This window comes from Procambarus clarkii, chromosome 32 (genome assembly GCF_040958095.1).
Source record: "Procambarus clarkii isolate CNS0578487 chromosome 32, FALCON_Pclarkii_2.0, whole genome shotgun sequence".
Lineage (NCBI taxonomy): Eukaryota > Metazoa > Arthropoda > Malacostraca > Decapoda > Cambaridae > Procambarus > Procambarus clarkii.
Genome location: NC_091181.1, coordinates 8,694,488 through 8,838,666, shown reverse-complemented (window position 1 = coordinate 8,838,666; position 144,179 = coordinate 8,694,488). Strand labels below are relative to the sequence as shown.

The following is a 144,179-nucleotide window of genomic DNA, read 5'->3' as shown; positions in this document are numbered from 1 at the left end:
AACCATTCCTCTCTCCTGTCCCTTCGCCTTCCCAATCGTACCCCATTCCCCCGTCCCCTCGTCCTCCCCACAATTTCCTCCCTCCCCTATCCCTGTGTCCTCCCCACCATCCCCCACTCCATCGTCCCATTATCCTTCTAACCAATCCCCACCCCACCGTCCCCTCGTACTCTCCTCCATCTCCCACTCCCCCGTCCCCCAGAGGAGGACGGGGGAGAGGATTATCAGAGGAGAATGATAGGGAGGCCGGGAGGGGGTCCCGGCCTCCCTATCATTCTCCTCTCCCCTGTTCCCTCGTCCTCTGCACCATCCCCCACTCTCCTGTCTCCTTGTCCTTCCCATCATTCTCCATTCCCCCTGTCCCCTCGTCCCCACCATCCCCAACTCCCCCGTCCCCTCGTCCTCCCCACCATTCCCCACTCCTTCGTCTGATGCATTCCCAAATGATCTGATGTTCCCATCAGAAAATAGGGATCATCAAATGATCTGAAGTTCCCATCACTGAAATATAAGAAAAACAATTAAAAAACGAAATGAAAAACAATAAAGAAATAAAAAAATAAACTATACTCACAAAATGAATGGTATGGTAAACAACACAGCTAAACTCCAACGCAATATCCCACAAAATAATTAAATCAAAATGAAAATAAATCGAAATATGAAAATTTACTTTGTCAATGCAATTAGAAAGATTGAAATGGAATCGAAATATATTCATTAAAGTGTGTATGGCTCTTACTGTAACACGGGGAGGGGTTCTCGAATGATCTTTTCCCCCTTTACTCTCCCTCTGCTCGTATTTTTACTTTTGTTCTCTACCAAGGGACCCCAAAACTTTCACTTGAGCCGACCCCACGCCACGTGGTCTCAAGACGATTGAACGATTTGAGATTCTACAATCCGTATGACGTGACATAGACTTCTAGCAAAACCCTAGGGTCGCCTTTACGCTGCCACCACCAGACCTTGCAACACTGACCAATGATCGAGGCCTGGATCGATCATGCCAATCAATAACTTTGGGGCTTGATCCCCACTAGTAACATATACCCTTGGATCTTAAGTGTGGAATTAATTACAAATCAACGGGAATGGTAATTCGGATTCGGTGTTAGAATCGGCGCCCAATTCAACTCGGCCTCGTGGGGACCATGTAACAAGGACAAATTCACATAAATATAACACACACATGGAAATTAATAAAAAATACAAATTACTAGCTAATTAATTTATTCAAAATTAAGCAAAATCTAAATAGTTGGCACTCCCTGTCGTTAACACTCCCTGACTTTACATTTGAGGCAATGAATTGACTATCCCTATAAATAACAATAGCAACTATACCTCTATGTTGACCAGCTTGGGTGGAGTGCTGGTTTTGGGGGGAGAGGTGAGATGGTTGACCTCCCCCAGTTGATCCGGATCCCACACTGATCTTCCCATATGCTTCTCTACCCAAAAGCCCAGAGCATTGTATTGTTCTGCTTAGTATCCAAGTTACTTGTAGGGTTTGAGTTTTAACAATTAACCTCTGTTGTACTGAATGATCCCGATTGGTTGATTTATTGTAATGAAGTTAAATTACACAAGCATCTTAAGGAAGGGCTATTCCCAAATACCAAATGGCTATTTGACCTTTGAGAAATAGTGGACATGTCAACTCTGGTGACCTATGACCGCGAGATCACTCCGCCTTACAACTCGGTTCTGGCTCATAACGTCACTGATGGTGACTTAACTCAAACTCCTAATAATTAGAATACTCTTGATATTATAAACAGTAATACTATACAATACAATTTGAATACAAAATGAATGAAGGCTAATTTCTCTAAATAAGTGAATACTATAGAATGATTCATTATACGAAACTTGTAAACAAAGGCGACAGTTATCCTCACCGCCAATTCCCTGGGGGATGCTCCCATGTGCTTGGGTCACCACATGGGAGAATGGGAAGCTGGACCACATGTGTAGATAACCATTCTGGATAATTCTTACAACAAGCCTAGTTTGTTACATTACGTGCAACAGATGGCGCTGTTTCTTAAAAAAAAAAGAATGTTTTTACATTTTACAAATGTGGCATCAATACTTATACCTACGAAATGAACGGGGTGGTAAACAACACAGTTCAATTCCAACGCAATGTTACACAAAATAATAAAATCAAAATTAAAATAAATCAAAATCTATGAAAACTCAATTTATTAATGCAATCAGACACATTGAAGTGGAAATCATAACATATTTAGTATAACGAGTGTGTGTTGCTAGTTCGTTCAACAGATGGCACTGATTTTTCTTTAAATGAAAATTCATGAAATATGAAAATTCAATTCATGAATGCAATCGGAAAAATTTAAATAGGATCATAATATGTTTTGTATAGTTTGTGTTGGTCTTACGTGCAACAGATGGCGCTGTTTAGAAAAAAAACATGGATTTACCTGTCACAGGTGTGGCATCTACATTGTAGGCATATAAAAACATGCACATATTCAAATGGAACGTTGGGTCAAAATTTCAAAGCAATCGGTGAAGAACTTTCGGAGATTAAAGTATGTGTTGCTCCTGCGTCCTACAGATGGCGCTGTTTAAAAAAAAAACATGTTTTTTCCCGTCACAGGTGACGCATGTATATAGTAGGTGTATAAAAACACTCGCCTATTCCAATGCAACGTTGTGCCAAAATTTCAAAGCAATCGGTAAAGAGGTTACGAAGTTTTCTCTCACATGAAAACACACAGTTTTCAAAAAAGGGATGTTTTTTTCCGTCACAGACGTGATATCAATATAATATGTATATAAAAATCCGCACTGAGGCGAATGGAACATTGTGTGAAAATTTCAAAGGAATCAGTGAAGAACTTTCGGAGATTAGTGAATTTCAACAAACGAACATTTCCATTTTTATTTATATAGATTTTGTTCCTCTGACCTCATAATCTCAGGTCCAGAATGCTGAATAACTCTCACTGGTTAGGCTCGTTTGTGGCTTGAAATGGGAACAAATTCCATTATTTGTATGAGTGCAGGTGGAAATGATGATGGTTGAGTTAGGAGTGAGGAACTGATTCAGAGGTATAAAACAGCCATAGAGTAAGTTAGGAGCAAGGGAGGAATCCCGATCATATGTGGCATTCTTCCAAGGAAGGGAGATGGAAATGAATGGTTGTCGAGAGCACTTTGTGTAAATTGCCGGCTGGACAAATATTGCAAATCAAATACAATATTTTTCATAGATAACTTGAACACTTTTATGGAAGTAAGGATTTGTATGCTCGGGATGGGGTACGTCTATCCAGGGCTGGGGCCAACTCGTTGGAACCTGTGGTGGGAAGGATTTTTGGGAGGGTTTAAACTGTTAGTAGATAGTGGTATGGGAATTGATATGGAGAAAGGAGGTAATAAAAGTATTTGTTTGCGGGAGAAACAACTTGGCAAAATTATCAGGGAAAGAGTGAAGCCTTATAATAACAATACACTTAAGGTATAATATACGAACAGTAGGAGTCTAAGAAACAAAATAAACGATTTAAATGCTCTAGTATACCCAGAAAAAAATGTATAATATTGTACTTACCGAAACGTAGATGAATGTAGAAAATAGAGAACTATTAGCTGAATATCAAATAAATGGATTTAATTAAACTATTTCACACAGATAGATATATTAGACGAGGAGGGGGAGTAGCCATATATGTTAGGGAAAATGTAAAATATAAACTCAAAAAGGGAATCAAAACTGAGCCACACACAGAAACTATTTGGATAGAATTAAACGAAAAAGCAAATAATCTTATAATACGAGTTATATATAGGCCACCAAATTTAGACAGAATGGAAGCAAAGCATCTATGGGATGAAGTATCTAGAGCATCTAGGTCTAACAGTATTTGTGTCATGGGTGACTTTAATTTTAGTGGAATAAACTGGATTGACAGAACAGGGAATAACGAAGCAGAAGATTTTATAGGATTAATTTACGATAGCTTTCTTACTGAATACATTAAGGAACCAACACGAGAAAATAATATTTTAGATTTAGTGTTATCTAACAGGGAAACACAGATTAATGACATCGAAATTGGGAGTGAACTAGGGAACAGTGATCACAAAGAAATCAGATTTAGCATAGAGTGGAATAGACCTGCAAGAGAAAATTCTGTTAAAGTGCCAGATTTTCGAAAAGCTAGTTTTAATATCCTAAGAAATTTTTTGAGTCAAATAGATTGGAAAGTCTTGGGCATTGGGGGTAGGCCGGTCTTGGAGCAAGACTTGAACCCAGCGAAGTGTGATGTAAAAGAGGTTTTCGATTTGGATTCAAAATATCACTTATTTACAAATATCTAAAAGCACAGGAAAGTAGTATACCTTACAAATTGAATAGATCAAATACAAATGACACGAAATGGATAACAAAGGATCTGAAAAACCTTATAGGTAGAAAGGGAGCTTGGTACAAATAGATTAAGAATGGAAAGTCAATTTAAAACAAGAATTTGCACAACTGGTTAGAAATGTTAAAAAAAAAGAGATAAAGAGGGTAAAAAGAAACTATGAAGTTCGTATAACAGGCCAAGCAAAGGCAAATCCTAAAGTTTTTTCAGTTATATCGAACAAAGGTTAGGGAAAGGATAGATCCATTAAAAACCGAGACAGGTCAGATAACGGATAATGACGAAGAAATGAGTAGTATTTTTAATAAATATTTTATCTCTGTATTTGCTAAAGAAGAACTTAACTCTATAGCTTCAACCAAACAAGTCTATGTGGGTGGGGACGAGGACAGGGTGACTAGTCTAACAGTTACCATGGATGATATTATTAAACAAATAGTAAACCCTTCACTTTCTTGTGTGTGGTTTGGTCAACATATTTCAGCCACGTTATTGTGACTCCTCGTCTGCACACATGGTCCTCTTCTATATGACCCACCTTCTCTTGCACCTTGGCTAGGCTGTCTGTGTTGGACACCTTCGCTCCATCAGTTCTCTCATAACTTAATGCTGTCCTAATGCTTAATGCTTCTTCTTCTTGCATTCCACTCGTCAAGAGTTAGACATTTATTGTGTATATCTTCTCTGTCGTCCTCATGCTTTAACCTGTCGCTCTCATACTTCAGTCTGTCGTCATCATACTTTACTCTCTCATCTTCTCTGACGATCCCTTCTGTAATCGGTAACTTCATCCTCTTCGACTTCCATCGACCCTTCGACTTTCTTCTACTCCTCCATACTTGCATTATCATTTTCTTCCCCCGTTTCGTTCTACTACACAACTCCAATTCTTCTCCTTCAACTCTTCCTCATTCCCTCAAAGCTTCTTCAAGTACTGTACTACAATCAACTGTCGCTCTACCTCTTCTAGAGTGCTAGTAAGCCTCTCTCCATACATACTATTTCTTCTCACTTCCTCTTAAGAACATGAAAATATATGAATGAAGATAATTGCAGAAGGCCTATTGGCCCAAACGAGGCAGCTCCTATTTATAACCACCCAATCCCACTCATATACATGTTCAAAACACGTTGGAAACAATCAAGGGACACCACCTCCACCACGTTACGCAGTAATTGGTTCCACAAATCAACCACCCTGTTACCGAACTAGTCTTTAGCCAGGTATTTCCTAAATCTAAACTTATCCAATCAATACCTATTATTTCGTGTTCTGTCTTGGGTTGATACTTTCAACACCATACCAATATCCCCCTTCTTCTGCCCCTTCATCCACTTTTACTTCTCTATCATGTCACCTCCAATTCTTCGCCTTTCTACATAATGTAATTGAAGCTTTGTCAATCTTTCTTCATATGATAGGTTTCTAATTTGGGGGATTAACTTTGTCATCCTACGCTGGACACGTTCTATTGAATTCATATCCATTCTATAGTATGGTGACTAAAACTGAACAGCATAATCTAAATAGGGCCTAACCAGAACAAGATTGCTGAAGAACAACACCAGGTTTCATATTACTACAACTACAATTAATAAATCCCAGTAACCTATTTGCCTTATTACCAACATTTAAGCATTGATTTTTATTTGTTTTTAAATTCTTACTAATCATAACTCCAAGACCCCTTTTGCAATCCAACTTTGCAATCTCAACACCATCTAGCTCATATCTCGTAACTCTGTCATCATTACTTAACCTCAAAACCTTTCATTTGTGAGCATTAAACTGCATCTGCCAATCTTTTGTCCATTTCAAAACCCTATTTAGATCGTCTTGAAGTGATAGTGAGTCTTTTTCCGTGTTTATTTCCCTACCGATTTTTGTATCATCGGCAAATTTGCAAATATTGCTGCTCAAATCTGAATCTAAATCATTTATATATATTATGAATCACAGAGGTCCCAGGTCCTTGAGGCCTTCCACTTACAACATTATCCCACTCTGACTGAACGCCATTTATTCTAACTCTCTGTTTCCTTTGGTATAGCCATGCCCTAATCCAACTTAATATAGCACCGCAATACCATGAGACTCTTTCTTTTTAATCAGTCTTTCATGTGGCACTGTATCAAAAGCTTTGCTAAAGTCAAGGTACACAATACCACAAACCTTACCACTATCAACTGCCTCAACTATGCGGAAGTAAAATGATAGCAAATTCGTTAAACATGAACGGCTATTTGTAAAACCATGTTGTAAATCAGTTATTAATTTATGGTTTTCAAGATGAAGACGAATGATATATGCAATTGTCGATTCAAATAACTTTACCACAATAAACATTAGGCTAATTGGCCTACAGTTTGACGCAAGTGATCTATCTCCTCTCTTAAAAATTGGTACTACATTAGCAACTTTTCACGACTCTGGCACTCTGCCTGACTCTAATGATTTTTTAAATATGGTAGATAATGGTTTGCAAAGCTCCTCTTTGCATTCTTTAAGCACCCTGGCAAACACTTCGTCCAGCCCTGGGGATTTGTTTGGTTTGAGTTTCACTATTTGTTTAATAACATCCTCCCTGGTAACTGCTAAACTAGTCAACCTGTCCTCGTCCCCCACCCACATAGACTTGAACGGCTGAAACCATAGTGTTAAGTTCTTCTTTAGTAAATACAGAGATAAAATATTTATTAAAAATACTATTCATTTCTTCATCATTATCCGATATCAGACCTGTCTCAGTTTTTAATGTACCTATCCTTTCCCTATTCTGTGTTCGATATAACTGAAAAAACTCTTTAGGATTTGCCTTTGCTTCCCCTGCTATAGGAACTCATTGTTTTTTTTGCTCTCCTTATATTTTTTTAATACGTCTAACCAATTGTACGAATTCTTGTTCTAAACTGACTTCCTCATTCTTAAATGAAGTCAAATCTGACTATATTTCAGATTTTTCCAAACATATATGTCAACTCCTCCTCCTCGTCTAATGTATCTGTGTGAAATAGTTTTAATCCATTTATTTGCTATTCAGCTAATAGTTCTCTGTTTTCTACATTAATCTACGTTTCGGTAAGTGCAATAATATATATTTTTTTCTATGCAGACAAGAATATTTAAATCGTTAATTTTGTTCCTTTGACTTCTACTGTTCGTATAATATACCCTAAGTTTATTGCTATTTTGAGGCCCTTCTCTTTCCCTGATCATTTTACAAATTTGTTTCTCCCACAAACACATGCTTTTATTACCTCCTTTCTCCATATCAATTCCCATACCACTATCTACTAATAGTTTAACTCCAACAAAACTCTCCCACCACAGGTTCCAACAAGTGTTCCCAGTTATTTATGAATGATATTGCATTTGATTTGCAATATTTGTCCAGTCGGCAATTGACACCAAGTTCTCTCGACAACCATTCAATTCGAACTTCCTTTCTTGGAAGAATGTCACATATGATCGGGATTCCTCCCTTGATCCTAACTAATTATATGGCTGTCTTAAATCTCTGTATAAGTTCCTCACTCATAACTCATCCAGCATCATTTCTACCTGCACTGATACAAAAAATGGGTTTGTTCCCATTTCCAGCCATAATATCATTCATGTTGTTAACAATATCACCAATTCCTGCTCCCAGATAGCAAACCCTTAACCTGTTTTCCCTATCTCTGGCACAAAAAACTCTATCCAGATACCTCACCTGAGAATCTCCAATAACCAAAATTCGCTTAGATAATCCCCTTTGATTTGTGCGCACCTTGAGGGACCTGCACTCCTTTAGTTGTCTTGCTTTTCGAGGTCACTGTAGTCTTCCCACAACATTCATCTTCCACCACGGAGAATGGGTTGGAAGTCTTTATGACATCTGTAGGCGGCTTTGTGAAAGTCTTCTTAAGACCCTTGTCCTTTACGACATTCCAAGATGACGACTTTCTACTGCTGCGTTCCTCATTCGCTACTTCTTGACGGTGTTTCATCTGTCTTAGCTCCTTCGTCTGTCGTAGATCCTCCCGCAGGGAATCCAATCCACCTCTGCCCCCACAGCCACACATAGGTCCCTCTCTAGCACCAGTTCACTCACTACAACCTCCATTTTCAGTGTCTGGACAATTGGAGCTCCAGCTACACACTCTCACTGTGACTACCTGCGCCTGACTATCACCTCTTTAGTAGGTGGTAGTCTGAAGTTAGTAGGAGAAACTATACCTCTCCTTGGCTATGACTCCTCTTCACTATCTTTTACAAGTTTTCTTTGCGCTTCCCGTGAAATGTGTCAACTTCTCACATTTCATACAACTTCATCATCCCTACACTTTTGTTCCTGTAGACAACTTGACACTCTATTCTCGTCCTCAGTCTGTCCACATTCTCCTTCACTTCTGTTCAGCACAGTTATCCCCACTTTCTGATTCTTGAATTCAGCAGGCTGGTCTGTAATTAGGCAGTGTCGTCTTCCCTCCTGACCTCTTCCCCGCCCTCATTTTCCTGAACTGGACCTTCACCAAACAGCTACGCTATCTCCACGTCGGTCTCTTTCTTGAGTGGAGTCGACACTGTCACATCTCCTCCAGTGTCCCCCTTGTCGGCCACCTGTGCCCCCCTTGTCGGCCACCTGTGTCCCCCTTGTCGGCCACCTGTGCCCCCCTTGTCGGCCACCTGTGCCCCCCTTGTCGGCCACCTGTGCCCCCCTTGTCGGCCACCTGTGCCCCCCTTGTCGGCCACCTGTGCCCCCCTTGTCGGCCACCTGTGCCCCCCTTGTCGGCCACCTGTGCCCCCCTTGTCGGCCACCTGTGCCCTCGTCACTACACAGGCAGGGTATGCAATAACTTGGCTGTCCTCTGACTCGTCCTCGAGGATGCTAGCCAGGTCCACTCTATCAGGTGTCCCATCAGTATAAAACCATGTTGTAAAACCATGTTCTGGCACATTTCCGGCACAGCTTCCACTAAGAACTCTGGTAACACCTTCGACCTGCACGAGTCATTACCCAGGATCAGAAGGAATGAAAGAATTAAATCTGGCGACTTAAGAAAGGAGGAGGGACATGATACGAGGTATAAAATACTTACAGGAATCGACTGAGTAAAAACTGAGGGAATGCTTACATTGAATATCAACAGAACAAGGGAGCATGGATGGAAGCTTGAGACTCATAGAGCGTCAAGATGTGTCATAGAAATGCTAGAAAGTTTTCTTTTAGCATAAGGGGTACTGCATAAATGGTATGACCTGAAGAAGCAGGTTGTAGAGGCAAACTCAAGGGAAATAATTTAAGAGTCATTGCAGTAGACAGACAGCGGCTAGAAAAAAGCGGGGAACAAGAGTTGAGTTCGATCCTGCAGGTACAAATAGGTGAGCACGCACACACAGCAATTGAAAGATTGGAGAGTTGAATAACTAGTTACGAATCAGTGGTAGCCGGGGGAGGAGACATAATCCTAGCCACTGGAGCAGAGGCAGGGTTAACCACCGGGATAGTGAGCAAGCTGGGGAGGGATAGGGAAGCGAGACTAACAGCTGGAGGACAAATTGGAAAGATTACAAAACATCTCACCAAAACATCTCAAATATGTAAATATGAAGCTGGTCTGTCGAGCGGACAGCACGCTGGACTTGTGATCCTGTGGTCCTGGGTTCGATCCCAGGTGCCGACGAGAAACAATGGGCAGAGTTTCTTTCACCCTATGCCCCTGTTACCTAGCAGTAAAATAGGTACCTGGGTGTTAGTCAGCTGTCACGGGCTGCTTCCTGGGGGTGGAGGCCTGGTCGAGGACCGGGCCGCGGGGACACTAAAAAAAAAAGCCCCGAAAAAATGGCAAGATAACCCGCAATATGAAGGTAACAATATGACAATTAGAAACCAAGAGTGACAAAGCAATGGGTGCATTAAGTCATGAGACATTAAATCAGGATGATGAGAGATGATGACAAGGAAATACAGAAGTAACAAATAATAGTAATATAGGAATTAGTCGAGGAACACATGTCTTCAAAACATGAGAGGATACAGTAACAAAGATTAGAGCTGGTAGAGATCACGAGATGTGTGACTGTCGACCGAGCGATCACCAAGGTTGTGATATCACACCACATTGGCCCACATTCCCAGGGTATGCATCGACCTGTATTGGTTGAGTTTACCGATGTAAAGGCAGTTGGGTATATAATGGAGCACAAACATGTAATAAGGAGGTCAGGGAATTGTTATGTTTACATAGAACTGTCAGGACAAAGCAGGAGCAGCAGGAACATAAATGTTCCTGCTGCATTTAGTAATAGGAAATCCCGGCAGTGACTGACAGACACCCAACCTCACTACCATGTACACCCTCCCTCCCTTAACCACACCTTCCCCAACCCCCCGCTGAACCCAATCTCCCCACCCATCCATGCTTTGCCATACACGACCCCCCCCATATATGATCCTGCTCTATCCCACCCCCTTTTTCACCCCCTCCCTTCGACTCATGCCCATGCCCTACCTCCAATCAACACCTACCCTCTTTTCCACACCCTGCTTACCACCTTAGCCACCACCAACTCCCTGAACCCCACCCCAACCCAGTCCCCGACCCCTGCCTACTTCCTGACCTCCCCCCCCCCCCCAACAACTCCTTGACCTTTATCCACACAATGGTGTATATATACATAAATATGTAGATACCACGGTATGAATGCCACTGAGTATATCAGGGATAGCACTATAGCACTACTGAATATATACGGTATTCACTTTAAAGTTTGCTGACGTCCCAGTTCCCTGCACTTACGGGACTTGGTGTATTTCCTGTGTGTGGAAGCACAACCTGGATGTGCAACACTGATGGTAATGAAGATGATAGAAAACGTTGCAGAGTTGTGAATCAAATTCTTTTTTTCTGTATTAACATTTTAAAGAAACACATTTTGTTTTAAAACCTTAAGTATGTGGAAGATATTTTGCAACGTTTTCAATATTTAGAAGTACTAAGATATTTTTAAAAGACTGATTTCCACTCAACTTGGAATATATATAACCAGTTTCCCAAGCCTTCATGAGTGCGGTATCTACAATAGGTTTAGGGTATTCTAGGTTAGAGCCTTTCGCAATTTTTACTGGTAATTCTTAATCAATACATTTGTAATTAAAGGACATGAACAACACTCATGAACTCGGCAGCATGTCACTGAACAGTTAATCATAATGCTCAGATTCGAGTATAAATGTACAATAAAAACTTTTTAGTTGGTTTCCTATAAACACTGAACTTATAAAATTACATCTTATTCGTAAACTATTTTATCTTTAAACGAAAAAGCTTCCTTTCTCTTTCAACAGTGAAATAAAGGAAGGAATAAAGTTATTGAGGTGGACAATAAAATCATAAAGGTCTAAGGAGTCTTGCCGAGGACACAATGCATCACCAACTTACCTTTACCACTTAGAATCCGTCGGGAAAACACTAGACAAAATTCTAATTTTAGTAAATTAAATATTACAAATTGCTCATCACGGGAGATGAGGGATATTCCTTTGCCATACCTCTCGTCCATATATAGAAAGTTACTAAACAACAAAGGTTCTTAATATTTTGTGAACGCCATTCAGCGAGGGCGAATGCAAGCAATTCCTAGATATATTTTGTTACTTCAGCCAACAGGTATTCCCATAAATCATCCCCAGGATCCAAGTATACAGTTACAGCATCGAAACTTACTAGTTACAAAATTTTATGTCTCAGATTTATTTGTTAATTTGCTTGCCAAATCGTCATTGTTATGGCTGCCACAAAATGCAATGTAGAGTAACATCCATATATAATGTCTATAATATTGTAAAACGGACTCTAAGCAAGGAACTCGAGACATGTATAAACATGTTAACATAACTCAATCATGCATACAACTCTAAAATGTTTGTATGAAAAACTCTCTCATTAGGTACACCTTGGTGCGGCCTCCTGACGGGGCTTGGGGCTCCAAGAAGAACGGAACCTGGATTGGCATGGTGGGAATGGCAGTCAGGAAGGCAAGTGCCCATTAGATGGAGATAATTGGTCCAGGTACAGCCAGCAGCAGTGTGTGTCAGCAGACGAATGGCTCCGGGCACTAAGAAGACACTTTAGATGTCCCTCAGGAACCATGGAGAACACGTGTGTGTATCCCAGCACCATGGAGGACACATGCGTGTATCCGAGCACCCTGGAGGACACGTGCGTGTATCCGAGCACCCTGGAGAACACGTGCGTGAATCCGAGCACCCTGGAGAACACGTGCGTGTATCCGAGCACCCTGGAGAACACGTGCGTGTATCCGAGCACCCTGGAGAACACGTGCGTGTATCCGAGCACCCTGGAGAACACGTGCGTGTATCCGAGCACCCTGGAGAACACGTGTATTTCCCAGCACATGTACAACAAATAAGTGTCCACGAGCATCACGGAGAACAGATAAGGCCTACGGCACGAAGAGTTATGTTTCCCCGAGCGCCATAGGTAAGTGTCCCCCCCCCCAGGGCGCCTGGCGGGACAGGCCAAGTGTCCCCCCCCCCCCAGGGCGCCTGGCGGGACAGGCCAAGTGTCCCCCCCCAGGGCGCCTGGCGGGACAGGCCAAGTGTCCCCCCAGGGCGCCTGGCGGGACAGGCCAAGTTTCCCTCAGGGCGCCTGGCGGGACAGGCCAAGTGTCCCCCCAGGGCGCCTGGCGGGACAGGCCAAGTGTCCCCCCAGGGCGCCTGGCGGGACAGGCCAAGTGTCCCCCCAGGGCGCCTGGCGGGACAGGCCAAGTGTCCCCCCCCCCCCAGGGCGCCTGGCGGGACAGGCCAAGTGTCCCCCCCAGGGCGCCTGGCGGGACAGGCCAAGTGTCCTCCCCTGGCGCCTGGGAGGACAGGCAAGTAATCACGGCCACCTGGGACCACAGGTAAGTAATCACGGCCACCTGGGACCACAGGTAAGTAATCACGGCCACCTGGGACCACAGGTAAGTAATCACGGCCACCTGGGACCACAGGTAAGTAATCACGGCCACCTGGGACCACAGGTAAGTAATCACGGCCACCTGGGACCACAGGTAAGTAATCACGGCCACCTGGGACCACAGGTAAGTAATCACGGCCACCTGGGACCACAGGTAAGTAATCACGGCCACCTAGGACCACAGGTAAGTAATCACGACCACCTGGGACCACAGGAAAGTAATCACGGCCACCTGGGACCACAGGTAAGTAGTCACGGGTACTGTCACGGCCAGCTTGAGCCAGTAAGCAGGTACTTTCTATTTAATGTGCCTTAGAGCCTTTTCGTCTATGATCCCACGCCAAGTCAGTGGTAAGTTATCAAGAATTGGCATTAGTAAGTAATTGTGCAAGGAATAAAGCGAATTAAACAAGAAGCAATTACACCTTCACTAATATATTATTTATCGAAATATAACTACACACTTATGTACACATGAGTGTCGCTTTCATTCAGGACAATTAATATATCTTCAGTGTTCTTCTAATCATGGCGAGACCACTATCTTAAAGTAAACGTCGTCTACGCTCAATGGTAATTACCGGCGAGTTCACCTTCCTAAACATGAGCCACTCCACACACCGTATCGTCACGATATCTCAGTACCCCACATCTGCTATCTAGAAACACATTTGCAGAGGGCTTCAGCAACACGCTGGCAGACGTCTCTAGCAACACGCTGGCAGACGTCTCTAGCAACACGCTGGCAGACGTCTCTAGCAACACGCTGGCAGACGTCTCTAGCAACACGCTGGCAGACGTCTCTAGCAACACGCTGGCAGACGTCTCTAGCAACACGCTGGCAGAAGTCTCTAGCAACACCCTGGCAGACGTCTCTACCAACACCCTGGCAGACGTCTCTACCAACACCCTGGCAGACGTCTCTACCAACACCCTGGCAGACGTCTCTACCAACACCCTGGCAGACGTCTCTACCAACACCCTGGCAGACGTCTCTACCAACACCCTGGCAGACGTCTCTACCAACACCCTGGCAGACGTCTCTACCAACACCCTGGCAGACGTCTCTACCAACACCCTGGCAGACGTCTCTACCAACACCCTGGCAGACGTCTCTACCAACACCCTGGCAGACGTCTCTACCAACACCCTGGCAGACGTCTCTACCAACACCCTGGCAGACGTCTCTACCAACACCCTGGCAGACGTCTCTACCAACACCCTGGCAGACGTCTCTACCAACACCCTGGCAGACGTCTCTACCAACACCCTGGCAGAAGTCTCTACCAACACCCTGGCAGAAGTCTCTACCAACACACTGGCAGAAGTCTCTAGCAACACACTGGCAGAAGTCTCTACCAACACACTGGCAGAAGTCTCTACCAACACCCTGGCAGACGTCTCTACCAACACCCTGGCAGAAGTCTCTACCAACACCCTGGCAGAAGTCTCTACCAACACACTGGCAGAAGTCTCTACCAACACACTGGCAGAAGTCTCTACCAACACACTGGCAGAAGTCTCTACCAACACACTGGCAGAAGTCTCTACCAACACACTGGCAGAAGTCTCTACCAACACACTGGCAGAAGTCTCTAGCAACACCCTGGCAGACGTCTCTACCAACACCCTGGCAGAAGTCTCTAGCAACACACTGGCAGCGCTTCTTACCAGACGGCCACTGCTGTCGCCTTGTAACTCCTTCCCACAACACTGCCTAAGTTCAACAGTCAACACACTGCTTACTTCCGACGGCAGCCATTAGTCCTCTCACAGGACTAAGTCAGGAGCTTCGAACGGCCTAAGGTGAACTGATTTCTACAATTTTGAAGACACTTCACGTCACCTCTGTAAACATAAAAGCCATTAACCAGACAGAAAGTATACAAGGAGAACATAGGATGTCAAACTTTCACCAGGGAACTGAAATTGTAATCGAATTACCTCACAAAACCTCTCACCAGAGGTCATCAACATCGACCTCACCTCCTAATTGAAATATTAAACAGGAGCCTTTCACAGACGCCATATTTCCTCCAACAGATGGTGTTGTCTGCGTCTCACCAAATGCCTTCAGTTGGGGTGCAGGTCAATAGATGGCACTGATATCATCATACCTCACTCCATAGAAAACGTTGATATTGTAACACCTTCCCACCAAAAAAAATTGGTTTGGTTTCTAAAAAGAAAATAAACCAAATTAGTATTTTTAAATATACTAATTAGACTTATTCAGATTGACTACCAATATCAGGAGAAAGTGCTCCTCCAGGAGCTGTATCAACAGGAATGCCTCTAACAGAGCGAACAGCGAGGCCACGGGCAATGATCTGACTGATGTGCCTGTCAGGAGCGGAGCCACCTTGCACACCTTGTAAGCACTCAAGCTCTGAAGAAGATCGAACAACTGAGTCGAACTGCCAATACCTCCCTGGGCAGCGGTACCGCAGGTGGCTGATTGCAGAATGTTAATCTGGGGTGATATTCATATTAAATCCGGCTTTAACAGTTCCCCGCGAGCACTGGCTCTTTTACGTTCTTGACACATTTCGTGAAGAACCTTTAATAATCCTAGCGAAAGTCGTTGAATAAAATACAATCTTCTAATAATTGCCTACAGCTTAATATATATTTTATATGAATTAAATGGTTCAGAAAAACCGATTAAGTCTTTTTTTAAAACTTCGGTAACAAGAAACACTTTAGTATATTAATGAACTTATTTTAAATCTAATCATTACATGTTTTACCTCCTATTCGAAAACGAGAACCTGTTTAAATTTAATTACAAAAATTCCAGTTATCTACCATGGTTTGTCGCAGGAGATCGACTTTGGACTCGGCCCGTTTGGGATTACGACTGTTCGCGCTGAAGTGGTGGATTACACACGGCCAATAGTGGTGGACTACGCCAGGATCATGGCCAGTGTAGGACGGCCGGTGGTGGACCCCTGGAGCTTCGTGCTGCCTCTTGCTCCGACGGTGTGGGCGGCCACCCTGACCACGCTCTCACTGCTGCTTGCTACAGCGCTGCTTCTCACCACTTATGCCTCCTACAAGAGTCCTGGTCGAGGAAACAAGCGCGCTTTCAACGAGTTAGACTACTTGCGCGTGCTGCTGCAACAAGGTAGGCTAGTCTTTGTTGGGTGATATGGTCGAAACTTTTTATTACGCAAGTTTTGTTTTATTTTGTTTCATATACAACAATTTATAGACACTTTATTCCGGAAGAATTGTGTTATGTTTGGTAATGTGAATTCAAGGTATTACTTGGGTTAGCTTAGCCCAGCTTAAGTTTGGTTAGGTTAGTCTTAATATACTAGTCCAGTTTTGGATCTTCCAGGTCAATCTGGTTATTATTTGTATGACGCGAATTTGAACAGGGCGAGTGTCATACTTACTCCTCCCGCTCCTCATCATACTTACTCCTCCCGCTCCTCAACACACTCTTCCTGCTCCTCATCATACTTACTCTTCCCGCTCCTCATCATACTTACTCTTCCCGCTCCTCATCATACTTACTCTTCCCACTCCTCATTATACTTACTCCTCCCGCTCCTCAACACACTCTTCCTGTTCCTTATCATACTTACTCTTCCCGCTCCTCATCATACTTACTCTTTCCGCTCCTCATCATACTTACTCTTCCCACTCCTCATTATACTTACTCCTCCCGCTCCTCAACACACTCTTCCTGCTCCTTATCATACTTACTCTTCCCGCTCCTCATCATACTTACTCTTTCCGCTCCTCATCATACTTACTCTTCCCACTCCTCATTATACTTACTCTTCCCGCTCCTCATCATACTTACTCTTCCCGCTCCTCATCATACTTACTCTTCCTCATGTGATGTGTGATTCCTCATCATACACTCAGATCACACAGCTTTGATGCTGTTAATTTATAGATCTCCATCTCCTCGGTGACTTAATTTAGAAACTCGTTTTCTCTGTCTCAAAACAAAAATATTTGAAAAGCTAATCTACAAGCAGCTTTACTCTTATACTCTTAGATAATACTCTTGGCTAGATACTCTTATCTAGCCAAGCACAATATGCTTAGCTCTTGCCAACATGGTTTCAGACCCAATAAAAGCACTAACGATGCACTGATTTGTATGATTAACTTGATACATATAGCTCTTGATAAAAATGAGTTCCCTGTTGGGTTATTTGTGGCCCTACGAAAGGCTTTTGACACTGTCAACCACTCAAACCTTCTTCTTAAATTACATCATTATGGAGTCAGAGGTCACTCCCTGCAATACCTTCAATCTTACCTTACTGACAGGCTCCAGTATACTTCTGTGAATAATTTTATTTCTCCCACCATACCCATCAACATTGGTGTTCCACAGGGCAGCATACTTGGCCCTCTCCTCTTTCTCATCTATATTAATGACCTTCCAAATGCCTCACAACACATCAAACCAATCTTATTTGCTGAATACACAACCTTCATTTTCTGCAGTCCAGACCCCTCTTGCTCTAAATGTTACAGTGAATACTGAACTAAAGAAAGTCCATCTGTGGCTAACTGCTAACAAACTCACCCTTAACATTGACAAAATTTTCTATATTTTGTTTGGTAATAAATCTTCAAATAAAATTAATCTAAGAATAAACAATATCCAAATTAGTAACGAAGTTGACGGTAAATTCCTTGGTATCCTCAACGATAACAAGCTGAATTTCCAGGGACATCTTCTAAATATAGCAAAAAAAGTGCCTCTCTGTCTCAAAACTTTTTAAATTTTCCTGACAATTTTTACTTTTTTTACTTTTACTTATCCCAAAAATGTGTTATCCACCTTGTGATGCTGCTGAAATCCTCATTAGGTTGACGTTAGTGAGACATCGAAATAATTAGGAAAGTTAAGAAATAATCTATACGGATTCTATAGCAGTATTCAGACGTCTTTCTGCTGATATCTCGTCCAGTCACTGTGTTGACTGAAGCAATCTTTAAACGTATTTCTTTCCCAGTGTCAGGTCCAGGACCACTGACCTTCCCAGTGTCAGGTCCAGGTCCACTGACCTTCCCAGTGTCAGGTCCAGGACCACTGACCTTCCCAGTGTCAGGTCCAGGACCACTGACCTTCCCAGTGTCAGGTCCAGGTCCACTGACCTTCCCAGTGTCAGGTCCAGGACCACTGACCTTCCCAGTGTCAGGTCCAGGACCACTGACCTTCCCAGTGTCAGGTCCAGGACCACTGCCAGGTCAACCACTGACCTTTCCCAGGAGCCAACTCAGGGCAGTTGCCTAACTACCGAGTACCAATGAACTGTTAGATGAACAGTGGCATGAGGTGCATAGAAACGTGCACAAATGCTTCAGTCCTGCAATATTTCATAATGTTACAGTTTTTGTTCCCGTGTGCATGATTTTTCTCAGCCCGTCCTCCAAACAAAGATCCAGAAGTGATTCGATGTGTGGGAAAACTTGACTCATGTAAATCATTTAAATTAATGCTAATTCGATAGCTACGAAGGACCACCACTTTTTGAGAAAAAGTGGGAAAAAAGGGGAGAGCAAGTTGTTAAATATTTTACTCCATGAACTAGTGTCCTATGGAGGTTTAAATTAATATTATTTTGAATATTAAAGGGACTGTATTATGAGTCAAATTCACTCACCCAAATTGGGGGGTTACATGCTAAAAGATTAGTGCATCCCTAGCATTATTCTGGCGCTGGTTCTTCGCCACAGTAAATAAATTATGAAAGTAAATAAAGTTGATTACATAATAATAATTAGAGGTAAATGCACCTCAATATACTACTGTAGTATTGAATAGTATATGGTGAATCAAAGGGTTAGTATAATTGATCTCCTTGGGAGATCATTAATATAACTACAGAGTTATTACTACAGATAAACATGATTAGCTTAGCTGTAAAACTAGAGAGGTGTAATCGGTTGCCACGCTTCACCGACGACGTGTTGCATCGGGCAACAAATTGTTGCACATGTAGTTGGGGAAGCCTTACACCTCGGTTGACGTCGACTCAGGAACTGTAAGGCTGTAGAAATCATTGTAGAAATCTACATAATGAACTACAAGTACATCCTAGATGAAGGAATTCTTTCTAAAGAATATTATTATCACTGCAGAAATCCTCTGCAAATATCTGTGCAGTTTATGTTCAAGCACTGTAAATTTCTTCTACTGAAATAATGAATATAATCGCCTAAGTTATAAAAACTGTTACAGGAGAAACGTACGAGATTTGGTTAATTTGCATTCGGCCTAACGACAACTAGCCTAAATGTTAACTGTGGTCACATGATAACAAAAAGGAAATAATAGTTGCCGAGCCTCGTGTCCGTTGATGTAGGAACGATTCCAGATCCCTCGTCCTCAGCTGCCGTGATAAGACGTGACTAGTGGGTTGGAGCACGCTGCTAATGGCGTCTGAGTCGCGTGGTGGCTGGCGACGTTCTCGCGTCTTCTTCTTCCTTCCGATTGCGCATGCGCGGCTCTCGATAGACATCTCGAGCGTAAATGGATTTATATATATATCGGAATTAACTAAGGAAAGAAGAGATGGTGACGAGTATTGATGTCACGTTTAATTCTTTCATGTTAAAATATAACTTCGCGTAACATAAATTGGTTTATTAAAGTTACGCAGCTAATTGAGGAAATTAAAGTGAAATCATTTACACTAAAATAATTTCTTCTAGAATGTTTAATATCAGCTAAATAAGGGAGTTCCAATAAGCAGTAGTATGCTACGAAAATAAACTTATTAGTAAGTAACTATCTTTAGTAAAGGAATTAATAAACTGGACCTAGATTCAGGAAGCTCCGTGTATTTTTTCTTAAGGGGGTTTGCTACGAAGATTCCTAAGTGTGCCCTAAGAAGATGCTTAGGTGCAATTCAAGTACGTCCACTTAGGAAGAAATTTGTTGGTTCACTTGAGTGCCGACAGAGGTCACTACTGTGTTTCGTTTGGGCAATCAGAGAGCAGCAACATTCTTCATATTGAAGATTTAGCGCTGGCTTATCGGAGCTCTACTGCCTCCTATTTACGTCGAATTTTCTTATAAAATTAGTATATTTCGAAGTAAAACAATGTTTTTTCAACTTCTACAGGCAGCACCGACATTGTAGTAAACAAATATGTTACATTTGTTGTTTACCTACGTAATTCTAAGAGATACTGTGTAGCTGTCCTTGTTGCTCGGAAGATGCGCTGACAATTATTGTATATATTTACTGAATTTACCCAAGGGCCACTAACTATCTAGTGGCCTCGAAGAGGACAGAAAGCCGGTGGCTTGTTAAAGGGCCCGCCAATTGTCTTAATGATATTTTTTAGCTAGAATTTGGCATTTACGGCTTCAGCGGGTAGGCGGTTCCATGGGTTTATAGCCCTCTTGGTGGAAAAAAACATCTGTTTTCAGTCCTACTTGAGAGAACATACTCTCCAACACTATATCTGTGATTGCCCTGTTATCAGTGACTTCATACCAAATGGTATGAGGTATTTTGAGCTCTGTAATTACTTTGTACACTCAGGAATATTGGGAGATATTCTTGTGCTGCACCCAGATTTTGCCAGTGGAGGCTAATAGTATTTTGCTAATAGTATTTATTTGGCTAATAGCATTAAGTATTTTGTTCTCTCCTAATTCCATGTATGTCTAACCATCCTGTGAGATGGGAGTATTAGATAAACTTATAGCTAGTTTTTATCTACACTGTGTAACATTCCATATAGAATATGGTAGCAGCGCATTGCTGTGTATACCTAATCTTCTTAATAACAAAAATCAGTAATAAAGATTTTAAATTATAGTTTGTATTATTACAAATACAGTACTGTATTATCCTTATTAAATCATGTTGACCATGGATCATTAAGATATGTAATAGTCATATTTCTTTTGAACTGCTAATCCATGCTAATCATTCATTAAATTGTGCATTGTGTCTAAATTTTTCACTTCCTTGGATATACTGTACAGTACAAAAAGATTGGATAAAAATAAACCAGTAATATTTCTTTCATTATATTTTTCATTTAATTAACGGCATCAATATTTTTACAGCTGACAGGATTTGTTTTACCATACAGGTGCATTATTTGTTAAAAAAAAAATTGGTTTATTGTTACACACAATGGTGCTACATCGCCTTCCCAGCTTGGTGTCTTCTTTTAATACTTACTGATTAAAAAATAAATAATAAATACATTTTATTCAGGAGAAGTGCATACAGTTGATTTACAAACATAATGTTGGATTTATAGACAGAGCTAGTACATACAATACCTAAAGCCACTAATACTCATAGCATTTCGGGCAAGGTGTGGGGGAAAAACACTTAGACTAAAACTTAATAGCAATCGGGATTAGGTATAAATTGTGTTGAAAGGAGGAATAAAAAATACAAAAAGGGGGGTTAATATAGCATAAATCAGCAATTGCACATGTTGGTGAACAGCGTTGTTTAAAAAATAGCAAGACATGGGTTGACATTTAGGAGGTAAGTTAGGTTACATGGAGCTAATTAGGCAGTACTTGGTTTAACTCTTAAACTGGTTGAGAGAGGTACAGCCTTTGACATGATTCGGGAGGTCATTCCACATTCTGGGTCCCTCGATTTGTATAGCACTTCTAGTTTGGTTACACACAGTCAAATTGTGTAACAGGAAGAGGTCTTGGACACAAATTTGTTCCATGCTAAATGTAGAGGAATCAGCTGAGTATTCCTCAAAAAAATTAAGTTGCCTCAGCTTATAAGGTAAATAAAATAAGCATTTCTCAAATAAGTAGCTGCCTGACCTCACTGCCTTACTGCTGCATAGCCTTCCCGGCACGGTGCCTTCTTTTGATAATTACTTGTTCCACACTCAAATTGTATAACAGGAAGAGGTCTTGGACCCCTACTTCCCTCTCTCTTTTTTAATAGTCTATATAGTCATAATTATAGCTTTAAGTATTCAATGAATAAAGTTTTTGACATTTTTACCCTTCTCCTTACCTAACATCATTTGTGCAGCATATTTTTATTTTATGTCTCACCCAGATTTAAGTTCAAAATAAAACCAAACTAAATAAATTAGAAATGGGTATGTATAGCTAAGGTACACCCTTACTACTAGGTGAACAGGGGCATTTGGTGATAGTAAATGATCCCATCAGGCAGGGCTCATCACCTTCTCTCATATTTCATGTTCACCTGTGTTTATTTAGTTAATAACTACGGGTATAATATCTTGCTATTATAAACTAATTCTTCTATCATAAAAGACATATTTACTTTAAGTTTCAAGCAGAGAATGCATATATAACTAACACGAAGGACTCCTCTTCACTAGATTCAATTTTTATAATCTTTTGTTTATGTTCCAAAATCTTAAAATCGATTCCAGTGTTATGTAGTAGAGAAAAATTGAGTTATATCCAGTTTATGTAAAGCTACAAGTGGTTGAAACCACACTTAGATCCCGGAATGAACTTACGAAGGTTTTTCCACTTAGTGTAGCTACCTGAATACCGCCGTAGCCGCCACGAAGGCGCTAAGAAGGAAAACATTCGTAGCTAAGAAGAAAAACCTTTATAAGTACCTTCCAGAATCTGGCCCCTGGACTCTGCTATAAATCCAACTTAATGTGGAAAGAATTCATGTTTCAACCTGTCGTTCCTCGTGTCGTCAGACTGACTTGGAAGAATCTGGCAATATGGTTATTAAAAATCATGATGATGATTAAATCTACAAGTTAGTGATTTTAGTAACTACTTGTTGTTAATACAAAGGTTGTATAAAAACACAAGAGATGTATGAAACTGTTGGTTATTTCCAACATAACTCCGGGGGGAGAAAACTCGGGTCGTAGTTCAGGTCTTAGTACTAACGTACGCCTGTCTCTCAATTCTGAAGTTATATTCATGGGTTAATAAGTTAGTACGCACCTAACGAATGTCCCAAATCTGTGGTAAATATGACTAAGTCAACACGGGAACGTAAATTAAATGTTGAATAATGTTGAATTCATCTATAATCAAGAACTCTCTAAAGCTTACAGCAGATTCAATGACTATTGTCGTTTTGACATGTAATGGTTGAATTACTTAGTCGCTGAACTGATCTGCAAACTCGGAAAATGTTCTTAAGAACAGATGATGTTATTATATAAGTTGTATTCTATGTCTCACCCAGATTTAAGTTCAAAATAAAACCAAACTAAATAAATTAGAAATGGGTATGTATAGCTAAGGTACACCCTTATACAGTAATTGTATACACTATACAGTATACACCCTTATACAGTAATAAGGTACACCTATATATACAGTAATTGAAGAATATTAATCATTGGGTCATTCAAGATCAAGGAGACTTCGATACTACAGTAAGGTCACTGTCTAGGGTTGTTTTGACTTGTAACTGTAGAGTTACTAGACAAAAACATCACAGAGCATCATGATCACCCCAAACTCAAATGAGGAAATTTGATTTAATATGCACTGCCGTGCTGTAGTCATTTAGACTAATGGTATAACTAAGTTTCTAACCTAGCTAAATAATTATGAGCACAGATTAGGCTGTTACTCAGTTGAAAAGTGATATCCCTAATACCTACCTAAATAGATGGTTGAATTTTCCCAAACCTACCTAAGTAGAATGGTGAGCATTAGATCTGCTCGAGTGTAAATATGTTAGGCTACAATGATATAGCCCTCTAGAGACTGAAGAAACACGTAGTCTAACTAAATCAGTTATGAGTAGTAGGTCCTACTCGGTTTGTATCATGGTAGGCAATAATAATTGCAGGTTATCATGGTGAGGGGTGGTGTGCTCAAATTAACACGGTGAGCAGTGGTATGCTCGGATTAACATGGTGAGCAGTGGTATGCTCGGATTAACATGGTGAGCAGTGGTATGCTTGGTTCAACATGGCGAGCAGTGGTATGCTCGGTTCAAGGGTGAACAGTGGTATGCTCGGTTCAAGGGTGAACAGTGGTATGCTCGGTTCAAGGGTGAACAGTGGTATGCTCGATTCAAGGGTGAGCAGTGGTATGCTCGGTTCAAGGGTGAGCAGTGGTATGCTCGGTTCAAGGGTGAGCAGTGGTATGCTCGGTTCAAGGGTGAGCAGCGATATGCTCGGTTCATGGGTGAGCAGTGATATGCTCGTTAAGCATGTTGGGATACAATGCTTAAGGTTTAATGTTAGAGCCTGATCCTTCTTGAGGAATAGTCAAGCAAAGAATCTATGAAAGATTCAAGGGTGAGCAAGTTGAATCTGCTCGTGTTAAGCATGTCGGGTTACAATGCTTAACGTTGAATGTTAAAACATTGAATGATGGAAAACCTAAGGTTGCTGGAAAGTTAATAGTTACTATCACTAAATTTATTTAGAAGATAATTTGTAACGTTTTCCCAACCTAAACGTTTCACGGTTCATTAGTTCTCTGTAGGTTCACTTACATATTGGAAAGTTTGCAATTTTGCTCATGCTGCGCTCCTACAATAATAAGCAGAAACGAAAGAAAAACAGCTCAAACAAAACTTAATGCAAATAACTCACTAGATCCTAGTGCAGAAAACGTTAAATAAATGTTATAGTCTGTTTAAGACTAGTATATGTTGTAGTCTGGTTAAAACTATTGTATTGTAGTCTGGTTAAGACTATAGTACGGTTTTCTTGGCAGACCTTATGCGCAAGTATAATGGATCTTGGTCCTGGTGAATTTACAGGTGTGGAAGTTTCTTGATGACTTTGTGTTACTGTTAAATTCATGAATTCTGGGTGCTTTGTGTGCTAGATTCTCTAGCCTAATATTATAAATTAGGTTGGTTGGTTGGATTATTGCATAATCCAACCAACTGCTTGTTTACAGTTGGTTGGATTATGCAAACCTGTAAATATATACTGCAGTGACAGGACATTACCGTTCTGGTGTAAATATAATTCGTTGAGCATCTCACCAGACAGTTTTCTCTGGATGATAATTTTAGACATCCACTTAGCAGTGGGTGATCCACCTCCTTGCTAAGGGATCTTAACATTGACTCAAACTGAAAACTAAAAGCTTGTAAGGAGTCAACTGTCTGATCTGGTTGAGATAAGTCTAGTAGTTGGTGCACGATGTTGATGATAGTCTTCTTATTGTCAGCACTTGCCTTAGGGAGCTGGATGGCTTGATTGATGCTGATGTGTTCAGTATCACCCCTAGGAGGCTCGTGTTAGTGATTATGACCATCACTAATTTTGCTTAAGGCTTCTTGCTTAGCCTCAGCTTTTATTCCAGCTTCTGTTGCTGTTGCAGCTTCAGCTGCATCTTCATCTTCTGTTTCAGATTCACTGGCTGTTGCAGCTTCACTTGCAGTTTCATCTGCAGCTTCACTTGGTTTTCTGGGTTCATGTGAGAGGCTTGTTAATTCAGTAGCCTCATGTATTGAATTTATAGAATCCAGGGAATTTAGAGATGAGCTCTCAGAAAGTGGTTCTGATTCTGTTAAGGTATTATTATGTGAAGTTGTGTTAGATGAAACTGTAGAAAATGAAGGTTGAACTTCAGTTGTTGATCCTGTGTAAGGGTCAGATATGACTAGAGGAATCTCCTCAGTTTGATGTAGCTCATGTACTTCATCTGAGCTGAGTGCTTGCTTGGGTATAGGCGTACCATAAATATGTCCTGCTCCAGCAGGAACATTTTGTGTTGCAAGCACTTTTTTTATAGTAAATTAACCTGGCCTGAATTTTGTCTTCAAAGTCGGTTAGGTCCGACATGATTAGATCTATTTCATCTAGATCAATATTACTGGAATAGATTGTACTTATTTACATATCAATAATTTCTTGTATGTGCTTAAATTGCTGGTTAGCTATATCTACTGAGATTTCCAGTGCTATGAGATCAACTGGGTCTGTTTCTACCCAGCTGTCACATGGTTGACTAACTCTGTCAAGTGACATTGTAGGCCTTTCAGCCGTATTTTAGTTTTTTCTAGTGTAGTCATGTTGACTGTGGGTTGAAGCTTTATGGAGCTTATATAACTACTTAGACAGCTATGATACTTGCTCTTAGGTGTAGAGCAGGTATTGTTATTAACGGCCTAATATTTTCTTGATTAGGCTGATTGTAATTTACCTCGTTTGGAGGTTAGCTACCTACCTAATAATAAGTAACTAATATTTGAGTAGTACGAGAATGTCACTGTTGGAATTTCGGCCGGTTAGCTCCTTAATTATCACCATTCGATCTAACAGTGAGCATCCAGTAGCACTCAAAAATACACAAAATAATATGATAAATACACATTAAATGTTTTGTTGATCCCACCCTAAATTAGGGTCAGCACAAAGTTGTATAATATGTATGTACACCAGCACTGTCTACTACAATACTCGCTAAATAATTCCTACTTAGGAATGATTAAATAGTTTAGGCTGCATTTGTACAAACATTAGTACAATTACAGTCTAAAATATTCTACCCCTGTTGGGTTGTCATAACTACAATAAATGTGGTGCAATAATGTGTAAAATAGTGCTATGTTTTGGGGGATTTTTTTTTTGGTTTTGTTATATAATGTATGCACATGTAGAAAATATGTGTATGAGAAATTTAATGAATAGAAGATTATTAATTGTGTTTGGCAAGTATTCTACTGCCGTAAATAATGTTTAACACCTGACGGTAGTTCCTAATTGTGGAATATAATGTTAACAGGGTTAATAATGTTTAATTCATTTATGGGTTCAGTAACTTGGGTTAGTTTACTGGACCCTGAAATGTTAATAAATTTACTGACTTAGGAGAATCAGTACTCATAGGTTTAATGTGGCTTAGGCTATGATATGGACATTCTGCTGACAGCCGTAAATGAAATATATGTGTATAGCCTAATAATATTAACACACTAGTTGGTGTTAGTAAATGATTAATTATATGCAGTGCTTACCAGTATCATAAGAAAAGCTATACTTTCATATTATGAGACTAGATTCAAAGAAGCAAAAGGCAACATGAAAAGCACATGGAAAACCATCTCTAATATCCTAGGAACTAAACAACACTCCCACAACCAGATAACACTCTCTAAGGATGGCCTTACATCGTCATCTGATTTAGAAATGGCGAATGAATTTAATAGCTTCTTTTCATCGGTTGGTGCTAACCTTGCCAGTAAAATCCCACAGACTCAGACACATATCAACACATATCTCTCAGGCAGCTATCCAAACTCTCTTCTCCTTTCACCAGTCAGCCCGACAGATGTTGTGTCCATCATACACTCACTAAAAACCAAAGCTGGGAACATCAGTGAAATACCATCCATTGTATACAAGAGCGCCTCCCTCGCCCTTGCGCCACCTATAGCTCTGCTGTTCAACAAATCCCTTGAGTGTCATAACTTCCCTGATATCCTTAAAAAAGCAAGAGTAACGCCAGTTCATAAAGGAGGTAATCCGGCAGACATAAACAATTATAGACCAATATCAAACCTACCCATACTATCAAAAATATTTGAAAAAATTATAATAATATAATAATAATTTTCATTTAGGTAAGGTACATACATAAAGAGATTTTACAAAGTTTGTTGGCTTTATAGATAGAGCTAGTACATACAATGCCTAAAGCCACTATTACGCAAAGTGCTTCGGGCAGCGTTTATCTACAAACAGCTCTACTCCTACCTCATAAAATTCGACATTCTTAGCCCCTGTCAGTTTGGCTTCCGCTCCCAAAAGAGTACCAACGATGCAACTATTAGTCTCCTTGATATAATTTTCTCAGCCCTTGACAAAAATGAGTTTCCGATTGGACTCTTCCTTGAGTCCAATCGGACTCAATCGTCACAACTAGAGACCCTAGAGCTGCCAGTTTTCTTTTTCAGCGCCTTAGTGTGGCAATCCAGAGAGGAAATGCTCACTGCATCCATGTTCCTGCCCGCCATCTGAGGAGCTGGAGGAGCTGTTCAACTTGTGACAAGCAGCCTTGTACCCTGCATGTAATCAATATTGTAACTTTTTTTGTGTAATAACATTTTCAAATAAAGTTAGATAAATATACACACATACCAAAAGAATAGGGGTGGTAGGAGAAGAAAATATCAAAGTGTTCAGTGAGGATCCACAAGGTCTCCTCTGAGTACTCTTTATTTTCTTCTCCGAGGCTATGGGTCCCTACACTTGCACCAAAGATGGTAACTTAGAAAACTTAGCTTATTAGGCAAATCGGGCCTTGCATAGTAGGCTGAGAAGTGCGTTCTGGCTACTAGGTACGACATATATATATATATATATATATATATATATATATATATATATATATATATATATATATATATATATATATATATATATATATATATATATATATATATATATATATATATATATATATATATATATATATAGACATATGTCGTACCTAGTAGCCAGAACGCACTTGTCAGCCTACTATGCAAGGCCAAATTTGTCTAATAAGCCAAGTTTTCCTGAATTAATATATTTTCTCAAATTTTTTTCTTATGAAAAGATAAAGCTACCTATTTCATTATGTATGAGGTCATTTTTTTTATTGTAGTTAAAATTAACGTAGATATATGACCGAACCTAACCAACCCTACCTAACCTAACCTAACCTATCTTTATAGGTTAGGTTAGGTTAGGTAGCCAAAAAAGTTAGGTTAGGTTAGGTTAGGTAGGTTAGGTCGTCGAAAAACAATTAATTCATGAAAACTTGGCTTATTAGGCAAATCGGGCCTTGCATAGTAGGCTGAGAAGTGCGTTCTGGCTACTAGGTACGACATATATATATATATATATATATATATATATATATATATATATATATATATATATATATATATATATATATATACATATATATATATATATATATATACATATATATATATATATATATATATATATATATATATATATATATATATATATATATATATATATATATATTAGTATATTTTGGTAGCAGTCTTTCCTGTAGACATACATTATTAAATATGACCGAAAAAGTAAGATTATTAATTCTAACACGAATTTTCTCGATCTTTCTTATGTTTCTTTCCACTGTTGATGGTAACTGAAAAATAACTCCAAAATTCTACTCCAAAGTTGAATTCAACTCCAAAAAAAACCTCCAAAGGAATTTGTTGACTTACTGCGGGGAACACGGGCCACAGGGATAAGAGCCTCGTTAGACGTAGAATCACTGTTTACCAACGTACCTTGGGATGAAACAATCGGGATGATAGCGGACAGAATGTATCGTGATCCGGCCTGTACTCCTCTTGACATACCAGAAAACATTCTAAGGAAACTACTCCAAGCTTGTACTAAAGAGGCACCCTTCTTGAGCCCGGATGGGCACATGTATAAGCAAGTAGATGGGGTCGCCATGGGTTCTCCCCTAGGTGTCCTCTTTGCGAGCTTCTACATGGGTACCATCGAGCAAAGAGTCTTAGTCGACATGAACTTGAAACCCGCCATATACTGCAGGTATGTTGACGACATTTTTACACAGGTACCTGATATCAGACCTCAGCAGGAGCTGAAGTAGGCATTTGGGCAGAATTCTGTGTTGCGTTTCACTTACACGATGGAGAAAGATGGGAAGCTGCCCTTTCTAGATGTAATAGTCATGGAAAGGAGTGGAGGTTTCCACACTGCAGTCTACACTAAGGAAACAAACATAGGAATGTGCCTAAATGCCAACAGTGACTGCCCAGACAGGCATAAGAGGAGTGTTGTTAACGCTTATGTTGACCGTGCTCTCAGCCACGGCTCAGGATGGAAGGAAGTCGACGAAGAACTCTGTAGGGTAAGGCAGGTCCTAGTCAACAACGGCTTCTCCAATGGTTTCGTTGAAGACATCATAAGAAGGAAAGTGAAACGCCATGCAACCTCTGAAGAGACAATTAACAAAACACCTATACCCCCTATTAGACTATTTTCTGGAACTTCTTTTCCACAGCTCATAAAACGGAGGAAAGGATCCTGAAAGATATTGTCAATAGAAACGTTATCCTTACAGACAAAAATAAAAAGATGCAACTGACGATTTACTATAAAACCAAAAAAACGGCCAGCCTACTCATGAGAAACTCTCCAGACACAGAGCAGAACGCTTTAAAAGAGACCAACGTCGTCTATGCCTTCAAATGCCCTCTTGGGGACTGTAAGCTCCAAAAAACTCAGTATATAGGCAAGACAACAACATCTCTTTCCAGGCGTTTAACGATGCATAAGCAACAGGGCTCCATTAAGGAACATATAATCTCTTCCCACAACCAAACCATCACCAGAGAAATCTTAGCAAACAACACATAAATCATCGATAGATACAGCAATAGCAGGCGGCTTGACATCTGCGAGGCACTACACATTGAGAAGTCAACACCAGCAATCAAGAGCCAATTAATGTACAACTATATTCTACCCACTTCAAGACTCCGCTCCAATATAGAAGCATCAAGAAATATGGGCCATAAGGCCCTCTGCAATTACTTCCATTCTTACCTTCAATACCCATTGTTTCGTGTTCTGTCTTGTGTTGAAAGTTTGTTTTCACCTCATCCAAAACTGTTGTAACATATCACTTCACCCAAATGCAGGTATAAAAAATCGAAGATGTTTAAGCTCTATTCAGTTATAGTTCAGTTGTGTGTGTGTAAACTAGTCTTTGATATTGTAATAAGTTTTACGAAACGCGCTCAAGTGTTGCATCAGACTAGAAATAAAAATGAATTTTGGAGAATTGATTTTTCAATTACCATCAACAGTGAAAAGAAACATAAGAAAGATCGAGAAAATTCGTGTTAGAATTATTAATCTTACTTTTTCGGTCATATTTAATAATATATATATATATATATATATATATATATATATATATATATATATATGTCGTACCTAGTAGCCAGAACGCACTTCTCAGCCTACTATGCAAGGCCCGATTTGCCTAATAAGCCAAGTTTTCATGAATTAATTGTTTTTCGACTATCTAACCTACCTAACCTAACCTAACCTATTTTTTTCAGCTACCTAACCTAACCTAACCTATAAAGATAGGCTAGGTTAGGTTAGGTAGGGTTGGTTAGGTTCGGTCATATATCTACGTTAATTTTAACTCCAATAAAAAAAAATTGACCTCATGCATAATGAAATGGGTAGCTCTATCATTTCATAAGAAAATAATTTGAGAAAATATATTATTTCGTGAAAACTTGGCTTATTAGGCAAATTGGGCCTTGCATAGTAGGCTGAAAAGTGCGTTCTGGCTACTAGGTACGACATATATATATATATATATATATATATATATATATATATATATATATATATATATATATATATATATATATTTATATATATATATATATATATATATATATATATATATATATATATATATATATATATATATATATACTGCCTTTTATGCATTATTGATTTTTACATTGCAGTAGTATTTCTTGCATTACATATTTTACTCATTATCTATGTGTGTGCATATTATACTTATTATTATTATAGCATAATATATGTTACACATAAATTAATCTCCTAGAATACCCCCCCCAAAATGTGTCATGGGAGGCTGGCTCTAGAATTATCTAATTTACAGTCATTGCTTAATAGAATTTATTCACATATAATCATAAATCTATAAGCCACTGATTTTCTCATTCATTATTCATTCTGGTCCTTCGAGCTATCTTAGAATTAATCATTATTTTGCATTCTTAAAATCATATATTTTATCAGAATTATACTGGAGCCAGATTCCCCCCCCCCCCCCTATTTAAGAGAAGGGAAGAAAGCCGGGATGGTAAGAAATTAGCGTATGGTCTTCATGTTCAAGGAAACAAGATCATGACCACTGATCTAAATAAGTGCAAATGATCCACACTGAAAGCAGTTGAACCGATTGTGCACTTTTTGTTGTTTAATTCAGAGTTTATGGTGTTGGATGGTCAATTTCCTTCAGGCAAAGAACAAATGTTTGTGATTAATTTCTTTAAGTGTAGGTATTACATCAGACCAGGAAGGAGATTGAAATTTGCGCGCTAATAAATGCCTAAAATACGTCTTAAAAATTTACTTCATTTGCAAATTATCTCACCGAGATCACTATTTAGAAGATACTACAGCTCACATGATATCGACTCAAGCCGAGACACTGACTAATAAATAACGTTACCTCCGAGCAGGTATCTAGATGATCAGCTTTACTCAAAATGTTATTTGTTTTTGTGACTTTCATCTCCTTGAAATTATCAATAAAGTATGAAGTGCCCAAGATGCTTCCGGAATACTTTATTGGATTATCTGTTAAGTAACGTTAGTTTAAGTTCTGGGTAAAACGAATACAATAACTTAAAAGCAACTGGAGCATATTTGCCAGGACTCTGTATATCTTTCACATATTTCTATAAATTTGTATGAGGGACGTTTGGCAGGTGTCAATATAACTAGATAATCAGCACAACTGAAAACCCTAGCCTTAGTACAACCTATGCTGCAGCCAACACTACTTGCTCGTTCAACAATGTATCAACATAGAAATAATAAATGATTAAATGAAAGGACCTTCAGGTACGTACACATAGGTAAGTACTAAAACCACATAGATGCTTACACATAGAAAAACCATCATGGGAAAGAAAGGCCGTAAGATGCACATGAACTTTCTACAGATAAACTACAGATTTATAACAAATGGGAGAGTTTCTCAAACGTTCACATCCCAACAGACATCTTGGTTGGGAAAGGCCAATGGTGGCAGCGAATGCTACTTGCCGGCTGGATGATGGTGACACTGGTGTTGTCACGGAGCTACGCTGGGAACCTCATGTCTCTCCTGGCGGTGAGACACATTCCTCAGCCCTACCAAAGCCTCCAAGCGGCAATCGACGACCCCTCTGTCTCGTTGATCTGGGAAGCAGAATCAGCTTATGTTCAGTCTCTTCGAGTAAGTTATGTGGGTAAGCTTTCAGTTTTCCATTAAGCTGTGTTGAGGATGAAGGTTGAGTGCCTGCTTAAATATTAAAGTGAACTCAAATTTTCATAAATTATTACAATAGAAGTAGATAATGGTAAGCGTTAATAGAGTAGCAGTGCTTTCAAATATTATCTGTAGTCACTCAATTTCCCTAGAATTTATTTATTTTATGACTAGCTGTACCCAGCCACAGCAACATTCTCCTGCCTCCCAGTCCTCCCCACCATTCCCCCCCTCCATTGTCCCCTCGTCCCATCCATTCCTCACTCCCCTGTCCCCTCGTTCTCCCAACCATTCCCCACTCCCCCGTCTCCTTGTCATCCCCACTATTCCTCACTCTACCATCCTCTCGTCCTCCTAATTATTCCACCCACCCCACCGTCCCCTCGTCCTCCCTACCATTTTCCCCTCCCCCATCCCCTCATCCTCCCCACCATACCTACTCTCTTGTCCCTTGTCCTCCCCCACTATTCTCCAATCCTCTGTCCCCTCGTCCATCCAACCATTACCCACTCCCTTGCAAAATGCATTCCCAAATTATCTGATATTTCTATTAGAAAATAGGGAACATCAAATGATCTGGTGTTCCCTTCACTGAAATATAAGAAAAACAGTTAAAAAAAAATAAATAAAAAATAAAAAAATAAATTATACTTAGGAAATGAACGGTATAGTAAACAACACAGCTCAATTTCAACACAATGTCACATAAAAAAATTTAATCAAAATGAAAATCAATCGAAATCTATGAAAATTCAATTTGTCAATGAAATCAGAAACATTCAAAATGGAATCATAACAAATTTAGTATAGTGTGTGTCGCTCTTGCGTGCAACAGATGGCGCTGTTTCTTAAAAAGGAATTATTTTACCTATTAGAGATGTGGCATCTATACTTATACTTATGAAATGAACAGTATGGTAAACAACACAGCTCAATTTCAACACAATGTCACATAAAATAATTAAATCAAAAGGCAAATAAATCGAAATCTATGAAAATTCAATTTATCAATGCAGTTGGACACATTGAAATGGAATCGTAACATATTTAGTCTAGCGTGAGTTGCTATTATGTGCAACAAATGGTGTTGTTTAAAAAAAAAAAAACATATTTTTACCTATCACAGGTGTGGCATCTATTCAGTTGGTATATAAAAACACGCGTGTATTCGAATGAAACGTTGTGTCAAAATTTCAAAGAAATCGGTAAAGTGGTTTCGAAGATTTCCCTCCCATGAAAAACACACGGAAAATACAGTTTTTCAAACGAAGCATTTTTTTCCTGTCACAGACTTGACATCTATATAATATGTATATATAATCTCGCTTGGATGCGAATGCATCATTGTGTGAAAATTTCAAAGCAATCGGTGAAGAACTTTCGGAGATTAGTGATTTTCAACAAACGAACATTTACATTTTTATTTATATAGATAGATAAATAACATTAGGTTAGGCTAAGTTGAAATGTAGGGGTCTAGTGGTATATCATTTTTGTTCTCAACAGATTAGAAATTTTAAATATTGAAATTTTAATTACAGGAAGTATGGGCCATGGGCCCTATTTGAACATTTATAGAGCTTGCATAATTAAAAGCCATACATGCAGTTAGAAAGACCAGCCTAATTATAGTCTTCTTTGTTTAGTTTGATGGACCAGTCTGATCTGGTCCACTTTATGGGGGGTTCCAAGGACCAGATATATGTTTTTTACTTCATAACACTCTTTCCTGATCTAATTCTTTATGCAGAATATGAATTAAAAAAAACTCCAGTAAACTTCTTGTGGGGAATTCTGACTCGTGAGATATTATTTAATTTGTTTTAATTATTAATTAATTTATTTATCTAGAGAATTTTTATTTATGAGGTATAATTGACTCTTTTTCTTACAATAGCTTAGTGGACTGCATGTTTAATTGAGCGGATTGTGTGGATTTAAATTCTCCCACAAGTCATATCCCATCACAACTTGGGAAGGGGGTAATTAATTATAGTAGCCTATCAATCGAAAATTTATTGATTGATGCGAAAATTATACTAAGTGTTAATTTATTAATCTACTGGAGTTAGTTTGTACACCAATGCCTTATCTGATTTGAAGGCTTCAGTACGGGTAAAACTGCGGGCTTGTGGAAAATCTGCCAGATAAGGACCTCGTGGCCTATGGATCTGTTCCCTCGGTAAACAACCCGTTGAAGATGATTGGTCCCCAGGTGACCACATTAGATCTGCCAGAAGAATACAGTGTATCTACTGCAACTATACAGATATGGCACGTTCCAAATTATGGTTATTAGGATTTTACTGGACTGTGAGGTGCTCACCCTGGTTTGGGGGTTCTCCCGCCTCCTAACTGTAATGTCGTTAATAATATTAAAAGGCCTAGTAATAAAATTTAGACTGTTTAGGACAAACGGATAAGAGGTACTTTCGTTATTTAGAGGTTGTGACAGCTGAAGAACGTAGAGGATGACTCTGGTTACGAGTGCAAACGTTGTGCTTCTTTGGGCCATCTCACGAGAGCAGATTGTTTCAACATTGGCCGCCTCCCTCCTCCTTCCCGGCTGGTGACGTCACCAGAACTGGTTCAGTTTCTGTTTATTTATGGCCAAAGGTAGGGAGGCGTTTATTTTATTGATTGTTTTATTTGATCCAGTCACAGGTACCAGTTTTTTTTTAGTCATTTTAACTCTGGACTGGGAGTTTTAAGTTATTGATTTATATTGAATGTAGATATTTTAATGATGTGGCAATAATATTTCCCATGTTTAATGGAAAATTCCACTATAATCTCATTTTTTGAACGAGTTATTAAATGAATTTGTATTAATATTGGTTAATAGGTTAGTACAAGAACAGCAGTGCAATATCTGCATATTGTAACTAGGATTATTAAAGTAGGTCGGTGTTTTTCCTGACACTTCTAACTGGGTACTAATTAATCTTACAACTCTGAAGCTTCATATAATTTAAATATATACATCTCACTACTATGAATATACTAGGATGTCTATTGATACTTAGAAAATAAAGAATGAAACCCCAATGCACATGTTGTTGATGATGCTTAAGATTCAGTTACTCTGAACAAAATGTTTGAAGTAGCACGGGCTATGGTGAGCCTGTCGTGGAATTACCTGGCACAGGAGCTGGGCTTGCACATAGATGGGAAGAGTGTGTAGGCTCTGTCACGTAGTCTACTGCTGTGTAGAGAGGTTACAGAATGCTGGTATGCTATCGCAGCTCTCGCACACCTACTGAGAAGCCTCATATTAACATTCATTCATTCATTTATATTTAGGTTTTGGGCAGTGAGGCACCAGTTATATGATGACCTTACATGCAATACCAAACAACCAAACTGGAATATGAGTAACCTAGCCTATGAATTTGAAATAAATCTCTTGGTATGTTGTTATTTTACATATATTCAATAGAAAATTTAATTTATATCATAATATTTATATTTTTTAAATTTATATCAGAACTTGCCATGTAAGTATATGGCAAGTAAATAATTCAGCTATTGATTCTTCACTTACTTAGTTTGGGGTTAAGGCCCCACAATATAACCGATGCTCTAAATGAAACTGTTAGTGACATATAATAGTAATCATAATAATAATAATAATAATTAGTTTTATTATTATTATAATAATGCTAATTTGACATCACATTAATAACATATGAAACAGTCACAACTATCCTTGTTATGTGGAGACAAGGTGCTCGAGTCGACCTTCTGGTGGTGCACTCAATCCTCCATCTGCAGAGCTGAGCACAGTATTTTGTTACTGAAGCTGGGTAAATGTAGTGTCCCGGCTTGTGCCTAATTCTTCTTGTAGCACTTAGTAATGATATGTCCCTTGAAAAACACTTATGGATTGTATGACCAAAAACAAATTATAGTTCGTAATTCTGGGGAAACACCCACTGAAGGGCTCTGACGTGGCGTGGAGCTAAAACAACAGGTACTAGGGTTGGCGAGAGAATGGTGTCTGTCCATCTACTCAGCCGAGAGTTTGTGGAATATTGGTTTATTTAATTTAATGATTAATTTATCACTCGAGAAAAATCCGTAGGAGCCATGATGAGGATTCGAATTTATGGAGTGGGTAGTACCATGCACACTTCCCACACAATCAGGACACGACATGGTCAAAAAGATTGCAACCTGGAGTTCTGCTGAACACACGAGGGTTTCCGAAGGATTCTACAAAGTCGTAGCCTGATTGTCTTGGGCGTGTGTGAGGGACTACCCACTGAATAGGTTCAAGTTTTCATCACAGCTTCTACAGATTTTCACATTGATACATCACATTAGTGTGATTACTCTCTGTGTATTGAAAAATGGAACATCACAGGTTGAACATTCTTAGATGACAGCCACAGTGCATGTGGAAGATTGTGTGAAAACGCTGGTCCGGCTTCAGTGGAAGCCTCAGTAAACCCTCGTGTGTTCAGTAGAACTTAAGGTTGCATTCATTTTAACCATGTCATGACCCAATTGTCTGGGGAGTGTGCATGGGAACACCCACCTCATATCAATAAATAAATACCTTTATTTGTTGGAGGTATTTCCCCAACATATCAATCCCCAACGACACTAGTCAGTGGCAAGAGATGAAGCATTCATTTTCATCAAATCAGACACATTTAATGGAGAAAATGCAAGCCTGAAACATACAACACACTTGCATAAACGCACAAGTTATGTTGGGGAAATACCTCCCGACTTTCAACCCTTTTAACGATCTGTCATGGTGTAGCAGTTAGAGTACTGGTTATGCCAGTGTGTATGATGCACCTGGCTTTCTAAGGTTCGAGTCCTTCACAATGGAAGAGTTCTTGGTATTACGTTGGTAAATAGGGGTTCGACGTCCAGTGAAGCAATAATTCCCCCGGGCTGTGTAATTTTTATTATTTCTAGGAAATCTGCTGATGATTGTAGACTATAGTTGCTTGGAGTGTATGGAGTTAGGAGTTCGTTAAGTCTTTTTGCCAGGTGATAGGTTGGAGATGGTATTTGGCTTATTATTGGGTGTAATATGTTACCTGGTTTATGTGTCTCTACATTGCCATAGGCATATCCTACACTACACTCCAAGCAACTAAAGTCTTCATCATCAGCAGATTTCCTTACGCAAAATTACAAAGCCCGAAGGAATTATTGGTTCACTGAACGTCAAATCCATATTTACCAACGTTCCGGTCGACACCACCATAGAAATAACAGTGGACAGAGTATACAGAGACGAGAGCACCCACAAATTAGACATACCTGAGCCACACTTGAAGAGCCTTCTCGAGGCATGAACAAAGGAAGCCCCTTTCATCAGTCCGCAAGGGGACATGTATCTACTAATAGACGGATTAGAAATGGGCTTCCCCCTAGGAGTGTTATTCGCTAGTTTTTACATGGGGAACCATCGAAGGTAGAGTCTTCTGTAGTAGGCAAACACCAATGGTATACTGCCGTTATGTAGATGACATATTCGTCATAGTAAAAAACCCAGCTAACTAATTGATCTAAAAAGCCATATAGAGAGTTAGTACTCCGATTTACCCATGAAAAAAGTGAAAATAACAGTCTGCCATTCCTGGTTGTACTAATTACAAAAACAGGAGCCTCTCTACGCATCAGCGTATATACAAAGTCTACAAACATAGGATTATGACTAAACGGTAGGAGTGAGTGCCCCCAAAGATAGTGTTCTCAACGCTTATATTCGTTGAGCCTTTACCCACTGCTCTGAATGGAGCAACGCGAGTAAAGAGTTTGAAAGAATACCTCAAGTATTAGTGAACAATGGATATAGCAACAAAGAAATAAACACTACTATAAGACGACACCTAGACCGATGGTACAATCCTGAACCAAGAACAGAAGCCACAACACCTCCAATCAAATTATATTACAAATCAACCATGCACAATGAACATAAAAAATTGAAAGAATAATGAAAGAAATAATCCATAAAGGAGAAAAAAGCATAACTCCTAACCAAAACATAGACCTGATCATATTCTTTAAAACAAAGAAGACTACCGACCTCCTTGTTAAAAACAGCCTGAAGCCAACGGAGAACCCTTTACAGCAGGCAAACGTGGTATAAATATATACACTTGCCCCCACGAAGGATGCAGCCTTCAATCTAAGTACATAGGTATGACGTCGACCAAGCCTAAAGTTAAAGCATAACTTTAACGTATGCCACAGGAAAGCTGTACCACTACAGGGTCATCCAGGATCTGACCAGACATTATACATTTTTGTGCTGGCAGTGTAAAAAGAACTATACCAAATTCAGAGAGATTATCAAATTCATAAGATGTCAAATTCACCATTCAAATTCATGTGATCTTAGATAACAGGAATATCATACATACCAAATGTTTTTTTGACATATTCATACATTCTGGGTTTGAAGCCATTACCGCTGAATGTAATTACTTTATTATCCTCAATAATGTAATTAATTTTCATAATGGTAGTCGTAGTTTTCTAATATTTGTCTTGTCTGAAGCACTCAACATGAGGCAAAACTGTCACAGAGAACAGCATCTCTCTCCACTTTATCATATAGGAGAGGAACATTTGAATTTTATCACTCTTATTTATAGAGACTTAAGTGGCACTATTTGACTCAATGTAGTTCTTAAGGTTGCTTGTGTCACATCACTATGACATCAGAGCTTTAACAGGTGACACTTTGTTTTAAATAATATATAAAAATTACAGATACCACCTGATTTAACCTAGTTACACAAATTTCTACATTCTAACATTTATATTTAATATTCCCTGACTGTCATGTATGCTGCTTGTGGATGAATATGATAATAGATATCGAGTAACATCTTTAGGAGCAGAGATTTTGGTTTAGTTATCAACTTGCATATATCGACAGAGTGCAACATCTGGTGTATATAAAAAGGCCTGGGACCTAGAGGAGAAGGGTCGCATGCTCTACCAGCGGAGCACAGAGTTCCCGGAGAGTGTGGACAAGCTGTTGAGACCAGGACGCTCTGTGCTCATTCTTGAGGAGCTCACTGAGAAGGTCTTCGTAGCTCAGGACTTCTCAAACATAGGTCTCTTTCGTATTTGATTTCAACATTACTAATATTTTTGTAGTAGACATCAGAACGTTTAATTTATCTATTAAAAAATTGCAAAATATAATTGATCAAGTAGAAGCAATTTTCTGTAAAACATTTAAGGCAACTATTGTCTCGAGGTCTCTTCATCAAACAGGTCGTTGTGATTTCTATTTATCAAAAGAGCTTTTTCTGCCTCTGATGTTTGCCATGATCGGCCGCAAGAACAGTCCTCTGGTTCCTGTGCTCAGCGCCAGGTATGTACACCATTACTTATAGTACAGAGTGTGGTGTGTCAGTGGTGTGGACGCTGTCTGATGTGTTGCTACTTCTTGGCGGTGTTGTATGTGTCACTACTTGATCATGGCTGTGTTGTATGTGTCACTACTTGATCATGGCTGTGTTGTATGTGTCACTACTTCTTGGCTGTGTTGTATGTGTCACTACTTGATCATGGCTGTGTTGTATGTGTCACTACTTGATCATGGCTGTGTTGTATGTGTCACTACTTGATCATGGCTGTGTTGTATGTGTCACTACTTCTTGGCTGTGCTGTATGTGTCACTACTTCATCATGGATGTGTTGTATGTGTCACTACTTGATCATGGCTGTGTTGTATGTGTCACTACTTCGTGGCGGTGTTGTATGTGTCACTACATGATCATGGCTGTGTTGTATGTGTCACTACATGATCATGGCTGTGTTGTATGTGTCACTACTTCTTGGCTGTGTTGTATGTGTCACTACTTCATCATGGATGTGTTGTATGTGTCACTACTTGATCATGGCTGTGTTGTATGTGTCACTACTTCTTAGCTGTGTTGTATGTGTCACTACTTGATCATGGCTGTGTTGTATGTGTCACTACTTCTTGGCTGTGTTGTATGTGTCACTACTTGATCATGGCTGTGTTGTATGTGTCACTACTTCATCATGGCTGTGTTGTATGTTTCACTACTTCTTGGCTGTGTTGTATGTGTCACTACTTCATCATGGATGTGTTGTATGTGTCACTACTTGATCATGGCTGTGTTGTATGTGTCACTACTTGATCATGGCTGTGTTGTATGTGTCACTACTTCGTGGCGGTGTTGTATGTGTCACTACATGATCATGGCTGTGTTGTATGTGTCACTACATGATCATGGCTGTGTTGTATGTGTCACTACTTCGTGGCGGTGTTGTATGTGTCACTACATGATCATGGCTGTGTTGTATGTGTCACTACATGATCATGGCTGTGTTGTATGTGTCACTACTTCGTGGCGGTGTTGTATGTGTCACTACATGATCATGGCTGTGTTGTATGTGTCACTACATGATCATGGCTGTGTTGTGTGTGTCACTTCTCGATCGTGGCTGTGTTGTGTGTGTTACTTCTTGATCATGGCTGTGTTGTGTGTGTCACTTCTCGATCGTGGCTGTGTTGTGTGTGTTACTTCTTGATCATGGCTGTGTTGTGTGTGTCACTTCTTGATCATGACTGTGTTATGTGTTACTTCTTGATCATGGCTGTGTTGTGTGTGTTACTTCTTGATCATGGCTGTGTTGTGTGGACAGGGAATGCTCGTGGGGCACACTTCCCCCTTTCAACAGTTGGCACTCTTGGCCTCAAGTAAATAACATCTTTATTCGGTCAGGGATATAGTAAAAGCCTACAGTAGCATCCACCACTTTTCTAGGGTGAATTCATCACTCACAATAACAGCAATTTACACATTATTTACAATATATTAAAGTTAATTAAATTGTCACTTGTCACTTAAGCTAGATATTACTTAAAGGTCAAGCTTGTGGAACACGGACTCAACAACATTGGCGCACTAGATTTACAAGATGTTGTAAAGTTAGCTAGTCACGAACTTAGTTTGATAAAGTTTAGGAACATTGGTACACTAGACGGCAGCTGAAGTGAATCTAAGTGATGTGGTTAAGTTGTACTAAATGTGACGTTATCCAACTTTAAAGTCTCCATTGACTATCAAAATCGAAATCTCGATAGACTCAAGAACGTTAAAGTATCCAGTGCTGAGCAACTTCAAGGAACTCGACACAGACAAACTTACAAGTTACCGGGACTCCCTAAAAAAAAACCTACGTTCCTCAGGACTGGAAGAGTCAGCACTCATTGAAAAAGTTTGAGTTCCAATTAGCTTGACAAAACGAGTCCCCACATGGACAAATTTATAACGTCCCTTAAACCACGAAATTGTACATCAATTTAAAGGATATACGCTGATTACATGATAACTCAGATCCAAATTAAATCACAATCGTACCTTTCACCGACATGAATTGTATGTAATTTTAATTAAGCTCCTGAGAACTCAATACTGTACAAGTGAAACCTTCCATGGAGCTCAGACCGGTGTGGCGGGCCTCTACCCAGCCCCACTGGTCACCTCGGCCACTACCAACTGTGAATGAATAATTCCACCCTCTCGGGGTACTCATTCACTCGGGGTACAAATATTACATTCTGTAGTACTCACTTCACTAGAACATTCGCAGAAGTTCATTAAATATAATAATAACAAACCATAATAATAATTCATGAAACAACCACCTGGGTTGGCTGCCCTGAATCATGACTGACACACAAACAGGCACTCACACTCTCGCACGCTGGCCAGGGGTCTCACAAGTCCCTCAACAATGAGTTAGCTGGTTAACAAGGCACCCAAAACATATATTTATTTATTTATTTATTTATATACAAGAAGGTACATTGGGTTTGTGAGAATACATAGCATAGTACAGTAATTACACTCTTGTAAAGCCACTAGTACGCGCAGCGTTTCGGGCAGGTCCTTAATCTAACAGATAATTTTAAGTAGGTAAATTCTATCAGAATTAATAAAATGATAACAAATACATTGCAAGAAAAAAAAAAGGAGATGAGAGAGATTAGTAAGTATATTAAAGCACATTGGTATATTAAAGCTCTGATTGATTACATTGACAGCTTGATTGGTAATTTAAACAAGATTAATAGACACTATACATCAGATTGTTAGCACATATAAGAAGACAACAATGATCACAATGAAAAAGATGTTCAGATTGGGTACATAAAGATTGGGAGATTGGGTAGCAATAGATACAGTGCAATTTTAAAGCAAAATGTAAAACAACTATGAAGATGAAATTAGGTACTTTTTAGTATTGTTTTTGAATGACGCAAAAGTTGGACAGCTTTTGAATTCAATAGGGAGTGAGTTCCATAGATTGGGTCCCTTTATTTGCATAGAGTGTTTACACAGATTAAGTTTGACTCTGGGGATATCAAAGAGATATTTATTTCTGGTGTGGTGATAATGGGTCCTATTACATCTGTCCAGGGAGAGTTTCAGAGCAGGATTTGCATTTAAGAACAGGGTTTTGTAAATGTAGTTGACACAAGAGAATTTGTGGAGTGAGATTATGTTTAGCATGTTTAGGGAGTTAAACAAGGGGGCTGAGTGTTGTCTGAAAGCAGAATTTGTTATTATTACACATATATTATATATCAACATATTGATATTATTTATTATTACATATTAATATCAACATTGATATTATATATCAACAACACCTTGAAACATTTAATAGTCCGCTGTACATACAGACACATAGTACATCCACACAAAGTATACAAATATATATGGTCACTTAACAATATATTTATAAATTTATTATTATTAACATCTTTATTGACAAAATTAATTACAATTTATCCTAATCATAGGATTTCAATTAAGCCTTAATAAAGTGAGGATAATGCTGGTATTCACTGTCACGCAGGACAGAGGGTCATACACAAGACAATAAGTGTGAGTTGTAGGCTGAAGCACATGTATATCATGGTTGCAATCAATGTTTTAATGTATGAATATGTGGAAACAACTTTTATTGTGCACTGCCACACAATGGCAGGGATGGGTTCATAAGTGATACAGCTTAGAATTAATATAAATAAAATTGTGCTTCATTCTTTAATATGGACAAGTAAATTACGGATAAATTTTCAGGATGTCGTCCAGAACACCTAAGTCAATGAAATAAATAAACAGTTGGTGGTACAAGAGGCCAGGAGGTCTAAAGTCTTTTACAGTTCCACATTCAACAATATAGTGTTCTAGTGAATGCTTTAAAGGTTTATCACAGAGTTTACAATCTGAGTATTCTGGTAGTGGCTCAGCCTCACTAACCTGCCAGATCTGTCTATAGCCAAGGCGAATTCGCGCAATGACTATATCACATTGCCTGGTTCGGTTACTGTGCTGACCATACAAATACCTATTATTACAAAACTTGTCATAACTTTTAATACTGCAGCTTTCAGGTCTCTAGGCATTTCTTAGTTCTTCTAAATCTGAATTAATTTCTTTAATTTGTATGATTCTAATAATTTCATAAGATAGTCCAAAGTCATAATCAATGTTTTCTTTCCTGCAAGCCTCATTGATCTACAAAGTCATGTTTTCCAACTCCAACATAGGATGGGATCCACACAAATAGTTACAATAATTATTGTACAATAATATTGTACAATAGTTATTATCATTGGCAAAAATTAAATTCCATTTAATATTACAAGCTACTTCAGACATACATTATGATGGGTTATTTAAGGACTGCAGAGCACTTTTAAAGTCACAGAAAATAACTCCACCACCATTGAGCTTTAGGTACTCAGTGGCTAGATAAATACCCAATAGCTCAGTCTGTGTCGTGCTTGCCCAGTTTTTCAGTCTCTGTGAACTAGACATGATCATTTCATTCCCTTTATATACTGCACATGCACAACCTGTTCTACCAGTACCTAACTGCACAGAGCCATCAGTAAAGGCATAGGATTCAGTCGGTTTGAGATTTTGAAGATGACTGTCAAAAGTTTCTAATGTTATACATCTCATAGTTTCAGTGTTATACATTTGTTTTACATTGAAGGGGGTATAATGTATAGAAACCTGCACATCTTTCCAAGGGGGAATATAGTGAACAGAGTTATCAGGATTAGGAGACACATTATAGATTATAGGCACAACAACTGAGCCACACACTGTAAGGAACATTTTGCGGTGGATTGAGGGAACAGTCAGAATTGTTTAGAATGGATCTCAATTTAATTTGATTAGAGCTAGGGGACCATTATTTTTCAAAGTTTTGGCGCAAAACATAGTACTAAGTAGGACTATTCTTTCGTAAATGGAACATAATTTTAGTTCCTTTCTCATATTAACAATTTTGACAGTTCTAGGATAACCTAGGATGATGTGCATGGCATCATTCTGTACTACATCTAATCCTTGTAATTGTTTAGGAGAAAAATTAAGACGCAAGGCATAATAATCAACAACAGACCGTATAAAGGCAATATAAAAATTACGAGCATATTTTATGTTAATGCTAAATCCTTTGCCCACGAGAGTTTTGAGAGGTTTAAGACGCTCAACAAGTTTTTTGAGTAGGTTGCTGATGAGATTTGTATCAATACCCCTGACTCCAAGATATTTATAAGACTCACAAGTCTCCATGGGCACTCCATTAATAGTATAGTTAAGATGAAGAGAATGGGGAACAAGAACCCTTGTTTTATCAAAAGAGATTATGAGGCCGCATTCTACTACTTTCTTGGAGAATGCATCTGTTATGAAAATCTTACTTGTTATGGGGAGTATGGAGTATTAATGAGAAGGGCCAATAGCTAGAATCAAGATGTATCAAAAATAGTGGAATAGATAGGCCCGGCCCCCAAGGAACGTAGGTTCCTGTTAATGCTTCAAAGTTTTAGAAACAGATCTGCTGTTTAGTATACAATCATCTACACCACTTCAACAGGATTAATGGATACACCTCAAATACTAACTTATTTATTAAACCCTCTAATAACCCCCCCATATACATTCCTCTATCTTATTTTAGCTACCTTGGTCCACTTAGGCAGGATACAAGGCTTACACTTGGAAAAAACTAGGGTAACGTCTACTTGAAGAGAGGCACATGAAAGACTTGAAGCAGCCTAGGGTAGCTAAGCCCCACGTGGTACCCTAGTCACAACACAAACACTTACGGATGCCCAAAACACTGGCTTATACTACCCAATACTTATAAATAAAACACACACACCTAGCTAGTACCACGATACCTTAATATTAATTAACTTATCTGAGAAATAACCCCAGCATGGGGTAAGGGAAGAGAGGAGTAGTAAGAGGAGGAGACAGAGCCACACAGGAGAGATGTTAACCCAAGCACAGTAGTCCAGAGAAGAAGGAAGCAGCCTCTGTGTTCCCTTACTCTGATCGCTGCCGGTCGGATACTCAGCTAATCGTACAGCAGCCATCATTCCAAGTTTACTCAGACATACTTTACTAGTTACTTAAATCCTTTCTAAACATAGCTGATAACTAGTTCAATATTATATTTAATAATCAACAAGCCCAGAGTCTTAATGATGTGTGAGAAACAAGATTAGTCTTATGTCTGGCAAGGAAGATAGGAGCAAAAAGGCATCAGCAGTCCTATCAATTAATGTAAAGTAATTATTTAGAGCTCAATTTGACCTCTGGTTTCCAACTAAGGAACTCAGGGTCATAACACTACTCCCCCCTTCAGAGAAAAAAATGTGGCTACTAGAATAGTAGTCATATTTTTTGTAAGAGCATACAGAGAATAAAAAGGAAAATCTATGTAATAAAAGAAAATCAACCAAAAACTAAAATTTCTCTGCAAAAAAAAGCACAAAGGAATTCTCTGAAAGAAAAAGTACACAAAAAATAAATTTTCTTAAAGAAAAGGCACACACAAAATGGAATTCTCTGAAAGAAAAAGCACATACAAAAAAAAACAAAAAACAAAAACGGGGAAGTAAATAAATTTGACACGGAATATTTAATGTCACAGGAGAACCTAAAAAAAATAACTAAAGCATGACAGTTGGTATATGGCTTCCTGTGGCTCAGATGAATGTTACTCAGGTTACCGGGACAGTGCATTGGCTATCACGTTGAGCCGGCCTGATCGATGGATAATGGAAAGACTGAAGTCCTGTAGGTACAATACCCACCTGAGGATGTGTTTATTTTTCTCCTTCATCTGGTTTAAGAACACTAGTGGGTTATGGTTCGTGTATACTTCCACTATATTACCTGTTAGATATACTTCAAACTTTTTACATGTAAACACTAGCGCCAATGCTTCTTTTTCTACCACTGAATAATTGTGTTGCACCTTGTTAAATTTCACAGAGTAATAGTATACTGGGTGGTCCACTTGATCATTCCCAATTTGCAACAACACTGCACCAGCACCCGAGTCAGACACGTCAACATGAGTTTTAAACGGTCAGTCAAACCTTGGACTAGCGAGCACTGGGGCGGAAGCTAAGATCAATTTCAAATTTTTTAATGCCTGTGCACAGTCTGTTGACCACTTAAATTTAATGGCCATCAGCAACAAGTCCGTGAGAGGAGTGGCGACACTGGAAAAGTTCTGACAAAAGCTTCGGCAGTACGCACACATACTGATAAACGTTTGAATGTTCTTTTTAGACCGGAGCACTGGATACTCCAGAATGACACTGATTTTATCTTGCCAAGGTAACACTTTTCCTTGGCCCACTTCGTAAATGAGGTACGTCACTGTGCCTTGGCCAAAATGACACTTTTTTGCATTTAGAGTTAAATTTCCACTTTTCAAAACTGTGAACAACTGGCATAACCTAGATATGTGGTCAGCCCAATTACTATCAAAGAGCACAATGTCATCTAAATACATCCGACAATTTGACACATTAGCGAGCAGAGAGTTCATTAGCCTCTGGAATGTGGCAAGGGCATTACGCAAGCCGAACGGTAACACTTGATACTCGAAGACACCATCGGGTGTTACAAAAGCAGTTAGTTGCTTGGCACATTCTGTGAGCAGGATCTGATAGTAACCTCTCGAGAGATCGAATTTCGAGACGAACATGGCGTTTCCGATCTCGTCAATGCAGTCTTCTAGGAGGGGCAGCAGATAGGCATCCACAATGGTCACCTTGTTGAGCTGCCGATAGTCGGTGCATAATCACCAGGAGCCGTATGGTTTGGGGACCAAAAGGCAGGCCGAGCACCAAGAGCCCTGGCTCTGCTGAATGAGGCCGTGCTGGAGCAGGAAGTCGACTTCGTTCCACACGATGGCCTTTTTTCCGAACTTATCCGATAGGGTTGAAGACGAATGGGGGTGTAGTCCGTCAACTTGACATCATGGTAGATGGCATCAGTCTGGGTCAGGACCTCCCCGAACAGACTAGAGAATTCGTCAAGCAACGACTGCACCTCTTCACGTTGGGCCATCTGCAAATGGGACAGTCCCTCCTCCACAGCATTCACAGAACTAGAATTATTGAGAATGAGATTAGTTGGTTCCCCAGAACAATCATCCCCTCCCTCACTAGAAAAGGAAACATTGGTTAGTGCAACGGGCCTGGGGCCCTGGAACTTCTTCAGTCAATTGAAGTGTACGAGCATCACCTGGTTACGCTTGTCTGGGGTGCCTCACTTTGTACGTGAGGTCCCCAGCCTTTTCTGTCACAACATATGGGCCTTCGTACTTGTGACATATTGTTCCCTAGTTGAGGCTTTAATACCAGGACAGGGTCACCAGGCTGAAATACCTGCAACTTAGCCTTAGCATCGTGTCGTTCTTTCATATTATCGTGGGCCTTCCCAAGATACTTTAGTGCAGCCGCCTTGCAGTCCCCGAGTCTCTGTTGGTGTTGCGCAAAGAAAGCCGAACCTTCAGTCAACGTTACGTTGCCTAACAGATTCTCCTGTATCATTTGCAAGGTTCCACGAACTTTATAGCCAAAGACTAACTCAATAGGAGAACAACCCAGTGAACTTTGTAGCCCCTCTCGAGCAGCAAACAAACCATAAGGCAGGTTCTCATCCCAGAAATTGTGGGAATTCTCGCACAATGTCTTCAACATCTGCTTAAGTGTTTGATGGAACTGCTCAATTACCCCTGACTCTGTGGATGGTATGGGCTAGAAACCTTATGAGTTATTCCATGGTTCTTACAGAATTGTTAAAAAATGTCAGACTTAATATTAGTACCATTGTCTGTTTGCACGACCCGAGGCAGTCCAAAAGTAGAAAAAAATTGCAACATACGAGCAACAACAGTCGTTGCTCGGATATTCCTTACAGCAAAAGCCTCTGGGTAACAGGTCATGATACACATCATCGTGATTAGGTAGCTATTATCAGACTTAGTTCTAGGTAATGGACCAACACAGTCCATTACCACATGAGAAAATGGTTCCTCTGGCATGACAATAGGCCTTAGAGGACTTAAGTGTCTAACCAGACACTTTAGGTGGTGTCTGGTTAGGTTTCCCAACAAGCTGACAAGGAATACATGAGTTACCAAATTTTGCCACATCGTTTTTCAGCTTGGGCCAATAAAAATGTTTAAAAATTTTGTGATAAGTAATATTAATACCTTGATGTCCCCCCATAGGATCATCATAAGCAGCTGCCAAAACTTTCTCTCTATAGCAGGTAGGCAACATAACCTGGTGGACTATCTTCCACTCATTTGACAAGGGAGAACTCTGTGGTCTCCATTTTCTCATCAAAATCTGATCATTGCAATAGTACCCAGTTGCTGCATCTACAATCTCCTCCTTAGAAAGAGCTACATCATGACACTCTCCAAGACTGGGGTCAGTTTTCTGTAAATCACTCAAGGAGGCGTCCATGCCTTGGTCAGATGCTATTGGCCGAGGCTCAACAGTTTTCTCTTCCACCTCCTCACTACTATCGGTACAAGGCGATGGTAGGCTCTCCACAATGTCCTCTGCCTCGTCACTGAGTCGGGCCATGAATGTGTCCGCAAGGTCCACTTGGCTTTCACCACTCGGAAAGTTCCTCGTGTCCTCGGGATTTACCACCTTGGCAAGCACAGAGCTGCCCTTACATTTAAGTCCCATAGACCTGTTCACCGCGCACGCAGGGTACACAACATTATCCTCTGCGGCGGGTAGATCCAGGAAACCTTAGGGGTAGGCAACGTAATAGGCAGCCTGGAGTTCCCTACCTTATCCCCTGCTAAATCATTACCCAATATTACATCAACATTAGGGAAAGGTAGGTAAGAAGTGATTCCGACTGTGCAAACACCCTTGTGGAAGTCAGATTCCAGGGTAACCTTACGGATGGGTACTGCTCGAGTATCACTAGTGACTCCCTCGACCAGTACTACCTCTCCAGTGTCGAGAGTGTTGGCACCTTGCAACGCACTCTCCAAGATTAAAGTCTGGATGGCACCGGTGTCTCGGAAGATCACGTCATTCCAGGAAGAACCCTCAGACAAAAGTCTCCTCTTCCACAAGAATTGGGTAAGCAGGTCCAACCACTGTGGGCTGGAGGTCTTACTTCTTAACCCTTCAAAAGGCCTCAAGCCCTGTGTCACATCAAGAGCATTGGTCTTTTTTCCAGGTGCAGTTGGCAACAACAGCTAGTAATGTGGTTTGCATGCTTACAGTGACCACAGACTCGTTGGGGAGAAGAGACATTACTTACAGGATTGCCCTTTGGTTCACCCTTAGGTGCCATGGGGCTAGACAATTTAACAGGGTTAGTTATGTCTGAAACAGAAAGTGCATTAGTTATAGGGTTAGAATGGGCTGGTCTGGACTGGCTGTGGGGTATAAGTTTTGTTACTATGTGGGCTATAATTATTTTTATTGGGACATTTGCCTGTCAACTGGTAGTTCTCTGCCATCTTGGCCAAATCCATAATATTAGAATCTACCTCTGTCCCTCTTCGAAGGTACCGTGCTACAGGCTCTGGCATATTATCTATAAGATTCCCCGCTAAAACTAAATTTATGAGTGATTCGTATGTTTCTGTTTTAGCTGAGCAAATCCATTTTTCAAACAATCTTATTTGGTCATTAGCAAATTCAGTGAGAGGTTGGTTGTGAGTAGGCCTAAGGTTGCAATAAGCTTGGTGGTGAGCTTCAGGTGAAATTTCATATGTCCTCAAGATCCGTTCCCTGACTTTACTATAATCAAAACAATCGTCGTCAGGCATGTTTATAAAATATCTTGGGCCTTACCTCTAAGTCTTCCCTGTAGGATTTTCACCCACTCTTCCTCTGGCCAGTTCGTGGACATGGCCAGTCTCTGAAAATGGTTGGAAAACCTTTCAGTGTCTGACTCTGAGAATTCAGGCAAGTTATGTTTTTTATCATAATGCCTGGGGTTCGAGTCCCCGGCAGATGGTGGTACAGCGGTATTTGCTCTAATTCTTTCTGCCTCATTTTTGAGCCTTTGCTAATCAACTTTAGCATTTTGCTCTAACAATTTTGCCTCTTGCTCTGCTACTCTTGCCTTTTGCTCTGCCAGTCTTAACTGGGCTAGTTGTAATTCTAGCTCCATATTCCTACTAGCTACACTTTCCGCTGGACTGGGCTGGCATCAAGGTGTATCACTTGGCAATAGTTCTTGGTCTATTCAATGTTGTAAGATTTCATTCACCAAGGTTCACTTTTTATCAGTGTCCTTTAACTCGAGGCCAAATTCCTTGCCTAACAATACTAAATTAGATTTGGTTAGTTTCTTAATCTCTACCACTGAAGGGTCATCTGCCAGTTCCTGCAATTTAGCTGCCATCACTAATTAATCTAGCACCTAGCCAAAGGTAAAAAAAAAAAATGGGAAAAATAAAAATTTGCACGGCCCCTATCACAAGGCCACACTTACCTCAATCGTGAAGTGATCCAGCTGGGTGTCCAGTCAGTGCATGATGTATCCTTTGCTAGATGAGCTGGGCTCTAGGCTAACACACAACCGTTCTGCAGAAAGCAAGAATTTTAGTTTTGGCACTCAAAAATCAAATTTTTACAATTAAATAGCTCCTCCCGGACAGGCCCCCACTTGTTATGAAAATGTTACTTGTCATGGGGAGTATGGAGTATTAATGAGAAGGGCCAATAGCTAGAATCAAGATGCATAAAAAATAGTGGAATAGATAGGCCCGGCCCCCAAGGAACATAGGTTCCTGTTAATGTTTCAAGGTTTTAGAAACAGGTCTGCTGTCTAGTATACAATCACCTACACCACTTCAACAGGATTAATTGATACACCTCAAATACTAACTTATTTATTAAACCCTCTAATAACCCCCATATACATTACTATAATAACAACACTTTACCACTCTGTCTTACATTAACTACCTTGGTCCACTTAGGCAGGATACAAGGCTTACACTTGGACAAAACTAGGGTAAAGTCTACTTGAAGAGAGGCACATGAAAGGCTTGAAGCAGCCTGGGGTAGCTAAGCCCCACGTGGTACGCTAGTCACAACACAAACACTTAGGGATGCCCAAAACACTGGCTTATACTACCCAATACTTATAAATAAAACACACACACCTAGCTAGTAGCACGATACCTTAATACTAATTAACTTATCTGAGAAATAACCCCAGCATGGGGTAAGGGAAGAGGGGCGTAGGAAGAGGTGTATCCATTAATCCTGTTAAATTGTGTAGGTTATTGTCGTCTAGACAACAGATCTGTTTCTAAAACCTTGAAGCATTAACAGGAACCTATGTTCCTTGGGGGCCGGGCCTATCTATTCCACTATTTTTGATACATCTTGATTCTAGCTATTGGCCTTTCTCATTAATACTCCATACTCCCCATAACAAGTAATAAATTCATAACAAGAAGTAACACTTGTAGCCTTGGTTTACTTTGTGCCATAATACAAATATCATCAGCATAACATATAACAGTTTCAGTAGGTTGTACAGGTATGTCATGGATAAGTTTGTTCATAAGTATATTGAAGAGCATAGGGCTTAGGATTACGACACCACCTTGAGGTGTCCCTAGTTCGAATGAATCTGTTCTTGTACTTTTAACTCCTTTAAATAGGACACTAGCACGCCTGTTGGATAGGTAGCTCTTTAACCAACTCAGAAGATTACCTTTGATTCCAAATTCAGCAAGTTGCTCTAATATTATTTCGCCATTCGCTACATCGAAAGCTGACTTTAGGTCAGCTGGCTGCCTTTGTCCCATTCTGGGAGTGTACAAAATATTCAGCAAAGCATGTTTGTGTGCTACACTTGGGCATAAACCCATATACGTTAGGAGCCAATTTATCTTTGACCTGAAACATAACACGATTGAGAACAATTCTCCCCAAGACTTTACACATGCAAGATGTAAGGGAAATGGGTCTGAATTTTTAAAAGGACATTATTTGTGTCCAGACTTCGAGTCTTCAAGTTCGACTCCCTCACACTGATGGCCACGCGAGTCTCACACTTCCAAAATAAAATGGCTGTATCTTTTGTCATGCTCTCGACACTTATCAGGCATATCCCCCGTATGCACAACCATCCAAGATTTCATACTTTCAAATCTGCTCAACGGCATGCACAATAAACTGCCTCCAGCAGTAAGGGAAGGGAACTATGAGGGAAAAAGCGCAAAGCCATTACTGCTGTATAGCACTTGGAAGGGGTCAGGATAAGGATGTGGGGAAGGAATGGTGCCCAACCACTTGGACTGTTGGGGATTGAACGCCGACCTGCGGGAATCAAGACCGTCGCTCTACCCTCCAAGTAGGGTAAGTATACTCCAGCAACAAGAATACAAATTAATCATATGTCGGTGGATTTAGGAGAAAAACATTTTGAGTACTTTATGGTGAAACTTTTCAGTTATCTTGGACATATGTTGGTGCATACAGATGATAAACATTTTGAGAGCGCCATGTTGGGACAATATTGGCGCATACTGCTGTAAATGTTAGGTACAGGAAATGCCTGAATTTTGTGGTATCTTTAAACAAATAATATGGAGCCTTTCTATTATCATGGCTTCCAAGGTGCTGGCTTGGTCTATATAAATACCTAACTTTTACTATAGAACAGATCATTAAAATATAACTTAAATACTGATGAATATTTCTAACAGAAACACATTTCCAGGAGTGCTGAATCTCTGGGATGAACAGCAGATGAGGATGAACCTCACTCTGGGCACTCGTGAGGTTCATCCCCATATAGTGTCTGAGCGGTAATAACCTCTAACTCAAGGTAATAGAGAATTAGAGGTAATAACCTCTAACCCAAGTAGCCAAGCAACCAAACACGCGACGGTCACAAGAAAAGCAAATGTAGAACTCCCCTGGCCTGCGAACTGGGAAAGAAAATGGAGAATCACCACTAATCCAGATAAGGACGATCGGTTGCATGGGCTACACAATCGAAAATTAAGGTGGGGTGTGGATCAGGGATGAACCCATTGCCATCTCAAATTCCAACATAGTGCTTGGGTACAACTACGGGCTATTCATGCCTGTGCCACCTCCTGGGTGGCTTAATCTTCATCAATCAGTCTTGGGTACAACTTCAACAGACTACTCAACTCCACTCGGTACGCCTCTGAGAAGACAGCAGAAGCCAATGGATCCCTGGCGAAGCTCTTCCGCTTCATAAAAGCCCCATCTCACGTCAAGCTCCACCAGTACAGGATGATCATAAGGCCTAGTCTCGAGCATCCTTACATCCCCCTCTGAACCTAACAACCACAACCAACATACTGAAGATCCAACGGGTCTAAAGCAAAGCACTCCGCTTTGCGACGGGTCTGACGCTGGCGGACAGGGTACGGACAGACCAGATCCACAGAGCTTTCAACATGAGGTCAATGAATATCAGGTTCAACTACTGTGCAAGAAAGCAGCTGTACTGCACGAAGCACTTTTATGTCCCAGACCGTGAAGAACCTTACGAATCAAAAAACACAGCCAGCAACTATGAGATCCATGAACGGCCGCACATAACCAGAAGAATCACTCTCCAACAAAAAGGAATCAGACTCATCCACCATCAATCCTTCCCAAGACCTCAAATATTACATAAGAAGAACATAAGAACATAAGAACAAAGGTAACTGCAGAAGGCCAATTGGCCCATACGAGGCAGCTCCTATTCTATAACCACCCAATCCCACTCATATACTTGTCCAACCCGTGCTTGAAACAATCGAGGGACCCCACCTCCACAATGTTACGCGGCAATTGGTTCCACAAATCAACAACCCTGTTACTGAACCAGTATTTACCCAAGTCTTTCCTAAATCTAAACTTATCCAATTTATACCCATTGTTTCGTGTTCTGTCCTGTGTTGATACTTTTAATACCCTATTAATATCCCCCCGGTTATGTCCATTCATCCACTTGTAAACCTCTATCATGTCACCCCTAACTCTTCGCCTTTCCAGTGAATGCAACTTAAGCTTTGTTAATCTTTCTTCATATGAAAGATTTCTAATTTGGGGAATTAACTTAGTCATCCTACGCTGGACACGTTCAAGTGAATTTATATCCATTCTATAATATGGCGACCAAAACTGAACTGCATAATCTAAATGGGGCCTAACTAGAGCAAGATATAGCTTGAGAACCACACCAGGTGTCTTGTTACTAACGCTGCGATTAATAAATCCAAGTGTCCGATTTGCCTTATTACGAACATTTATGCATTGATCCTTTTGTTTTAAATTCTTACTAATCATAACTCCCAGATCCCTTTCGCAATCCGACTTCGCAATCACAACACCATCTAGCTCGTATCTTGTAACTCTATCATCATTACCTAACCTCAGAACTTTACATTTATCAGCATTAAACTGCATCTGCCAATCCTTTGACCATTTCAAAACCCTATCTAGATCAACTTGAAGTGATAGTGAGTCCTCCTCCGAATTAATTTCCCTACCGATTTTCGTATCATCGGCAAATTTGCAAATGTTGCTACTCAAACCTGAATCTAAATCATTTATATATATTATAAACAACAGAGGTCCCAGGACAGAGCCTTGAGGCACTCCACTTACAACATTTTCCCACTCTGACTTGATTCCATTTATACTAACTCTCTGTTTCCTTTGGTATAGCCATGCCCTAATCCAGCTTAATATAGCACCCCCAATACCATGAGACTCTATTTTTTTAATCAGTCTTTCATGTGGCACTGTATCAAAAGCTTTGCTAAAGTCAAGGTATACAACATCGCAATCCTTACCACTATCAACTGCCTCAACAATGCTAGAATAAAAAGATAACAAATTTGTTAAACATGAACGGCCATTTATAAAACCATGTTGCGACTCAATTATTAATTTATGTTTTTCAAGATGAAGACGAATTTTATTTGCTATTATAGATTCGAGTAACTTTCCCACAATAGACGTTAGGCTAATTGGTCGATAGTTAGACGCAAGTGATCTATCTCCTTTCTTAAAAACTGGTATCACATTAGCAACTTTCCAAAACTCTGGCACTCTGCCTGACTCTATTGATTTATTAAATATGGTTGACAGTGGGTCACAAAGCTCCTCTTTGCATTCTTTAAGCACCCTAGCAAACACTTCATCCGGCCCTGGGGATTTGTTTGGTTTGAGTTTTACTATTTGTTTAAGAACATCCTCCCTGGTAACTGCTAAACTCGTCAACCTGTCCTCGTCCCCACCCACATAGACTTGTTCGGCTGAAGGCATATTGTTAAGTTCCTCTTTAGTAAATACAGATACAAAATATTTATTAAAAATACTACTCATCTCTTCATCACTATCTGTTATTTGACCTGTCTCAGTTTTTAATGGACCTATCCTTTCCCTAGTCTTAGTACGATATAACTGAAAAAACCCTTTAGGATTTGTCTTTGCTTGCCCTGCTATGCGAACTTCATAGTTTCTTTTTGCTTTCCTTATCTCTTTTTTAACATTTCTAACCAGTTGTACGAATTCCTGTTCTAAAGTGACCTCCCCATTTTTAATCCTTTTGTACCAAGCTCTCTTTTTACCTATAAGGTTCTTCAAATTCTTTGTTATCCACTTTGGGTCATTAGTATACGATCTATTCAATTTGTATGGTATACTACGTTCCTGTGCTTTGTTTAGAATATTCTTAAATAAGTTATATATTGAATCCACATCGAAATCCCCATTTAAGTCACCTATCGCTGGGTTCATGTCTCGCTCCAAGACCGGCCCACACCCCATACCCAAGCCTTTCCAATCAATTTGACCCAAAAAATTTCTTAGGCTATTAAAATCAGCTTTTCGAAAATCTAGCACTTTAACAGAATTTTCTCCTACTGGTCTATTCCATTCTATGCTAAATCTGATTTCTTTGTGATCACTGCTCCCTAGCTCACTCCCTATTTCGATGTCATTAATTTGCGTTTCCCTGTTAGTTAACACTAAATCTAAAATATTATTTTCCCGTGTTGGTTCCTTAATGTGTTGCGTAAGAAAGCAATCGTCAATTAATTCTAGAAAATCTTCTGCTTCACTATTCCCTGTTTTGTTCAACCAGTTTATTCCGCTAAAATTAAAGTCACCCATGACATAAATACTGTTAGATCTAGATGCTCTAGATATTTCATCCCATAGATGCTTTGCTTCCATTCTGTCTAAATTTGGTGGCCTATATATTACTCCTATTATAATATTATTAGCTTTTTCGTTTAATTCAATCCAAATAGTTTCTGTGTGTGGCTCTGTTTTGATTCCCTCTTTGAGACTACATTTCAAATTATCCCTAACATATATGGCTACTCCACCTCCTCGTCTAATATATCTATCTGTGTGAAATAGTTTAAATCCATATATTTGATATTCAGCTAATAGTTCTCTATTTTCTACATTCATCCACGTTTCGGTAAGTGCAATAATATCTATTTTTTCTGTGCAGACAAGAGCATTTAATTCGTTAATTTTATTTCTTAGACTTCTACTGTTAGTGTAATATACCCTAAGTGAATTGTTATTTTGCGGACCTTCTCTTTCCCTGATCGTTTTGCCAATTCCTTTCTCCCACAAACACATACTTTTATTACCTCCTTCCTCCAAATCAATTCCCATACCTCTATCTACTAACAGTTTAAACCCAAACAAACACCTCTAACCACTTCTTCTAGCGAGTTCGCAACAGCAACAACCCCAGCTCTCGATAGATGCACCCCATCACGAGCATACATTTCATTTCTTCCATAGAAGTGTTCCCAGTTGTCTATGAAAGATATTGCATTTGATTTGCAATATCTTTCCAGCCGGCAATTGACACCAAGTGCCCTCGATATCCATTCATTTCCCACTCCCTTTCTTGGAAGAATGCCACATATGATCGGGATTCCTCCCTTGCTCCTAACTAACTCTATGGCTGTTTTATACCTCTGAATCAGTTCCTCACTCCTGACTCGACCAACATCATTTCCTCCCACGCTAATGCAAATAATGGGATTGTTCCCATTACCAGCCATAATATCATTCATGTTGTTTATAATATCACCAATGCCAGCTCCGGGATAGCAAACCCTTAACCTGAAAAACATTAATTAATAATTGAGTCGCAACATGGTTTTATAAATGGCCGTTCATGTTTAACAAATTTGTTATCTTTTTATTCTAGCATTGTTGAGGCAGTTGATAGTGGTAAGGATTGCGATGTTGTATACCTTGACTTTAGCAAAGCTTTTGATACAGTGCCACATGAAAGACTGATTAAAAAAATAGAGTCTCATGGTATTGGGGGTGCTATATTAAGCTGGATTAGGGCATGGCTATACCAAAGGAAACAGAGAGTTAGTATAAATGGAATCAAGTCAGAGTGGGAAAATGTTGTAAGTGGAGTGCCTCAAGGCTCTGTCCTGGGACCTCTGTTGTTTATAATATATATAAATGATTTAGATTCAGGTTTGAGTAGCAACATTTGCAAATTTGCCGATGATACGAAAATCGGTAGGGAAATTAATTCGGAGGAGGACTCACTATCACTTCAAGTTGATCTAGATAGGGTTTTGAAATGGTCAAAGGATTGGCAGATGCAGTTTAATGCTGATAAATGTAAAGTTCTGAGGTTAGGTAATGATGATAGAGTTACAAGATACGAGCTAGATGGTGTTGTGATTGCGAAGTCGGATTGCGAAAGGGATCTGGGAGTTATGATTAGGAAGAATTTAAAACAAAAGGATCAATGCATAAATGTTCGTAATAAGGCAAATCGGACACTTGGATTTATTAATCGCAGCGTTAGTAACAAGACACCTGGTGTGGTTCTCAAGCTATATCTTGCTCTAGTTAGGCCCCATTTAGATTATGCAGTTCAGTTTTGGTCGCCATATTATAGAATGGATATAAATTCACTTGAACGTGTCCAGCGTAGGATGACTAAGTTAATTCCCCAAATTAGAAATCTTTCATATGAAGAAAGATTAACAAAGCTTAAGTTGCATTCACTGGAAAGGCGAAGAGTTAGGGGTGACATGATAGAGGTTTACAAGTGGATGAATGGACATAACCGGGGGGATATTAATAGGGTATTAAAAGTATCAACACAGGACAGAACACGAAACAATGGATATAAATTGGATAAGTTTAGATTTAGGAAAGACTTGGGTAAATACTGGTTCAGTAACAGGGTTGTTGATTTGTGGAACCAATTGCCGCGTAACATTGTGGAGGTGGGGTCCCTCGATTGTTTCAAGCACGGGTTGGACAAGTATATGAGTGGGATTGGGTGGTTATAGAATAGGAGCTGCCTCGTATGGGCCAATAGGCCTTCTGCAGTTACCTTTGTTCTTATGTTCTTATGTTCTTATGTTCCCCCTATCTCTAGCACAAAACGTTCTATCCAAATACCTTATCTGGGAATCTCCCACAACTACTGTTTGCTTAGGTACTTCCTTTACTTTCTGAGGGGCCTGCGCTTCCTTTCTCTTAGTTGCTTTCCCTTTTGCGCGATCCACAGTCTCTCCACAGCACTCGTCCTCCAAAACGTCAAATGAATTTGAAGTTGCTATGGCGTTTGAAGGCGGCTTTATCAAAGTCTTCTTAAGGCCCCTGTCTTTCGCAACTCTCCAAGACGAGGTCCCTTTACTGCTGGTCTCCTCCTCAGGTAGGAGAAATGTTGCTACTCCTCCTGAGTAGCAACATTTGCAAATTTGCCGATGATACGAAAATCGGTAGGGAAATTAATTCGGAGGAGGACTCACTATCACTTCAAGTTGATCTAGATAGGGTTTTGAAATGGTCAAAGGATTGGCAGATGCAGTTTAATGCTGATAAATGTAAAGTTCTGAGGTTAGGTAATGATGATAGAGTTACAAGATACGAGCTAGATGGTGTTAAGAACATAAGAACATAAGAACAAAGGTAACTGCAGAAGGCCTATTGGCCCATACGAGGCAGCTCCTATTCTATAACCACCCAATCCCACTCATATACTTGTCCAACCCGTGCTTGAAACAATCGAGGGACCCCACCTCCACAATGTTACGCGGCAATTGGTTCCACAAATCAACAACCCTGTTACTGAACCAGTATTTACCCAAGTCTTTCCTAAATCTAAACTTATCCAATTTATATCCATTGTTTCGTGTTCTGTCCTGTGTTGATACTTTTAATACCCTATTAATATCCCCCCGGTTATGTCCATTCATCCACTTGTAAACCTCTATCATGTCACCCCTAACTCTTCGCCTTTCCAGTGAATGCAACTTAAGCTTTGTTAATCTTTCTTCATATGAAAGATTTCTAATTTGGGGAATTAACTTAGTCATCCTACGCTGGACACGTTCAAGTGAATTTATATCCATTCTATAATATGGCGACCAAAACTGAACTGCATAATCTAAATGGGGCCTAACTAGAGCAAGATATAGCTTGAGAACCACACCAGGTGTCTTGTTACTAACGCTGCGATTAATAAATCCAAGTGTCCGATTTGCCTTATTACGAACATTTATGCATTGATCCTTTTGTTTTAAATTCTTACTAATCATAACTCCCAGATCCCTTTCGCAATCCGACTTCGCAATCACAACACCATCTAGCTCGTATCTTGTAACTCTATCATCATTACCTAACCTCAGAACTTTACATTTATCAGCATTAAACTGCATCTGCCAATCCTTTGACCATTTCAAAACCCTATCTAGATCAACTTGAAGTGATAGTGAGTCCTCCTCCGAATTAATTTCCCTACCGATTTTCGTATCATCGGCAAATTTGCAAATGTTGCTACTCAAACCTGAATCTAAATCATTTATATATATTATAAACAACAGAGGTCCCAGGACAGAGCCTTGAGGCACTCCACTTACAACATTTTCCCACTCTGACTTGATTCCATTTATACTAACTCTCTGTTTCCTTTGGTATAGCCATGCCCTAATCCAGCTTAATATAGCACCCCCAATACCATGAGACTCTATTTTTTTAATCAGTCTTTCATGTGGCACTGTATCAAAAGCTTTGCTAAAGTCAAGGTATACAACATCGCAATCCTTACCACTATCAACTGCCTCAACAATGCTAGAATAAAAAGATAACAAATTTGTTAAACATGAACGGCCATTTATAAAACCATGTTGCGACTCAATTATTAATTTATGTTTTTCAAGATGAAGACGAATTTTATTTGCTATTATAGATTCGAGTAACTTTCCCACAATAGACGTTAGGCTAATTGGTCGATAGTTAGACGCAAGTGATCTATCTCCTTTCTTAAAAACTGGTATCACATTAGCAACTTTCCAAAACTCTGGCACTCTGCCTGACTCTATTGATTTATTAAATATGGTTGACAGTGGGTCACAAAGCTCCTCTTTGCATTCTTTAAGCACCCTAGCAAACACTTCATCCGGCCCTGGGGATTTGTTTGGTTTGAGTTTTACTATTTGTTTAAGAACATCCTCCCTGGTAACTGCTAAACTCGTCAACCTGTCCTCGTCCCCACCCACATAGACTTGTTCGGCTGAAGGCATATTGTTAAGTTCCTCTTTAGTAAATACAGATACAAAATATTTATTAAAAATACTACTCATCTCTTCATCACTATCTGTTATTTGACCTGTCTCAGTTTTTAATGGACCTATCCTTTCCCTAGTCTTAGTACGATATAACTGAAAAAACCCTTTAGGATTTGTCTTTGCTTGCCCTGCTATGCGAACTTCATAGTTTCTTTTTGCTTTCCTTATCTCTTTTTTAACATTTCTAACCAGTTGTACGAATTCCTGTTCTAAAGTGACCTCCCCATTTTTAATCCTTTTGTACCAAGCTCTCTTTTTACCTATAAGGTTCTTCAAATTCTTTGTTATCCACTTTGGGTCATTAGTATACGATCTATTCAATTTGTATGGTATACTACGTTCCTGTGCTTTGTTTAGAATAATCTTAAATAAGTTATATATTGAATCCACATCGAAATCCCCATTTAAGTCACCTATCGCTGGGTTCATGTCTCGCTCCAAGACCGGCCCACACCCCATACCCAAGCCTTTCCAATCAATTTGACCCAAAAAATTTCTTAGGCTATTAAAATCAGCTTTTCGAAAATCTGGCACTTTAACAGAATTTTCTCCTACTGGTCTATTCCATTCTATGCTAAATCTGATTTCTTTGTGATCACTGCTCCCTAGCTCACTCCCTATTTCGATGTCATTAATTTGCGTTTCCCTGTTAGTTAACACTAAATCTAAAATATTATTTTCCCGTGTTGGTTCCTTAATGTGTTGCGTAAGAAAGCAATCGTCAATTAATTCTAGAAAATCTTCTGCTTCACTATTCCCTGTTTTGTTCAACCAGTTTATTCCGCTAAAATTAAAGTCACCCATGACATAAATACTGTTAGATCTAGATGCTCTAGATATTTCATCCCATAGATGCTTTGCTTCCATTCTGTCTAAATTTGGTGGCCTATATATTACTCCTATTATAATATTATTAGCTTTTTCGTTTAATTCAATCCAAATAGTTTCTGTGTGTGGCTCTGTTTTGATTCCCTCTTTGAGACTACATTTCAAATTGTCCCTAACATATATGGCTACTCCACCTCCTCGTCTAATATATCTATCTGTGTGAAATAGTTTAAATCCATATATTTGATATTCAGCTAATAGTTCTCTATTTTCTACATTCATCCACGTTTCGGTAAGTGCAATAATATCTATTTTTTCTGTGCAGACAAGAGCATTTAATTCGTTAATTTTATTTCTTAGACTTCTACTGTTAGTGTAATATACCCTAAGTATATTAGGGTATATTACTGTTGTGATTGCGAAGTCGGATTGCGAAAGGGATCTGGGAGTTATGATTGGTAAGAATTTGAAACAGAAGGATCAATGCATGAATGTTCGTAATAAGGCAAATCGGACACTTGGATTTATTAATCGCAGCGTTAGTAACAAGACACCTGGTGTGGTTCTCAAGCTATATCTTGCTCTAGTTAGGCCCCATTTAGATTATGCAGTTCAGTTTTGGTCGCCATATTATAGAATGGATATAAATTCACTTGAACGTGTCCAGCGTAGGATGACTAAGTTAATTCCCCAAATTAGAAATCTTTCATATGAAGAAAGATTAACAAAGCTTAAGTTGCATTCACTGGAAAGGCGAAGAGTTAGGGGTGACATGATAGAGGTTTACAAGTGGATGAATGGACATAACCGGGGGATATTAATAGGGTATTAAAAGTATCAACACAGGACAGAACACGAAACAATGGATATAAATTGGATAAGTTTAGATTTAGGAAAGACTTGGGTAAATACTGGTTCAGTAACAGGGTTGTTGATTTGTGGAACCAATTGCCGCGTAACATTGTGGAGGTGGGGTCCCTCGATTGTTTCAAGCACGGGTTGGACAAGTATATGAGTGGGATTGGGTGGTTATAGAATAGGAGCTGCCTCGTATGGGCCAATAGGCCTTCTGCAGTTACCTTTGTTCTTATGTTCTTCTTATATGGTTGACAGTGGGTCACAAAGCTCCTCTTTGCATTCTTTAAGCACCCTGGCAAACACTTCATCCGGCCCTGGGGATTTGTTTGGTTTGAGTTTAACTATTTGTTTAATTACATCCTCCCTGGTAACTGCTAAAGTAGTCAACCTGTCCTCGTCTCCACCCACATAGACATGTTCGGCTGAAGGCATATTGTTAAGTTCCTCTTTAGTAAATCCAAATTTATACAGGTATAAATTGGATAAGTTTAGATTTAGGAAAGACTTGGGTAAATACTGGTTCGGTAACTGGGTTGTTGATTTGTGGAACCAATTACCGCGGAACTTGGTGGAGGTGGGGTCCCTCGATTGTTTCATGCGTGGGTTGGACATGTTTATGATTGGGATTGGGGGGTTATAGATAGGAGCTGCCTCGTATGGGCCAATAGGCCTTCTGCAGTTACCTTGTTCTTATGTTCTCTATATGCACACCCATACTTCATACTTCCTAGTCGATATAATCTATTCTCACACTCTCTATACTCATGACGTTTCATCCCCCATTTGGCCAATCAGTACAATAATAATATTATGCAGAACAGACACACTGCATATTATACTGTACAAACTGCAGAAATTGACTAAGAACATAAGAACATAAGAACAAAGGTAACTGCAGAAGGCCTATTGGCCCATTCGAGGCAGCTCCTATTCTATAACCACCCAATCCCACTCATATACTTGTCCAACCCGCGCTTGAAACAATCGAGGGACCCCACCTCCACCACGTTACGCGGCAATTGGTTCCACAAATCAACAACCCTGTTACTGAACCAGTATTTACCCAAGTCTTTCCTAAATCTAAACTTATCCAATTTATACCCATTATTTCGTGTTCTGTCCTGTGTTGATACTTTTAATACCCTATTAATATCCCCCTTGTTATGTCCATTCACCCACTTGTAAACCTCTATCATGTCGCCCCTAACTCTTCGCCTTTCCAGTGAATGCAACTTAAGCTTTGTTAATCTTTCTTCATATGAAAGATTTCTAATTTGGGGAATTAACTTAGTCATCCTACGCTGGACACGTTCAAGTGAATTTATATCCATTCTATAATATGGCGACCAAAACTGAACTGCATAATCTAAATGGGGCCTAACTAGAGCAAGATATAGCTTGAGAACCACACCAGGTGTCTTGTTACTAACGCTGCGATTAATAAATCCAAGTGTCCGATTTGCCTTATTACGAACATTTATGCATTGATCCTTTTGTTTTAAATTCTTACTAATCATAACTCCCAGATCCCTTTCGCAATCCGACTTCGCAATCACAACACCATCTAGCTCGTATCTTGTAACTCTATCATCATTACCTAACCTCAGAACTTTACATTTATCAGCATTAAACTGCATCTGCCAATCCTTTGACCATTTCAAAACCCTATCTAGATCAACTTGAAGTGATAGTGAGTCCTCCTCCGAATTAATTTCCCTACCGATTTTCGTATCATCGGCAAATTTGCAAATGTTGCTACTCAAACCTGAATCTAAATCATTTATATATATTATAAACAACAGAGGTCCCAGGACAGAGCCTTGAGGCACTCCGCTTACAACATTTTCCCACTCTGACTTGATTCCATTTATACTAACTCTCTGTTTCCTTTGGTATAGCCATGCCCTAATCCAGCTTAATATAGCACCCCCAATACCATGAGACTCTATCTTTTTAATCAGTCTTTCATGTGGCACTGTATCAAAAGCTTTGCTAAAGTCAAGGTATACAACATCGCAATCCTTACCACTATCAACTGCCTCAACAATGCTAGAATAAAAAGATAACAAATTTGTTAAACATGAACGGCCATTTATAAAACCATGTTGAGACTCAATTATTAATTTATGTTTTTCAAGATGAAGACGAATTTTATTTGCTATTATAGATTCGAGTAACTTTCCCACAATAGACGTTAGGCTAATTGGTCGATAGTTAGACGCAAGTGATCTATCTCCTTTCTTAAAAACTGGTATCACATTAGCAACTTTCCAAAACTCTGGCACTCTGCCTGACTCTATTGATTTATTAAATATGGTTGACAGTGGGTCACAAAGCTCCTCTTTGCATTCTTTAAGCACCCTGGCAAACACTTCATCCGGCCCTGGGGATTTGTTTGGTTTGAGTTTTACTATTTGTTTAAGAACATCCTCCCTGGTAACTGCTAAACTCGTCAACCTGTCCTCGTCCCCACCCACATAGACTTGTTCAGCTGAAGGCATATTGTTAAGTTCCTCTTTAGTAAATACAGATACAAAATATTTATTAAAAATACTACTCATCTCTTCATCACTATCTGTTATTTGACCTGTATCAGTTTTTAATGGACCTATCCTTTCCCTAGTCTTAGTACGATATAACTGAAAAAACCCTTTAGGATTTGTCTTTGCTTGCCCTGCTATGCGAACTTCATAGTTTCTTTTTGCTTTCCTTATCACTTTTTTAACATTTCTAACCAGTTGTACGAATTCCTGTTCTAAAGTGACCTCCCCATTTTTAATCCTTTTGTACCAAGCTCTCTTTTTACCTATAAGGTTCTTCAAATTCTTTGTTATCCACTTTGGGTCATTAGTATTCGATCTATTCAATTTGTATGGTATACTACGTTCCTGTGCTTTGTTTAGAATATTCTTAAATAAGTTATATATTGAATCCACATCGAAATCCCCATTTAAGTCACCTATCGCTGGGTTCATGTCTCGCTCCAAGACCGGCCCACACCCCATACCCAAGACTTTCCAATCAATTTGACCCAAAAAATTTCTTAGGCTATTAAAATCAGCTTTTCGAAAATCTGGCACTTTAACAGAATTTTCTCCTACTGGTCTATTCCATTCTATGCTAAATCTGATTTCTTTGTGATCACTGTTCCCTAGCTCACCCCCTATTTCGATGTCATTAATTTGCGTTTCCCTGTTAGTTAACACTAAATCTAAAATATTATTTTCCCGTGTTGGTTCCTTAATGTGTTGCGTAAGAAAGCAATCGTCAATTAATTCTAGAAAATCTTCTGCTTCACTATTCCCTGTTTTGTTCAACCAGTTTATTCCGCTAAAATTAAAGTCACCCATGACATAAATACTGTAAGATCTAGATGCTCTAGATATTTCATCCCATAGGTGCTTTGCTTCCATTCTGTCTAAATTTGGTGGCCTATATATTACTCCTATTATAATATTATTAGCTTTTTCGTTTAATTCTATCCAAATAGTTTCTGTGTGTGGCTCTGTTTTGATTCCCTCTTTGAGACTACATTTCAAATTGTCCCTAACATATATGGCTACTCCACCTCCTCGTCTAATATATCTATCTGTGTGAAAAAATGTGCAACAAACTGATTTTACTTAGTAAAGTTAAATACCAATGGTTAAAGTTGTATATTCTCATTTACAGTATTCATTAATTTTGAATATAATCAAAGGATAGAAGAAATACAATTATAAATTTAAATATAAATAGCTCATTTTGCCTATATTAAACCCCAAAAATTATTTTTAACATACTGTGAATGAATAATTCACTGTATCTGAATTTAGTATATGAATTGAGGACACAATTATATTTTTATTTCAAGTAATAATTAAATAAAATTATAACCATTAACAATTATTCAAGTGTGCATAGAAATCATACTACAGTAATAATTTTTTTTTTCAAGAAATTAAAATTAAGAAAGAAAATTTTTTAAATTAAGAAATTAAAATTCAAGAAATTAGAAAATCAACAGGAGCTCTCAGGTGACTCGAACCGGTTAGTAACAACTGATGTTCAATTGTTTTAACAACAGAATAACAATTAATTGATTTTCTAATTAATCAATTAATTCAATCTAAAGTTAGTTTAATTTTGTTCGCTAGAATTAACACGCAAATATTTTGTTATTGCCAGTCAGACATTACGCAAGATTAAACAAACACATTCTGTGGCATGAAAGTGTGATAGTGTGGTCAAACATAAGAATAACTCACTACCAGAACTAACAAGTAAACAATGTTGTCAAGTTTGGCATTTATGCCAATTGACATTTTTAAAGTTTTTTACATATGGAAACAATTTTCGAATACCAAACCCTGTTTGATACTATGTTGACCAGACCACACACTAGAAGGTGAAGGGACGACGACGTTTCGGTCCGTCCTGGACCATTGTATCATAAACAAGTCGATTGATATGATACTATGTTTGGTATAAATTAAATGAACCCTTCATTTAAGTACTATAATCCATAATAACATATTGAAATAGAGTACAGGTCGGCTCAACCTGCTGTCAAAATGTTAGTACTGAAATGATATAAATGTTATATCGTAGTTACATCGCTAAATGATGTTAGTAACTATGCTTTTAGCAATATTCTGTTGTCAGCTATGAAACTAAGAGGTTGTAAGCTGCTCTGCTGCTGGACCAGTTGAGTTACATGGTTCATCAACATGCATGGTGTGGTACCACACGGTTCAATTTTGCAGCCAACCCTTTTTGTTATATACATCAATGACATAGATCAGAATATTACAAACCACATCATCAAATTTGCAGATGACACTAAGATTTTTGTGTCATCTGCAAATGAAATGAAAATTATATTGAAACCTTACAAAGAAATCTACATGAACTCCGCAAATGGTCTAATGCCTGGCAAAGGCTTTAAAATCTTGACACATACAAGACTATGCTTGTGGGACATAGCAACCCACTTCTCAACTACCAAATTAATAACATTACATTGCAGCAGATTGGTGAAGGAAAGGACCTTGGGGGAAAAATCCACCACTTGATCAAAGTTGCACAGCAGGTGGGAGCAACAGTCAAAAAAGCTAACCAAACCCTTGGAATAATCAAGAGTACCATCGACTTTAAGGAAAAGAAGGTACTGATTCAATTGTATAAATCTCTGGTGCGCCTCTATTTGGATTACGGTATCCAAGCATGGAGACTTCATCTTCAGAATGACATAGCTGCTCTAGAGAAAGTGCAACACCGGGCAAGAAAAATAATTCCAAAACTATGTCAACTCTCGTACGAGGAACAGTTGAGGGCCATTCAGCTAACAACACTACAAACCTGGCATGACAGGGCGGAGCTCATTGAAACTTTTAAAATGCTGAACAATTTGGACGATGTTGATCCGGACAATTTCTTCCAAAGGTCTGATGTAACACAAACAAGGAGTAATTGTTTCAAGCTCAATAAGCCGCAATCAAGGACTGAGAACATGATATTCTTTTTCACCAACAGGGTTTTAACCCAGTGGAACCGCCTACCCGCCGAAGGCGTAAATGCCAAAACTCTGCCAACTGGAAAAGATCATCACGGCAAATTAAGTGTGTGTGGGGGGGGGGGGGGGGAGGGCACATTTCATAAGCCGCCGGCTTCCGATCCTCATCGTGGCCTCTAGAGTGCTAATGTCCCTATGGTAAAATCGAACTTCACCTTGGAGTTTATGTGTGTTTTGTTTCACATTGTCAGCAATACAGAGTATATATATAGACAGAGTATATATATATATACAGAGTATATAACAACCAGGTGAAATAGAGAAGGAACATCATGAATTTATATATATTTAAAAATATATAATGCACACAGCATAGTAGTAAGATTTTTATACTTTTAATTTTATAGGAAATAATTATCTATATAAATAAAAATGGAAATGTTCGTTTGTGCATAACCTTTAATCTCCGAAAGTTCTTCCCCAATTGTTTTGAAATTTTCGCATAACGTTCCATTCGCATCCGAGTAAGTTTTTATATATATACTAACCGTACCGGCAATGCGTTGCTGTGGCTCAGCAACCTTTTCCCTCTGTCCCAGTCCTTCCCACCATTCCCCCTCCCCTGTCCCCTCGTCCTCACATCCATCCCGCACGCCTCCGTCCCTTTGTCCTAACAACTATTCCCCATGTCCATGTCCCCTCGCCTTCCCCGCCATTTCCTCCCTCCCCCATCCCTATGTCCTCTCCACCATCTCCTACTCAGACGTTCCCCCGGCCTCCCTATTATTCCCCCTTCCCTGTTCCCTCGTCCTCCGCACTATCCCCCACTCTCCTGTCTCCTTGTCCTTCCCCTATTCTCCATTCTGTGTCCCCTCGTCCCCACCATCCCCAACTCCCGCATCCTCCTCGTTCTCCCCACCATTACCCCCTCCCCTGTCCCGTTGTTCTCGGTATTACCCCCCACCCCCGTCCCCCTATAAACACAAAACGTATAAACACTCACATATTCGAATGGAATATTGTGTCAGGATTTCTAAGCAATCGGTTAAGAACTTTGGGAGATTACAGCATGTGTTGCTCTTACGACCAGCAGATGGCGCTGTTTTTTCTTGTCACAAGTGAGGCATGTATATAGTAGGTATATAAAAACACGCTCCTATTCAAATGCAACGTTGTGTCAAAATTTCAAAGCAATCGGTAAAGAGGTTTCGAAGATTTCTCTCACTTGAAAAACACAGTTTAAAAAAAAAAAAAAAATTCCGTCACAGACGTGACATCTATATAGTATGTATATAAAAACCTGCTCGGGTGCAAATGGAACATTGTGTGAAAATTTAAAAGCAATCGGGGAAGAACTTTCGGAGATTAGTGATTTTGAACAAACGAACACTTCCATTTTTATTTATATAGACTATATAGATGTCACGTCTATGACGGTAAAAAAAAACATTTTTTCTGAAAAACTGTTTTTCATGTTTTTCATATGAGGGAAATCTTCGAAACCTCTATACAGATAGCTTTGAAATTTTGACACAACGTTGCATTCGAATAGGCGCTTCTTTTTATATATCTAATATAGACATGCCTCACCTGTGACAGGAAAAAACATGTTTTTTTTTTAAACAGTGCCATCTGTTGGACGTAAGAGCAACACACGGTGTAATCTCCGTAAGTTCTTCACCGATTGCTTTGAAATTTTGACAGAACGTTGCATTCGAATAGGCGAGTCATTTTATATACCTACTATATAGATACCACCCCTGTAACAGGTAAAAACATGCGTTTTTTAAAAACAGCGCCATCTGTTGCACATAATAGCAACATGCACACTATACTAAATATGTCACGAATTCCATTAATATGTTTCCGATTGCAATGATAAATTTTATTGTCATAGATTTTGATTTATTTTATTTTTTATTGAATTATTTGTGTGACATTATGTTGGAATTCAGTTGTGTTGTTTACCATGCCATTCATTTCGTAAGTATAAGTATAGATGCCACACCTATGACAGGTAAAACTATGCTTTTCTTGAAAAACAGAGCCATCTGTTGCATGTAAGAGCAACACACATGCTATAATAAATATGTTACAACTTCATTTCAATATTTCTGAGTGCATTGATAAATTGAATTTTCATAGATTTTTATTTATTTTCATTTTGATTTAATTATTTTGTGTGAATTGCAGTGGAATTGAGCTGTGTTGTTTACCATACCGTTCATTTCGTGAGTATAGTTTATTTTTTTATTTTTTCATATTTTCATTTCATGTTAACTGTTTTTCTTATATTTCAGTGATGGGAACATCAGATCACTTGATGTTCCCAATTTTCTGATGGGAACATCAGACCATTTGAGAAGGCATCGGACGAGGGAGTGGGAATGGTGGGGATGATGAGGGGACGGAAGTGAGAGATGGTAGGGAGGACGAAGGGACAAGAGAGGAGGTAATACTGGGGAAGGACGAGGAGATGGGGGAGTTTGGGATGGTGAGGATGAGGGGATGGGGGGGGGTAATGGAGAATGGTGGGGAGGACAAAGGGACCGGGGAGTGAGGCAGGTGGGAAGGAAGAGGGGATGGTGGAGTAGGGAGGACGAAGGGATGGCGTAGTGGGGAATGGTTGGCAGGCCGAGGAGACGGGTGAGGGGGGTAATGGTGGGGAGGACTGGGGAACTGGGAAGGTTGGTGTGGCTCAGCAACGTACATGCCTGGTTGATGGGGTTCGGGAAGTTCTTCTACTCCCCAAGCCCGGCCCGAGGCCAGGCTTGACTAGTGAAATTTTGGTCCACCAGGCTGTTACTTGGAGCGGCCCGCAGGCCCACATACCCACCACAGTCCTGTTGGTCCGGAACGTCTTTGAAAAAACAGTCTAGTTTTCTGTTGAAGATGTCCACGGTTGTTCCGGCAATATTTTTTATAGTCGCTGGGAGGACGTTGAACAGCCGCGGATCTCTGATGTTTATTCAGTGTTCTCTGATTGTGCCTATGGCACCTCTGCTCTTCACTGGTTCTATTCAGCATTTTCTTCCATATCGTTCACTCCAGTGCGTTGTTATTTACTGTGTAGATTAGAGACCTGGCCTTCTAGTATTTTCCATGTGTATATTATTTGGTATCCCTCTCGTCTACTTTCTAGTGAGTACATTTGGAGAGCTTTGAGACGATCCCAATAATTTAGGTGCTTTATCGCGTCTATGTGTGCCACATATGTTCTCTGTATTCGTTCTATTTCAGCAATCTCTCCTGCTCTAAAGGGGGAAGTGAGTCCTGAGCAGTACTCGAGATGGGACAACACCAGTGACTTGAAGAGCACATCCATCGTGATGGGATCCCTGGATTTGAAAGTTCTCATAATTCATCCTATAATTTTTCTGACTGACGCAGTATTTGCTTGGTTATGCTCCCTAAACGTTAGATCGTCGGACATCATTATTCCCAAATCCTTGACATGCTGTTTACCTATTATGGGCAGATTCGATTGTGTTTTGTACCCTGTATTATGTTTCAGGTCCTCATTTTTGCCGTACCTGAGTACCTGGAATTTATCGCTGTTAAACATCATGTTATTTTCTGCTGCCCAATCGAAAACTTTGTGGATATCTGCTTGTAATTTTCCCATGTCTTCAGCAGAGGTAATTTTCATGCTGATTTTTGTGTCATGTGCAAAGGATGACAGGAAGCTGTGACATGTATTTTTGTCTATATCTGATATGAGAATAAGTAACAGTAGTGGTGCAAGGACTGTACCTATAGGTACAGAGCTTTTAACTGCGCTTGGACTTGATTTTATTTGATTGACTGTTACTCTTTGTGTTCTGTTCTACAGGAAATTGAGTATCCAGCGTCCTACTTTACCAGTTATTCCCATTGACCTCATTTTGTGTGCAATCACTCCATGATCACATTTGTCGAATGCCTTTGCAAAGTCTGTGTATACTACATCTGTGTATACTACATCAAAACATCTACATTTTGCTTTTCTTCTAGAGCTTTTGTGATTTTCTCATAGTGGTTGAGTAACTGTGACGGACAGGATCTTCCCACTCTAAATCCATGTTGTCCTGCAACCCATTCTCACACAAGACAGCACATATATGACTTAATGCTTAAAGTCAATATGTTGAATATGATTTAGTACATATGTGATATATTTCCAGTTACCTTTTTTACCTAGGCCCAAACTCTTCCTCACGTACCAATTTACGTCTCACAGTACCTGTCCATCAACATAGATAGCAGAATAGTCGTGATTGGTTCAATTATAAGGAAAATTGTAGTTTTCATGTCCCACATGGGTTGTGAAATTTACCTACTATTGTCCATGCTCTTAGAATATTATAGATCAGCTACTTCCTATTGAAGGCTCGTAGTTTTGTTTTGAGAAATATTAGTTGTTCTTAGTAAATTATAATAAGCACTAAAAATTATTACATAGAATAACAGTGCTTCACCAATCAATATTATATACCATAGATTGCGCTTTAAAAATCTTTAAAGAATGTTTTGAAGGAACGCTAACAGAAAACGATGTTATGTTGGAATGTTTATGGGGTAAACTACTGCAAACTTGGGGATCACTTCCACCCAGAGGAAGCGAATGGGGTCCAATACCATCCACTGGATGTGTATGGCGTCCACTACCACCGACAGGATGGGTATGGGGCTCACAACCACCCACAGGATGGGTATGGGGTCCAATACCACCCACAGGATGAGTATGGCGTCCACTACCACCGACAGGATGGGTATGGGGCTCACAACCACCCACAGGATGGGTATGGGGCTCCAACCACCCACAGAATAAGTATGGGGTCCAATAGCACCCACTGGATGTGTATGGCGTCCATTGCCGCCCACAGGATAAGTATAGGGTCCAGTATCGCCCAAAGGATTAGTATATAGAGTCCACTGCCGCCCACAGGGTCGGTAAAGGGTCCACTACCGCCCACAGGGTTGGTAGGGGGTCAACTGCCGCTCACAGGATCGGTAGGGGGTCCACTACCACCCACAGGGTTGGTAGAGGGTCAACTGCCGCTCACAGGGTCGGTAGGGGGTTCACTGCCACCCACAGGGTCGGTATGGGGTCCACTGCCACCCACAGGGTCGGTATGGGGTCCACTACCGCCCACAGGGTCGGTAAGGCGTCGACAGGGTCGGTAGGGGTCCACTGCCGCCCACAGGGTCGGTATGGGGTCCACTGGCGCCAACAGGGTCGGCAGGTGGTCCACTACCGCCCACATGGTCGCTATACCTGGTTGATGGGGTTCTGGGAGTTCTTCTACTCCCCAAGCCCGGCCCGAGGCCAGGCTCGACTTGTGAGAGTTTGGTCCACCAGGCTGTTGCTTGGAGCGGCCCGCAGGCCCACATACCCACCACAGCCCGGTTGGTCCGGCACTCCTTGGAGGAATAAATCTAGTTTCCTCTTGAAAATGTCCACGGTTGTTCCGGCAATATTTCTTATGCTTGCTGGGAGGACGTTGAACAACCGCGGACCTCTGATGTTTATACAGTGTTCTCTGATTGTGCCTATGGCACCTCTGCTCTTCATTGGTTCTATTCTACATTTTCTTCCATGTCGTTCACTCCAGTACGTTGTTATTTTACTGTGTAGATTTGGTACTTGGCCCTCCAGTATCTTCCAGGTGTATATTATTTGATATCTCTCTCGTCTTCTTTCTAGTGAGTACATTTGGAGGGCTTTGAGACGATCCCAATAATTTAGGTGCTTTATTGCATCTATGCGTGCCGTATATGTTCTCTGTATTCCCTCTATTTCAGCAATCTCTCCTGCTCTGAAGGGGGAAGTGAGTACTGAGCAGTACTCAAGACGGGACAACACAAGTGACTTGAAGAGTACAACCATTGTGATGGGATCCCTGGATTTGAAAGTTCTCGTAATCCATGACTATGAAGTCAACTACCGCCCATAGTGTTTGTATAGTGCCCAATACCGCCCATAGTGTTATTATGGGGTCCACTACCCCTCATAGTGTCGGTATGGGGGTCCATTACTACCCATAGGGTGCGTCTGGGGTCTATTTTTTCTGTATAGCAGAGGTGGCAATACTGCTTTTCCAATCTCATTTGTTGTTCAATGTAAAATATTTGTTGCTCGACTTGCAACAATTTATATATATATATATATATATATATATATATATATATATATATATATATATATATATATATATATATATATATATATATATATATATATGTATATATATATAGTATAGTGCCTTTGCAATAATGTACCAATGTGTGTATTTGTTGTATTGTATTGTTGAAATACATTGTTCACATGAAATACATGTGAAATATTGTTGAAAACATCTTGATGGCTTATTTTAACCAAAGTTCGACAAAAACGTGAACTATATGTTAAACCTCTACCAGACAAATATTTTAAGTAAAACCGAAAATATTTGAAGTCTTATAAAAGGGGCAGTTTTCATTGCTCGTCGAGCTCGAAAACCGCAGCATTCATCTCAGAACCATGCCTATTTCACACAGATTCCTTAATAAACGTAAGAGTTTTATATGTCACAAGAAAGATATAAATATAAGCTTCATTCTAAATACCTTACCATGGGCATATTTAAATTTAAAGCGAAGATACGTGTACTTTTATAATAGCCGAGCTTTAACCCCGGACAGATTGATCGACCGAGCAACTCTCTCTCAGATCAATGTTTATTTCACGTGAATTCGTTAATAAACATATATGTTTTATATGTCTCAAGAAAGGCAGACATATAAGCTTCACTTTAAACACTTTACCATGGACATATTTAAAATTCTAATGAAGATACATGTATTTTAAAAATTACGGAGCTCCCACCCCGTACAGACTGAACGACAGAGCAACTCTCTCTCAGATCAATGTTTATTTCACGTAAATTCGTTAATAAACACAAATGTTTTATATGTCTTAAGCAAGATAGAAATAAGAGCTTCATTTTAAATACATTACAATAGACATATATATAGCTCAAGTGAAGATACATATGTTTTTATAGTAGCGCTCAGTAGCTTGTCGGGCATGGAGTGCAGACGGCTATGCACTTGCCGATATATTGTATAATTAACAAAGATACGCTAATAAAGCCTAAAATCTTATATGCCTCCAGAAAGACCGAGATATGAACATTATTATGATTTCACCAAATGAAATATATCATGTTCGAGAACAAAGATATATCAATTTTAAATTAAGTTTCGACTCTTGCTCGGGCGAGAGAGATGGGGTGACTCTCGCCCCATCTATTGGAGATTCTGTCCACTAAAGACCCAAAGCTACTCAAACCCTCCTAGCATTATTTAAGTAATGAAGTAATATGGTATATTTACTATAATGTGGGTGCTGAATGCAGAACATGAGAAAACATATAGTTACTCCAAACTAATATAATTTCATTATGAAATAAGTAAATAAGTAGCATCGAAGGAAGTCGACGGTCCAAGCGTCAATGTTGTGGAGCGACTTATCCAAGATATATCGTTGTTTGGAAAGTGTTTGTTGGCATATCCAGTTGTCGCACTTCTCTGCACAAATTATCACAAATTTAAATTATAATGTTAACAAGTAGAATACGTATTTTTAATAAAATCTAACATAACTAGCCAGAAAACATTTAATATTTATTAAAAAAATATGTTTGGAAGTTAAATCGACTTCATAGGACAATAGTTTTGTTATATATACTCGTTATTCGTTGACATGCGTTCGCTACTTAAACTACCATGTACTGTACTTATGTAAAATCTCCCATGTCAAGTTCAAGTTCAAGTATGTTTATTGAGATAAGCAATAAATACATCTCAAAGGGATAGAGAAGCTTAGGCTATTTCTACCCCCCTCTACTTCAAGTCCCTCAAGGGGCGCACAAATTCAGTGAGTACAAATAGACAAATAACATTACAAGAATCCCATTTAATCTCCCATGTCTCTTCGCTCATCTCACCGAACCCTACAGGCTCTGTGATATATTGTTTAATTAATTGAGATTCACAAATAAAGCTGATAATTGTATCTGTTAACAAAAAGGCAGAGCTTAGTTTAGTTCATTTATTATGCACCCCATACCCATTCTATGGGCGATAGTGGAGTGTTACAGAGGCACATAATGGGCTCAGGGACTGAGCCCCACAATTCATATAGCCAAGGAAGTTATAATCTTGATAAGCTAGTTACAAAAGTCAATGCACATTGTCACATCAACAATGGGCTCGAGACCGACCACAAGTACAGTTTATAATTTAAGCAACTGACATATATGGAGGGCTAGTGTCACAATTGATATGTTTATCCTACACATTTCCACAGTGGTTTGCTTGGGTTCTTTTAATTATCTTAGATACCATTGAAGAGAACCTCCTAGGTACTATAGTGTATATATGCTGGTAAGAAGTATAATTATCCTGAGAAATCGTGTAAATTATGTTGTACGAGTGCTTCCAGTTAAGTAACATAGTTCATTTGTGTGCGCGTGCTTGAAGAGGAAATGTTATCCCCCCCCCTCCCCATTGTAAATATTTGTGGGTTTCAGACCATACGACCACGGCTTACCCTCGCCGCGGTCGAGGGTAAGAACTCCGGATGTATACCCAGTATTACAAGTAAACATTAGCCATAACAATTATGGAAGGTTCCTTCACCTATACATAGACAAGAGACTGAACTTCAGCACCCACATACAACACATAAGGGGATGCTCTGAGAGAGAGAGAGAGGGAGAGGGAGAGTAAAATTATCCACTGAGGTCTGATTAAGTCCTTTTGGGGACCTTAATCATTAGGACGTCCAATGATTAACGCAAAGTGAAGCGTATTCAGATGGTATATTGACAACATTCAGCATATCTCATAATGACCTAGTAGTACTTGGTGCACAAATACCTTTTCCAAAGGAATCGCAAAACATAATTAAACACAACTGTACCGTACAGTGTTATATATTTATTTCAGTTTGAACAATTTTTAACATTAACATTCCAACATTCATTTTAGCAAGTTCTCTCATAATGACGTGTGGGTTAGCAATGTCAAAGGCTGACTTAAGATCTAGGAAAGTGGTATATGACCTATCAGTATGCAGGGTGAGGAATGTGGTAATACAGTGATGTACACTCTTTCCATGCATAAAGCCATATATCTGGGGAGACAACATATTAATAATTTTGTAAAGGAGACGGTTGAGAACCATCCTCTCAAGACACTTATAGAGACAACTAGTGAGGGAGATTGGGCGAAAAACACTCGGCTGGTGAGGTTTAGGAATGGGAATAATAACACTGTTGGTCCATGACTTAGGAAGCTCCCCAGTTACATAGCTCATATTATACAATTGAAGAAAGGTATTCCCTGGAACTAGGAGAAGCATATGCAGTATGCCGTCAGTAACTCCATCCTCCCCGGGTGATGTAGCTTTGCCTTTATGTAGAGCAGAATCTAGTTCGTATTCAGTAAAAGCATGTCACAGTCATCCTCTTGATGAAGCATGAAGTCAAGGAACCTTGCCCTATCAGTATATCTATCATTTAATTCATTCTGTGAGGGTAGAGGAAGACTGTCAAAGCTGGAAGTCGTGGCCCAAGCACCAACAAGCTCATTTGTTCTGTGCAGAGGATTAGGGTACGAGATCTCTGCAGCATTTTTCCCTTTGACCTTGTTGATATCCTTCCATGCCCGACTTAGTGGCGTGTGAGAATTGAGACCACGGACAAAAGTTTCCCAGTCTGTCTGCCTCAGCTCCACCACACGTTCCCTGGCCTCTGCCAGAGCCGCTTGAAAGAGCCGAAGCATTTCAGCAGTGCGGGTCCTTCTATAAGCTAGTCCAATTATTCTGGCAGTGCGTTTTAGCGTATGCAATTTAGAATCATTATAATAAACATAAGTGCTATGACCAGTGTAATTTGGGTTACGTGGCCTGGACGATGAATCAAGTGATTCTATAAACTGTTCGAGAGTACCTGTGAGCTCATTGTTAAAATCTTCAACTGATGAAGGCTCAGATGAACTGCACCAATCTGACACATGAGCAACAAGATTGTCTCGTTGATCGATGGGCACAGCCAGCCTCTTCCGCTTGAACACTCCACCAGGGAGGATAGAGCTTCCAATGCTTACAGTGGCTAATATGGGCAGATGATCAGACGCCATATCTGGCACTATTGACGAGGCGCACACGGTATGGGAGACGTTGACACCGAGACATAGAACAAGAATACCCCCGTAGATATTCGTCGGTTCAAGGTCACCCACAACCTGTGCATCATCGTGACTACCTAATAGTGACAACAGTTGGTTGCCGTTACGATTATTGAACTGCGAATTACCAATACTCCTGTGCCTAGCGTTATAATCACCTATAATGATGGTAGGCTCAGTCTGAATACAGATAGGAAGGTCAGCATAATTAAAGTTACAAGGAGTTGATTATTTAGTACATAGTTGTTTTTCTCTTAAACTGGATGATAGAGGGGGAGTCTTTAACGTGATTGGGAATACATACATACATACATACATACATACATACATACATACATACATACATACATACATACATACATACATACATACATACATACATACATACATACATACATACATACATACATACATACATACGTACATACATACGTACATACATACATACATACATACATGCGTACATACATACGTACATACATACATACATACATGCGTACATACATACATACATACATCCATACATACATACATACATACATACATACATACATACATACATACATACATACATACATACATACATACATACATACATACATACATACATACATGCATACATACATACATACATCCATACATACATGCATGCGTACATCCATCCATCCATACATACATACATACATACATACATACATACATACATACATACATACATACATACATACATACATACATACATACATACATACATACATGCATACATGCATGCATACATACATACATACATACATACATACATACATACATACATACATACATACATACATACATACATACATACATACATACATGCATACATGCATGCATACATACATACATACATACATACATACATACATACATACATACATACATACATACATACATACATACATACATACATACATACATACATACATGCGTACATAAATACATGCATATATACATGCGTATATAAATACATACATACATAAATTACATACATACATACATGCATGCATACATACATACAGCCATCCATCTATCCATACATACATACATACATACATACATACATGCATACATACATGCATGCATGCGTACATACATACATCCATCCATCTATCCATTCATACATGCATACATACATACATACATACATACATACATACATACATACATGCATATATACATACATACACACATACATACATGCATACATGCATACATACATACATACATACATACATACATACATACATACATACATACATACATACATACATACATACATACATACATACATACATACATACATACACGTCCAGTCAACATATAGCTATTTCGTGACAAAATCCAATACAGTTTATATTGGTGAGACGCCACTGTGATGAGGAGTTTAAATATCACAGGAACTGTAGGTTAATGTGTGACATAAGTGAGGTTAGATGAACCATCTACAAGCATCAGCTGGAGGCTGATGGAGTGTTGTGGAGGCTGGTGGTACTATGTCCAGATGTTGGAGGGTGGATTTGACTCTCCCACCCTCCCTCCCCTCCTCCCCCCCACATTGACCGCAGTACGTCTAAGGTTACTTTCCACTCTCGCTTACCAAGGGTATAACCCCTGCCCCCCCAACACACACACATGCATCAGATTCTTAACTTACAATATTTATGATTTACCAATTTATGTTACTACACTGACTCTCAATTTCACAATATTGTATAAACTTTGATGAATCGCTCGTCTATGGGTCATCCAATAATGTTAGCAGACTTCTAGATGTTAGCACTGCTAGGTTTAGGCTCAGCTACAAGTACCTCTGGAAGTTTGTAACATCTGATGATCTAGATTTGACTAAATGTAAACTCTGTCAGCAGAACTATTCGCATACTTTGCGTCATTATATAATGGAATGTGAAAAATCGCGGAATTTAAAGATAACAACATCAATAGTGTCCATGAAATGTGTAAGTACTTCATTCATAATGATGTGCTGCCCGAAATCTTAGCGAAGTATCCAAAATTTGCTTACTGTAGGTAATGCATACACATGACTGTAAAGTTGCCGCCCAGTTGGGTGGGTGTGGAGCACATGACTGTAAAGCTGCCGCCCAGTTGGGTGGGTGTGGAGCACATGACTGTAAAGCTGCCGCCCAGTTGGGTGGGTGTGGAGCACATGACTGTAAAGCAGCCGCCCAGTTGGGTGGGTGTGGAGCACATGACTGTAAAGCTGCCGCCCAGTTGGGTGGGTGTGGAGCACATGACTGTAAAGCTGCCGCCCAGTTGGGTGGGTGTGGAGCACATGACTGTAAAGCTGCCGCCCAGTTGGGTGGGTGTGGAGCACATGACTGTAAAGCTGCCGCCCAGTTGGGTGGGTGTGGAGCACATGACTGTAAAGCTGCCGCCCAGTTGGGTGGGTGTGCAGCAAGACAAGTAACGGTGTGACTCACCATAAATGTACAGTGCCTTGTATAGTGACTGTTGTGAGCCTCTTGTTGAATCACTTGTGACACAAAAGATTACTGATGTGTGTATTTGTGGTGGTGATTAAATATGTATGTGTATGTATATATGTATACGTATGAATATGTACATGTATGCATAAGTATGTGTACATTAATAATTTTGTAACTAGCGTCAAAAGATTGTTATTTGCTTAGCTAAACGAACTAGAGGGTTCAGTTCCTGAACCGATTATGTGCCTCTGTAATCCTTTACACCACCGCCCACGGGATGGGTATTATGGGGTGCATAATAAAGAAAGAAAATGAATGGACCGAACCCCACAATTCATTTAGCTAAGCAAGTTACAATCTTGATGAGCTAGTTACAAAATTCACTATAAGTCGTCACATCATAAATGGGTTCGAGATGGACCACAAGTAGTGCATTACATAATTTATCAGTATTGTGCAGCCTGTGATCCCCGCCTGGCTGGATACTGATACCTAGGTAGTTTTCATGTGTCCGGACACCGGCAATAAGGTGGTATTATTTATTTTACTTAAGATATATATATTTTTAAATGTTGTCACATTAACGGCTACATCTTCCTTTCTTCTGACATATAGATTTTTAAGATTAATTAAAATATATGGAAACTAATTATACAATTTATTGGCTGGTGTGCAGGGCTTCACACTCTCAGAGCTAGCCATCAAGTAACTATCAAAACGCATATATCTTCGTTTTCACTTCAGTTATATTTATGACAAAGGATTTTAAATGTAGCCTATATTTTTACCTTTCAGATGACATAAATACTTTCGTTAATTACAATATCTAGATCAAACTAACATTGATTTTCAAAAGGTTGTATATTTTCCATCAATGGAGAGCATCAGCCAAGAAGCCTTCTTTAAAATATGAATATCTTTCCTCACCCAATAAGATCTAATCTCTGAATAAAACGCAAAAAACGACTTGATTGTAACCTATCCACCGCTGCCCATTGGATGGGGGAGAGGGGGTTATGTGTAGGATAAACATATCAATTGTGACACTAGCCCTCCATATATGTCAGTTGCTTAAATTATAAACTGTATTTGTGGTCGGACTCGAGCCCATTGTTGATGTGACAATGTGCATTGACTTTTGTAACTAGCTTATCAAGATTATAACTTGCTTGGCTATATGAATTGTGGGGCTCAGTCCCTGAGCCCATTATGTGCCTCTGTAACACTCCACTATCGCTCATAGGATGGGTATGGGGTGCATTATAAATGAACTAAAATAAGCTCTGCCTTTTTGATAACATATACAATTATAAGCTTTATTTGTGAATCTCAATTAATTAAACAATATATCAAAGAGCCTGTAGGGTTCGGTGAGATTAGCGAAGAGACATGGGAGATTTTACATAAGTACAGTACATGGTAGTTTAAGTAGCGAACGCATGTCAACGAATAACGAGTATATATAACAAAACTATTGTCCTATGAAGTCGATTTAACTTCCAAACATATATTTTTTTAATAAATGTTAAATGTTTTCTGGCTAGTTATGTTAGATTTTATTAAAAATACGTATTCTACTTGTTAACATTATAATTTAAATTTGTGATAATTTGTGCAGAGAAGTGCGACAACTGGATATGCCAACAAACACTTTCCAAACAACGATATATCTTGGATAAGTCGCTCCACAACATTGACGCTTGGACCGTCGACTTCCTTTGATGCTACTTATTTGCTTATTTCATAATGAAATTATATTAGTTTGGAGTAACTATATGTTTTCTCATGTTCTGCATTCAGCACCCACATTATAGTAAATATACCATATTACTTCATTACTTAAATAATGCTAGGAGGGTTTGAGTAGCTTTGGGTCTTTAGTGGACAGAATCTCCAATAGATGGGGCGAGAGTCGCTCCCTCTCTCTCGCCCGAGCAAGAGTCGAAACTTAATTTAAAATTGATATATCTTTGTTCTCGAACATGATATATTTCATTTGGTGAAATCATAATAATGTTCATATCTCGGTCTTTCTGGAGGCATATAAGATTTTAGGCTTTATTAGCGTATCTTTGTTAATTATACAATATATCGGCAAGTGCATAGGCGTCTGCACTCCATGCCTGACAAGCTACTGAGCGCTACTATAAAAACATATGTATCTTCACTTGAGCTATAAGTATGTTTATTGTAATTAAAATGAAGCTCTTATTTCTATATTGCTTAAGACATATAAAACATTTGTGTTTATTAACGAATTTACGTGAAATAAACATTGATCTGAGAGAGAGTTGCTCTGTCGTTCAGTCTGTACGGGGTGGGAGCTCCGTAATTTTTAAAATACATGTATCTTCATTAGAATTTTAAATATGTCCATGGTAAAGTGTTTAAAGTGAAGCTTATATGTCTGCCTTTCTTGAGACATATAAAACATATATGTTTATTAACGAATTCACGTGAAATAAACATTGTTCTGAGAGAGAGTTGCTCGGTCGATCAATCTGTCCGGGGTTAAAGCTCGGCTATTATAAAAGTACACGTATCTTCGCTTTAAATTTAAATATGCCCATGGTAAGGTATTTAGAATGAAGCTTATATTTCTATCTTTCTTGTGACATAAAACTCTTACGTTTATTAAGGAATCTGTGTGAAATAGGCATGGTTCTGAGATAAATGCTGCGGTTTTCGAGCTCGACGCGCGGCAATGGACGCCATACACATCCAGTGGGTGTTATTGGACCCTATACCCATTTTATTTGTGGTTGGAGCCCCATACCCATTCTATGGGTGGTTGGAGCCCCATACCCATCCTGTGGGTTGTAGTGGACGCCATACTCATCCTGTGGGTGGTATTGGACCCCATACCCTTCCTGTGGGTGGATGTGATCCCCATACTCATCCTGTGGGTGGATGTGACCCTCATACCCATCCTGTGGGTGGTATTGGACCCCTTTCCCACCTAACAGGTGGTAGTGGACAATATACCCATCCTAGCTATAGTTGGTATAGTAGACACAATACCGTCCTGTTTGCAGTAGTTTACCCTATAGACATTCCAACGTAACATCGTTTTCTGTTAGCGTTCCTACAAAACATCCTTTAAAGATTTGTAAAGCGCAAACTATGGTATATAATATTGATTGGTGAAGCACTGTTATTCTATGTAATAATTTTTAGTGCTTATTATAATTTACTAAGAACAACTAATATTTCTCAAAACAAAACTACGAGCCTTCAATAGGATGTAGCTGATCTGTAATATTCTAAGAGCATGGACAATAGTAGGTAAATTTCACAACCCATGTGGGACATGAAAACTACAATTTTCCTTATAATTGAACCAATCACGAATATTCTGCTATCTATGTTGACGGACGGGTACTGTGACACGTAAATTGGTACGTGAGGAAGAGTTTGGGCCTTGGTAAAAAAAGTAACTGGGAATATATCACATATTTACTAATTCATATTCAACATATTGACTTTAAGCATTAAGTCATATATGTGCTGTCTTGTGTGAGAACGGGTTGTGTCCTGGGTTGTGTAACTCATTGTTTTCCATAAAACCAGAAATTTGATTCCTAATCACTCTTTCAAAAACTTTTATTATGTGTGATGTTAGTGCAACTGGCCTATAATTTTTTGCCAAGGCTTTACTCCCCCCCCCCTTGTGCAAAGGAGCTATATCTGCAGATTTAAGTGCTGCTGGTATCTCCCCTGCATCTAGGCTCATCCTCCATATTACGCTGAGTGCTCGTGCTACTGATACTATACATTTCTTTATGAATATTGAATTCCATGAGTCAGGAGCTGAGTGCATGGGCATATTGCCAATTTCTCTTTCAAAGTCTTCCGAGTTCGTGTTAATATCCATTATATTACATGCAGCTTGAATGTCATTCATATAGAAGCTGTCTGGGTCATCAACTTTCAAGTTGTTTATTGGTGTGCTAAACATAGCCTCATACTGGCTTCTTAGAATTTCACTATTTTTTTGTTGTCCTCTGTGTACGTACCTTCAGTTGTAATTAACGGTCCAATACTGGTTGAGGTTTTTGATTTTAATTTTGCATATGTGAAAAAATATTTTGGATTTTTCTTTATCTCTTGTATAGCTTTCTGTTCCAATTCAATTTCCTCAGCCACGTATGATCGCTTCAACGTTTATTCTATTTCTTCGATCTCCCTGTTTAGGTTTATTTTCCTTGCTTGTGATAGTCACGTCTGCCTGAGCATTTCCGTTTTTTTTCCTTCTCCTGTACAGTCGTCTGCTTTCTCTTTCTAGAGTGGTCCTCTTTCTGCCCCTCCTCACTGGCACGTGCTTCAAGCAGACCTTGTATGCTTCAGCTGTCAGTTGATCTATTCCCTGTGTGGGAGTTTTGTCGCTTAAGACCGTCTCCCATTGAATGGTTGCAAGATCTACATTTATTTTTTCCCAGTCGATCCTGTTATTGTTGAAATTGAATTGATTGAATATTCCTTCTCGCTTGTTGGGTCTCTTAGACCTACTACCGTTATTTGTGCTAGTTCACACTTCAATAAGCTTATGGTCTGAGTATGAAGTATCAGAGATTGTAATGTCTCTGTTTAGTTCATCATTGTTTGTGAATAGTTAGTCTAGTGTGTTTTCCTTCCTAGTTGAATCTGTGATCTGTTGATTGAGCGAGAACTTGTCACAGAATATCAAAAGTTCTCTGACCTGTGGTTTGTTATTTCCTGAGTCATTCCCTGCTATGATATTTGTGTTTACCATTCTCCATCTTAGACTTGGTAAATTGAAATCTCCAAGGAAGATAATATCTGGTGTTGGGTTCGCTAGATTATCAAGGATGTTCTCTATTTTGTACATCTGCTCTGTAAATTCTTCAATGCGTTGCAGAGCAACAGCAACACGTGGCTGGGTACTGCTAGTCTATGTAAATAAAAATGTAAATGTTCGTTTGTTCAAAATCGTTAATCTCCGGAAGTTCTTCAGTGATTCCATTGAAATTTTCACACAACGTTCCATTCGTATCCGAGCAAGTGTTTAAATACATACTATATAGATGTCCCTTCTGTGACAGTAAAAAAAAATCCGTTTTCTGAAAAAAAACTGTTTTTCAAGTGAGAAAAATCTTCGAAACCTCTTTACCGATTGCTTTGAAACTTTGACACAACGTTGCATTCGAATAGGCGCGTCTTTTTATATACCTACTATATATATATGCCTCTCCTGTGACAGAGAAAAACATGCGTTTTTGAAAAACCCTACCAGTGACCTCTAGCACGACTACCAGAGTCTCCTCTAGCACGACTATCAGAGTCTCCTCTAGCACGACTACCAGTTACCGCTAGCAAGACTACCAGTCACCTATAGCATGACTACCACAGTCACCTCTAGCACGGTTACCACAGTCACCTCTAGCACGACTACCAATCACCTTTAGCACGGCTACCACAATCACCTCTAGCACGACTACGAGTCACCTTTAGCACGACGACCAGTCACCTCCAGCACGACTACCAGTCACCTCTAGCACGACTATCAGTCATCTCTAGGACGACTACCACAGTCACGTCTAGCACAACTACCAGTCAACTCTAGCACGACTACTACAGTCACGTTTAGCACGACTAACACAGTCACCTCTAGCACGACTACCACAGTCATCTCTAGCACGACTAAAACAGTCACCTCTTGCACTATTACCAGTCACTTCTAGCACGACTACCAGTCAACTCTAGTACGACTACCAGTCAACTCTAGCACGACTACAACAGTCACCTCTAGCACAATTACCAGTCACCTATAGCACGACTACCAGTCACCGCTAGCACGACTGCAACAGTAACCTCTAGCACGACTACCAGTCAAATTTAGCATGACTACAACAGTTACCTCTGGCACGACTAACACAGTCATATCTAGCACGACTACCACAGTCTCCTTTAGCAGGACTACCAGTCACCTCTAGCACGACTATCACAGTCACTTCTAGCACGATTACCACAGTGACCTCTATCACGACTACCGCAGTGACCTCTAACACGAATACCAGTAACCTGTAGCACGACTACCACAGTCACATCTAGTACGACTACCAGTCATGGCTATTACGACCACCAGGTCACCTCTAGCATGACTACAACAGTCACCTTTAGCACGACTACCACGCTCACCTCTAGTACGAATACTACAGTCACATCTAGTATGACTATTACAGTCACCTCTAGTATGACTATCATTCACCACTAGCACGACTACCACAGTCACCTCAAGCACGACTACCACAGTCACGTCTAGCACGGCTACCAGTCACCTCTAGCACGACTACCACAGTCATCTATAGCACGACTACCACAGTCACCACTAGCACGACTACCAGACACCTCAAGCACGACTACCATAGTTATCTATAGCACGACTACCACAGTCACCTCTAGCACGACTAAAACAGTCACCTCTAGCACAATTACCAGTCACCTATAGCACGACTACCAGTCACCTCTAGCTCGAATACCACGGTCACCTCTAGCACGACTACCAATCAAATATAGCACGACTACCACAGTCACCTCTAGCAGGGCTACCACAGTCTCCTTTAGCAAGACTACCAGTCACCTATAGCACGACTACCACAGTCACCTCTAGCACGACTACCACAGTCTCATTTAGCACGACTACAAGTCACCTTTAGCACAACTACCAGTCACCTCAAGCACGACTACCACAGTCACCTCTTGCACGACTACAGCAATGAGCTCTAGCACGACTACCAGTCAATTCTAGCACGACTACCACAGTATTCTTTAGCACGACTACCACAGTCACCTCTAGCACGATTACCACAGTCACCTCTAAGACGACTATCACAGTCACCTCTAGCATGACTACCACAGTCACCTCTAGTACGACTACAAGTCATGTCTAGCACGACTACCAGTCTCCATTAGCACGACTACCAGTCACCTCTAGCCAAACTACCAGTTACCTCTAGCACGACAACCACAGTCATCTCTAGCACGACTTCCACAGTCACCTCTAGTACGACTACCACATTCACCTCTAGCACGACTACCACAGTCTCTTTTAGCGCGACTACCAGTCACCTCTAGTACAACTACCAGTCACCTCTAGCACGACTACCACAGTCACCTCTATCACGACTACCGCAGTGACTTTTAGCACGACTACCTCAGTCACCTCTAGTACGACTACAACAGTCACGTATAGTACGACTATTACAGTCACCTCTAGTACGACTACCATTCACCTCTAGCATGACTACCACAGTCACCTCTAGCACGACTACCACAGTCACCTCTTGCACGACTACAAAAGTCACGTCTAGCACGACTACCAGTCACCTCTAGGACGACTACAAGTCATCACTAGCACAACTACCAGAGTCACCCCTAACCCGACTACCACAGTCACCTGTAGCACGACTACTAGTCATCACTAGGACGACTACCACAGTCACCTCTAGCACGACTACTATTCACCTCTAGCACGACTACCAGTCACCTCTAGTACTACTACCAGTCACCTCTAGTACGACTACCAGTCACCTCTAGTACGACTACCAGTAACCTCCAGCACGACTACCAGTCACCTCTAGCACGACTATCAGTCACCTCTAGCACGACTTCCACAGTCACCTCAAGCACGACTACCACAATCACGTCTAGTACGACTACCAGTCACCACTAGCACGACTATCAGTCACCTCTAGCACGACAACCACAGTCACGTCTAGCACGACTACCACAGTCACGTCTAACACGATTACCAGTCACATCAAGCACGACTACCAGTCACCTCTAGCACGAATACCACAGTCACCTCTAGCTCAATTACCAGTCACTTCTAGCACGACTACCAGTCACCTCTAGCACGACTAATAGTCACCTTTAGCACGACTACCAGTCACCTCTAACACAACTACCAGTTACCTCTAGCACGACTACCAAAGTCACCTCTAGCACGACTTCCACAGTCACCTCAAGCACGACAACCACAATCACGTCTAGTACGACTACCAGTCACCTCTAGAACGACTACCACATTCATCTTTAGCACGACTACCAGTCACCTCTAGAACGACTACCCCAGTCACCTCTACCACGACTACCCCAGTCACCTCTAGTACGACTACCAGTCATGTCTAGCACGACTACCAGTCTCCATTAGCACGACTACCAGTCACCTCTAGCACAACTACCAGTTATCTCTAGCACGACTACCACAGTCATCTCTAGCACGACTTCCACTGTCACCTCTAGTACGACTACAACATTCACCTCTAGCACGACTACCACAGTCTCTTTTAGCGCGACTACCAGTCACCTCTAGTACAACTACCAGTCACCTCTAGCACGACTACCACAGTCACCTCTATCACGACTACCGCAGTGACTTTTAGCACGACTACCTCAGTCACCTCTAGTACGACTACCACAGTCACGTATAGTACGACTATTACAGTCACTTCTAGTACGACTACCATTCACCTCTATCACGACTACATCAGTGACCTCTAGCATGACTAACAGTCACCTCTAGCATGACTTCCACAGTCTCCTCTAGTACGACTATCAATCATATCCAGCACGACTACTAGTCACCTCTCGCACGACTACAGAGTCACGTCCAGCATGACTACAACAGTCACCTCTAGTACGACTACCATTCACCTCTAGCACGACTACCACAGTCACCTCAAGCACGACTACCACAGTCACGTCTTGCACGACTACCAGTCACCTCTAGCACGACTACCAGTCACCTCTAGCACGACTGCCACAGTCATCACTTGCACGACTACCAGTCACCTTTAGCACAACTACCAGAGTCACCTCAAGCACGACTACCCAAGTCACCTCTAGCACGACTACCACAGTCACCTCTTGCACGGCTACAAAAGTCACGTCTAGCACGACTACCAGTCACCTCTAGGACGACCACAAGTCATCACAAGCACAACTACCAGAGTCACCCCTAACCCGACTACCACAGTCACCTGTAGCACGACTACTAGTCATCACTAGGACGACTACCACAGTCACCACTAGCACGACTACTATTCACCTCTAGCACGACTACCAGTCACCTCTAGTACTACTACCAGTCACCTCTAGCACGACTACCAGTCACCTCTAGCACGACTACCAGTAACCTCCAGCACGACTTCCAGTCACCTCTAGCACGACTATCAGTCACCTCTAGCACGACAACCAGTCACGTCTAGCACGACTACCACAGTCACATCTAACACGATTACCAGTCACATCAAGCACGACTACCAGTCACCTCTAGTACAAATACCACAGTCTCCTCAAGCACGACTATCAGTCACCGCTAGAACGACTACCACAGTCACCTCTAGCACGACTAATAGTCACCTTTAGCACGACTACCAGTCACCTTTAACACAACTACCAGTTACCTCTAGCACGACTACCAAAGTCACCTCTAGCACGACTTCCACAGTCACCTCAAGCACGACTACCACAATCACTTCTGGTACGACTACCAGTCACCTCTAGCACGACTACCAGTCACCTCTAGCACGACTACCAGTAACCTCCAGCACAACTACCAGTTACCTCTAGCACGACTACCAAAGTCACCTCTAGCACGACTTCCACAGTCACCTCAAGCACGACAACCACAATCACGTCTAGTACGACTACCAGTCACCTCTAGAACGACTACCACATTCATCTTTAGCACGACTACCAGTCACCTCTAGAATGACTACCCCAGTCACCTCTACCACGACTACCCCAGTCACCTCTACCACGACTACCCCAGTCACCTCCTGCACGACAACAAAAGTCACGTCTAGCACGACTACCAGTCACCACTAGCACGACTACCAGCACCTCTAGCACGAAAACCAGTCACCTCTACAACTACTATCCACGAACTCTAGCACGACTTTCACAGTCACCTGTAGCACAACTACCAGTCACCTCTAGCACGACTACTAGTCACCACTAGGACGATTACCACAGTCACCTCTAGCACAACTACCAGTCACCTCTAGCACGACTACCACTGTCACCTCTTGTACTACTACCAGTCACCTCTAGCACGACTACCAGTCACCTCTAGCACGACTACCAGTAACCTCCAGTACGACTACCAGTCACCTCTAGCACGACTATCAGTCACCTCTAGCACGACAACCACAGTCACGTCTAGCACGACTACCACAGTCACGTCTAACACGACTACCAGTTACCTCTAGCACGACTACCAGTCACCTCTAGCACGACTACAAGTCACCTCAAGCACGACTGTCAGTCACCTCTTGCACGACGACCGCTGTCACGTCTAGCACAACTACCAGTCAACTTTAGAACGACTACCACAGTTACCTCTAGCACGACTACTACAGTCACCTAAAACACAACTACCACAGTCATGTCTAGCACGACTACCAGTCACCTCTAGCACGACTACTAGTCACCTCTAGCACGACTACCACAGTCACCTCTAGCACGACTTCCACAGTCACCTCTAGCATGACTAACACAGTAGCCTCTAGCACGTCTACCACAGTAACCTCTATCACGACTACCGCAGTGACGTCTAGCACGACTACCAGTCACCTCTAGCACGACTATAACAGTCACCTCTAGCACGACAACCGCAGTCACGTCCAGCATGACTACAACAGTCACCTTTAGCACGACTACCAAAGTCACGTCTAACACGACTACTACAATCACATCTAATACGACTATTACAGTCACCTCTAGTAAGACTACCATTCACCTCTAGCACGACTACCTGTCACCTCTAGCACGAATACCAGTCACCTCTGGCACGACTACCACAGTCATCTCTATCGCAACTACCAGTCACCTCTAGAACGACTACTGCAGTCACCTCTAGCACGACTACCAGTCACCTCTAGCACAACTACCAGAGTCATCTCTAGCAAGACTACCAGTTACCTCTACAACGACTATCCATGAACTCTAGCACGACTACCACAGTCACCTGCAGCACGAATAATAGTCACCACTAGGACGACTACCACAGTCACCTCTATCACGACTACCCGTCACCTCTAGCATGGCTACCACAGTCACCTCTAGAACGACTAAAAGTCACTTCTAGCACGACTACCAGTAACCTCCAGCACGACTACAAGTCACCATTAGCACGGCAACCAGTCACCTCTAGCACGACTACCAGTCACCTCTAGCACAAAACCAGTCACCTCTGCGCACGACTACCAGTAACCTCCAGTACGACTTCCAGTCACCTCTAGCACGACTATCAGTCAGCTCTAACACGACTACCACAGTCACCACTAGCACGATTACCAGTCACCTCTAGCACGACAACCACAGTCACCTTTAGGACGACTACCAGTCATGTGAAGCACGACTACCAGTCACGTCTAGCACGACTATCAGTCACCTCTAACACGACTACCACATTCACCACTAGCACGATTACTAGTCACCTCTAGCATGACTTCAACAGTCACCTTTAGTACGACTGTCAAAGTCACCTCTAATACGACAGTCACAATCACATCTAGTACGACTATTACAGTCACCACTATTACGACTACCATTCACCTCTAGCACGACTACCACATTCACCTCAAGCACGACTACCAGTCAAATCTAGTACGACTACCAGTCACCTCTAGCACGACTACCAGTCTCCTCTAGCACGACTACCACAGTCATCTCTAGCGCGACTATCAGTCACCTCTAGAACGACTACTACAGTCACCTCTAGCACGACTACCAGTCACCTCTACAACGACTATCCTTGAATTCTAGCACGACTACCACAGTCACCTCTAGTACAACTACCAGTCACCTCTAGCACGAATACCAGTCACGTCTAGCACGACTACCAGTCACCTCTAGGACGACTGTCACAGTCGCCTCTAGCATTACTACCAGTCACCTCCAGCACGACTACCAGTCACCTCTAGGACGAATACCACAGTAACGTCTAGCACAACTACCAGTCAACTTTAGCACGACTACCACAGTTATCTCTAGCATGACTACCACTGTCACCTCTAACACGACTACCACAGTCACGTCTAGCACGACTACCAGTCACCTATAGCACGACTGCCACATTTACTTCTAGCACGACTAACATAGTCACGTCCAGCATGACTACAACAGTTACCTCTAGCACGACTACCTCAGTCACCTCTAGTACGACTACCACAGTCACATCTAGTACGACTATTACAGTCACCACTATTACGACTAATATTCACCTCTAGCACGACTACCACATTCACCTCAAGCACGACTTTCACAGTCACCTCTAGCACGACTTCCAATCACCTCTATCACGACTACCACAGTCACCTCTAGTACGACTACCGCAGTGGCCTCTAGCACGAATACCAGTCATCTCTAGCACGCCTACCAGTAACCTCCAGCACGTCTACCTGTCACCACTAGCACGGCAACCAGTCACCACTAGCATGACTACCACAATCATGGCCAACATGACTACAACAGGCACGTTTAGTACGACTACCACAGTCACCTCTAGTACGACTACCACAGTCACATCTAGTACGACTATTACAGTCACCACTAGTACGACTACCATTCACCTCTAGCACGACTACCACATTCACCTCAAGCACGACTACCACAGTCACGTCTTGCACGACTACAAAAGTCGCGTCTAGCACGACTACCAGTCACCTCTAGCACGACTACCACAGTCACCACTAACACAACTACCTGGCACCACTAGCACGACTTCCACAGTCACCACTAGCATGACTTCCAGTCACCTCTAGCACGACTACCACAGTCACGTCTAGCACAACTACAAGTCATCTCTAGCATGACTACAACAGTCATCTATAGCTCGATAACCAAAGTCACCTCTAGCACGACTACTAGTCACCTCTACCACGACTACCAGTCACCTCCAGCACGACTACCAGTCACCTCTAGCATGATTGTCACAGTCATCTCTAGCACGATTACGAGAGTCACCTCAAGCACGACTACCACAGTTTCGTCTAGAAATACTATTAGTCACCTCTAGCACGACTACCACAGTCACCTCTAACACGACTACCAGTTACCACTAGCACGACTATCAGTCATCTCTATAACGACTACCACAGCCACCTCTAGCACGATTACCACAGTCCCATCTAGCACGACTACCAAAGCAACCTCTAGCACGACTACCAAAGTCACCACTAGAACGACTACCACAGTCTCCACTTGGACGACTACCAGTCACCTCTTGCACAACTTCTGCAGTCACCACTAACATGACTACCAGTCACCTCTACCACGACTACCAGTCACTTCTAGCACGATTACCAGTCACCTCTAGCACGTCTGCCACTCACCTCTATCACGACTACCACAGTTACATCTAAAACGACTACTAGTCTCCTTTTGCACGACTACCACAGTCACCTCTAGCACGACTACCACATTCACGTCTAGCACGAGTTCCACAGTCACCTCTTGCACGACCTCCAGTCACCGCTAGAACGACTACCACAGTCACCTCAAGCACGACCTCCAGTCACAGCTAGAACGACTATAACATTCACCTCTAGCACGACAACCACAGTCACCTCTAGAACGACCTCCAGTCACATCTAGCACAACTACCACAGTCACCTCTCGCTCGACTACCGCAGTCACCTCTAGCATAACTGCCACTTTCACCTCTAGCACGACTACCACATTCACCTTTAGCACGACTATGACAGTCACGTCCAGCACGACTTTCACAGTCACCTCTTGCACGACCTCCAGTCACATCTAGCACAACTACCACAGTCACCTCTAGCTCGACTACCGCAGTCACCTCTAGCACGACTACCACATTCACCTTTAGCACGACTACCAATCACCACTAGCACGACTACCAGTTACTGTAGCACGACTACCAGTCAACACTACCACGACTATCAGTCAACACTACCACGACTACCAGTCACTGGTAGCACAACTGCCGTCACCTCTACCGCGAATACCAGTCATCTCTAGCACGACTACCAGTCACCTCTAGCACGACTCCCACAATCACGTCCAGCACCTTCACCACAGCATCCCTCTAGCACGACTACCAGTCATCTTTAGCACGACTACCACAGTCTCCACTAGCACGACTACCAGTCACCACTAGCACGACTACAACCATCACCACTAGCATGACTACAGTCACCTCTAGCAGGACTACCAGTCACTTCCAGCACGACTACCAGTCACCACTATCACGATTATCAGTCATCTCTAGCACGACTATCACAGTCACGTCTAACACAGCTACAAGTCATCTCTAGCATGACTTCTACAGTCACGTCTATCACAACTACTAGTCATCTTTAGCATGACTACCACAGTCATCTATAGCTCGATTACCACAGTCACCTCTAGCACGACTACTAGTAATCTCTAGCACGACTACCAGTCACCTCTAGCACGACTGGCACTCACCTCTAGCACGACTACCACAGTCACATCTAGCACGACTGCCACAGTTATCTCAAGCACGACCACCACAGTCACCTCTTGCACGACGTGCAGTCACCACTAGAACGACTACGACAGTCACCTCTATTACGACTATCACAGTCACGTCTAGCACGACTACCACAGTCACCTCTAGCACGACCTCCAGTCACATCTACCACGACTACCAGTCACCTATAGCACGGCTACCACAGTCACCTCTAGCACGACTGCCACAGTCACTTCTAGCACGACTACTACAGTCACCTCTAGCACGACTATCACAGTTACATCTAGCACGACTACCAGTCACCTCTATCAAAACTATCACAGTCACTTCTAGCACGACTACCAGTTACCTCTAGCATGATTACCAGAGTCACCTCAAGCACGACTATCACAGTCACCTCCAACACGACTACCAGTCACCACTAGCACGACTCTAGAACGATTACCAGTCACTTTTAGAACGACTACCAGTCACCTCTAGCACTACTACAACAGTCACTTCTAGAACGACTACTAGTCACCTCTAGTACGTCTACCACAGTCACCTCCAGAATGACTACCACAGCCACCTCTAGCACTACTACCAATGTCACCACTAGCACGACTAACAAAGTCACCACTTGAACGACTACCACAGTCACCACTAGGACGACTACCAGTCACCTCTAGCACAACTTTCACAGTCACCACTAGCATGACTACCAGTCATCTCTAGCACGACTACCAGTCACTTCTAGCACGATTACCAGTCACCTCTAGCACGTCTACCACAGTCACGTCTAGCACAACTACAAGTCATCTCTAGAACGACTTCCTCAGTCACGTCTAGCACGAGTAACACAGTCACCTCTAGCACGACTGCCACTCACCTCTAGCACGACTACCACAGTCACATCTAGCAAGACTGTCACAGTCACCTCAAGCACGACTACCACAGTTACGTGTAAAACGACTACTAGTCACCTCTAGCACGACTACCACAGTCACGTCTAGCACGACTACCACAGTCACCTCTAGCACGACCTCCAGTCACATCTAGCACGACTACCACAGTCACCTCTAGCACGACTACCACAGTCACTTCTAGCACGACTACCACAGTCACTTCTAGCATGACTGCCACAGTCGCCTCTAGCACAACTACTACAGTCACCTCTAACACGACTACCACAGTTACATCTAGCACGTTAACCAGTCACCTCTATCAAATCTATCACAGTCACTTCTAGCACGACTACCAGTAACGTCTAGTACGACTTCCAGTGATTTCTAGCACGACTACCTCTCAACTTTAGCACGATTATCAGTCCTCCTCCTTAACGACTACAACAGTCAACTCTAGCACGACTATCAGTGTCCATCTAGCACGAGTGCCAGTCACCTCTAGCACGACTATCAGTCACTTCTAGCACGAATACCAGTCACCATTACCATGACTACCAGTCACATCTAGAACGACAAGCAGTCAACTCTAGCTCGACTACCATAGTCACCTCTAGCACGACTATCAGTCACCTAAAGCACGACAACCAGTCACCACTACCACGACTACCATTCACATCTAGAACGATTACCAGTCTCCTCTAGCTCGACTACCATAGTCACCTCTATCACGGCTTTGACAGTCACCACTTGTTCGACTACCACAGTCAAATCTAGAATGACTACCAGCCACGTCTATCATGACTACCACAGTCACATCTAGTACGACAACCAATCACCTCTAGCACGACTACCAATCACCTCTAGCACGATTACCAGTCACATCTAGCACGACTACCAGTCACTCGTAGCACAATTACCAGTCTCCCTCTAGCACACTACCAGTCACCTCTAGCACGACTATCAGTCACATCTAGCACGACTACCACAGTCACCTCTAGCACGACTAACAGTCACCTCTAACACGACTATCAGTCACCTCTACAACGGCAACCCATGAACTCTAGTACGACTACCATAGTCACCTGTAGGACGACTACCAGAGTCACCTGTAGCACGACTACCAATCACCACTAGCACGACTTCCTGTTACTGTAGCATGACTACCAGTTACTGTAGCACGACTACAAGTCACCACTAGCACGACTACCAGTCACTTCGAGCAAGACTACCAGTTACTCATAGCACGAATAGCAGTCTCCTCTAGCACGACTCTCAGTCTCCTCTAGCAAGAGTACCACAGTCACCTCCAGCACGACTAACAGTCACCTCTACCACGACTACCACAGTCACTTCTAGGACGACTATGCCATTCACCATTAGGACGACTACCACGGTCAACACTAGCACGACTACCACAGTCACCTCTAGCACGACTACCAGTCACCTTTAGCACGACTACCACAGTCACCACTAGCACGACTACTAGTCACCTCTAGCACGACTTCCACAGTCACCACTAGCACGACTACCAGTCTCCTCTTGCACGACTACCTGTCATTTCTATAACGACTACCTATGAACTCTAGAACGACTACCACAGTCACCTTTAGCACGACTACCAATCACATCAAGCACGACTACCATTTACTGTAGCACGACTACCAGTCAACACTACCAAGACTACCTGTCACTCGTAACACGAGTTCCCTTAACCTCTAGCAAGACTACCAGACACCTGTAGCAAAACTATCACATTCACTTCTAGCACGACTACCAGTCACCTCTACCACGAATACCAGTCATCTCTAGCACGACTACCAGTCACCTCTAGCACGACTCCCACAGTCACGTCTAGCACGTTCTCCACAGCATCCCTCTAGCACGACTACCAGTCATATTTAGCACGACTACCACAGTCACCTCTCGTACGACTACAACTGTCATCTCTATCACGGCTACCAGTCTCCACTAGCACGACAACCAGTTACCTCTAGCAAGACTACCAGTTACCTCTAGCACGACTACCAGTCACTCGTAGGACAATTACCAGTCTCCCTCTAGCACGACTACCAGTCACCCCTAGCACGACTATCAGTCACATCTAGCACGACTAACAGTCGCCTCTAGCACGACTATCAGTCATCTCTACAACGGAAACCCATGAACTCTAGTACGACTACCACAGTCTCCTTAAGCACGACTAACAGTCACCTCTAGCATGACTATCAGTCATCTCTACAACGGAAACCCATGAACTCTAGTACGACTACCACAGTCACCTGTAGCATGAATACCACAGTCACCTGTAGCACGACTACCAATCACCACTAGCACGACTACCATTTACTGTAGCACGACTACCAGTTACTGCAGCACGACTACCAGTTACTGTTGTACGACTACAAGTCACCTCTAGCACGACTATCAGTCATCTCTACAACGGCAACCTATGAACTCTAGCACGACTACCACAGTCACCTGTACCACGACTACCACAGTCACCCATAGCACGACTACCAGTCACCACTAGCACGACCACCAGTCACCTGCAGCACGACTACCAATCACCTCTACAACAACTACCCATGAACTCTACCACTACTCAACGACTACCACAGTCACCTGTAGTACAACTGCCTGTCAACTTTAGCACGACTACCAGTCACCTCTAGCACTACAATCAGTCACCTCTTGCATGATAGCTAGTCACCTATATCATGACTTCCAGTCACCTCTAGCACGACTACCAGTCACCTCTAGCACGACCTCCAGTAACCTCTAGCATGACTACCAGTCACCTCTAGCTTCACTGCCAGTCACCTCTAGCACGACTAGCAATCTGTTACGGACCCGAGTCTAGCGTCCGGGCACGGAACAGTGACGACAACGCCATCTGTGCGTCAGCTCCCGAAACCCCCTCCAAATGGACGACGCCATCTAGTGAGGACGGGATATATACCGGCCACAGGGGCTGGATTCCCGTCTTAATCAGCTCGTGACATAGCCGCTGCTGACCTCTGGTGAGGTGGCGCTTAGACAGCAACGCCATCTATGGAGTGGATAGGTGGACGTTTGTGTCTAAGCCTGTAAGTGAGGTGCCCTAGAGTGTCCCTAGTATTAATGACGTGTCTGATTACAGAGTCGACCTGGGACTGCTGTATTGGACGATGGATCAGTCTACCCAAGGCAGCCAAAGTCTCTCCACCTGTTTGCTGCAGAAGCTGTGAGTCACCCCCGGACGAACACTGTTGAGTGTGTTAGCCTGCCTGTGACGTAGCAGTACCAGGAATCGTCTTATCTGGGGGCTGGCTGGTGGAAGAGACTAGCCACTGTAGTGCGGAGAGAGGAGAGTGATCTGCGGAATCACACGAGGCTCCTGCCTAGGGCTCGCAACCCTAGTATCAGTCGTGGAGTGGCCTACACAGTGGAGCTGATTGGAACCTGCCAGCTACAGGCTGGATTTGTGGTTGAAGTCCTCCACGACGGTGCACCCAGTGGGACTGTGATTTGGCTGGCCAGTGGCCGGGGTAGATTCGCCGAGAGAATCAGAGGGTTCATCGTGGGCCACAAAGAAGAGAACCAGGGCTACTCATCGTGAGCACCGTGGAGCATCCTGTGTCTTCAGAGGAAGACTAATTTGTATATAATAAGTGTAGTTATAGCAACCCCGCATGTGACTGTGATATATTTATGGTGGTGGTAGAAATATATATACAAAAGCAGTGCATTTGTATCCCTTCCCCTTTAATTTACTTGCGTTACGGAACACACCCCTTGAAAGCCACTACTAACTTGGGGCCGGATACCCAAACTTATCATCATCATCATCATCAGAGAAGAATAACATCAGAGAAGAGCCCAGTTGCGACCCAATAGAGCCGTAACACAATCACCTTAAGCTTGACTGCCAGTCAACTCTAGCACGACTACCACAGTCACCTCTAGCACGACTTTCAGTCACATCTAGCAAGACTACCACAGTCACGTCTAGCACAACTACCTCAGTCACCTCTAGCAAGACCTCCAGTCACCTCTAGCATGACTACCACAGTCACCTCTAGCACGACTACCACAGTCACCTCTAGCACGACTACCACAGTCACCTCTAGCACGACTCCGACAGTCACCTATAGCACCACTACCAGTCATCTCTAGAACGACTACCACAGTCTCTTCTAGCATGACTTCTAGTCACCTCTAGCACGACTAACAGTCAACACTAGCACTACTACCTGTAACCTCTAGCACAACTACCAGTCACCTCTTGCACGACTACCAGTCAACTCTAGGACGTCCACCACAGTCACGAATAAAAGTTTCCTCTATCACGACTATCACAGTCACGTCTAGCGCGGCTACCACAGTCTCCTCTAACACGACTAACAGTCACCTATAGCACGACTACCACAGTAACCTCTAGCACGACCTCCAGTCACCTCTAGCACGACTACTACAATCTCCTCTAGCATGACTTTCAGTCACATCTAGCACGACTATCAAAGTCACCACTAGCACCAATACCACAGTCAACAGTAGCACGACTACCACAGTTATCTCTAGCACGACTTCCACAGTCACCTCTAGCACAATTACATATCACCTCTTACACGACTACCAGTCAACTCTAGCACGTCTACAACAGTCACGAATAAAAGTCACCTCTAGCACGACTGTCACAGTCAATTCTAGCAAAACTACAACAATCACCTCTACCACGATCTCCAGTCACCTCTAGTACGACTACCACAGTCTCCTCCAGCACGACTACCACAGTCACCTCTAGAACGACTACCACAGTCACCTCTATCATGTCTACCACAGTCTCCTCCAGCACAACTACCTCGGTCACCTCTAGCAAGACCTCCAGTCACCTCTAGCACGACTGTCACAGTCACCTCTAGCACGACTGTCACAGTCACCTCTAGCACGACTACCACAGTCACCTATAGCACGACTTCCACAGTCACCTGTAGCACGACTATTACAGTCACCTCTAGCACGACTACCAAAGTCACCTCTTGCACGACTACTACAGTCACCTTTAGCACGAATGCCACAGTCACCTGTAGCATGACTACCAGTCACCTCTACAACGAATACCAGTCACTTCTAACACGACTACCACAGTCACGTCTAGCACGACTGCCACAGCCCCATCTAGCATGACTACCAGTCAACTTTAGCACGACTACCTCAGTCACCTCTAGCACGTTACCACAGTCACGTCTAGCACGACTACCAATCACCTATAGCACGACTACCACAGTCACCTCTACAACGACTACACATGAACACTAGCACAACCACCAAAGTCACCTGCAGCACGACTGCCAGTCACTACTAGCACGACTACCAGTCTCCTCCAGCACGACTACCGTTCACCAGTACAACTATTTCCACAGTTACCCTTCGCACGACTACCAGTCACCGGAAGCACGAGTTCCAGTCTCCTCTAGCACGACTGCCAGTCACTTTTAGCACGACTACCTGTCAACTTTGCAAGACTACCAGTCACCTCTAGCACGACTACCAGTCACCTCTAGCACGACTACCAGTCACCTCTAGCACGACTACCAGTCACCTCTAGCACGACTACGAGTCACCTCTAGCACGACTACCAGTCACCTCCATCATGACTCCCAGTCACCTCTAGTACGACTACCACAGTCACCTCTAGCACGACTACCACAGTCACCTCTAGCACGACTACCACAGTCACCTCTAGCACGACTACCAGTCACCTCTTACATGACTACCAGTCACCTTTTGCACGACTACCTGTCACCTCTAGCACGACTACCACAGTCACCTCAAGCACGACTTTCAGTCACATCTAGCACGACAACCACAGTCACCACTTGCACGACTACCAGTCAACTCTACCACGACTAACAGTCACCTCTAGCACGACTACCATAGTCACTTCTAGGACAAGTCACAGGTATGCCAGAGTAAAGTTGCAAGGACATGTGTCGGACTACCACTTGCATGAGAATGGAACTCCACAAGGAGGAGTCCTCCGGCTTAGTCTTTTTAACTGCCTTTTATAAAACCTTGTTACTATGATATTTACATAAGGGGTTAAATTGCTAAGCTAAGCAGATGATAGCATTAGTCATTACAGGTCCTTCACTTCTAAATAAAGCACAAGGTGCATTAGATAAAGTAACATCTGAATGCAGCGTTTTAGGGCTAAAATTATCTGCACAGAAGTCTAAGGCAATGAGACTAGGCGGCAACACTCCAGACAGACACCTACGCATTCAAGACCTTCAGTGGGTTACACAAATATCAATATCTCGAAGTGTGGACATATTTTAAAATGACATTCAACAAGCAAATTTAATATCTAAAGGAGAAAGCAAAATCACGACTGAATATAATGAGAGAATCACATTCCCCCGTGTAGGAGAGGGACACAAAGTGTTAAGAATGTTTTACATACACACCGTTCGTTCCCTAGTTGATTATGCAGCGCCTGCCTTACCCACTCTTTCTCTTGGTCAGTGGGCAAACGTTGAGGATATTCAAAACAATGCATTGTGAATCATAACAGGAGCTCCCAGATGGACTAAAATACTGAACCTAAGACTAGAAACCAAGCTAACGTCGATTGAAATAAGGGTAAAAGGGAGTGCTGCGTGCATGCTGACCAAGATATTTACTAGACCTAGAATCAGTTCACTTAAAGATATAATCACTGGAGCACTAACTCGGGACAGAAGAGCCTCCAATAGCAACAGGTGGACCCATTGTGCGATAAACACCATCAATACTTTCGATGTAACAAACATAGTCACCGAGAAGGGTGTCGACGAAATACATGCAGACTTTGTTATGCAAGTCCCTTGGGAATCTCCTCCAGCAGACTTTAAGATTATGGTTATTGAAGGAAAAAATAACCCGACAAATCCTCATCTGCTACGTAACATTGCACAGATGCATATAGAAGCAAACATGGCATCCGACAGTTTCACTTACTTCACAGATGGATCAGTAGACCAGCAGGGACAAGAAACCGGATCTGCAGTTAAAGCAGGAAACACTGTAAATAGTTGGAGGCTCTCAAATGGGTGTTCGACTTTACAGAGATGCTAGCCATTCAAAAAGCTTTGGAACATGCTCTTGTTGAACACCGATAAAATGTTATCATACAAACAGATTCAAGAACCGCCATTGAAACCTTGCAACAAGAACACATTTGTGATAACATGCATCTGATCACAAATGTCATATCATTAATGCAAACACTCAAACGACAAGGTCGACGGGTACTTATCAACTGGGTGCCAAGTCATGTGGGAATAATAGGAAATGACATTGCAGACGAAGCTGCAAAACTTGCAACTAAGAGAGGAAATGTAGACATTTACATACCACAGAGTCTATCACAGATTAAGAAAGTAATTAGAAATCGAGCAATGCAAAAGATGTACAGTGACCACAACACAGCAGATACAACATCAGGATCTGCGAGTTGGTACAAGAATTCAACCAACTACGAACCACTTATGTTGATGAAAGGGAGCAGTAGAGTAACAGAAGTACACTTACATCGCATCAGGCTTGGATACCCATGTGCATGGGAAATAGGCTTACAGGTTTCGGAAGATGAGAGGAAATGTCAGCACTGTGGAGAAATGCCAGGCAGACCACTGGAACATTATCTAACACAGTGCAGTTACAAACCCATTAAGATTTTATTTAGACTGAACTGAGCAGAAGAAGTTGTTAAATACATATTTCAAAATCTTACTGAAGCGACCATACGAGTCATAAATACTCATACTCCACCCAAGTAAAACAGAAACAAGCAACTCTTAGTTGGCCAGCCAGAGGCTTAGGGCCCACGCAGGAATATCCCTGCGAAAAAAATCTAGCATTACTCCCGCAATTACCTCTAGCACGACTAGCAGTCACCTCTATCACGACTAGCAGTCACCTCTATCACGACTACCAGTCATCTCTATCACGACTAGTAGTCACACTAGCACGAATACCACAGTCACCTCTTCCACGACAACAAGTCAACTCAAGCACCACTGCCACTGTCACCTCTAGCACGACAACCACAGTCACCTCTAGCACGACTACCAGTCACCTCTAGCACGACTACCACAGTCACCTCTAGCACAACTACCAGTTGCCTCTAGCACGACTACGAGTCACCTCCAGCACGACTACCAGTCACCTCTAGCACGACACCCACAGTAACTTCTAGCACGACTGCCAGTCACCTCTAGCACGACTACCAGACACCTCTAACACGACTGCCAGTCACCTCTGGCACGACTACACCGTCACCTCTATCACGACAACCACAGTCACCTCCAGCACGACTACCAGTCACCTCTAGCACGACTACCACAGTCACCTTTTCTACGACTACCAGTCACCTCTAGCACGACTACCACTATCACCTCTAACACGACAACCACAGTCACCTCTAGCACGACTACCACAGTCACCTCCAGCACGACTACCAGTCACCTCTAGCACGAATACCACTGTCACCTTTTCCACGACTACCAGTCACCTCTAGCACGACTACCACTGTCACCGTTTCTACGACTACCAGTCACCTCTAGCACGACTACCAGTCACCACTAGCACGACTACCAGTCACCACTAGCACAACCACAGTCACCTCCAGCACGTCTACCAGTCACCTCTAGCACGATTACCACAGTCACCTCTAGCACGACTACCACAGTCACCTCCAGCACGACTACCAGTCACCTCTAACACAACTACCACTGTGACCGTTTCTACGACTACCAGTCACCTCTAGCACGACTACCAGTCACCACTAGCACGACTACCAGTCACCACTAGCACAACCACAGTCACCTCCAGCACGTCTACCAGTCACCTCTAGCACGACTACCACAGTCACCTCTAGCACGACTACCACAGTCACCTCTAGCAAAACTAGCAGTCACCTCTAGCACGACTACCACAGTCACCTCTAGCAAGACTACCACAGTCACCTCTAGCACGACTACCACAGTCACCTCTTGCACAACTGCCAGTCACCTCCAGCACGACTACCAGTCACCTCTGTCACGACTACCAGTCACCGCTAGCAAGACGTCCTGTCACCTCTAGCCCGACTACCACAGTCAACTCTAGCACGACTACCACTGTCACCTCTAGCACGACTACCACTGTCACCTCTAGCTATGTGATGTAACTATATAACCTGAGCTTGTAAAAGCACCTTAATCACCTTCAGTGATTAAATGCTTAATTGCACACTAGTCTCTCTATCAGCTATCTCACCCTGTCAAAGTAAAAGAGACAAATGTTTGTGAATGCATGTGTGTGTGTATATATGTATGTATATATGTATATGTACGTATATGTGTGTGTGTATGAATATGTATGTGTATAAAGTATATATGGAAGCTGATCAGAATTACATTTCACCTTTGTAAATGCTCATTAATGACACTATTTAAAAGACACGTCGAACACTTTATGTAGGTCATACGTAAATCTGTGTATCTATGTATTTATGTATATAAGTTAGCTTAGCATTTAAAAAGCACCGAATCACCTTTTATGGTTGATTGTTCAATAAACCCTTGAACTATATGTTTAACACATCTCTAACCCTGTCCATGGAGGACAGAAGAAAATGTATATATGCTAGTTAGCACTGTAAATGTGTGGCCACGTCTGTGGTAGAAAATAATAATAATAATAATAAAATAGCCCGACGACCACAGTCACCTCTAGCACGACTACCAGTCACCTCTAGAACGACTACCACTGTCACTTCTAGCACGAATACCACAGACAATTCTAGCACGACTACCACAGTCACTTCTAGCACGACTACCACTGTCACTTCTAGCACGAATCCCACAGTCACCTCTAGCACGACTACCACAGTCAACTCTAGCACGACTACCACAGTCACCACTAGCACGACTACCACAGTCACCTCTAGCACGACTACCACAGTCAACTCTAGCACGACTACCACAGTCACCACTAGCACGACTACCACAGTCACCTCTAACACGATTACCACAGTCACCTCTAGCACGACTACCACAGTCAACTCTAGCACGACTACCACTGTCACTTCTAGCACGACTACCACAGTCAATTCTAGCACGACTACCACTGTTACTTCTAGCACGACTACCACAGTCAACTCTAGCACGACTACCACTGTCACTTCTAGCACGACTACCACAGTCAACTCTAGTACGACTACCACTGTCACTTCTAGCACGACTACCACAGTCAACTCTAGCACGACTACCACTGTCACTTCTAGCACGACTAACACAGTCAACTCTAGCACGACTACCACAGTCACCTCTAACATGACTACCACAGTCACCTCTAGCACGACTACCACAGTCATATCTAGCACGACTGCCACAGTGAACTCTAACACGATTACCACAGTCACCTCTAGACGACTACCAGTCACCTCTAGCACGACTACCACAGTCACCTCAAGCACGACTACCAGTCACCTGTAGCACGACTACCAGTCACCACTAGCACGACTACCAGTCACCTCTAACACGACTACCACAGACATCTCTAGCACGACTTCCAGTCACCTCTAGCACGACTACCACAGTCACCTCTAACATGACTACCACAGTCACCTCTAGCACGACTACCACACTCATATCTAGCACGACTGCCACAGTGAACTCTAACACGATTACCACAGTCACCTCTAGCACGACTACCACAGTCACCTCAAGCACGACTACCAGTCACCTCTAGCACGACTACCAGTGACCACTAGCACGACTACCAGTCACCTCTAACACGACTACCACAGACATCTCTAGCACGACTTCCAGTCACCTCTTGCACGACTACCACAGTCACCTCAAGCACGACTACCAGTCACCTCTAGCACGACTACCAGTCACCACTAGCAATCTACCACAGTCACTTCTAGCACGACTATCATCAATATCACCATCACTACTATCTCGTTCATCACTACAGCTACATCCATCACCAAGGCCAGTCCTTTTGTCTCAGCAACAACACCCACCAACAATATACTAAGACAACCATTTCTACAGTTATCACCACTTCCACAATCACCATTAGCCCTGATACCAATAACTCCCTGGTGATGCTATTGACCACTCGGCCTACAGGATCAGGGCGGTGGCGGAGGCCGGCCTCTACGACTTCTGGATGAAGGACATGGTGCCCAACTCCACCTCCTGCGTCCACATGCCCACCACCACCACCGTCACCGCTACTCTCTCCCTCACTAACCTCTCGGTAACAACATGAGTACTTTGTTACTATGTTTTACATGCACCAAATAAGGTCACAGCCAATCATTAGGTCACAGGCTGCCATATTCAGATTGTGAACTCGTTTGAACTCGTGACCTAAAGATATATCTGTTTTGTGCTTGATGTGACGAGTGTTGTGCGTTACGAGTTGATGGAGATGTGGCATTCGTTAATGGCAGAGGTTGTTATGTTAAGAACAACCTCAACTCCAACGGGGTGCGTAGATGGCATGTGGCGCGAGGGATGGATAACACGAGCTTGACCCTGAAGAATTCTTGCTGGTAGGAAGTAGTTAGGAATAATATCTTGAATTTGCGAGTGAAGATATCGGTCGTTATCTTTGGTAGCATCACTGGAGGAAGTGTCTGGCAAGGGTATGACACTTCCCTGGCAGGCCAACCAAACAAAATAAGAAAGTAAGTTAGAGAGCTTTGGCTGTTCTGATTAACAATTGAGGTATTTGTACTGGACATTGCGTGCTATAGATAGAAACAATAGATTGAGGGGTTTACTATCAGGCGGAGGAAGTAGGGATATCATAACATTATGGAAGATGAGAAAAACCGTTAGAGCCGTGATAAGGGTTCGAACTTATGTGGCAGGTGTTCCCACGCACATGCCCCAACGTCTAGACCACGGCATGATAAGGACTGCAACCTGGAGTTCTACCGAACACAAGGATTTCCTGAGGCTTCTACTGAAGGCGGATCAAAGTTTTCACATAATCCCTCCTTGCCTTCTGGCTCTGTCTTCCAGGAATGTTCCACCTCTTTCACTACACAGAGAGTAATCCCACTAACATGTGAATACCCATCCCAGTGGGATTACACTGTCTGGGAACACCCACCCCATAGGTTCCAACCCCTGATCATGGCTTCTGTGGATTTTCTCATTCATGCAGTAACGTTAGTGTGATGATTCTCTGTTTCTCTGATTCTCTGGGAGTCGCGACTGTAAAACAACCAACGAGTCAGTTTGACTTAAAAGAGGTGTTCAGATCATATGTGACATTCTTTCAAGAAGAAGAGTTGGAAATGAAGGCTATTTACGACAGTTGGAGTCAATTATCGACTAAACAAATATTGCAATGCCAATGCAATATAATTCTTCGATAACTTGGGTCCCTTTCTATGAAAAAGAAAGTGAGGCATAAATGAAAAACATTTGGATAAAAATAACAGAGGAGGACAATCAACAAAATACCCTAAAGTTATATTAACCAAATAGCATGGATCATGGAATCAAAATAGACGATTATATAATAGACATAAGTGTTTGTGTGTGCGCAAAAACATATATTATTGTACTAACCGAAACGTGGATGAATGTAGAAAATATGGAACTATTGATTAAATACCACATTAAGGCATACAAATTATTTCACATAGGTCAGAAAAGGAAGGGGAGTAGCAATATATGTTTAGGAAAATTTTAAATGTGATGTCAAAAATTGGGGGTATCAAACAAAAGGTGGTTGTTTAAAATTTAATGAAAATAAAAATCATCTAATAATTGGAATTATATATGGCCTATCAAATTTCAATAGAAAGGAAATCAAGTATGTGTGGTATGAAATATTAATAGCATCTAGGTCTATGTATGTGTTATGGATGTCTCTAATTTTAGCAAACTTCACTGGACAAACACAACTGGAAATGCTGAAACATTGAAACAGAATTATAACATATTTAGTATAACGTGTATTGCTCTCATGTGCAACAGATGGCGCTGTTTCTTAAAAAAAAAAATGTTTCTACCTGTCACAAGTGTGGTATCTATACTTATACATATGAAATGAACGGTATGGTAAACACCACAGCTCAATTCCAATGCAATGCCACACAAAATAAATATATCAAAATTTAAATAAATTGAAATCTTTAAAAATTCAATTTGTCAATGCAATTGGAAACAGTGAAAGGAAATCGTAACATATTTAGTATAGCCTGTGTTGATATTACGTGCAACAGATGGCACTGTTTAAAAAAAAGCACGTTTGTATCTGTCACAGGTGTAGCATCAATATAGTAGGGATATTAAAACACGCACCTATTCGAATACAACGTTGTGTCAAAATTTCAAAGCAATCAATGAAGAACTTTCGGAGATTACAGCGTGTATTTGCTCTTACATCCAACAGATGGCGCTGTTTAAAAAAAAAATTCCTGTAACATGTGAGGCATGTATATAGTAGCTATTTAAAAACATGCGCCTATTCGAATGCAACGTTGTGTTAAAATTTCAAAGCAATCGGTGAAAAGGTTTTGAAGATTTCTCTCACATGAAAAACATCTGAAAAACACAGTTTTCAAAAAAAGCATGTTTTTCTGCGTCACAGACGTGACATCTATATAGTATATATACAAAACTCCGCTCAGATGTAAATGGAACGTTGTGTAAAAATTTAAAAGCAATCGGTGAAGAACTTTCGGAGATTAGCGATTTTGAACAAAGGAACATTTATTATTTTATTTATATTTATTTATTTATTTATTCGTTTATTTATTTATTTATTTATTTATATATATACAAGAAGGTACATTGGGATTGTGAGGATACATAGTATAGTAATTACAATCTTGTAAAGCCACTAATACGCGTAGCGTTTCGGGCAGGTCCTTAATCTAAGAAAATTTTAAGTAGGTAAATACTTGCAAAATTTAAAAAAAATGAAACAGTTACAAAGCAAGAAAAAAAAAGATGAGAGAAAATTGTAGGTATATTAAGCACGTAGGTATCTCAGATTGATTGCAATGACAGCTTGAATGGTAGTTTAACAAAAATTAGTAGGTACAATACAGCATATGGCTAGCACATAAAAGAAGACAGTAATGAACACAATTATAAACTTGTTTGAGTTAAGTACATAAAGATTGGGAGATTGGGTAACACTAGATACAGAGCAAATTTAAAGCTCAGTGTTGGAAACTACGAAGATGAAATTAGGTACTTTTTGTTTTTGTTTTTAAATGAGGCAAAAGTTTGACAGCTTTTCAATTCACTAGGGAGTGAGTTCCATAGACTAGGTCCCTTAATTTGCATAGATTATTTACACAGATTAAATTTGACTCTGGGGATATCAAAGATATATTTATTTCTGGTGTGGTGATAATGGGTCCTATTACATCTGTCCAGGGAGAGTTTCAGAGCATGGTTTGCTTTTAAGAACAGAGTTTTGTAAATGTAGTTGACACAAGAGAATGTGTGGGGGGAGTTAACATTTAGCAAGTTTAGGGATTTAAACAAGGGAGCTGAATGTTGTCTGAAAGCAGAGTTTGTTATTATTCTGATAGCAGATTTTTGCTGGGTAATGATGGGCTTAAGGTGGTTTGCAGTGGTAGACCCCCATGCACAGATACCATAATTAAGATAGGGGTAGATTAGTACATAATATAGTGAGAGGAGAGCAGAGTTAGGAACAATATCTTATTTTAGAGAGTATACCAACGGTTTTAGAGACTTTCTTAGTTATGTGTTGAATGTGGGTGCTGAAGTTGAGTCTCTTGTCTAGGAATAGGCCAAGAAACTTGATATCATTTTTATTACTGATGTTAATGTTGTCTATCTGTAGCTGAATTGCATTCGATGATTTGCTTCCAAATAAGATGTAGTAGGTCTTTTCTATGTTTAATGTTAGTTCGTTAGTTGACATCCATAATGGGACTTTTTTTAATTCATTATTCACAACATTATTTAGTGTATGTGGGTTGGGGTCTGAATAGATAAGGGTAGTATCATCAGCAAACAATATAGGTTTAAGAATATTAGAGGCATTAGGCAGATCATTGATATATATAGGAAATAGAAGAGGTCAAAAGATGCTGCCCTGTGGCACTCCAACGGTAATTGGTAGAGTGGAAGAAGTTGTATCATTGATGGTTACACATTGGTGTCTGTCACTAAGATAGGATCGGATGTAGTCAAGGGCAAGGCCTCGGATTCCATAATGCTGGAGTTTAAGTAAGAGGTAGTTGTGATTAAAAGTATCAAAGGCTTTTCTTAGGTCAATGAAGAGTCCAATCGGAAACTCATTTTTGTCAAGGGCTGAGTAGATTACGTCAAGGAGACTAATGATTGCATCATTGGTGCTCTTTTGGGACCGGAAGCCAAACTGGCAGGGGCTGAGTATGTCGAATTTTACGAGGTAGGAATAGAGCTGTTTGTAGATAATTTTTTCAAGTATTTTTTATAGAAGGGTTAGGTTTGATATTGGTCTATAATTGTTTATGTCCGCCGGATTGCCTCCTTTATGGACTGGCGTTCCTCTTGTTTTTTCAAGGATATCAGGAAAGGTGTGACACTCTATAGATTTGTTCAACAGTAGAGCCATGGGTGGGGCAAGGGCATGGGAGGCGCTCTTGTATACAATGGACGTAATTTCACTGGTGTTCCCTGCCTTGGTTTTTAGAGTGTATGATGGACACAACATCTGCCGGGCTGATTGGTGAAAGGAGAAGAGAGTTTGGATAGCTGCCTGAGAGATATGTGTTAATATGTGTCTGAGACTGTGGGATTTTACTGGCAAGAGGTTACCCATCCTTATAAAGTTTTATTTGGTTACGTGAGTGTTGTTTAGCTCCTAGGATACTAGAGATTGTTTTCCATGTGCTATTCATGTTGCCTTTTGCTTCATTGAATCTATTCACATAATATGAAAGTTTTGCCTTTCTTATGATACTGGTAAGCATTGATGAGTACCTTTTAGCTACTTCCTTTGAAACTAGGCCAATCCTAAGTTTCTTTTCATATTCATGTTACTTGTTGATTGAGTTGAGAATGCCACTTGTGAGCCATGGATTGTTTAATCTTTTGTCAGTTACTTGCTTGGTAAGAAGGGGACAATGAATGTTGTAGAGGCTTAGAGTTTTGGAGAGGAAGAGGTTAGCTAATGAATTTATATCCTGGGTATTATTGAATTCAGAATCCCAGTTAATATTGTGAAGTGCATTTGTAAGATTGCCTAAAGCTGATTCACTGTGTAACCTAAATGAGAGTTTCTTGCTTTTTGGTGGTGTTATGTCCATGTTCGCTATGAGAAAGGTCCAAAATTGCCAAAAGGCAATTTTGTTGACCCAGGTCAATATTGAAGTCTCCTCCCAGAATGATGTGGTTTTTGTTGAGATTGTTGTTTATAATAAGATTCCTTAGGTTATCTGAGAAAGAAGCAATGTTAGTATTGGGAAATCTATAGATGGCTCCAATAGTCAAGGAGGATTTAAGGGATTTCATTGTAAACTGAGCAAAAGTATATTCACAGTAGTCATCTCTGTCACTAATGACACTGTTGCAGATAAATGTATCTCGGTAATATATAGCTGTGCTACCACCTTTTTTATTAGGCCTTTTTAACCAGCTAAGTTGCAGAGTTGGGTATAGTCTTTATTTAGCCAAGTTTCTGTTAAAATAATGAACGATAAGTTAGTACCTAGTGCTGTGAGTAATGCATTTATATCGTCAAAATGTTTACCAAGTGATCTAACATTTTGGTTTTAAACTGATAAGCAGGTGCTATTTTGGAGTTTGTTTTTTGCCGTGTGTGTTGTGAAATACTTGCAATAATGATGATCAATATGCTGGTTGGTGTAGATATGAGACAGAAGATTTTGATCAGGATCAATATCAGTGTGCATGGAAATGCAGAGGGATCACGATACAAGGTACACGATATAGCAAAACACAAGAATAACAGCAAATACACATAAAATACTAACAAATTAGGAGTAAAATAAAGATCCAATAGATAGCCAGGAAGGACAATGAAGTTAGATAAAAGAAAAAACAAAAAATCAGTAAAGATTGACAATATAAATGTAAAATAAAAAATAATAAGAAAAATAATAATTATAAAGTAAAATGATCTTAAAGATAATTAGCTTAGTAATGGTTAATTAAAATCCCATAATTAGTATGAACCTAAGAAAACAAAGTGAGCTCAAACAGATAATTCCCAAAAATGACATATAAATCTAAGTAAATCTAGAAATTTACTCTAATATAAATCTAAGTGTAAAAATAAACAGGGTGAGAGTATATTCATGTGGAAGATTTTACTATGATACTGAGGTCGATGCTTATATAGACAATTATACTATTAATTAATTCCAATAAATGATTACTAAGAAACTAATTTCAAGTTACTTTAAATATAACAGGGCAATAAAGAGTCCTAGGTTTAGTGACAAGGGGATTAATTAAGACCAAATAAATAAGGGTAAAAAACAAGCACTGTCAAACAACAAAGATGACAACAAAAAATAAAAATAAAAATAAAAAACCTTTGGAAAGAAAAGGCAGAGCTTAAGTACACTTTGGTTGTATGTGAGACTACAAATTATGTTCTGGTTATTCAGCTGATATCCCACAGTCATCCAGGAAAGAAGTGAGGTGTGCATCAGTGGTTATGACATAAGTTTTTCCAGAGTCAGTCTTCCTAGCTATTATTTTACCATCGGTAAAATATGGTATTTTAAAGTACCATATTTTAAACATTGTTATTAAACAATGTTTAATAGCAGTGGATCTTTTGCAGATTCCATATAGTTTAAATAAGAGATTTTGTCTGAATCTGGTTAGACATTCGTTCACATAAACATTGGATTTCTTAGCGACTGCAGCAGTGATAAGGTCTGACTTGCGGGAGCAGCTATCTAATTTCACACGAATTTTTCTGTTATTTGTACCAGATGATTTCGTACCCACTCTATAAGCTGACTTGATGTCACTTGCTTCGATTGAATAATTCAACTTAGTACGCAATTTCTGTATCACGATGGCAGTACAGTCTTCTCTGTCAGTTTCATGGGGAAAATCATGTGATGAGATGATGAAAGAATCAAGGAGCTTAAGTTGGTCTGATTCGTCTTAGGTGCAGTGTGTTGCTGTTGAAGGGAGTTAAAATGGTTCTCTAACTTTTGTAACATCTCTTCTTGCTTCTTAGAGGTTTCTGCTGGTTTAAAGTTAGTAACCGAGATCTGAAGAGAGCTTAATTCCTGTTCGAGGTGGCCGACTCTGGCAGACAGATCTTGGTTAATCTTGTGCATGGCCAAAACATCACTCTGTAGCTTCATTATCAGGTCCGACTGCTCTCGGATTATAGACTTTTAGTCATCATGTATCTGAGTCAATAATTTGAGCCATGGATTATCAGCGAAACGCTTAAAGTCGGAACATGGGGAGGCAGCTCGTTTAAGTTGATCCATATTGTTACATAACTGTTGCAAGGCTCGAGTCGGTGACTACGCTCCACTCAGCTGGGAAGGTTTGATATTGTTGTCGAAGGGAGGGTCTGTTCCCCCCCCCCCCTCCCCGGCAGCCACTAAGGGAGAGACAGCCGCATTATTCCTGTTGCTAGCTTGGCTGGTTGGGTTCATCCTAATAGGTGTGCTATCTTTCTTTGCGGCCTTACCGAGCTTAGAATTGTTTTGCATGGTAGCAGGAGAAATGTACGCAGATTATAAAGATTATTTGTATTGTTTTTTAGTGTTTCTTATTTTGGCTGGTTATTTTCTTGTTTAGGGCTTCTATCCCTCTGACTAGTGTTCTTCCATCTTGGTTTAATTGGAAGATTATGTCTCCAAATATCAACCTTGAACAAGTATGATATATGCTGGAAATGCTATTGCAGTTAAACCAAGATTGAAGAGCACTAGTAAGAGGGATAGAAACCCTAATCTTGAATATAATCAACACATAGTATACAGTCATAGTCAACGAAATATTGATATGTATATTAATGTCATATAAATACTTTTAAAATTATATTCGAAACTGATTTTCTTTGCAGGGAATGTTCTTGGTTCTGGCTGGTGGGTACGTCATCACTCTCCTCGTGTTTGGTCTGGAGCTCCTCCTGAACAAATATTTAACTAATGATTTATGCAGAAATATGTCACCGTCACTAGAATGAAACTCCGTTGTGGAGTAGTGTGTGTTGAGCTGAAAGCCTCTCCTGCCCTGGATGGATATTATAACTGTGACACTACTCTACTGACACTACCAAATATATTCCTAGACACGCAGGGAGTATATACCGAGAGATGACCTGCTTCTCGGTGTGTATACACACTCACTGAGAGTTAACTTTATTCCTGGTTTATGATCATGACTAAAGTATGGTTTCTGGTTGGTCAGTAAGCTGTTGTTGTTGCCTTAATTATCCTCCTTAGGTTCATAGGTGTTAAGCTCAACACCACACACACAACTACTGGTGAATCCCAAGTTGATGAATGGAATACAACTCTTCCTTGCTAAGGAATTCATCGCATATTGTAAAATAATGTGCTCGACTAATTACATGGGCTTAGGAAATTTTCTTTAAGAATTAGTAATGCATCCAATTCGTCACTACATTGATAATCTTATCAACAAACTTCTATAAAAAATTGCAACCAAAATTGAACAGAAATATGTTTAAATTATTTACAAAGCATTTATTATAATTATTATCATAGATATTCAGAGGCAAAAATATTTGCAATAATTATTGCAAATATAGAGGAAATCTTAGTTTAGAAAGGCACCTGAACGGTATATTTCTAAGTACAGTAGTTATCATATTACACACATATATCACAAAAGTGTGATGCACAAAATGAACAAATTCTCAAATGCCAGCAGGAGCCTTGTGAGGGCAGTAGCATTCCATGTTGCAATTTTTTTTACTATGTCGTGGCACAGTCGACTAAGGTGCGTCTGGGATCACCCCAGCCATAGGTTCGAACACTCATCACGGCCCTTGTGGATTTGTTCAGTTATCGTATTTATAACTAGTGAAGTTTCCACTACAATTTTACCATGATATTCTGTTCATATAAATTATTCATTAAAATTTCATAATAAAGTATAGTATAAAGTAATGTTTTTGCTTCTTAATACATAAATAATTCAACTATCTCAAAATATTTCCAAGCTATATTATTTTTCATATAACTTACAAGTATAATAATCAATTAAATTAATATTTCAGTTATCATATTCAAGAATAATTATAATAATAATAAACGCAAAAGATTTTTAAATATAATATTTAATTTTGCTATATTACAATTTCTATTACATTTGTTGTTTCAATATGTAAAATGTGTTAATTATTATTGTTATTGTTGTAAATATTGTTATCCAAGGTCTATTAACTTTTCCGAAATTTGTTTCATAAATCATGAACCCAGTTTTCAAACCAAGTATTTCCGGCATCTATAAATATTTATGCATTTCAATCCTTTGTCTCGAGTTATTTTGTGTTGATATATTTGAAACCTTATTAATATTTCTTTGTTATTACCACTTTCATTTATAAACTTCCTGGCAAACCTTCCGGCTTTCACGAGAACGTAATTTTTTTTTTTTTGAGATATATACAAGAGTTGTTACATTCTTGTACAGCCACTAGTACGCGTAGCGTTTCGGGCAGGTCCCTGGAATACGATCCCCTGCCGCGAAGAATCGTTTTTTCATCCAAGTACACATTTTACTGTTGCGTTAAACAGAGGCTACAGTTAAGGAATTGCGCCCAGTAAATCATCCCCGGCCAGGATACGAACCCATAGCGCTCGCGGAACGCCAGGCGAGTGTCTTATCACTACACCACGGAGACTGTGAGGCTTTCTAATCTTTATTAGAGTTTTGTCCACTTACTGGGACATCATCCACTTACTTTATCATCCATCTCTGTTCACATTTAAGTGAATTTATGTCCAATCTTAAGGAGCCCAAAACTTAGGTGCATAATGAAAACTATTTAAAACAGGCAAGATAAGTAAAGAATAACGTTAGAAATCATGTTGCAAATGGTTCTAGAAATAAATACAGTATCATTTTTCCTAAATCGGTACATATATGCACTGATTTTTTGACATTAGTTCCCTAGTGATCAAGACTAATAAATGAAGGAATTGGGACGAAAAACGGAGATGCCTCCAATAAAGAGGTAGACAAGACAGTCACAGATATATATACCTTGAAAAACGCAAAACCGGAACACATTTGCAAATTCTACGCTAAAGGAATAGGCAAATATGGAAAATTAGGAGCAAAATGCCATTTTCTGCATCCTCGAAAATGCAGGAACATGTTGGAGAGGGGTACATGCCGTTTTGGAACAGGGTGTAGATACTTCCACCCTAAATTATATCAATTTTCAATTAGGGACAAAAAATACTACAATCTTCAGTGTCCAGAATTCCACGTGAGAGGTACACAGCGTTATAGACGGGAAGATCAATATGACACTACTGGAAATTTTTTAGAGGTTGCCAGAAACAGAGTAGTAAATATAAGAGAGAGGAACAGTCAGATGGAACCACTACAGGATTACAAAGGGGGAACGGAGATACCCACAAGACTGGAATACAAATTATCAACAAGCACACAGGTACTACACCACACAACACCCGTCCTACTTCCAAAACTGGACGAAACACTTCCAAAACAACACACCCTGGACGCAAACACAGTGGCCTCCTTACCAGAGCCTCAGATATTAACACCAAGTAAGGCTTCCAGCACTACCACAAACACGATAACATTTATATATGCCAACATCCAGGGTATAAAAAACACGCAAATCCAACAAAGTTCACTTTATAGATGGTCTCCTTCATGAGGCAAATGCAGTGTTTGCAGCCTTAACAGAAACCCACACAAAGGACTACCATGATGGTGAAATATGGATCACAGAGTACAATCTTTTCAGATGTGATAGGAAACACCGGCTTCAGGGTGGGGTCAGCCTCTACATCAAAGACACACTCATCTGTACTGAGCTGCTAAACACCTCATATGATATGGTGGAAGTGCTGATAATCAAAATAGAGATTCTAAATGTAGTTATTGTCCTTGTATGTAAGTCACCGGAGGCAAACCCTCAGCAGTTTAAAGACCAACTAATGAAAATAGAACACTGCTTGGAAAACCTCACAAATCCAGCTCCGAACATCATCCTGCCTGGGGTCTTCAACCTACGGCACCTGAAATGGAAGCACCTGGCTAATACAGTAATATCAGAAAGAATACCAGGAAGTAGCCTAAATGAACAAGCACATGCAAATGACCTGCTACGGATGTGCGACAGGTTTGCCTTAAACCAGCAAATAGTAGAACCAACTAGGAAGGAGAACACGCTGGATCTCATTTTCACTAATAATGATGAATTGATCAGGAACATAATGATTACAAATACCTGTTACTCAGATTACAACTTAAGGGGGCTTATCACACTGAATTAAAAGTTGTTCAATTTGCTTATAAATTTTTTTATGAAATGGTTATAGAAAGGGCTGCAACTGGTCCAAGTTTCACCATCACACCCTAAACAGAAAAGGAGAAAAAAAATACACAACGTATTATGCAACGAATGTTCAACATTCTCAAATAATCTCAGGAAACACATGTGTCAACTAAAATGTCTACTATGTGCTGTAGAAGCACAAACTCTTGTAATAATTGTAATATGTATGTGCAATATATTTATATGTAATTTTTTTTTTCTTTTTTTTTTCTTTTTTTTTGGCCAATTTTATTTCTCATTTGTTATCAAGGGATTTGCATGAAACTTGCACACCTTGCTCAATGGATGCCTCTCTGCAAGGGTGCCAATTATGAATGAAATCTGTCGAAGTCAAGCTCAGCTACAGGTGGCCGAACTTGGATCTTTATTTTACTCTGGAAAGTAATTTACAACTTCAAGGCGTTTCTCAGCTTTCATTTATTAATCAATTTACATGCAAATTACACCTTGTATGTAGAGTTTGTGCTTCTACACACCTATTGAGACATTTTAGTCCAAAGTCCATTTGTTGATTTTATAAAAATTTATAAACATCATATATTGCATATTTTTGGAAGGGTAACTTTGAAAAATTATATTATTGCACTAAACACTTTCTTTGATAAAACTGATCAATACAATCTATTATTATGTGTTAGTTTAATATCTGAGTGTTATAGAAAAGATTTTAGTTGACACATGTGTTCCGTGAAATTATTTGAAAATGTTGAAAATTCGTTGCATAATACGTTGTGTATTTTTTTTCCTCCTTTTCTGTTTAGGGTGTGATGCTGAAACTTGGACCAGTTGCAGCTCTTTCTATAACCATTTCATAATTAAATTTATAAACAAATTGAACAATTTTTACGAAACCCGTAATATGCCCCCTTAATTGAAGTTATGACAACCATGGTGTTACGGCCCTACTGGGTCACAACCGGGTTCTTTTCTGGTGTTATTAGAATTCGGGAATCCGGCCCCAAGTTAGTATTGGCTTTCAAGGGGTTTGTTCCGTAACGCAAGTTAAATTAAAGGGGAAGGGATGCAAATGCACTGCTTTATATATATAATCACCACCACCATAAATAAATACATAAACAGTCACACGGGGGGTATAAATACACAATGTACAGAATCGTCTTCCTCTGAAGACACAGGATGCTCCACGGTGCTCACAATGAGTAGCCCTGGTTCCTTTCTTCGTGGCCCACGCTGAATCCTCTTGGCTTCTCTAGGCGAATCTACCCTGGCCACAGGCCAGCCAAATCACAGTCCTACTGGGTGCTCCGTCGTGGAGGCCTTCAACCACATATCCAGCCTGTAGCTGGCAGGTTCCGATCAGTTCCGCTGTGTAGGCAACTCCACGACTGATACTAGGGTTGCGAGCCCTAGGCAGGAGCCTCGTGTGATTCCGCTGATCACTCTCCTCTCTCAGCACCACAGTGGCTAGTCTCCTCCACCAGCCAGCCCCGGATAGGGCGATCCCTGATACTGCCACGTCACAGGCAGGCTAACACTCTCAGCAGTGTTCGTCCGGGGGTGACTCACAGCTTCTTCAGCAAACACGTGGAGAGACTTTGGCTGCCTTGGGTAGACTGCCTCATCGTCCAATACAGCAGTCCCAGGTCGACTCTGTAATCAAACACGTCATTAGTACCGGGGCTAGTGAGCCTCACTTACAGGCTTAGACACAAACGTCCACCTATCCACTCCATAGATGGCGTTGCTGTCTAAGCGCTACCTCACGAGAGGTCAGCAGCAGCTATGTTATGAGCTGATCAGGACGGGAATCCAGCACCTGTGGCCGGTATATCCCGTCCTCACTAGATGGCGCTGTCCATTTGGAGGGGGTTTCGGGAGCAGACTCACAGATGGCGTTGTCGTCACTGCTCCGTGCTCGGACGCTGGACTCGGGTCCGTAACACATGGGGAGTAGACCTTCAAAACCAGTCCAGATTCCCGGTGGAGGAGATTTCAGCAAATTCAACTTCAATAATAAACAGATAAACTGTGAGCAAATAAACCAGGACTTCACAGAAATAAACTGGGAAGAACAGCTAGAAAATGCAAACCTGAACCAGTGGCTGGAAAAAATAAGCTCAGTTGTGCTAGAAATATGTACAAACCGCATACCCCTAAGAAAAAAGAGGAAGAGATGCAGATTGGAACGGGAACGTCGTTCCCTATATAGGCGAAGAAAACGAATCGCGGAACAACTTGAGAGTCGCACCCTATCTCAAGAACGGCAAAGAAGGTTAGGTAGAGAAATAGAAACAATTGAACGGAAGCTACAAGAATCATACAAAACCCAGGAGAGGCAAAGAGAGCAAAAGGCCATCAGTGAAATAGAGAGAAATCCGAAATATTTTTTCTCCTATGCAAAATCAAGATCAAAAACCATATCTAGTATCGGGCCCCTGCGAAAGGGAGATGGAACTTTCACCGATGACAACAAAGAAATGAGCGAGCTACTGAGGAAGCAGTACGACTCTGTTTTCAGCGAGCCATTAAACACACTAAAGATTGATAACCCAAATGAATTTTTCATGGATATGATACCACCATCAAATCATATATCAGACGTCACCCTATCCCCACTGGATTTTGAAGAAGCCATAAACAGTATGCCTATGCACTCTGCACCAGGCCCGGATTCTTGGAACTCCATATTCATCAAGAACTGTAAAAAACCACTATCGCAGGCCCTTCACATTCTGTGGAGACAAAGCCTAGATACTGGCGTTATTCCTGATATTCTAAAAACAGCAGCGATAGCACCACTTCATAAAGGAGGAAATAAGGCAGAGGCAAAAAATTACAGACCGATAGCACTGACATCGCACATCATAAAAAATTTTGAGAGAGTGCTAAGAAGTAAGATCACAAAATATATGGAATCACAGCATCTCCATAACCCCGGACAACATGGTTTCAGAACAGGGCGCTCTTGCCTGTCGCAGTTGCTGGACCACTATGATATGGCATTAGATGCTATGGAAGACAAACAAAACGCTGATGTAATTTACACAGATTTCGCAAAAGCTTTTGATAAATGTGACCATGGTGTTATTGCACATAAAATGTGTTCAAAAGGAATTACCAGAAAAATAGGCAGATGGATCTACAATTTTCTGGCCAACAGAACCCAATGTGTAATTGTCAACAAAATAAAATCCAGCCCATCAACCGTGAAGAGCTCAGTCACCCAGGGTACTGTGCTTGCTCCAGTACGTTTTCTCATCCTCATATCGGACATAGACAAGAACACAACTTATAGCACTGTATCATCCTTTGCACATGACACTAGGATCTTCATGAGAGTAGGCAACATAGAGGACACGGTAAACATCCAGTCAGATGTAGATCAGGTCTTTCTATGGGCTACAGAAAATAATATGGTGTTTAACGAAGATAAGTTCCAGCTCATGCGCTATGGAAAAAATTAAAATATAAAAACGGAAACCACGTACAAAACTCAGGCAAATCATAACATAGAACGAAAAGGCAATGTAAAGGATCTGGGTGTACTCATGTCGGAAGACCTTACCTTTAAAGAACACAATAAAGTAGCCGTCACAACTGCAAGAAAAATGACAGGTTGGATAACAAGAACTTTTCACACTAGAGATGCTATACCGATGATGATACTTTTCAAAACGCTTGTGATCTCTAGAGTGGAGTACTGCTGCACAATGACAGCCCCTTTCAAAGCTGGAGAAATTGCTGACCTGGAGAGCGTGCAGAGATCCTTTACTGCTAGAATCCACTCAGTAAAACATCTAAACTATTGGGACCGACTAAAGAGCCTAAAACTGTACTCCCTTGAGCGCAGGCGGGAGAGGTACATAATAATTTACTTGTGGAAAATATTAGAGGGGCTGGTCCCAAACCTGCACACAGAAATAACATCACATGAGACCAGAAGACATGGCAGGATGTGCAGAATACCCCCGTTGAAAAGCATAGGTGCAACAGGTACTCTGAGAGAGAACTCTATCAACATCAGAGGTCCGAGACTGTTCAACACGCTTCCACTACACATAAGGGGCATAACTGGCCGACCCCTCACAGTGTTCAAGAGAGAACTGGATAAGCACCTCCAAAGGATACCTGATCAACCAGGCTGTGACTCATACGTCAGGCTGCGAGCAGCCGCGTCCAACAGCCTGGTTGATCAGTCCGGCAACCAGGAGGCCTGGTCGACGACCGGGCCGCGGGGACGCTAAGCCCCGGAAGCCCCTCAAGGTAACCTCAAGGTAACCAGGACACTACTATGCCCTCTAAAGATTCTAAAGAACCCCAACTGTTGCCGCTACCAGCTTTCACGCATAGCCCATACGCCTTTGTATTAGGCATGGATTTCTCTACAATTTTACTCCCTTCAAATACACAAGGAAATCACAATGTAATGCTGTTACATTGAGATTATCGTTGTAACAGTGTGGGGATAGAACCAGCATCCTGGTAAACGCCTGAGATGCACCATGCCTCAGGGCGCAGGCATGTTAAAAACTATTGCACCCTGAACTCTACATTGTCCTTGTGTATTTGAAGGGAGCAAAATGGCGGAGACTTTCATACCTACTCCAGAGTGCATATGGGCCGTTTATAAGAACTGTTTGAGGAACAGGAGAGGCTTCTAAAATCTTTAGAGGGTAGAGTAGTGTCCCGGGTTGAATAGCTTTTATCATGTCGTGACTCTGTCATTAATACTGAGACCAATTTGTTGTGCTTACAACTTTCCTCATCCCCACCCACATAGACTTGTTCGGCTGAAGCCATATTGTTAAGTTCTTCTTTAGTAAATACAGATATAAAATATTTGTTAAAAATACTACTCATCTCCTTGTCATTATCCGTTATTTGACCTGTCTCAGATTTTAATGGACCTTTTCTTTCCCTAGTCTTAGTTCGATATAACTGAAAAAACCCTTTAGGATTTGACTTTGCTTGCTCTGCTATGCGAACTTCATAGTTTCTTTTTGCTTTCCTAATCTCGTTTTTAACATTTCTAACCAGTTGTATGAATTCCTGTTCTAAACTGACTTCCCCATTCTTAATCCTTTTGTACCAAGCTCTCTTTTTACCTATAAGGTTCTTTAAATTATTTGTTATCCACTTTGGGTCATTAGTATTCGATCATTAGTATTTGTGGGAGAAAAGAATTGGCAAAATGATCAGGGAAAGAGAAGGGCCACAACATAACTATTCACTTAGGGTATATTACATTAACACTAGAAGTCTGAGAAACAAAATAAACGATTTAAATGCTCTTGTCTGCACAGAAAAAATAGATATTATTGCACTTACCGAAACGTGGATGAATGATGAGAACTATTAGCTGAATATCAAATCAATGGATTTAAACTATTTCACACAGATAGATATATTAGACGAGGAGAGGGAGTAGCCATATAAGTTAGGGACAAATTGAAATGTAGTCTCAAAGAGGGAATCATAACTGAGCCACATACAGAAACTATTTGGATAGAATTAAACGAAAAAGCAAATATTATAATAGGAGTTATATATAGGCCACCAAATTTAGACAGAATGGAAGCAAAGCATCTATGGGAGGAAATATCTAGAGCATCTAGATCTAACAGTATTTATGTCATGGGTGACTTTAATTTTAGTGGAATAAACTGGTTGAATAAAACAGGGAATAATGAAGCAGAAGATTTTCTAGAATTAATTGACGATTGCTTTCTTACGTAACACATTAAGGAACCAACGCGGGGAAATAATATTTTAGATTTAGTGTTAACTAACAGGGAAACACAAATTAAGGACATCGAAATAGGGAGTGAGCTAGGGAACAGTGATGATAAAGAAATTAGATTTAGCATTGAATGGAATAGATCTGTAGGAGAAAATTCTGTTAAAGTGCCTGATTTTCGAAAAGCTGATTTCAATAGCCTAAGAATTTTTTTGGGTCAAATAGATTGGAAAGTCTTGGGTATGGGGTGTGGGCCGGTATTGGAGCTAGACGTTAACCCAGCGATAGGTGACGTAAAAGGGGTTTTCAATGTGGATTCAAATTATAACCTATTTAAAAATATTCTAAGCAAAGCCCAGGAACGTAGTATACCATATAAATTGAATAGATCGAACACTAATGATCCAAAGTGGATAACAAGAGATCTGAAGAGCCTTATAGGTAAAAAGAGAGCGTGGTACAAAAGGATTAAGAATGGGGAAGTCAGTTTAGAACAGGAATTCGTACAACTGGTTAAAAATACTAAAAGAGAGATAAGGAAAGCAAAAAGAAACTATGAAGTTCGCATAGCAGAGCAAGCGAAGACAAATCCTAAAGGGTTTTTCCAGTTATACCGGACAAAGATTAGGGAAAGGATAGGTCCATTAAAAACTGAGAAAGGTCAAATAACAGATAGTGATGAAGAGATGAGTAGTATTTTTAATAAATATTTTATATATGTGTTTACAAAAGAGAAACTTGACGATATACCTTCAGCCGAACATGTATATGTGGGTGGGGACGAGGACAGGTTGACTAGTTTAGCAGTTACCAGGGAGGATGTTCTTAAACAAATAGTAAAACTCAAACCAAACAAATCCCCAGGGCCGGATGAAGTGTTTGCCAGGGTGCTTAAAGAATGCAAAGAGGAGCTTTGCGACCCACTGTCTACCATATTTAATAAATCAATAGAATCAGGCAAAGTGGCAGAGTTATGGAAAGTTGCTAATGTGAAACCAGTTTTTAAGAAAGGAGATAGATCACTTGCGCCAAACTATCGAACAATTAGCCTAACGTCTATTGTGGGAATGTTACTCGAATCGATAATTGCAAATAAAATTCGTCTTCATCTTGAAAACACAAATTAATAAATGAGTCGCAACATCGTTTCACAAATGGCCGTTCATGTTTAACAAATTTGCGATTTATTTATTCCAGCATAGTTAAGGCAGTTGATAGTGGTAAGGAATGTGATGTTGTATACCTTGACTTTAGCAAAGCTTTTGATACAGTGCCACATGAAAGACTGATTAAAAAAATAGAGGGTCATGGTATTGGAGGTGCTATATTAAGCTGGATTAGGGCATGGCTATTCCAAAGGAAACAGAGAGTTAGTATAAATGGGGTTAAGTCAGTGTGGGAAAATGTTGTAAGTGGAGTTCCTCAGGGCTCTGTCCTGGAACCTCTGTTGTTTATAATATATATCAATGATTTAGATTCAGGTTTGAGTAGCAACATTTGCAAATTTGCCGATGATACAAAACTCGGCAGGGAAATTAACACGGAAGAAGACTCACTATCACTTCAAGTTGATCTAAATAGGGTTTTGAAATGGTCAAAGGATTGGCAGATGCAGTTTAATGCTGATAAATGTAAAGTTGTGTGGCTAGGTAATGATGATAGAGTTACAAAATACGAGCTAGATGGTGTTGAGATTGCGAAGTCGGATTGCGAAAGGGATCTGGGAGTTATGATAAGTAAGAATTTAAACACGCTGGACACGTTCAAGTGAATTTATATCCATTCTATAATATGGCGACCAAAACTGAACTGCATAATCTAAATGGGGCCTAACTAGAGCAAGATATAGCTTGAGAACCACACCAGGTGTCTTGTTACTAACGCTGCGATTAATAAATCCAAGTGTCCGATTTGCCTTATTACGAACATTTATGCATTGATCCTTTTGTTTTAAATTCTTACTAATCATAACTCCCAGATCCCTTTCGCAATCCGACTTCGCAATCTCAACACCATCTAGCTCGTATCTTGTAACTCTATCATCATTACCTAACCTCAGAACTTTACATTTATCAGCATTAAACTGCATCTGCCAATCCTTTGACCATTTCAAAACCCTATCTAGATCAATTTGAAGTGATAGAGAGTCCTCCTCCGAATTAATTTCCCTACCGATTTTCGTATCATCGGCAAATTTGCAAATGTTGCTACTCAAACCTGAATCTAAATCATTTATATATATTATAAACAACAGAGGTCCCAGGACAGAGCCTTGAGGCACTACACTTACAACATTTTCCTACTCTGACTTGATTCCATTTATACTAACTCTCTGTTTCCTTTGGTATAGCCATGCCCTAATCCAGCTTAATATAGCACCCCCAATACCATGAGACTCTATCTTTTTAATCAGTCTTTCATGTGGCACTGTATCAAAAGCTTTGCTAAAGTCAAGGTACACAACATCACAATCCTTACCACTATCAACTGCCTCAACTATGCTAGAATAAAAAGATAACAAATTTGTTAAATATGAACGGCCATTCATAAAATCATGTTGCGACTCAATTATTAATTTATGTTTTTCAAGATGGAGACGAATTTTATTTGCTATTATAGATTCAAGTAACTTTCCCACAATAGACGTTAGGCTAATTGGTCGATAGTTAGACGCAAGTGATCTATCTCCTTTCTTAAAAACTGGTATCACATTAGCAACTTTCCAAAACTCTGGCACTCTGCCTGACTCTATTGATTTATTAAATATGGTTGACAGTGGGTCACAAAGCTCCTCTTTGCATTCTTTAAGCACCCTGGCAAACACTTCATCCGGCCCTGGGGATTTGTTTGGTTTGAGTTTTACTATTTGTTTAAGAACATCCTCCCTGGTAACTGCTAAACTAGTCAACCTGTCCTCGTCCCCATCCCATGCCCTAATCCAACTTAATATAGCACCCCCAATACCATGAGCCTCAATTTTTTTAATCAGTCTTTCATGTGGCACTGAATCAAAAGCTTTTCTAAAGTCAAGGTACACAACATCACAATCCTTACCACTATTGTGGTAAGCCTCAACTCTTAATCAAGTAAGCATCAACTGACTCAACTATGCTGGAATAAAAAGATAGCAATTTGAAGATAGTTCTTCAAATTTCAATTTCTGGTTTATGAGGAGTGTCACTCCCCCTCCCTGCCTTTGTCCTTTCTTTTCTTATCACTTGGTATCCCTCTGGGAAGATTGCTTCCAAGATCATATCATTTATTTTAGTTTCCACTATTGCAATTATGTCAGGATCTGCTACACTAACTCATTCTTTTATTTCCTCTGCTTTTTTGGATAGCCCATCAGCGTTGGTGTACCAAACCATGAGACTCTTCTTGGAAACTCTGTTACGAGAGTTCATATAGCTCATCTGCCTGTCTCCCTCAGTGCATGCTTCAGGTGAGAGATTGATGCAGTCTTATCTTCAATAAGTGATTGTGAGGTGGGAAGTACCTGGGAATAATGAGGAGGATAAAAGGCAGAGAGGGTCTGAGATCCAGCAGTCTGCAGACCAGATGGGGTCTGGGTAATTACAGGCTTCTGGAGGGCAAATGAGGTCTGGGTAGATACGGGTGTCTGAAGGGCATAATGGGTCTGGGCAGCTAGGGGTGTCTGTAGGGCATAGTGGGTCTGAGAGGTATCGAGGGTCTGAGACGCATAAGGGGGCTGAGAGGTAGAGTGAGTTGGAAGTCAGAAAGAGGGTGTGCTAGGGGCAGGTATGGGATTTAGGGTAGGAAAGAGGTATATGGGAGCTGGGGGGCTCAGGATGGGAGTGGGGGCCATACAGGAGACGAGGTGCAAATTGGGAGTGATGGTTTGGGGGGATTTGGGATTAGAGGGGAGGAGAGGGGCATTGGAGAGTCCGTATAGAGCTGAGGGGGGTGGAACGGGCAGGGTTGGGTGTAAAAGGATGGTGTATGAGAGTGAAAGTTTGGGAGAATAAGAGTTGGGACGAGGAAGAGGCAAGTGAGTTGTTGGGGGTAGAAGGGGTCGGGGGAGGGATGGGAGAGCTGATTTGAGGAGGGGGGGGGGGGGTGAGTTGGGAAGGGGTGCTGGGACGAGGGTGACGACTGTGGGTCAATTTTCTCACCTTCATTTCTTGTTGTTCGTCTTTGGTCATGCATCTGTCTATAAACACATTATAGTAGCCTTCGCTGCTTCCTTTTGTAACTGATTGTGCGCTAATATCTAGTCGACCAACTTCGTCATTAGAAAACTGCACCAGAACAGGTCTGCTTTTGTTTTCATTATAAGGCCCAATTCGGTGGCTGAGTTCAATCTCGTTTTCTGCCATCTCAGCACGAATAAACCTCAATATTTTGCCTAGAACAAACATTTCAATCTTTATCCTTTCATGCTTTGATGATGCTTTTGCTTCACATAATCTATGAATGACAAGTATTCACCTCCTCTGTGATCCACTTTCATGCTGGTTCTTACCCCACAGTGTTGCAGCCTTTACTGAATCCGTATAATTTCCCTGTTTGTTTTTTGAAGTGGCTCCTTCAAATTCCATAGTCTAACCTCACTGTCTTGAATCCATTTTCTACCTGCATCTCCCATACTCTCTAATCCGATCCGTATTAATGCTTCCTGTGCCTGACTCCTTGTCAAGCATTGCACTCATGGTTTCCTATTCTCCCCTCATCTTTCTGATTTCCCCCTGAATATTGTCCTTCAGCACTTATGCTGAAGGACAATATTCAGGGTCGATCCTCCATCCAATCGCTCCTCCTCTCAACACATTCCCCGTCACTTTCTCTATGAACCTATCCTCCTCTTACCTGATGCTGCTTGACATGGTGGCCTGCACTGATTTTGTCATTGCAATAAACTACCTCAGTCAAGGGGCGTCAACGTTACCGGGGGGGGGGGGGGGGAAGGGGGAGGGGAGGGGGGGGGGTATAGAAATAGCCTAAGCTACTCTATCCCTTTGAGATGTATTTCTTTCTTGTCTCAATAAACATACATGAACTTGTCAACATTACCTTACTCGGTTTGGTGGCACAATAGGGTAGTGTTACCAGGGGTCGTCTCCCAGGTGTGGTGTGGGGGCCTGGGGAAAGGTCAACTCGCCACACCACTGGTCTACTCCACAATGTGGTTCAACAAGTATTTCCAAGTACACTATTTCAGCTTTCTTTCTACACTTTCTTATGGTTTCTGTCAATTTACCATTCAGGTATTCATTCACTCGTGTACACTTTTTTTACTGATTGTAAACTGTTTAACCTTCCTAACTTAATAGATAACACTGGAGATTCCCAACCCACAACCTTTCACCACGACTGACATGTATGTGTGTGTAGTCACCTCGTTGTTGTTGTACTCTCCTAATTGTGCTTGCGAGGGTTGAGGTTTGGCTCTTTGGTCCCGCCTCTCAACTGTCAATCAACTGGTGTACAGATTCTGGAGCCTATTTGCTCAATCATATCTACATTTTAAACTGTGTATGGAGTTTGCGTGCTGACTTCCACTCTTTTCTCTTCCAGGGACATGAGGTTTAGCTCCCGTAGCCTTTCCTCGTATCTCATACATCTCAGTTCTGGGAATAGTCTGGTAACGTACATGGGAATCTTCTCTGGATTCGTCCTGAATCAGGATAGGTCCAAGTACAGTGCCCTTTGGAACTCCGCTGGTGACATCTCGCCACTTTGATTTCTCCCCATTCACCGTTACTCGCTGTTTCCTGTTGCTTAGGTCCTCCCTTATCTACTGGAGCACCTTACCTTTTATTCCTGCCTGTTGCTCCAACTTTTGTAACAGCCTTTCAATGGGTACTGTGTCAAAGGCTTTCGACAGTTCAAGAAAATGCAGTCTGCCCACCCTTCTCTTTCTTGTCAAATTTTTGTTGTTTAGTCATAGAATTCTATTAAGCATGTTAGACACGATTTATCATTCCTGAACCCATGCTGGTGGTATTTTACAAAGCTCTTTACCTCCAGATGTTCTACGAGCTTTTTCCTTACGATCTTCTCCATCACCTTGCATGGTATACAAGTTAGGGAAACTGGCCTGTAGTTCAGTGCCTTTTGTCTATTACCCTTTGCATCAAGAACCACTTCCTGTAGTACATAGTACTACAGTACTACTCTTTAGCACGGGAAGGACACGAACAAAGGGACACAGGTGGAAACTGAGTACTCAAATAAGCCACAGAGACATTAGAAATATTTTTTTCAGTGTCTGAGTAGTTAACAGATGGAATGCATTAGGCAGTGATGTGGTGGAGGCTGACTCCATACACAGTTTCAAATATGATAGAGCCCAGTAGGCTCCTGGAACCTGTACATCAGATGATTGACAGTTGAGAGGCGGGACTAAAGAGCCATAGTTCAACCCCTGCCAGTACAACTAGGTAAGTACAGTAGCATCAATAACCACTCCCTGTAAGACATGAATATCAACAAGCACGAACAAATCCACAAGAGCCGTGATTCGGGGTTCGAACTTACGCCAGGGATGATCCCAGACGCTGCCTTAGTCGACTAGGCCACGATTAAGACAGCGTCTGGGATCATTCCGGGCGAAAGCCCGAATCATCCTCACGGCCCTTGTGGATTTGTTCATTTGATGCATCACGCTATTGTGATTTCTGTGTGTATTAATAAATACTCTTTGTAAGACATCGTAACGTCAATAAACACTCTCTGTAAAACATAAGATCATCAATAAACACTCCTGTAAGACATAGTAATATCGATACCCACTCCTTGTATGACGTAGGAACATTGATAACCACTACCTGTAAAACAAAGCAAGACAATAACAACTTTCTGTGCAACAAAGGAATATTAATACTCACTTCCTTAAACATATGAACATCAATAACCACCAGTCTCTGTCGGACAGAGTAACATCAATAACATTTCTCTCTAGGACAGTGAAATGTCAATGAACATTCTCTGTAAGACATAGGAACGTCAATAACTACTCTCTCTCTGCTGCAACACATGTCGGAAAACCCGACACCATTTACTAATATTCAATAGAATAGGCAGATAATATTATTGCTGGGTTGTATAAATAAATTCACTCATAGAAGACGAGGCGTAGTGAAACTTTCCTCCTGTAGAAAACGAAATATCATTGCTACACAGTGCTATTAATTCACCAGCTATTCTGTTGGGAATTATTCTTAATACAGCAGTCTTTGGACTATAATCATCATAAAAACATCACATTTGAATTAATTTAATTATTAGTACCAAAATAGAGTAAATGTGACCTTTCTACCACTTACTGATATCAGGACAAGAGAGCCAGGGCGCCCGTGGGAGGGAGGCCGGAGCAGTCAGCCATTATTGTGACGCCAGGTCGCAGGAGCAGATCAACAGCGCCTAATACTCCCTTGGACGAAGGGTTATGGAGAGTAAATTAGTGTTTCTTCCATCATCAACACACACAGTCATCATTTAAACAAGGGGAAGTGTTGACCAGACCACACACTAGAAGTTGAAGGGAAAATGTGGTCTGGTCAACATACTTCAGCCACGTTATTGTGACTCATCGCCTGCAAAGGGAAGTGTCTTTCTGAAATCTAATCTAGTCATTCCTGGCCAGTAATGTTAGGTAGATAGGATTATTTCCGGACAGATCACACGGCAGCGACAAACCCAGAGTGAATAATGTTCTCAGCACTTATAATATATCAATATTTCCTCTGATATAGCTGTCATATATATAGGATTCCTGCTATGTTGACCAAACTACACACTAGAAAGTGAAGGGACGACAACGTTTCGGTCCGTCCTGGACCAATCTCAAGTCGATTGTATTTCACCCACGTTATTGTGACTCCTCGTCTGGATTCCGGCTATTATTGCAAGTGCTCTTTGACAGGAACAATTGAAGTGAAAGCAAGAATTAATCCTAGTACCCTAGTACATTAGTTGGGGCCAGCCACACCCACAAGGTGTATAGATTGGCTTATTCATTTGTCGCCTTACTGTATGTCTAGGACAAAATCAGCCATAAAAGATAAGGCCTCCTAATTTTATTTACTAATATATATAGTTTAATACTCTAGTTTTAATTGGCTACATATATAAATTTAATTTAAACCCCTCTAATGTGTAAAGGAGTCGATTTGTGAGAATTTGTCGAAATACAGTCCACTAAACATCATACAATTGATATCGAAATATATAAATTAAAGTATATATAAATTCTATATAAATCATATATATTAAATAAATATAAATCTCACAGGTCGGTTCCCAAAAACGGAGAAGCATCAATTGGCATTTCCTGTAAGACAAAGGAACATCAATAATCACTTCATGTTCAACAGAGGAACATCAATAAGAACTCCCTGAACAACAGAGGTAAACCAATATTCATGCTGAAAAATTTGAAAAACATCAAGAAACAATCCTTGTAAGACAGAGGAACATCAATTCGGTAACATAAAGGAATATCAATAACCACTCCCTGTAAGACAGAAGAACATCAATAACCACTCCCTGTAAGACAGAAGAACATCAATAACCACTCCCTGTAAGACAGAAGAACATCAATAACCACTCCCTGTAAGACAGAAGAACATCAATAACCACTCCCTGTAAGACAGAAGAACATCAATAACCACTCCCTGTAAGACAGAAGAACATCAATAACCACTCCCTGTAAGACAGAAGAACATCAATAACCACTCCCTGTAAGACAGAATAACATCAATAACCACTCCCTGTAAGACAGAAGAACATCAATAACCACTCCCTGTAAGACAGAATAACATCAATAACCACTCCCTGTAAGACAGAAGAACATCAATAACTACTCTCTGTATGACATAGAAATATCATAAAATTAATCACTCACATCATTAATTAATCACTCTTTGTAGGACAGGTACATCAATAACCACTTCCTGTGGAGCAGAGGTTCATCAGTATTAACTCTCTGTAAGACAAAGAAACATCAATAACTACACCACGTAAGGAACATCAATATCCTCTCACGTCAAGACATTCGAATACAAATTCCTAATGCCTGTATGGGAACAAAGGACAATCTACTTTTCTTTAAGACAGCAGCACCAGATCTCTCCCAGTACGAAGAGAAACTTGAATAATTGTTTTCTATAAGTCAAAGGAACATCAATACCCTTTACGACCAGAGAACTCGACGTGTGATATGGGAGTGTTTACATCTTTGTACTGATGAGAAATGTCCTATTTTGCGCATTACAAAATCTGTGTTATCATGATTCATAAATATATTTGCGGATGTAATGATAAACTTCAGTATAAGATGATATAATAGCATTCAAAGAGCGGTAAGAATTCAAAACATTTGCGTGAGACAAAGGCCAAATGTGTAATTCAACAGAAAATCTTACCATGAAAAGATTAACGACCATAAGCCAGATAGATGAAACAGTTCCAGCAGAACAGTTGAGAGAGCAGGAGGAGCTGGGACACCCGGTAATTACCCGCAGTAAGCACAAGGCAGGGGGGTTCGACTCCCCCTGGAGACCACAAGCCTGGCCTGCGCTCCTTGTCAACAACACAAGGGACCACGTCAAGCAGCCCCACTTACCGCCGCACCGTGACTGACGTGGGTGACACTTTCTCAACCAACACTCGCTACACTCGCTAACTTCCGAGGACAATTCAACAGTAGCTCTGCGGGCTTCTGTTGAATAATTATAAAATTTTATTTTATAATTAGAGCAGATAAAGGCACAGACCTGAGGCTGAATCTTTGGATGCAGCCAAACTTTCCGGGTTAGCAACATGGACGGTCACTGTCATGCAACATGGACAGTCACTGTCATGCAACATGGCCGGTCACTGTCATGCAACATGGACGGTCACTGTCATGCAACATGGACGGTCACTGTCATGCAACATGGACGGTCACTGTCATGCAACATGGACGGTCACTGTCATGCAACATGGACGGTCACTGTCATGCAACATGGACGGTCAGTGTCATGCAACATGGACGGTCACTGTCATGCAACATGGACGGTCACTGTCATGCAACATGGACGGTCACTGTCATGCAACATGGACGGTCACTGTCATGCAACATGGACGGTCACTGTCATGCAACATGGACGGTCACTGTCATGCAACATGGACGGTCACTGTCATGCAACATGGACGGTCACTGTCATGCAACATGGACGGTCACTGTCATGCAACATGGACGGTCACTGTCATGCAACATGGACGGTCACTGTCATGCAACATGGACGGTCACTGTCATGCAACATGGACGGTCACTGTCATGCAACATGGACGGTCACTGTCATGCAACATGGACGGTCACTGTCATGCAACATGGCCGGTCACTGTCATGCAACATGGACGGTCACTGTCATGCAACATGGACGGTCACTGTCATGCAACATGGACGGTCACTGTCATGCAACATGGACGGTCACTGTCATGCAACATGGACGGTCACTGTCATGCAACATGGAGGGGGAGGGGGGTTGTGGTGGGATGGGTTTAGTCTGCTTCAGGGCTGCTGCATGGGATGGATCGTTAATGACGTCACAACCACAGATTTGCCTATTAGACAAAATATGATATTGTATAAATATGCTCAATGTATATAATTTTTTGTGTCAGTGCATAAACTTGTATGATCTTATAATAAATATTAATAATACAAATTCTAGTAATAATAGTATTGTGAGGATCGTCTTGGCCGTAAGACTGGGAGGGCGCCACATGACAATTACTGGGAACAATGGAGAAAGTTGCAAGTATCTGGCATCTAAATTCTGAGATGTATACAAACAGAGACAGATATTTCCATTTATATACATGTACATGAGTGAGTGAGTGTGTATGTGCTAACCTAATTCTGCTTGCTGGGGTTGCTCTATGGTCACATCTCTCAACTGTCAATCAAGTACTCCCTGATTGGATAAGGTACTCTCTTATCCTTCCCTTTTACTTCTACTTACATCTCTAGCTTATGCAATAATCTCCCATGGAGCACTGTGTGAAAGGCTTTCTGGCAATTCAAGTAAGTAATTATCAAAATCAGGCACGATTCTGGCACTCCAAAAATATACATTCTGCCAACTCTTCCCTTTCTTACCTGATTTTTGTCGACTGTTCATATAATTCAATTAATCCCTTGAGACAAGATTTGCCATCCCTGAACCTAAGCTGATGATGTGATACAAAGTTCTTTCGCTTCAGATGTTCTACTAGTTTTTTTCACTCAATCTTCTCCATCACCTTGCATGGTATGCAAGTTCGGGACACTGGCCGGTAGTTCAGTGCCTCCTGTCTGCCACACTTCTTGTATATCGGGATTATATTAGCCGTCTTCCAAATTGTTGGCAGTTCTCCTGTTACCAGTGATTTCTTATACACGATTGAGAGTTGCAGGCACAGGACTTCTGCTCTTTCTTTTAGTATCGATGGTGAGATTCTATCCGGGCCTATAGCCTTTGTCACATCCAACTCTATCAAATGCTTCCTTAACTCCCACTGGTAATCTCAAACGCCTCTAGTGGTGCCTGGATAACTATTCCCTCTCTAACCTCTGGAACTTTCACTTGCTCTAATCTGAAGACCTCCTGGAATATCGTATTAAGTTCCTCACACACTTCCTTGTCGCTTGTTGTAAACCTGTCAGCCCATATCCTCAGTTTTATTATATGTACACACAGAAATCACAATAGCATGATGCATCAAATGAACAAATCCGCAAGGGCCGAACCCTCGTCACTGTCCTTGTGGATTAGTTCATTATATGTTCCTTCTCTGTTGTTTTCCTTCTGATGTGTCTGTGCGCCAACATAGGTTGAGTCTTTGAGCAGGCTTCCTTACCATGTAATTTTCGTACTGTCTTTCTGAATTTCTTCTCACCCTGAGGTGCTCATCCCTTGCCTTTTTGTATCATTCTCTGCTCTCTAGTGTCCTCTTGTTTCTTTAGTTTCTCCGCGCCCTTAGTTGCTTTGTTAGCTTACATCTATGATTAAACCATGGGCTCCTCATTTGCATTTCCCTTTTTTCCTTTTGTACTAAGACAAACTTGTCTGTGGCCTCCTTATACCTTTGTGTGATGTAGTCCATCATGTCTTGGACTCTCTTTCCTCTGAGCTCTGATTCCCATTTTAATCTGTTATGAATTTACTTATCTCCTTATAGTTTCTCTTTTGGAATGCCGGCCTTTTATTTTCTGGTCCCTTCCTTGAGTACGTTAACAAGCCTCCTATCAGGTACTCAAACAACAGTATACTGTGATCACTCATTCCAACAGGGGCTTCGAGGTTGATTTCCTTTATGTCAGAGTCGTTCAGAGTGAAGACCAGGTCGAGTCTCGCTGATTCGTCGTTGCCTCTCATTTTTGTGGGTCCCCTGGCATTCTGACTTAAAAAGTTTCATGCTGCTTCTTTGGGATGTGTAGCAAAAAGAAGGCCTGGTCTAGGACCGGGCCGCGGGATCGCTAATCCCCGAAATCATCTCAAGATAACCTCAAGAGTACTTCCGCATTTCCTTCCCTCTTCTTGAATCTCTTTCTTGTTTCTACTGCCTTCTTTCTCTCTTCCCTCGTGAATTCTCACTGCAGAAAAACTTACATGAATTCGACTACCTGTAGAAGTTTGCTTTTCTTGAATAGGTTTTGTTGCGTCATTTGTGAACATTAACTTTATCAGTCTCTTCCTTTCTTTCTTGTAGTCACCTAGCCTGAAAACCTCTACACTGCTATTAGCCCACACCAGCTTCAAACCCTTCAAGATGTTTGTTTCAGTTGCTTGGTCCTTCCACTTCTCTTTGTTAGATATTTCCAGTTCCTGAACTGGACCTATAACACGTCTTTTTTCTAGCAGTTTTGCATTCCTGTGAAATAGCTGCTGTCATAGATGTTTCTTCTTTCAGCACATGGATTGTTTCATAGCATTTCTGCAAACGAGAGTCTTCTCTGAAGGAGCCCACCATCAGTTTCATCCTCTGTTCCCAGGAGGTTAATTGCCTCGTACTTGTTTGGATTGGGATACCCCATGAGCTTCTTTATCTCTTCCATGGCATCTCACAGCTCTCTCTGGAAGCTCTTTACTATACTCTTCATTTCCTTCAGTTCTCTGCTGAATTCCTCAAATTTAGTGCGCATGTGTGTACTCACCTATTTGTACTCACCTATTTCTGCTTGCGGGGTTGAGCTTTGGCTCTTTGGTCACGCCTCTCAACTGTCAATCAACTGTGTGTATATGCATGTGTGTTCTCACCTAATCGTGTTCTCCTAATTGTGCCTGCAAGGGTTGAGCTTTGGCTCTTTAGTCCCACATATCAATCATTAATCAACTAGTGTACAGATTCCTGAGCCTATTGGGCTCTATCATATCTAGAGTTGAAACTGTGAATGTCGTCTGCCTTCACCATATCACTGCATAATGCATTCCATCTGTTAACTATTCTGACACTAAAAACGTTCTTTCTAACGTCCCTTTGGCTCATTTAGGTACTAAGTTTCCACCTGTGTCCCCTTCTCCGTGTCCCACCCAAGCTAAATAGTTTGTCTTTGTCCACCCTGTCAATTCCTCTGAGAATTTCGTAGGTGGTGATAATATCTCCCTTACTCATCTGTCTTCTAGGGACGTGAGGTTTAGTTCCCATAACCTCTCAATGAAACTCATACCTCTCGGTTCTGGGACTAGTCTGGTGGCAGTCCTCTGAATTTTCTCTGACATTGTCTTGTGTGTAACTATGTATGGACTCCTGGCTGGAGGTGCATATTCCAGGAGTGGTCTGATATAAGTGGCATACAGCGTCCTGAACAATTCCTTACACAAGTTTCTATAGGTAGTTCTTATGTTGGCCAATCTAGCATGTGCCGCTGATGATATTCTTTTGATGTGGGCCTCTGGGGACAGGTTTGGTGTGATATCAACCCCCAGATCTTTCTCTCTATTTGACTCTTGTACGATTTCACCTCCCAGACAGTACCATGTGTTCAGCCTCCTGCTTTCATCACCTAACATCACCTAATTTCATTATTTTACACTTTCCTGAGTTAAACTTTAGTAGCAATTTCCTAAACTATTCATCAAGTTTGTCCAGGTCGTGCTGAAGTCTCTGTCTATCTTAATCTGTCTTGATTCTTTTCATAATTTTTGCATCATCAGCAAAAATTGAAAGAAATGAATTTATACCCTCTGAAAGATCGTTTAATATATCCGAAACAGGTTGGGTCTAAGTACAGATCCCTGTGGGACTTCGATGGTTACATCCCAGCACTCTGATGTCTCCCCCTTCACAGTTACTCGCTGTTTTCTGTTGCATAGGTATTCCTTTCCCACTGGACCACCTTACCCGTTATTCTTGCCTGTTTCTCCAACTTTTCTAACAGCCTGATATGGGGTACTGTGACAAAGGCAGTCTGACAGTCCTAAAAATTGCACCTTGCCCACCTTTCTCTTTCTTGCCTAATTTTTGTCAACTGGTTATAGAATTCTATTAAACCTGTGAGGCACGATTTACCGTTCCTAAACCCATATTGGTGGTGTGTTACAAAGTTCCTTCTCTCCAGAAGTTCAAAGAGCATTTTCCTCGCGATTTTCTCCATCACCTTGCATGGTATACAAGTCAAGGGAAACTGGCCTGCAGTTCAGTGCCTCTAGCGTGTCACTCATTTTGTATATAGGAATTACATTAACTGTTTTCCAGCTTTCCGGTAGGTCTCCTGTTTCCAGTGACCTGTTATACACCATAAAGAGTGGTACACTTTGTGCTTTTGCACCTTCTTTTAGTATCCCTGGTAAGATTGTGTCAGGCCCAACAGCCTTTGTCACATTCAGCTCCAACAAATTTCTTTTGACATTATTTGTGAGCTCAACCGCCTCCTCTCTTAGTAGATAGACTTCTCCTTGTTCTATTGTGAAGACCTCCTGGAATCTCTTGTTGAGTTCTTCACACACCTTCTTGTCATTCTCTGTGTATCTGTTCTCCCCCTTTTCTCAGTTTCATCACTTGTTTTTCACTGCTGTTTTACTCTTAATGTGGCTGAGGAGCAAAGTGTGTGTATTCACCTAGTTGTGCTTGCGAGGGTTGAGCTGTGCTCTTTCGGCCCGCCTCTCAACTGTCAATCAATCAACTGTTACTAACTTCTAACTAATTATTTTTTTCCACACACACACACACATCCAAGAAGCAGCTCGTAACTGCTGTCTAACTCCCAGGTACCTATTTACAGCTAGATAACAGGTGCATTAGGTTAAAGGAAACTCTGTCCATTTGTTTTTTCGCCGGCTGCCAGGATGGAACCCTAGTCCCTAGGTCCACGAGTCTAGAGCGCAGTCCACTCAGCCAGCCAGCCCCCCCCTAGTCACCTATTGGCCCATTCTGTACTCACTAGTTGTACTCACCTAGTTGTGCTTGCGGGGATTGAGCTCGGCTCTTTGGTCCCGCCTCTGCACCGTGAGTCAACTGGTGGACAGATTCCTGAGCCTACTGGGCTCTATCATATCTACATTTAAAACTGTGTATGGAGTCAGCCTCCACCACATCACTGCCTAATGCAATCCACCTGTTAACTACTCTGACACTGAAAAGTTCATTCTAACGTCCCTGTGGCTCACTTGGGTACTCATTTTCCACCTGCGTCCCCTTGTTTGCGTACCACCCGTGTTAAACAATTTATCTTTATCTACCCAGTCAATGCCTCTGAGAATTTTGAAGGTAGTGATCATGTCTCCCCTTACTCTTCTGTCTTCCAGTGTCGTGAGGTGCATTTCACGCAGCCTTTCGTCGCAACACATGTCTCTTAGTTCTGGGACTAGCCTTGTGGCATACCTCTAAACTTTTTCTAGCTTCGCCTTGTGCTTGACAAGGTACGGGCTCCATACTTGGGGCCGCATACTCCTAAGGATTGGTCTTACATATGTGGTATATAAGGTTCTGAATGATTCCTTACACGGGTTCCTGAAGGCAGTTCTGATGTTAGCCAGCCTCGCATACGCAGCAGATGTTATTCTGTTGATGTGGTCTTCAGGAGACAGGTTTGGTGTGATAACTCCCAGATCTTTCACTCTGTTCATTTCATGAAGGATTTCCTCCCCCATTCGGTGTCCTGTGTCTGGCCTCCTGTTTCCACTGCCTAGTTTCATTACCTTACATTTACTCGGGTTGAACCTTAACAGCTATTTGTTGGACCATTCATTCAGTCTGTCTAGGTCATCTTGTAGCCTCATACCATCTTCCACCGTCTTAATCCTACTCATAATTTTTGTATCATTAGCAAACAAAGAGAGGAATGATTCTATACCATCTGGAAGATCATTTACATATATCAGAAACAGTATGGGTTCAAGGACTGACCCCTGCGGGACTCCACTGGTGATGTCTCGCCAATCAAAGCCTCACCCCTCACAGTAACTCGCTGTCTACTGTTACTCAGGTACTCCCTTATCCAATGGAGTACCTTCCCTTTCACTCCTGCCTGCATCTCTAGCTTTTGCACTAGTCTCTGGTGTGGAACTGTGTCAAAAGCTTTCTGGCAATCCAAAAATATGCAGTCTGCCCGCCCCTCTCTTTCTTGTCTGATGCTTGTTGCCTGATCGTAGAATTCAATTAATCCTGTGAGGCATGACTTGCCATCACTGAAACCATGTTGGTGCTGTGTCACAGAGTTCCATCGCTCCAGATGTTCCACTAGCTTTTTTTCTCACAATTTTTTCCATTAACTTGCTTGATATGCAAGTTAGGGACACTGGCGTGTAGTTCAGTGCCTCCTCTTCTTGTATATTGGAACCCCGTTCGCCGTCTTCCAAATTTGTGGCAGTTTACCTGTTACCAGTGATTTGTTATATACCATGGAGAATGGCAGGCACAGAGCTTCTGCTCCTTCCTTTAGTATCCATGGTGATATTCCATCCGGGCCTATAGCCTTTGTCACATCCAACTCCAGCAAAAGCTTCCTTACATCCACACTGGTAATATCAAATTCCTCTAGTGGTGCGTTGTTAACTATTCCTTTCCTTACCTCTGGAACTTCTCCTTGCTCTAATGTGAAGACTTCCTGGATTTCATATTGAGTTCCTCGCACACTTCTTTGTCGTTTGTAGTGAATCTGTCTGCCTCTGTCCTCAGTTTCACTACCTGTTCCTTCACTGTTGTCTTTCTCCTGATGTGGCTGTGTAGAAATTTGGGTTGAGTCTTAGCCTTGCTTGCTATGTCGTTTTCATATTCCCCTTCTGCTTCTCTTCTTACCCTGACGTATTCATTCCTGGCTATGTGGTGTGTGTGTGTGTGTGTGTGTGTGTGTGTGTGTGTGTGTGTGTGTGTGTGTGTGTGTGTGTGTGTGTGTGTGTGTGTACTCACCTATTTGTACTCACCTATTTGTGCTTGCAGGATCGAGCATTGACTCTTGGATCCCGCCTTTCCTGCTGTCGGTTGTTTACAACAATGACTCGTGTCCCATTTCCCTATCATACCTAGTTTTAAAAGTATGAATAGTATTTGCTTCCACAACCTGTTCCCCAAGTGCATTCCATTTTCCCACTACTCTCACGCTAAAAGAAAACTTCCTAACATCTCTGTGACTCATCTGAGTTTCCAGTTTCCACCCATGTCCCCTCGTTCTGTTAATATTACGTGTGAACATTTCATCTATTTCCACTTTGTCAATTCCCCTGAGTATTTTATATAACCCTATCATATCTCCTCTCTCCCTTCTTTTCTCTAGTGTCGTAAGGTTCAGTTCCTGCAGACGCTCTTCATATCCCATCCCTCGTAACTCTGGGACAAGCCTCGTCGCAAACCTCTGAACCTTCTCCAGTTTCTTTTTGTGTTTCTTCAGGTGGGGGCTCCATGATGGCACGGCATACTCTAAGACGGGTCTCACGTAGGCAGTGTAAAGCGCCCTAAAAGCCTCCTCATTTAGGTTTCTGAATGAAGTTCTAATTTTCGCCAGTGTAGAGTACGCTGCTGTCGTTATTCTATTTATATGTGCCCCAGGAGTTAGATTAGGTCTCACATCCACTCCCAGGTCTCTTTCTCGAATCGTTATTGGTAGGCTGTTCCCCTTCATTGTGTACTGTCCCTTTGGTCTCCTATCACCTGATCCCCTTTCCATAACTTTACATTTACTGGTGATAAACTCCAGTAGCCATTTCCCTGACCATCTCTGCAGCCTGTTTAAGTCCTCTTGGAGGATCCTACAATCCTCGTCTGTCACAACTCTTCTCATTAATTTTGCGTCATCCGCAAACATTTACATGTATGATTCCACTCCTGTAAACATATTATTTACGTAAATTAGAAAGAGGATTAGTCCCAGCACCGATCCTTG

General features: G+C 41.0%; 1 protein-coding gene across 1 annotated transcript; it reads left to right on the top strand.

Annotated features, from left to right (window-relative positions):
* The first annotated feature begins 33,126 nt into the window (after positions 1–33,126).
* On the top strand, positions 33,127–117,675 carry LOC123759550 (ionotropic receptor 93a-like). The gene is made up of 5 exons (XM_045744663.2): positions 33,127–33,336; positions 40,283–40,463; positions 40,627–40,726; positions 108,744–108,873; positions 116,674–117,675. The coding sequence occupies exons 1-5, from the start codon at positions 33,154–33,156 to the stop codon at positions 116,794–116,796; spliced, it is 717 nt and encodes a 238-aa protein (XP_045600619.1). The 5' UTR covers positions 33,127–33,153; the 3' UTR covers positions 116,797–117,675.
* The last annotated feature ends 26,504 nt before the right edge of the window (positions 117,676–144,179 follow it).

Coding starts and splice junctions, on each gene's coding strand:
- LOC123759550 (XM_045744663.2), top strand. CDS start 33,154: ATGCTACTTGCCGGCTGGATGATGGTGACACTGGTGTTGTCACGGAGC. Junction 40,727..108,743: donor GTTCCTGTGCTCAGCGCCAG/GTATGTACACCA, acceptor CTCGGCCTACAG/GATCAGGGCGGTGGCGGAGG. Junction 108,874..116,673: donor TCTCCCTCACTAACCTCTCG/GTAACAACATGA, acceptor TTTTCTTTGCAG/GGAATGTTCTTGGTTCTGGC.